Genomic DNA, 127,139 nt, shown 5'->3' with positions numbered 1-127,139 from the left:
TGAGGTTCTTACCCACGAAAGCTTATGCTCCCAATACTTCTGTTAGTCTCAAAGGTGCCACAGGACCCTCTGTTGCTTGATACACAGTGTTATCCATTCAGAGATCTGAGAAGAGACCACCTGAGCCTTCATGCAATCTGCATATGACACAAACAGGCAAGGCAAAGCATGCAACAGTTTAGACCTGTCCAGATAAAAGGCTAGACATAAACTATGCCTCAACTGCCTCAATCATGTCAGGGCAATGACAATGAGCTTGGCCCGATCCACCTTCAGCTTGACAACAACCTGTGGGACAATAGGGTTTGGGGAGGAAAGCATACAGGACAGCCAACTGCCAGCTAAGGTGGAAAGTGACAGACAGGGAACCCAGACTGAGGCCCCCCTCAAGAGCAGAACAGATGACATTTCTTGCTGTTCCTTGGAGCAAACAGGTCAATGATCGGAATACCCCAAGATGACCCAGAGGACACTTGGCTTCAGGGACCACTTATGACTCGGGAAAAAGTTCCTTCTGAGATGGTCCATAAGATGACTCTAGACCCCAAGCAAGTGATCAGTTATCAGAGTGATACTTTCCTCGAAGCAGAGCTGTCACAACTTGATTGCCTCTTGGCAGAGCACCCTGTAGTATGCTCTCCTTTGCCTACTCATGATACATCATGGTGATATTGATGGTAAGTGTGTGAACCACTGAGCCCAATACGGTCCAGAGAAACGTGACAGGCACTGTGGATGGCCTGAAGCTCCAGCATGTTGATATGCAGTGAGGCCTCCTGTTCGGACCATGATCCTGAACTTTCAGCAACCCCAGATGTGCTCTCCAGCCCATCAAGGAGGCATTGGTGACAACAGACCTGGTTGGTAAAGGCTGGATGAAAATAGGTGTCCCGAAGACCCAGAACAGCAAAACAGTCATTCTGAGGTGGGGAGGACAGTCAATAGAGTGACCATTCAGAATCTCATGCATCTGATACATCTGTTGAGTCTGTGAATGTCGTGAATTGGTGTTACCCCTCCCTTGGATTTGGACACCAGAAAATACCAGGAATAGAAGCCCTGACCCTGGTGTTCCAGCAGAACCTCCTCCACTGCTCCCAAAGCCAGTAGAGAGCAGACCTGCTTGAGGAGAAGTATCTCATGAGAGGGGTCCCTGAAGAGGGACAGGGAGGGAAGGAAAGGAATAGGATGGCATAGCCCAATCTAATGGTATTTAGGACCCAGCTGTCGATGGTGACTGAGACCCAAGCACTGTGAAAGCAAGCAAGCCAGCCTGTCCCAAAATGGAGGGGATGGGGAAAAGGGAGCCACAACTAGACCACTGCTCTGGATCAGGGAATCAAAATGGGAAAGCATGTCAACTGGCCAAACCCTGTACCCAAATGCCTCTTTAGCTGCGACCTATGCACCTTTCTGGGATAGTCAAATTGTCTTGGGGGAGGGAAAGACTGCCCAAATGTACACTGTGGACCATAATGCTGCTGCTGACCACTATAGTGGCACCTCTGCACTCCCGGCATGGACATGTCCAAGGACTGTAGGGTAGCCCTAGAATCCCTGAAGCAATGCAGAGCTTCATCTATCTTGTCCAAAAAAAGCACTCGGACATTAAAGGGTAAATCCAATCTCTCTTGCTGCACATCAGGAGCAATGCTCAAATTCTGCAGCCAGGGTGCCCTTCTCTTGGTCACTACTGAGGCCATCATTCTGGCCGAAGTATACATGATGTCCAGCGCAGACTGCTAGCCACCAAGCAGCCATTGGCGATAAACGCCCGATATTCCTCCCTCAAGGCTTTGGGCAGCTGTTCTTCAAAGTTAGACACTGCTGTCCAGTTCACAAAGTTGTATTTGGATAACAATGCCTAGTTATTTACAATCTGCATCTGAAAAGAAGAGGAGGGTTACCGGTCAGGTTCCATCTGTTTAGAGGCTTTATACTTAGGAGTGGATTTAAATTTTCATTGCTGGGCTCTATTGTTCACCATTGTTACAACCAAGGAATCTGGGGTTGGGTGCACCAGAATGAAGTAGTGTTTCTCCAACTGCTTCCCAGTAGATGGTACTGAAGCCAGCGTGCTCCAGAGAACCTTAGCAGGCTCTAGGCGCATATTGTTAATAGGAAGGATGATTCTCCTGGGACAGATGGCTGCAGGATATCCAATAATGTATGGGTATTCTCCTGCAGGAACTCCACTTGAATACTCAGGGAAGCGGTCACATGGTCTTCATATGCCTTGAAATCCTCCTGTACTGAAGGAGAGGAAGAGCCAGGCATTGCAGAATTGTCTAGGGATGAAGACAAAGTGGTTAACTGTGCCAGAGCTGGATCCTGGTCCAGGACTGACAGATCTGGACAGGAAGACTCTGAAGATTCTACGAGGGAAGGTTCACCAGTGCCTGGGCTGGCAGCAAATTGACAGACACTGACACAGATCTGCTCGAAGATCTCGCTTTAGAGCAAGATGAGGAGTGGAACTTCCATGGCCAAGGAGCATTCCCTGGATGCCATGGAGATCACTAGAATGGATAGGGCATTAGTGGCCATTAGGCACTGGGCCAGGGACCCGTTAGAATGCTAGATGACTGCCAAGGCTGGTACTCACAGAGCTCCATGAATAGCCCTCAAAATGGGTCAGGTGATGGGAGAGCAGGAGGAGGAAGATCCCAGCCTGGACACAAGGAGTCCCATGCTTCAGAGGATAAAGGGTGGAGCCAGCCCTGGGGCTATGAGCAACTAGTCTGATGGTGGAACCGGTACTGCCGGCACAAAGTACACGTCCATTGTTTCTGGTGCCAGAAGCAGTTGACTCCGAAATCAGCAGTGGTACTGACGTGACTGTTGAGGTCAAAATGGAGAGTGGTGAGTGCTGTCCAAGTAACAGCAGCAGCGCAAACAGCAGCGAGCTGAGGAAGTTCCCAGTGCTAAGGTGGTCCCTTGGGCCTGGCATCGGTGCCACTTTCACTGACTGGAAGGGAAACATTGGTGTGCAGTGCCGATGGCTCAGCAGTCCATCCAGACAATGGCACTACAAACGACACTGCACTGGAAAAGTCCTGGACCCAGGGAGGGGTCAGGACAGAAAAGCAGAGGTCCATTGCCTCCTGATACACCCCTGGCACAGAAACAGCCAGTGTTAGCATCGCCCTCATTGGTACTGGACTTAATGGACACCCCAGGGCTGAAACCAGAATCGACAAAACGGGGTCTTTGCCCCCCTCCCATTCTCCCCAGTACTGGGGCAGTGGTTAACAGGACTTGCTCCAGCCTGTGTGTCAGCATTCACATTGTTCCATTCTGCACTCCTTCTGGAGGAGACAGACAAGTCCCCACACAACCTGGGCGGCCTCAGTTGGTCTTATGCAACCTTTTCCTTGGCACACGCAACAGGGAATGAACTCCATCTCTTCAGAGAGGTGCTGGATCCAGAGCACAAAACAGCAGCACTCCCAGAACCCGAGGGTGACCTCCAGTCCTATGCAGGTGCCAAAGCAGATAGCATGGTCTGTTCAAGAAGGTGCTACTTTAGATGAAGATTCCTCACCACCTGAATCCATTTCATGAACGATTTGCAAATCGAACACTGCTCTTGATGTGGGGATTGTTATTGGAGATCACTCCTCTACATGATGGACAATATTTAATCCCTGGTGGGGGCATTACCAGGGAAATACTTAAGCTAAATTTAACTAATACTATACTAATGAACTATATACAGGTCAAAAAAAGTCACTAAGGAATAGAGGTTGTGAGGTTAGGAACTATAGAGAGCTCCAACTCCAGACATGAGTAGGTAAGGAACTAAGGGGAGGTCAAGGTGGCACCACCTCATATATCCAGAGGAGGGTATATGAGCATGATGCATGAGCACCACCTCTTACAAGTACTGTTAAGCAAAATTCTCCAGCTCTGGTACACTGGGCACGCACACCCCTAAGTGGAATTCAAGGCTGCATCTACTCAAAAAATTGGTTCCTGTAAATTGATTTGTACCAGTCCCAGCATGTAGGGTTCCTGAAACCAGGTGGAGCTAGAGAATAAACCAAAGCATTAGAAATATCAGTCTGCCACAAAACTGAGATCATGTTGATGGAGATTTCCCTTATACCTATATCAGTAGCCTGGCTTGTTGTTTCTTCCGTGTGGTTTATATAAATACTTTTCACAAAGCAATCACTGTATATGTGACCTCTCAGTCCTCATCCTCAAAAGAAACCTGCACACACCTTCAAAAGATGAGACAGGGAGCCTAAATTCATAACTTTGCTAGCCACTAAAAATTATGGACTGAATAAAGACGTTGGATTTATGGTTTATTACAATCTATAATCTCCCTTCCCAGCCTTCCCCCCATCGACTGGAGAGAGTTAACTGGCCACTTCACCTGGAATGATCCCTTGAAATGTGCATTAACTACTTACGCTGAACAATCTGTTCCACCTTATATTTAGCTGTGGTTCTGAGCACATTCCCCAGAGCTGATGAAGAGCTCTGTGTAAACTCAAAAGTTTGTCTCTCTCACCAACAGAAGTTGGTCCAATGAAAGATATTACCTCATCCACTTTGATTCGCTAATATCCTGAGACCAACATAGCTACCACAAAACTGCACATACATACAGATCGTACTTCTGATTGGGATGTGACTTAGTTCTGCACTCACTGCATATGTACCTAATTCCAGGGCTGGCTTACAGCAGATTAAATAATTAGTTTACAAAAAGCCTTGACTAACTGGAGGCAATTGCCTAACCTATTATCTTACTGCAGTTTTCATCATGGTCTCTTCAGAAAAATACAATAAATTCATTTATAAAAAGGAAGAGGGTGGGGAGTAGGAATGGGGGGTGAGGGGGGGGGGAGGGAAGAGTAGGTATCCTGCAAGACGGGAATGCTTCTCAATCTTATCCAGATTTAAATGTGTAGGGCCACATTTGATCATCGGTGTTTAAATACAAGCAGGTGTAACCAGTATCCATTCACAAAAATAGAATTTCTGTTGCCCTGGTAGCGATGGACATTATCTTCTGCAAGAACTGCAAATATTTGTATGAGCAGAAGTTTGAAATGAGAGCACATTACTTCCAATTTTTGGCAGTTTCACTTGTGTACCCATAGTGCCCTCTAGCATTCAAATGAGAAAACACTGCCTTATCCGAGACTCAAAAAAAAAAAAAAAAAAAAAAAAGTTTCACAACCTCAGAGGAAGGAGACTTCAAAATGCTTTGAAAGGACATTCTTCCCATGTTAAAAACAGGATGCTGTAATGGAAACGATACTTTCACAGCTTTTATACAGCACTGTCTTGCAGAGCTTAGAAGTTCTGCAGGATGAATTCTTGTGCCCTTAAGGCATTTCTGCACTTTTCTGTACCCCACCTATAGCAAATGTGAATTAAGATGATACATTCTCTTGGCATGAGAATATGGACTTTTACATGTAAACCAAATAAATATGTATCTTGATATGCAGTCTGTCAAATGTCTTCTATTTCCACACACAGAAAACAAAAAAATATTTGAGCCAAATTCTATTAAATAGAAGTCTATATAAATTGAAGAATAATTTGTGGTCTTTAGTGAGATAAAACAAGTTTCATAGATTGTAGAGAGCAAATTATTGTATAGAGAGAAGGCTTAGTTTGCCTCAGAGAAAAGCAACCTTTCATCTAGCTGAAGATCATTAGGAAAACATTTTGGAGAAATCTGACAGTACTTCCTTCTTTCTTTACAGTTAGAAGGGCACTATGGAAGCCTATGAAAAGCATGAGTCACCATTTATTGATAAAACAGAGGAACTGCTTTGATGCTCATCCAAGACCGGAAAAGAACCCACTTCCAAATGACTGAAGTGGATTTCACATCTAATATTCAAAGTGAGCTGTTAAAGCTAGTCTTACCATTGTTTATCAAGAGAGGTTATACCTCTAGTTTAATGTCCCCCTTTTTCTTAATAGATTTGGTGATATAAACAGATCTGCTTTTTATAAGAAAATAAATAAGCTGACAAGCTTCCAATAAAAATTCACATGCGAGTCAGCAACCTACAACAGAGGGGTGTTCTGAGGATTAGTCTTTGTAAAATGTATTGAATAAATGAAGTAAGTATTATTAGTGACTTCATGAGAAACATTTTTCCAATATATGTCGCAAAAAGGCTGAAGTATGAGGGAAATTGCTGCAATAAATACTTTCTTCTTAAAAGAGAAATCATGTCTGAAGAATGACTTCCTCAATTTTATGTCTCTCCACCTGCTGATAGGAAAGGGTAATATACTGTTCATACATCTGTGCAGCTAACATTGCAGGATGTAATCTTGTACAACCTTGGTCGGAGAAAGGCAAAAAGCTGAATTACTCTACTGGAGTATGGAGGAAGTCGGGAACATATGACCACGTCAGTAACAAAGTAATACAGGATCAGGTAATATGCAGTTCCAAAGACATCTATAGGCTCTCAGCATTACAAGCCCACTGGAAAAATGAAATCCTGACTCATCTGGACAAAGAAAAGAAAAAAATGCAATATTAACATTCAAATAACTTCTGATTATCTAATAACAATGCTAAAAGCTCAGACAGCATGAATTTCAAAGCAATTATCTACTGGGGAAAATATACAAAGATAAATGATTTGCTAAATGTTTGCTTGACAATTGATCTATAATACTTATACAGCACCAATAAACGTAGTATCCAGGCAGCAATCCTCCTGAGCGCATTAAAAACCCTATGAAGATACATGCATAAGCCCTACCAGGGGTTCACAATGCTTAAAGAGCTAATTTCCACAAAGAATCAGATAATCAGTTTGATTTTTCAAAGAAAAGCTTGTAAACCATATTCATCTTGAAATTTCTTCTGAAGAATTTCTAAGAGAAATCTTTTTTCTTTGTCTTAATAAAATAGCTGCATGTGAAGATAATAATGGGAATGCTACTGCAGCAGCACACTTGCTATAAAAATCAACACCATTCCAACTCAAGAAACAAGAGGCTAAATATTAACCAAAATTAGGGTAATGATCTCTTATCTCTAAATTAACTCCAATATTTTTCTGAAGAAACTTCAAATTCCTGTGCTATTTATTCCATTTGTTTTAACCAAGTAATTTAACTGGTTAACAAGAGTAACATAGTATCTGCTGTACTAGGTTACATCTAAAATGCTACCTTCTCCAGTGGCCCGTAGCTGATGGTGGAAGGTGAAAAAAAATCAATGCACCTGGACAATTCTGTAATACAGCAAATGAGGTGTACTGATGGAAACTTATGCCAGTTCCTGTGATCACTTTGTGGCCGAAGCAGGAGAAAATCCAAAAATCCCAGTCAATGATATCAAGTGAGCTAATTATAAAGAAAAAAGCAAATTAACAACAGGTTTTGGAATAATTTTTATTAGATCCTTAGTGGGATTAGAAGGTTCAGGGAACTGGTAATAAACTGTGACACATTTCATTTCCAGGTCACTGATTCACATCAGGGCCATATCAATGGAGGAGGAAAATTCTTTGTATCTGATGGCGTTTTGATGTGCTTTGCCTAGTGGACAAATATCCATGTTACAAAACCAACATCAAAACTGACTAGAGGAGCATTACTGTTTTTCTATCAGAGCAAAGATGCGAAAGGCCAATCTATGAAGATTAAGCTACCACTTCAACTCTAGGAGTGGGTCCTTCACAACAGGGTTAAGATTGGCAGATCTGTACAAGGAGGCTTCTTCTGATGTTGCTAATGCTGTACATATAAGATCTTAGAGGAGAAAGATGTTAAAGTTTAAAATGTTTAAATACTGAAAAGATTTCAAAATGTCATTCTTCAACATAAACTATATTTCCTCCCTGTTTCTTTAAACCAAGTTTTCACTTGTTAATTATACCTCCCGCCCCCCCAAGACTCAATTTCTATAACCCTGGCTTTAAGAGTTATTTAAAAGAAATTCTCACTGGAGGTCTTTTCTACATGGCTTTTGAGACAAAGACAAGTTACAATTTCTTTGACTTTCTCTTCCTGTTACCCCACAACTTAGATAGTTTTCCCATCATTTTCTTTTAACTCAACATTTTCAGTGAGTTACAGCTTTGCATTTTTCTGTCTTAAGTCCTTCATCATCCAACATCTAACAAAAGACTATCTTAAAGAAAGAAAAAAATTACCTTTTTCCTTAGAAGTTGCGAAAAGTTTTCTGGAAAAAACAAGGCAACCATTCTTGGTGTTTCAGATTAGCAAAATTCATTTGCAGAACTGTTGGATACAAAACAGAGCCATTTAGCTAAGCACACATGCATACATGAGCAGAATCACATTCAGGAGGATCAACTCAGTAGGGAAATGAAAGTTGTGAGATGTATGGCTTGTTAGGTAAAAAAAAGGCTGCTCCACAAGAGAGAGACTTCAAGCGATGACTTTCAACAGTGGTCAGACTGTGTGAAGGGACATAGAGGACTCTGGTGCTATGCAATAGGAAGGAACCAGGAAGATGACAGACATACGTGGCATGTAGTTTGGAGCAAACCATAAGGTGTCTAAAAACCAAAAAGGGCAGCTTGAAAAGGATTCAGAAGTAAATGGGAAACCAGTTTAGATTGTGGAAGGGTCTATATGCTGTACAGAACTCAATCATTACTATTATAACTGGGGGGGTCTCTGGGCACCAAACACAAACTCTAGTTGGGGGAGGAAATGGCTGTGTTTGTTTCTTTGTGTGAGAAAGTGAGCTGAAGCATTGTGACCCTGGTATTCTTCAGTAACTGGAAGAGATATGACAAGAAAGAGTACAAAATACACGACAGCAACAATTTTTTCATTTTCACCCTAATTTTGGAGGAACATAATTCTAAGTTTTTCATAGGAAGACCACATGGCTAAAGGGATTAATAGGAAATGGAATCTCACACAGCTGTGTCACTAGTTTGAAGTCAGTCCAACTGAGCAACCACCAAAAGTTGTGACCATCGGATACCTAGGTGAAGTGACTTAGTTTCAGCTTCTTTGAACATGGACCCATATAAAAACCTACACCCTAACAAACTACTCAATCTATGGAGCATGCACAGTACTCATCTGCAGTACCTGATATGTGGAAAAACACAAATCTTCAGTCTCCAACATTTCAGTCTGGCACCCTTCAAACTGGCAGCCTTCAGAAGTACTAAATAATTAAAAAATAAAAAGTTGAAAAGTTTGTATTTACTCAATGAACCAGAATAGCTCATTTAGAATACTGGAGAAATAGGATCTAAAATTAATTTATTTTGCCTGAAATTCAGGGTAAAAAAGTCAATTTCCCTAATAAACAGTTCAAGTCCTTATGACAAATATTAGAAGTTACCGTACAAACAGACAATTATGACATTTCAATATAAAACTAAGTTCTATACAAAAACAATAGAGCACATTTTTGCAACAAGGGGTACACACAGAGAGAAAGAGAGAACACATACATACACTATGAAAAAGAACGGCGATTCAGGCCTGCAGAACTAACACCAAAAAACCCTTCAGACCACTGATTTAGAAAGCTACTCAGAGGGACACTCTTACCTCAGGGATGATACTACTTCCATTTCCCTTCATCTCTTATTTTACGAATAAAAAGGCTGCCTGCAGAGTAATGATGTTCCAAGAAAAGACTTAAGGGGTGGTGGTAATTTGCTCCCAATTAAATGAAGAGTGCACAGAGAAAAATATTATGAGATCCAACTACCACTTCTGCACCTGTCTGATGAGAGGTGTATTGGATTTATATTACATTTATTTGAGGGCTGATGGCTACACAAGGCTCCAATAACTGATATGCCTACAAGAGACCTGAGGAGGAGCCAAAATGCTACTTCATGGAATGTGAAACACTTTCTTTTGGATATAGGAGTTTCTATATTTCTACAGGGCTAAGTCTTAGGGTTTTTTCCCTTCTAAGAAGAGAAGAACTGCAAACCTATGAAACCAATGCAGAACATAGTGCCCTGTGAAAAAGTGCATATTTAGTATTTCTGCAAGCTCTCAGTTCTATTAGCATTTCTCACATTTATAAGTTTTAAAAAGTAACTAAATGAACAGACCATAGTATGGACTGATCGTTTTCCCAAATGTAGTTTTAAAATGGGAAAAAAAAATCTTTGCAAGGACAAAGGAGATATATTAATATACAGGCTTAAAGTTCTTAAGACTATAATACCTACCATTCACTTTTCTTAATGTATTCTTCTGTTACATTTCTTTAGTGCATATATCTTTGTGGGATCAAGTTTTCTTCTGTAGGTTCACAGTATATGCATACAAATGCTCTTCTTATTTATTAAATGTTATTCTATTTGAAGCAGTTTGAGTTAAATTACGTTATCAGTTTTAAAATATGTTTCCATGGCTTTTATGCAGCAAAACCATATACTAAAATACAATTGTATATCACCTAAAAATGAGACTTCACATTTCAAGTTATCAGTTTTTTTTATGATGTTGATGTAAAAAAAAAAAAAAAAAGACAGTGATTATAGCTCCTTTTGTGAGTATGGGGGTGGGGGGGTCACCATTTGGAATGGTCTTTCTTCTTTCCTTTTTTATTTTTTTCCATTTTCAAGGACCATTGTCTTAGCTTTTTTGGTTATTGCTTTTTTTCTTTTTTTTTTTCCTTTTTTTTTTTTTTTTAAAGACCATTCCATTTCTTTATTTTTTTAAACATCTTAAAGTCATAAGGACTTATATGCAAAGCAGTCATACACTGTATCATTAAAACCCATACGTAAAATACGTACACAAATCCAACAAAAGGCTAGTACATAGTAAAGCCTAAGCATACTACTATGCAATATTATGAATACATAACTTTAGAGACTTCAGTTTAGTACTGTTATCTATTCATTTCTGAAAACATTCACAAAGATTTTTAAATGCAAATTTTCATTCCATATCTGGAATAGAACAAAAATTATCTATGTTATAACAATTCTTGGTCTTTTTTTTTTTTTGACCAATTGATTAAATTACAAAGAATCCAAAGAATTCTCTAACTTTCAGGAGAAGTATGTAATAAAAACATTGCATATGTTCCTAATAAGATGTCTTTAGCAATCATTTACTGAAACAACTCAAACATGAATCTGGCAAAATACAGGATTGATCAGCTGCTTTTTAGTCTATTTCTGAAATTCAACTTCATCACATTTACCAAAAAACCTTTTAGTACAAACAAGCAAAAGTACATTAGGTAATACTAATGCAATGTAGGTACAGTTCCAGCACTTTCTCTGATCAGTTGAATCATCTTCTCCATGAACGAGATTCATTATCCTCTTCTTCTTCATCATCATCTTGAAGCAATGAGTCATCCACCAAGGATTCTTCCTGAAACTTCAAAAGAAAAATGCGTTAGGCTCCATTTCAAAAAAGTCAGAAAATGTAAAAGATCAAAACAAAAAGTAGACTTCTGCTACATAGACTTTAATGAGGACAAAGATTATATGTGGACATTCCCTTTTTAATCTGAAACAGAAAAAATGAAGGTTACTTCTAATCCGAGTTCTTCAAGCTGACTTCATAGTCACACTTATGGTACTGCACCACCTGATGGTGCCAAACGATGGAACCTTCTCAAAGCAGTGCCTGCTGAAGCACACGTGCACCCGTCATCCACGCCTTTTATTCCGCCTCTCAGTGTCTCTGATCATGAGAGGGTGAGGCTACATAAGGGGCATTGAACCCTCTACTGCCGCAGTTCCTTCCACCACCAACCCAGACAACCATAACAGGACTCTGAGGATATGTTTACACTGCAATGTAAGCCCAGAATTCAAAATCAGACTCAAGACTACCCCCCCCCTTCTATCTACACACAAATTGCGCTAATCCAGGGCTAAGACCCAAGGTCCCAGGACCCCATGAGGGTGGAGGGGTTGCGCCTCAGTTAAGTCGGGTTCCAGGGTTCAAGTCCTTCTGCTTTGCAGTGTAGACAAAGACCCACTGGACTCGCGCTATGACAGTCTGCCAAAAACATCCCACGGGCCAACTTTATTTGTCCTTTGGACAGTCAAGTTTGGTGGACAGTCAAGTCTTCCCACACTAAACCACGAACAAAAGGCTAGAGCAGCCACCTTTTTGGAGGGTACTAGGAAGTCTGGGATACGGGTGGCTGACCTTGGGTCTACATAATGTAGTGCAGAGATGGGAGCCCCAGGTTGGGACCCAGAGTTCAACATTCCCTAACCAGGGATTACCAATGAGTGTAGAACACTCAAACCCTAAATTAACAAATCCAGGATCTGCTAACTCTAATTCTACTAACCTTGGGCTTACATTGTAGAGTAGACATACCCTGAAAAAAAAGGGAAGGTGGGCAAGAATTGTGAATATGCAGACTCATCTTGTAGAAGTCTGGTAACAAGTAACCAACCTTCATTTCTTTTTTGAATGGCTCTGCATGTTAAACTACTGCTAAGTAGTAATAAGTAATGCTGAAAAACCCTAAACACAGAAATGGACTCAATCAAATAACGATTGCAACACTGCTCTGCCAAATTTGGCATGTGCTCCAGAGGAAAGATTAAGCATGTTTAGTGAAAGTGTGCACTGACTTTCAAGTGGCAGCCTTGCAAATTTCCCTAATAAGAACATATTTGAGTGATGCAAAAAGATATTGCTACAGCTCTAGCAGAATGAGACTGCACAGAGGGATCAGGAATTTCAGGTAACTCATAACACTGCAAAATGCATTGTTTAACTCATCAGGAAACTCATCTGAGTGGACACACTATGACCCATATGATAATTTGCATAAGGAATGGTCTAGATGGTCTCCTAAGACTTTTAGTTCTACCTAAATAGTATGCAAGAGCCCATGTAGCATATAAAGCATGTAACAGACTCCCATTTATTAGCATGAGGTTTCAGAAAGAAACTCTCTCATTGAAATGGATCTCAGACACTTTCATAAAAATCTGGGAGCAAGTTTAAGAACTGCCCTATCTTTGTGAAAATTTGTAAATGGCAGCTCAGCTATCAGGGCATGCAACTCACTCACCTTCTGGCTGTGATATCAGTGATGAAGACCACATTAATAGATAAGTAAAATAAAGAACATTTCATCATGGTTCGAAGAATGATCTCATAGGCGTAGATGAGGTCAAATTAAGCTCCCAAGATAGACGGGATCCCGTAGAGGAAGATACATGTTATATAACTCAGACTTTAATGTCAGAAGGGACCATCGTGATCATCTAGTCTCACCACCTGCACATTTGCAGGCCACAGAATCTCACCTATCGACTCCTGAAATACACCCCTACCATCTGGCTAAGTTACTGAAGTCCTCAAATCATGGTTTAAAGACTTCAAGTTACAGAGAATTCACCATTTACCCTAGTTTAAACCTGCAAGTCACCTGGGCCCCATGCTGCAGAGGAAGGTGAAAAACACCCAAGGTTTCAGCCAATCTGACCGGGGAGAAAATTCCTCCCCGTCCCCAAATATGGCAATCAATTAGACCAGAACATGTGGGCAAGAACCACCAGGCAGATAGCTGGAAAAGAATTCTCTGTAGTAACTCAGAGCCCTCCCCATCAAGTATCCTGTCGCCAGCAGTTGGGGATTTTTGCTACTGGCAATTGCCAAAAAGTCACATGTCATAGTAGGCAATCTTATCACACCATCCCCTCCATAAACTTATCAAATTCAGTCAGGTTTTTGCCCCCACTGGTCCCCTTGGAAGACTGTTACAGAACTTCACATCTATAACAGTGTAAAGAAATCTTCATCTAATTTCTAGCCTAAATTTATGTATGGCCAGTTTACAGAAGTTAGTTCTTGTGTCCACACTGGCACTTAACTTAAATAACAACTCTCCCTCCTTGGTATTTATTCTTCTGATGTATTTATAGAGAGCAATCATATTTCCCCTCAGCCTTCTTTTGGTTAGGCTAAACAAGCCAAATTCCTTGAATCTTGTCTCATAAGATAGATTTTCCATTCCTCGGATCATCCTAGTAGCACTTCTCTGCACCTGTTCCAGAATTCATTTCTCAAACATGGGAGACCAGAATTGCACATAGTATTCCAGATGAGGTCTCATCAGTCCCTTGTTTAATGGTATTAACACTTCCCTGTCTCTACTGGAAATACCTCGCCTGATGCATCCTTGGACCGCATTAGCTTTTTCATGGCTGCATCACACTGATGGCTCACAGTCATCCTGTGATCAACCAGTACACCAGGTCTTTCTCCTCCTCTCTCGCTTCCAACTGATAAGTCCTCAGCTTGTAGCAAAAATTCTTGTTGTTTGTCCCTAAATGCATGACCTTGCACTTTGCACTATTAAATTTCATTTCATTTCATTTCTATTACTCCAGTTTACAAGGTTGTCCAGATCTTCTTGTACAATATTCTGGTCCTCCTCCATACTGGCTATGCCTCCCGAATTTGTGACAGGTTTCAGAGAGGTAGGCATGTTAATCTGTATCAGCAAAAACCACGAGGAGTCCTTGTGGCACTTTAGAGACTAACCAATTAATTTGGGCATAAGCTTTCGTGGGCTAAAACCCACTTCATCAGATGCACTTCATCAGTTCACTCCATGCATCTGATGAAATGGGTTTTACCCCACGAAAGCTTATGCCCAAATAAATTGGTTAGTCTCTAAAGTGTCACAAGGACTCCTCATTGTTTTCTCAACTTTGGGTCATCCGCAAATGTTATTAGCCCACTCCCACTTTTTGTGAGAAGGTCAGTAATAAAAATGTTAAATAAGTTTGGACCCTGAAGACTGATCCCTGAGGAACTCCACTAGTAACCTCCCTACAGTCTGACAGTTCACCTTTCAGTATGACCTGTTGTAGTTACCCCTTTAGCCAGTTCCTTATCCACCTTTCAATTATTAATCTCCATCTTCTCCAATTTAACTAATAATTTTCTATACGGAACTGTATCGAATGCCTTACTGAAATCCAGACAGATTAGATCTACTGCATCTCCTTGGTCTAAAAAATCAGTTATCTTCTCAAACTCCTTCATAAACCTTTTCACAGAATCATACAAAAAGGGACCTAACATCGACCAAAATGTGGTAAGCTGAAATAGCAGTCAAGTGAACTTTTAAAGGACAATCCTTAAGTCTTCAAATACATTAAATATTCCAAAATAAAGGGTAGGGAAGCTACCACTGGCAAATCAGATTTTCCCTTCATCCAGACAAATCTAGTTCATTTTAACCTAGTAACACTTCCTCGTAGACAGTTTTCTAGTGTTAAGTCGTACATTTTGTACGAAAGAAGAACATAATTGCTCAAGAGTAGTCATAATCTGACAGCCCACGCTGTGGATCTGGATGAAGAATCCCATCTTGCAGCTGTGACAAAATATCTGGAGACAGAGGAAGATTTATGTACCATCCATCTTACAGCTGAAGCAGGCCCATGCACCACTACTGTCTCGGCCAAGCTGGAGCAATCAATGTAATTTTTTCCCTGTGCTGTCTAATCTTCACTACTTTCTGAATCAATGGAAAGGAGAGAAAAGTATACAGAAAGGCCTTTCCCCAATGCAGAAGGAAGGCTTTTTGTTGATTTCTGTCACAAGCAAGTCTATTTCAGGTTGATCCTAATGGGAAAAGATGTCATGACAACCTGATCCTTCAGGGACTGTTGTGAGACTGGGAGCTGTCCCTGCTGAGATGATCTGCTAACAAACAGCCTTCCCCTGCTAAATGTGGGGCTACCGGATAGTGCTCGTGACAAATGCATCAATCCTATAACCTAACTGCTTCAACACATAACTGGAGTGAGTGAGTTCCCTCGTTTGGTCATGTAAGACAAAGCCGTTATACTGTCCATTGCTACCCAGACTACCTTCCCCTGTATATGAAGAAGGAATGACTTGAGAGATGAATGATCCTTAATTCCAACATGTTGATGTGCAAACTTTTCTCTTGAAAAACAGAGTTACCTTGGATTGTACACTGAGCTATATATGGACTCCCCCATCCAGCGTTGGAAGCATCTGAAGTTATTGTCAATGAAGGCAAAGGAGGACTGAACAGAGCACCCCTGAAAAGACTTGTTCCTCCATCACCTTCTCATACTGACAGGCCTGAATTTACAAAATCACTTGTTCTATTTTTAAAAACCTGTCTTCTGGAAGAAAATCTTTCCTTGCTATTGAGGTGTTGTCTACACTAGAAAATTAGGTCTGTATAACCTCACTCAAGTTGTGAAAAATCCACAACCCTGAATAACACAGTTAAACCAACCGAAACTCCGGCACAGACAGCTTTAGGCCAACGGGAGAATTCCCCCGTTGATCCAGCCACCACCATCATCTCCCAGGAAGGCGGATTACTTAAGTCACTGCTGCGCGACTGCAGCATTTTAAGTGTAGACAAGCTCAGAGTCCAGTAAGCAACCTATAAAGGGAATTCTCTGAGTTGGGCACAGATTTGACTTCTTAACACTGAGAAGCAGACCCAGATCTGAAAAGAGCAAGATTTTAACCTCAACGTTGAGTAAGAGAACCTTGCACGTAGTCACTTTAAGTAGCCAATCGCTCAAATACAGATAAACAAATAGCAACACATCTGAAAAAACAGGGTATCATAGAAAGGCACTTGGGGGAAAAAAAATAAACTCTTGGTGCTGCTGACAGGCTGAACGGGAGCACCTTATATTGGACATGGCACCTTGCCACCATAAGCCACAGGTATTTTCGATGACTGTGCCACACAGCAATATGAAAATGTGTGTCCTTTAAATCAAGAGTGGTGAACCAATCCACAACTAAGGAAATTGTAGATGCCATGGTTAACATCCTAAATGAGAATTTTCGAATGTACTTGTTCACATTTCTTAAGTCTAAAATTGGACTTAAGCCCATCTTTTTTCTGTATCAGAAAATACCTTGAATAAAACCTGTCCCCAAAGATGTTTGGGTACTTCTTCAACAGCTCCTACCTAGAGCAGCTTGTGAACTTCTGTAAGCAAAATCACCCCATGAAAAGGGAAAGGTAGGTGGAATTGAAAGGGGGCAGTTTTACGAACTGAATGACATAGTCCTTTTCTACAATGTCTAGTAACCATAAATCCAATGTAATCAGCCTCCCTCAGTTGATAAATCAGGCTAGTCTGTCTCTGAACAACAGAGGAGAATGATCCTCACTGATTGGTCAACAACTCTTGATCCTCATATCAAATCTGAGGGATGGTGTTAGCTGAAGACTAAGAAAAGGGAGCTGATTGCCTCATCTTAGGTCTAGATCTGAAAGACCTTATGCTCAGTCTGAAATGAAGACAGGGATTGCTGCTGCTGACACCTCTGGCTACATGCAAAATAAGACCGACAACTGTGAGTAATACTGTCTCTGGTATCTAAATGATGGAGTAGGTGGTCTCTTCCTGGGCATGAGACCCAGACTCAGAGAGCGAACACTAGAGCTAGTCTCCTTCAATTTTTCCAAAAGTTCATCTGTCTCAAGTACTGAAAATACACAAGTGTTGTTGGTCTCAGAACTTTAGAGACACATGGTGGGTGAGGTAATATCTTTTATTGGAACAACTTCCGTGGGAAGGAGAGAGAGAGGCTTTCGAGCTTACACAAAGCTCTTCTTCAGATCCCACGTAGATGATACCTCACCCACCATAAGCTCTGCTTCAGAGCAGAGTTAGCTTATAGCACTGAAAATAAATTAAACTTTTAATAGTGTGTAACTTTGTAAAGTTGTTTAATATCCTTAATTTTGTACCCTAACAATTTTCTTTTTAAAATATTGTGAAATATAATATAAAAATCGGCACCTTGCCTCTGTACAGCAGCTCCATTCTGCAACATTCATGTGATTTCATCTGCATAGTTCATGAACAGAAACTTCAGGAGATTTAAATTACCTTTTCTCTTCAGCTAAGTGCATTATGCTTAATGCTCACTTTATTTGCTGTTATCAAACTCATTTAAAAAAATAGCTGAAGATTCCCTTTAAATAGATAATTTATCAAAAAACATTACATATGAAGTGCATTCTGGCAAGGTGATTGGAACAGTGTAGAGAAATTGAAATGTCTGTCAAGTTAGACTTGTGCTACAAAAAGTAAAAACGATTTTGGGATAATTAGACACCTTAAACAGAGAGAATGGGTTGAAGAATGAAGGAACAATGAAAGAAAGTAAGCTTATGGTAAACAAAGACAATAGGTGGTTTGGGACATATGTCCATTCCTTCCCCATAATTTTTCTCTAGTGTTAAACACATTTGTCTCAACTGCAAAAATGCATGATTCTTAAAGGAAAAGCTTTTTAGACACCCTAGTAATTATTTTTAGGTGTAGGCATATTCACAATGCCTATCTAGTTCAATTTTGAACTTGATTATAAATTGTTGAAGTGTAATGTCTCATTTTAGACACTGATTTGCGTGAGGAAAAATATCAAATGGGATAGATTAAGTACCTTTGGTTGTAAAGAGGCAAAGTGACTATGAACATATGAGTTAGACTATTTTTCAGTATACTGTTTTAAGGCTCATGGCAGCATAATAGCTTGGATATGTATAATATGTTGAAGAATCATAAGAACTATTAAAACATGAGATGCGCATTGTCTGGTCTTCAGAGAGTCTCTCATTTTTATGTTTTCCGCAATAAAGAAAGTTCAACTTCATTTGCCTCCCCCGCCCCCTTTTTAAAAAAAAAAAAAAAATTATATTTGAAAGCTTTCGTTCTTCAAGTGGCTCTGCACATTTCCATGTATGGATACTGTGCTGCCTGGTGGCACCTCATGGTAGAACCTTCTCCAAACAGTGCCTGCTGGAGTGCACGTGTGCTTCATCCTACCTCTCCCCTCGGTGTCTGGGAACGTTCTGAGGGGGAGGCTATATGAGCAGCGCTGTGCCCTCTAGCACCTCAGTTCCTTCCAACCACCGTGGAAAACAGTTGTTAGCTGCCCTGGTCCTTCAGATATGGGGCATTCTAAGTGCCTTGTTAGATTTATAGTTTATAGTTGTTTATTCCTAGTACAGTTAGTTCAAGATAGTGTTATAATACAGATAGTGCATACACTTATTAAGGTAGGTTCCTTGTGTTATGGCAGAACCTCAGAAGAAAAACAACCTGAGTTTTGAGATTTGCTTGGTGCCCTGCTGTTTTCTGGGTGTTGGACAAGCATGTGAGGCTTTTGAAATATCTGGGAGAGGTACATTCACCTCTGGGTGCTCCGTTTGCCAGACTAGCTTCCTGAACTTGTAAGAATAGACAGACCAGGCTTTAGGTACTGTAGCTCAAAGAAGCTCTGGCCACTAAACTGTCCAGTTCCGGAGGTTCTGCAAATGAAGAGAACTGATTTGGCTTCAGTAGCTTCCTTAAGTAAGGAGACCTCAAAGTTGTGCAGATCACTATCTGTGCAGCTTTCTGATCCTTTGGAGAAAGCTACCAATGCCTCAAAGGCACTGGAGAGAGCCTGTCAGGAAAGTCAAGGAACCTAAAGTTATGTTAGTTCCAGCTGCATGAGAACAGAAGCAGCCACTGTGGGAGAAGGCAGCCACTGTTAGCAGTGCCATATCCCACTTGTCAGACCCCCTCCAAAACAGATGTTGCTACTACAGTTCCAATGGTAAGCTCAAGTCTGTTCCAGGCTCTTTCAAGCCCAGTGTTGAGCGATGTAGTATTTTCCCGGATCAGTCAGTTTCCAAGTTTGTGGCGCTGAGCCAATCCTCTGCTCCGGTTCCGAGGGCCACCATCAGATCAGAAGAGGTAACAGTAGTGGCTGATGTCCATTGTCCTCTGCCTGAGAGTCCTTCAACTTTGACTGACAGGAACTTGGCAGGGGAAGAAATTATCTTTATCAGTTCCACAATCTCCTTCATCTGTATTTAAATATCAGCCAACAGATTAAGACTATTGGAAACTATTGCCTATTGCCATTCTGGGGTGTTGGTTCAGTACTGCCTCTGAGGAAAGAGTGCAATCTACTGAATTATCTGCCCACCTTCTTTGTCTCTTAGGGTATTACTTGTGCCCATACAAACACACAACCTGCCTGACCCTGTTTAGCCTACCCTTCCTTAGTTGAGCTGAAGTGAGTCATGAGGCAAAAAGGAAGATTCTCCATATCTGTTATGGATAATGGAGCTTGTAAACAAAAAGTTAAATACTTTGGTGAACTGAGTGTCCACAGACACTACTAAAGCAGTCAGGTATTTTCAGTTTATAAGAGAAGCATGCATGAAAGTCAGAACCATTTATTATAGAAACAATGAAAACAAATTGATACTGGCTGGGATAAAACCAAAACTGAGAGGAAGCAGCAGTGTGGAATTTCTCTTTCACGCAATTTGATGACCACTGTATTTTCTGAAATGTTATTCTAGACTAGGGGTCAGCAACCTTCGGCATGCAGCCCACCAGGGCCACTGGAGGGCCACGAGACGTTTTGTTCATGTTGATCGTCCGCAGGCACAGCCCCTCGCAGCTCCAAATGGCCACAGTTCACCGTTCCTGGCCGATGAGAGCTGCAGGAAGCAGTGACCAGCACGTCCCTGTGGCCCACTGCGTCCATTGGCCAGGAACGGCGAACCGCGGCCACTAGAAGCTTCGGGGGGGAGAGGGAGGGCCGTGCCTGCAGACGGTCAACGTAAACAAAATGTCTCACGGCCCGCCAGCGGATTACCCTGATGGGCCGTGTGCCGAAGATTGCCGACCCCTATTCTAGAATTTGTCTACTTAAGATCAGAGTATATATTTCAAATACTCACAAGTGCATGGGCTAGAAGTAATACAGAAGTTCTCTTAAAGCAAAAGCTGACATTTAAGAAATGCAAAATGTTCTTAAGGAACTTTCATTGGAAATCCATTATGTATGGGAATTTACTGAAGGAAAGAGGGGACTAGTTCAGTAATCATTGGAGAGGATGTAAATTAATGTAATCTGGTTAGGTAAACAAGATAAATGGGCAAGATAAGCCTGTATGGTTAAGAATATGATAGGAAAAAATGACGTAAGAAGATTGCTTGAACATACAAAATCCTGGTAAGGAGATCATTAGGAAATCTATAAAAGATCCACCCAATTGGAAAAATAATTATGAACAACAGAAGACACTGAATGTAAAATTGCAGAAAATATTTCAGCAAGAGTATAAAAATTTTAGGAAGCATACAAAAGCAATGATCCACTAGAGCTTATGAAAGAACAGATTTGATCCAAATCTGCCGCTACCCTCCCTCCCACAAGAGCCACATTGGACTGATGGCCATAACAAGACTCAAAAACAAAAGTCAGACCCGAAGTGGCTAGTAGGAAAAAAAAAAACGCTAATCAAAAGAATAATGCTAAGGATCGACAAAAAGTTAACTCCCAAGCTACAGCTTCAGTTCCAGAGAAACAAACATCCTGCATCACACCCTCTTCACTTTCAGCTATGAAAAGTAAAGGGAGTCTCACCCATTCACCAGGGTTTCACAGAGTTTGTGAATTACGTTCACAGGGAAAACACCAACATGTAGCTAGCTGGTCCCTAACCGTTTTTCCCCTTACATTAAGGAAACCTGACCAGTATTCCCACTCATTATCTTGATCAAAGTCTGTAGACTGAGCTTCTCCTTCCCCTCAAGGAAGCCCCATCAGAGGTCCCTTTTCCAGGCAAGCAGTGGTTCTCTGGGACTATGAGAGATTTTTCCCTCTACCAATGCATTCACCACATCCAAAAAACTGCTTCTTTGCTCCCAACTTGTGTTCTCCCCCAACCCCACATCACTCTCTAGAGCTGAAGGCCCCAATTTCCAGACTTGATGTTTTCAGCAGGAGTTGTAGAATGAAACTGACTGCAGCCCATCTATAGGAGAGATAATTAATTAATTTCCTGCCTCTGAACCAGTGTTTGTAAACACAATTACACCCCCTCACTATATAAATTGTAGATTACTTTACTTGCCTTTATTCTTTTTCTCAGAAGCGAATAAAATTACTGTTGATCTACAGGGTAATATATCCAGACAACTCCAGATTTCACTTTTTCTCCTTCAAGAAGTTTTCTCAGCAGATCCCCACTAAGAAACTAGCAAGCAGTGAGTGCTTTCAGGAGGAAGACAGAGAACCAAGACTGAAGCATTGCTTTCCATATTCAAGCATCTGATCTGGCTTTAAGAATCAAAAAAACAATGCTTCATTAAAATATAAATTGAAATCTAAGTGGCAATTTGCAAATTTCAATTTTGGAGGCTCCAAGAAGGCACAGTCTGAATTGAAGTGGCCTGACCTATCCCTTTTTCTAAACCTCAAAAGATTTCATCTGTTTAAGTAATGAGTACATGTAGAGACAGCAATCTGATATGTAAATCTGACTTCTCTTGGAAAAGGAGAGAGAAATGAATTAGTATCAAATGAAAATAGTAAACTGTTGGGTACGGCTATAACTATGAAACAGTTTATAAGAAGGTCTAGCCATGACAGCTTCAATCTCAGACTGTCCTAGCTTAAGTTCAATTTACTCAGAAAGTTGTAAAAAACAGATCTTGGGGAATCTTTGAGAGATATTTCTTATTAAGGTCTTAGGCCTATGAAAAAAGAATCTAAACCTAAAAAACGGCCATGAACTGATTCTGTGATTGTACTGGTTGATGGAAAAAGGAACCACCTGATATCTAGGGAGCAGGATCTCTCTTTTATCCTCTAGGTTCCAGAAGCAACGTGCATTTGGGCAGACTTACTGCTCAAAAAGTTTATTGCCATCAATGGTTCTATGGCCCGTGAAACAGAACACTTGGCTCAAGAAGGTGCTTTTTATCCTCTAGATTAGTTGGATTAGATTTAAAACTGAACCTGGAAATTATGTGGAATTAAGAAGAAAAGAACTGTTACAACCACAGTGAAAACTGCTGCACAGCAATTGTGTAGAGCTGGAAGTACATAATGCAGAAGGGTCACGAAGTATGGATATGTGATAGACTGTCAATTGGACTGAAGAGAAGAGATTAGGAAACAGTTTACTGACAGTTACAAGTCCTTTACGCTTAGAGTATGGAGAGCTGGAGAAAAGATCATATTAATGTTAAGGAATGAGCTAGCTATTGGTAGGGTGACCAGATAGCAACTGTGAAAAAACAGGACAGAGGGTGGGGGTAATAGGTGCCTATATAAGCAAAAGTCACCAAAAACGGGATCCCTATAAAAACGGGACATTTGGTCACCCTAGCTATTGGTCCCTATGTAGGTAAAAAAACATAAAAAAAAAAAAAATTTTGTACACCTTTACAGTAGGTAAAATTCTAGTTCTGCACAATAAATGAGTTCTGTAGGAAAGAAATTAGTCAAGCCTCAACTAGTCATTTTTAGTTGTGATTGTAAATCCACTGAATTATAAAATATAAGAATACTAAAGAACAGAAATGGGAAATATCCAAGATAAAAATACCTGAGTTGGTGGAAATGTTGAGACTGACTCAATTTGAAGGAAAAAAAATAATGTTGCAGTTTAAAAAAAAAAAAAATCAAAACATTGGAAAACCAATGGAAAGAAACTTACAAGAGACTACTTTATTTTATAATTCAGTGGAATTACAATTATCTCCATTGATCGCCCTGGACATGACCTCTGGGTTCTGCACCGCACTCCCCCTCCCCCTCCCCCACCAACCTTTGTATGAGACACTCCTGTTTTGATAAATTACTAAATGGACCATTTTTGACAGTTTTGTTCTTTGCTGTGAAAGAGATACAATGCTCCCGATAGGATATGATGGAAGATTTGAACCAACAATAGGTTCACAGTGGCAGAATGGAGAAGGCAAGCTTAGTAGTAGCACAGACAAGAAAGTATACATTATGTCATCAAACTACAAATCCATGCCCCAGTGTCAAGTGACAGAAACTATATGGTACAGGAACAGAGTGGGAATCAACAGACGTTACTTATTTTTAGAAAAAAAAAATCTATATTCTTTCATCTTGCCAGAAAATCAAAAGAAAAAGGAACTTACTTCCTCTTCATCTGGTTCAGCTTCTTCTGTTTCAACCGCAGACATATTAATAACTGGCTTATTCCATGCCAACTTCAAATCCTGTCCTTTGAATCGAGATCCATGAACAGCAGCCTGAAGCAAGTTAGAAAGTTCTTAGTGTCACATTTCTTTGTGAAAGGGAAATAAAATAATCAACAGTTGATCAGAGACCAAAAGTAAACAGACACTAAGCTTTTACTGGGGGGGGGGGGGGGGGGGGGGAAAGGTGATTTCTACACATTTTAAAACTGATTTATGAGCTATTATGGACAGCTTAAAATTAAATAGATTTACTAAATATACCATTACAGTGTATAGTTCAGGACTTGATAATCAAATGCATTTACATAGCTGTTCAGGTAAGAGTTTACAAAAAGTAATAAAAAATACAGTATTAATCAAAATGCAAGTAAAGAAAATAAACTTAGCAAGTCATGGATCAATTCATGACATGGATAACATACTGTCATGAACACCTTACTGAATTCTGATCAGTGTTTCACACCCTTGAAAGATTGACACAAATTGAAAAAACACTTAATACATTTACTTGCTACAAGAACCCAACCATCCCACAAATACAAATGATTCAATGTAACAAAAATTAAACTTTGTGATTATAACTTATTCTACTGGAAAATGTTCCACTTCCTGCAAACCCTTTGTAATTGAAATGTAAAAATTTTAACTTATGGGATATTCATGCCTTTCTAAGTACCAGATGCATTAAGTGGCTGCTTTGGAAATAGTATGTTCAAATTAAAGTAACATGAACTAGCATAAATCAGCGTTAGCAACATTTCGAAATAACTGTCACGGTCACAGAAGATTTATAGTACAATCTGAAAGTACAGCATAATGTGAAATGTAGAAACAATTACATGTTCAATGACATCTGAACATGAATTGTGTGATATTAAAGTCCCCAGGTATAAATTTTAAATCTGTACATATAAATTTATGATAAATTTAAAAGATTCCATGCCTATTAAAATGCAGCTCAGGAGTTTTTTGTTCATGGTCTCATCACAATGTCACACAACTAGAATTTTTATAAGTACTTATACATGACATTTAGGTTCAGAAACAACTTGTAATCTTTTGAAGAAATTACTGCTACATAAAAATGCAACATTTTATAGCTAGGGAATCCTCCTCTCCCTTCCAGACTAAAATGTCCACCACTATAAAACTTAAGCTTTTTTCAGCCAAAGGTAAAATATTACATTTTCTTCTGAATAAGCCCCAAAGAAAGCTTTTATGATTCAACTAGTTCTGCAACTAATCTTCATTACCAATTACTACTCTTAAAATCTGATTTACTAACAAGCACCAAACAATTTGTAATCCAACATGTTTTGAATTATAAAATGAATTTGATTTCTTTGAAAGTTCTATATTTAGTTTTACAAATCATACTAGAATGTGGGAGGGAAACTATGTAATAGCATATTCCTATTTCATAATAAGTCCAAATGTCTTCTCTCCATCATTATGAAAAAATATTGCCATATGAGCTTGCAGTGAAAAAGGCTCTTTCATGACGTTTACTGGATAGGTGGAGTTTCTCTTCAGTTAACGTTATACACACTTTGTATTGCTTACATATAAAAATTGTGTTAAAAGAATATTAACATTGCAAAGTCAAGCACTCAAAAGTTATGAAATGCCAAAATTAAGGTCGCAAACAATTTGGCTCCCTTGTGAGTATGCGTTATGATACAGTCTTTAGTTACACGATGATGTGCTTTTTTCCCCCACAGAACACCTGCCTTGTTCGGTGGACAGCTTGGATGGCACTCAATACATAGATAACTATTCAATATTTACTTTTACCCTCAAGGTGAGAAGGAGTCTGAATCTCAAAGAATAAGCAATTGAATCAAATGGCTGTACACACTGTTATTGTGTATAAAAATATACCAAGGTCTTTTATGAAAGCTTGTAATGTTCTGACTTTGGTGGTCATTATGAGATAAGTATGCACAGATTGCGGTATGAATTTACGCAATGATGTATATATAAAGCTGTGCTCATAATCTGTGCTGCAACATTCAGCAACACCTCTCAACAGGGAGGGGCTAGCTCCAAGCACCTAGTCCCTTTTAAACCAAGGAAAAAATACAAGTGATGGGCCATTACACTAATGGGAAAACACTGAAACAACTTGCAACTGAAAAGAAAACCCCAGTCTTGAAAACTAAGAAAGGAAGGAATTTCCCCCACTATGAATCACCATAGTCTGAGAAATTTAAAACCAAACAAACAAAAAACTACCCCTGCAAACACTGTGGAAAGGAAAGGGATTTGAAGTGAAAGATATCCAGAATTGAAGGACAGTCTCAAAGGTGGGGGGCGGTCTATGAACCCTAGATCCCTCGTCAGGGCTATGGTATAAACTGGGAATCTGAGCAAAGGTAATAGGTAACCTGTCTTAAAAGGGATTCAAATGTGTAAGTGTAAGGTTGCGTCTATGTTTATTTTCTCCGTAACTTGTATGGTGTTTGCTTTCCTTATTACTTCATCTTTGACTCTCTGACTTTTATCTCAAACAAACCTTTTATTTATTTTTTACCCCAAAAGGTCTCTGTTGTGCAAATGGTGTGTAGTGTGTCCCCCAAAATGAAGTAATAACTGGGATGCAGGTTTAATTCCTTTGGGAGTGACAAACCAAATGGGAAAAGTCAGTGTCTGGTACTTAAGAGCTTGGGGTAGATGGATTTGAGGAGACCTGAGACTGGAAAGGCTGTTGAAGTCATCCTGCAATGAGTATTTAGGCTGGCGGAAGCCAGGATCAGACCTTTATGCTTGTAAACTGGCTACTGGTGTCAAGGTTCTGAACCTTGAGAGCATAACATTAAGGGACACAAAGTTATACGGCAGATGGTAAGAGAGTCCCTGGACTGGTCTGAGTGATCCCCAAAACATCACAAATTGCATATACCAAATGGGCTAAATCCAGGGACAATGTTAAACCTGGCATTTCCTAATTTTTGAGTGCTTGACTTCACTTAAAGTTAGTTTGTAGGCAATTTCCTAAATTTTTGAAAAAAACAAAGTTAAATACCATCACATGGAACCATACATAGATCATTACTCTGAGTAAGTGTGAGTTTCCTATACATTCTAACATACTTACCTGTCCTATGTATTTATATGGATACATTATAGCATCTGAATGCCTCACAAACTTTAATGTATTTATTTTCAATACCTATTAGGTAAGGAAGTGTCATCCTCATTTTACATTGGGGAACTGAGGCACAGACAACTTGCCCATGGTCAAACAGAAAGTTTGTGACAAAGCAGGGAATTGAACCCAAGTTTCCCCGAGTCCCACTTATTAAAGCACTGCACTGGCATGCTAGCTCCCAATTAATTAACAAATTAACATTTAATAGTTTCATTACATGTTTAGAAAGCAGTAATATTTAGGGAAAGTTTCATACTGATACATTATACCATAAGCAACCACTTTAATTTTATCTCAAAGTGAACTTGATGCTTTGGATGTATTAAATGTAACTGCATACTAAACCCAAAGAATAATGAATTAGTTCCAAAATTAAATTTCAGTAATCACAACCTATATCATGTTAGAAATGTTGATGAATTGAGAAATTAAACATACATAGTCAAAACACATTTCTAGGACCTGATATACCCTACAAATTCCCAAGAAATCAAACTTCTATAAAAATAAGGGACATGAAAAAGTACATAAAGAAAACCCTTTGAATAACTTGTTTCATGATTCTGCATTTCTGATGTAAACTACAACGAGAGGGAAAACAATCAAGTCATGGGGAACTGAGGTAACTCATGGGCAAAAATAAGGAACAATCAACTTGTAGGGGGGTCCTGCCAAAGCAAGACATCCATTCATGAATTACCACTGGGGGGATGTCTTGCTTTGACTCATGCAAGCTATACTTTATAATTTTAACTAGCTCAGAATTTCCTCCTTCTTAAGGATTTCAGTTAATATGCTGGTTTGAAAGATTTTTTGAAAAAAGTATGTTACTCAGTAATCTAATTTAATCTAAAATCAAACCTGTGTGTTTATCGGATTCCTCTTTGATAATCAACTCAAAAGCAATCAACATAAGATTCAACTGTTCTGAAATTATACTTAATTCTTAAATTGAAATAATACTTAATTCTTACATTTAAATTTAGTTCAATTTAAGTATGGCTAATATGAGATATCCTTTTAAAGTACTTTTAATATGAAGAATATACTTACAGCTTCAGCTTCTGCTCTCGTCTTAAAAGTAATCACCGCATGGAGAGAAGAGTCGTCTATCTGGCAATCTTCAATTTCACCATATTGCTTTCAATAAGAGAAAAATGTAAACTAATTGAAAGATTCCTCTGCTATGCAAATACTGTACTAAGGGCTAGTCTACACTGGCAACGCTAAAGCACTGCTGTGGCAGCGCTTTAACGTTGCTTGCCTGGTCGCGGAGCAGCTCTCCCAGCACTCTAAAAAAACCCACCTCCACAAGGGGCACGGCTCCTGTCTACACTGGTGCTTTACAGCGCTGAAACTTGCTGCACTCAGAGGGGTGTTTTTTTCACACCCCTGAGCGAGAAAGTTGCAGCGCTGTAAATAGCCCATGTAGACAAGTCCTAAAAAAAAAAAAAAAAAATCACATGGACTTGAAAATTAGATAGAACTGGAAATGATGCACACTGAAGAGACCTTAATGGTTAACTTGTCTTTGTGAGAAATACTATATAATTTTTATATGCACTTTAAAACACTGAACACTATAGTATTTGGACTCCCTTTACAAAAATTTACTAGTGCATACTATAAGGATGAATCATGGCTCTCCTCCTCTTCTCCTTCAGAGCCACTGACTCCATCAGTCTGTCAGGAAAATCTCTGCAGAAAGACTAATCTTGCAATGTGCCCAAAAGGTGACAAGACTCAAATTCAGTCTCATCTCCAGTGACAGCAAGTTCCAGAGCTGAAGGTCCTCTACCAAGAAAGCTCTGCTCTGGTCCCTATGGAACATACTTGGGCTCCATCACCTCAAGCATCCCTGACAATCACATCTGCGTAGTTAAGAGTGCAGAGAGATGTGGTCTCAGATAACTGCGCTCTAGCTCACTCAGGGTTTTACAGAAGAGGACCATAAAATATTTTAAACTATACATATAATATACATATTAATACAAACCAAGACAAACTTTTTTCAAATTGCTGTACAAGAGAAATATGATCTCACCATATTTTCTCTCAACTGGAAGTATTTTGGTCTGAAATATAGTTGCAAACACTGTAAGAGCAAAGCTACTAAAAACAAACACTGATGTAGAACTTTGTAGGCTACATGACGAAGTGCCAGAGGACTCTGCATCAATTTGTTGATAAGTGTCATAATATTGATGTTTATGTTTAAAGTACGATATTTTTTGAATTTTTATCTATTTAAATAGTCAGTTGCACAAAAGCATACATTTTAAGCTTTTCCCCCCAATTTTTATCAATTTAAATTGTCACAGTTGCAGGAAACGACAGGTGGGGTGGTGGTCAGAAAATTATTTATTGACAGTGGATGTTGAGGTTCAAAACATTATAACCCTTAAAATGCAAACTGTCAACATGGCTTGTCAAAATATACGAAGTAAATATCCTTAAATCAAACAAATTCTCAAGCAGCATTTTTCTTACTTTGCCTATTTGTACATTTTTATTACTATCTAGGGAAGGTTTTTTCCCCCATTGGTTTGTGCATGTATGGTGAAATCGGCATTTACCCACATTTACAGATAAAAATCGAATCCTTCCAAGCATATGTCATCATGGGTCGCCAACCCAGCACCCACTGCCTGCGCATTAAACTCAACAACCAAAATTAGACTAAAGTATTATAGTCCACAGGAGACTAAACTATTGTGTGTGACAGGTAGAAAATAGTAGGGGGCCCAAGGTGCACCAATACCCGAGGCCTCTGCAATGGCAGGGAACTGATTAAGTGAGATATATCAAGATGATCTTGGCAAGTGACTCAGACCCCATGCTGCAAAAAGAGAAAAAACATCCAAAGTCACTGCCAATCTGATGTGGGAGAAAATTCCCTCCCAACCCCGCAAAGTCCCCAAACACTTTTATTAAGAAGATAAAATTAGTTAAATGCAACACTATCCACAATTAAACCCTTTGAAACAGGGAAAAGCCAAGTTATGGGAGATGTCATAACTATAAACCTATGCCCACACAGCAGATTTCCACTGACAGATGCAGACTCCGCCTCTTCACAAGGAGCTTCCTTCTGTCTCCAGATAAGGAGACAATGAACACAATACATTAACCTCCCTCATAGTAGAATGCAAAATCTTAAAGGTGACCTTGCAAAGATTTTTGGGAAAAAATTTTAATGGCACTACTGTGAGGTTATGTTTTTAAATCCTACTAGATATTTACAAAAAAAAAACCCCAAAGTCTTTTTTTCCAGCCCTTATTCTGCCTTGAAGTCGGTGTTTTTGAACACACACCTTTGCTTCTGCAATTTGTGTAACTATTTTCTGTGAAAGTGACATGCCAAACCCATGTTTAAAGACATGTTAATTACTGACTACAGACTGAGTTTGCCCCCTCTCAGTCTCTCTGTACAAAGAGGCAGCAATTTGGCTATGTTAACAATACAATCTAGAAGCGTGCAAGTTAAGTGAGATTATTATTTGCATCTGCTTGCTATGCAAATAGCACTGATGTAAGAAGCGTTGGAGCTCAAGTTCTTCTCACTCTGGTTTCTTCAGAGGAAGGGGGCAGAGCCACTATTTATTTATTTATTTAAACTATGATGAAAACAGATTGTCAAAAGCAAAGGCAAAAGCAGCTCTTCGTGGATCATAAATTAGTTGAAAAGGTAAACTCAAAAAAGCTTCAGAGGTCAACTTTAATTACGACTTCAGTAATATCAGCAAATATTCAGACTTGACATATATGGTTAAATGTGAGGTCTAACTTTCCAGAAAATTAACTCTTTACATTAAAAGTGGTATAATTATTATGAATTCTGATTTACATTTATTTTAATGCCTAACAGAGGAGTTTAAAATATTGTTTTAACTGAAAATCTAAATGTAATGTTGGCTGAAGAGTCTTATTAATGTCCTTATAGTAACTAGATAAGTTCCCCAATAATAATAATAATAATAAGTCATTTCAATACATCTATTTGTATAAGCATACTCTGCTGCTGGAAATGTGACTGCTATAGAAGAATAAAAATTGACGTAAGATTATGTGTCTTATCCTCTAAGTCAACCACACCTTGAGAGCTTTGGGCCACAATTGACTCCTGTTCCTGGTACACTGGCTGTTCCTGTTGTGGTGAATGTTCAAAGGAAAACAGAAGGCAGACCTGACTGACTGCTCCACAATCTCAGTGCAGGACTCTCTCAGCCACCAGTAAGAACCACAAGTGCTAAATCTCAAGAGAATTGATTGTGACACAGCCTGAACTTATTTTTGAGAGCTCTGTAACATCACCAGTATCCACTCTGCAAAATGAATAGGTTTCTCCTTCATTGCAGGCAGGAAGAGAAGAGATATAGATCAGGCAATTTTTGCCTCTTGTTTGATTTTCAGTCCAACTAAATTATATGATGATATAACAGACTGCTGACAAATATAAACCCAGTATCAAATTTTGAACTGCAGCCCTAAAATTAAGAAGTTAGGAAAAGGGAATTCTGGCTTTGTCTGTGTGCCATTTTGGGAACACACAGACTTCTGGGAGTGGTACTAAGATCTTGCAGTTGTTGTACAGTTCTGGTCTACTCTCAAACTCAAAAAAGGGGGTATAACTCACTGAGACAGGACTGTCAGGCATAAATAAAGTTGAAGCAAGTGCATCTCCAAAAAGGCAGTTTGTTTACACATTATCCTGTTTTGTTACAACACAGATATCTGTTAATCTCTTTTGAATATGGTATTCTGTGGTTTAGAGGAGTGGTCCAAGATTTCTTTTCATTCTTATACTCTTCCAGTTCTGGCAAAAGTCCATTACCAGTTGTTGTTCTGCATGATTTTTACCCAAGGACTTACTACTATTACCACTCTAACAACAGAATGCTAGGATACTGAATAATTGACAATAGAAAATGTTACCTCCAGATTCTCTCCTTGGTGTACACAACACCCACGTAAACAAACAAGGAACAATTTAGCATCACTTATGATTCTTTCACACTTTTCCTATGCTCCTTTTCTTTGGCAGTGACTTTGGATGATTTTTCTCCTTCCACAGCAGGGACGGGCAAACTTTTTGGCCTGAGGGCCGCATCAGGTTTTGTAAACTGTATGAAGGGCCGGTTAGGAGAGGGGATCATGTCCCAGCCCCCACCTCCCAATTCCCCTCCCGCCCCGGGACTCCTGCCCCATCCAACCCCGCCTCTCATTCCTGACAGCCCCCCACCCCCTGGGACCCCTGCCCCATCCAACCACCCCTTCTCCCTGTCGCCTGACTGCCCCCGGAACCCCTGCCCCTGACTACCCTCCCCGCCACCCCTGCCAACCCCCCCTCCTTCCTGACTGCCCCACTCCGGGACCCTTGCCCCAATTCAACCTCCTGTTCTCCCCCTCGATCCCTATCTACACCCCCACTCCCTGACCACTCCCCGCAAACTCCCCTGCCCTCTATCCAATCCCTGCTGCTCCTTGCCCCCTTAACATGCTGCCTGGAGCACCGGTGGCTGGTGGCACTACAGCCACGCCGCCTGGCTGGAGCCAGGCTACACCGTCGCCACCGTGCAGCACAGAGCACCAGGTCAGGCTGGGCTCTGCAGCTGCGCTGCCCCAGGAGTTCACAACCCCGCCATCCAGAGCATTGCGCCGGCGGCGGAGTGAGCGAACTGAGGTTGTGGGGGAGGGGCGGAGTGAGCGAGGGGCCAGGAGCTCGGGGCCAGGCAGGACGGTCCCACGGGCCGGACATGGCCTGTGGGCCGTAGTTTGCCCAGCTCTGTTCTACAGCATGGGGTGTTAGTCACTTTGCAAGATCGTCTTGATACATCTCACTTATTCAGTTCCCTGCCATTGAAGAGGCATCGGGCATTGGTGCACCTTGGTCTGGACTATTTTCTGCCTGTCACATATTAATACTTAACTCAGCTGTTTCTAAAGAATGCCACACCAGAGTTAAGTAAAAGTTCACTTTTTTCCTTTCCCTACCTTGATTGAAGTCCTTCCATAGTTTAGAAACAGAAAGCTCTTTTTAAAGGTAGAGAACCTACTTAAGAACTCCTTGGTTAATTAAATTCTGGATTCTAGTTGATTAGAATCACCCCTTGGAAGTTTTTCCCTGCACTACCACAAAACTACTAAATCCAAGAAGGAAAAATGTTGAAGTTACTACATACCGCAAAATGAGGAAGAAGATCTTCTCTATCACTTTCTGTGAATGCAGAGATCTCCAGTGCCCTTGGTCGATGATCCACAACTGCATGAACTGGAACCCCTCTTCCGCGACCCCGGCCTCGTATTCCTCTGCCTCTGCTACGTGATGCACCCCGACCTCGTGCATTAATTCCTCTACCACGACCAGAAGAAAGAATCCCTCGTTTGGCAGCCTAAAAAGTTTAAACATAACTTCAGTCCACAACACATATGATCTAAACATTATTTTCACCGAATTAAAATATAATCCTGTCCCAGTCACAATCTTTGTTTAATGTCAAATTTTGAGACTTATTCCTAGCAAGGTTTTGTTTCAAATAAAATTAAGCATTTTAAGATGATCACCTTCAAAATTCAAGTAAACTAACTCTCAGACTTGTCCTCAGGAACCATTGTGAATGCCTTTATGATTCTGAAAAAAACGGTTACCTTTGTTATATGAGATGTGTTGCAAATCACTTAAGTGTGTGCACGCGCTCAGTGCATTTGAGACAGAGAGTTCTATGTAGCAGTACCTGTCAGGGCACAGCATGCTCCCTGCACTGCTTCATGCCGAAGGTATAAAGGGTAGAGCTGCCCTGATACTCCTTCAGTTCCTTCACGCTGGCATTGTGATGAATACATTGTGAAGCAGAGATGAAGGGAAGATAGTGAAATAGACATGTGCAATGCATCTCGAACAACACTTATAATACAGATAAGTAACCATGTTTTCTTCTTTGAGTGCTTGCATATGTCTATTCCTCTTAAGTGACTCCCACTGTGGTGGTGGAACAAGGAGTCTGTTTGAAGAGAGACTACAGGACTGTTCTTCCAAAGTTCGAGTCAGTGCTGCAGGTAGCAATAATTGCATACTACTTGGCAAAAGCACGATGTCCAGGTTGCCGTTTTACAGATGTCTTCTATAGGCACATCTCTCAAGAAGGCAAAGAAAATTGCTTGAGCTGTGGTGGAATGAGCTCAGACCTTTGAAGGAGCTAAAGTGTTTGTCACCTCATAACTTCTTGTTATACACAGTTATCCAGTAACAAAGTTTCTGAGCTGACATCATCTGCCCTTTCATTATAACTACACAAAAAGACATGGAGATTAGCTAAATGATTTAGTCCTGTCTATACAGAAGGACGGGGCACATCAGATGTCTAATGTATGGAGCCTTTCCTTGTCCTTATGCATATGAGGCCTAGGGGAAAAAGGTGAGTAAATAGACAGCCTGATTAAGGTGGAAGTTGGACACCACTTTCGGAATAAATTTTGGATGTGCCCTCATGGAGACTTTAAAGAAAACAGTGTACGGGGTCTCCCATCATTAAAGCCTGCAGCTTACCTACTCTTCTTGCAGATGTAATAGCCAAAAAGAAAACAACTGGCTGACAGGTAGGCTAAGGAGCAGGTTGTTAAAGGCTCAAACAGAGGTCCGATTAAAAGCTGACAATACAAGGGTCAAGTATCAAGGAGGAACCAGCTGCTTAACTGAGAGGTGAGGGGAGAGTAAATTCTGTTTACCTGTTTAGAGAATCTAACCACCATAGAGTCAGAGAATACCAAACACTTTTCTATAGGAGGGTGGATAGCAAAGAAAGCAGCTAAAGGTACTCAGTCTGGGTTTGAGTGAAGTACTTGACCATAATGAGGATAGAGAATGTCCCCTTCCCTGCCTGGACAAAATGTTAATGTTGGTTGAATGGTCTGTGTAGGTCTGAGAAAAAATATTGCCTCAATCAAGAATGGGCTATCAGTATAATCTCTCCCAATCCTGTTACAGCTTGAGTATGACCTTGTGTATGAGTGGTACTCGAGGAAACTCATACATCAGAGTTGACCTCCAGGAAACAAGGAAAGCATCTAAAAGAGAGCCCGGGCTCAGACTTGCTCTGAAATAGAACTGATAGCACTTTCTGCTCTGCCTTCTTGCGAACTGGTTCATACTGATAATCCCACACTTACAAAAAAAAAAAAAAAAATCTGAGTATACTGTGCTTCAATGACCAGTCATGATCCTCCCGAAAAGTCCTGCTGAGGTGGTCTGCTAGGACATTCTGAGCTCCCAGGTGAAATGCTGACAAAGTGATTTCATTCTGGATGCAAGAGTTATATAGGTGGATGGCCTTGTGACATAACGGTTTGGATATGGCACTTCCCTGCCTGTTGACATAAAACATCGGTGTCATGTTGTCCTGGAGGGCTTGGATAGTTTGGTCTTTGATTCAAGGTAGAAAGACTTGACAGGCTTTACGTATGGCTCATAGCTCCAACATACTGATGTGGAGTGATGATTCTTCCTTTGACATATAGTTTGTGTTTGAGGCTTCTCTAAATGAGCTCCCTACTCTAGGAAGGAAGCATCAGTAGCCAAAGTAATGGATGGAAGAGGAGTTGAGTAGGGCAGCACTGCTCTATAAATCACTAGTGGGATTCTTCCACCTGTCCAGTGAGGCAAGTACCCTGGCAGTTATAATTAAATTAAATTAAATTAAAATACAGCCAGGAAAGCTGGCTGTATTTTGAAGAAGCCTTATTGAAGGCGCAAGAACAAATCATCCCAATGTACAGAAAGAACAGCAAATATGGCAGGCGACCAGTTTGGCTTAACAGTGAAATCTTTGGTGAGCTTAAACTCAAAAAGGAAGCTTACAAGAAGTGGAAATTTGGACAGATGACTAGGGAGGAGTATAAAAATATTGCTAGAACATGCAGGGGTGTAATCAGGAAGGCCAAGGCACAATTGGAGTTGCAGCTAGCAAGAGATGTGAAGGGTAACAAGAAGGGGTTCTACAGGTATGTTAGCAACAAGAAGATGATCAGTGAAAGTGTGGGATCCTTACTGAATAGGGAAGGCAACATAGTGACCGATGACGTGGAAAAAGCTGAAGTACTCAATGCTTTTTTTGCCTCCATCTTCACAGACAAGGTCAGCTCCCAGACTGCTGCACTGCACAGTATGGGGAGGAGGTAAGCAGCCCTCAGTGGTGAAAGAACAGGTTAAGGACTATTTAGAAAAACTGGACGTGCACAAGTCCATGGGTCCAGATCTAATGCATCTGAGGGAGGTGGCTGATGTGATTGCAAAGCCATTGGCCATTATCTTTGAAAATTCGTGGCGATCCAGGGAGGTCCCGGACGATTGGAAAAAGGCAAATGTAGTGCCCATATTTTAAAAAGGGAAGAAAGAGAACCTGGGGAACTACAGACCGGTCAGCCTCACTTCAGTTCCCGGCAAGATCATGGAGCAGGTCCTCAAAGAATCCATTTTGAAGCATTGGAGGAGAGGAAGGTGATCAGGAACAGTCAACATGGATTCACCCAGGGCAAGTCATGCCTGACCAACCTGATTGCCTTCTATGATGAGATAACTGGCTCTGTGGATGTGGGGAAAGTGGTGGACATGATTTATCTTGACTTTAGCAAAACTTTTGATACGGTTTCCTGTAGTATTCTTGCCAGCAAGTTAAAGTAGTATGGATTGGATGAATGGACTATAAGGTGGATAGAAAGCCTGCTAGATTGTCGGGCTCAACAGGTAGTGATCAACTGCTCGATGTCTAGTTGGCAGCAGGTATCAAGCGGAGTGCCCAAAGGGTCAATCCTGGGGTATATATCTATCCTGCACTAGCCTACTGAGCACTACATGCCTGTGTGGACCTTGATGCTGACACTAAATGCTCTGTAGTGACGTCAATTTACTCTGTTTTGAAACAGGAGTAGATTAACAAGTTCTATGGAACTTTAGTGCATGGCAGCAGGGGCCACATGCACACTTAGTGCACAGCAAGCTAGTGAGGGGTAGATTTACAACCAAGTTTACTGTGAACTACGTGTTTGTGTACATAAGCCCCCAGCCTCATGGAACTCAGGACCCAGTGGTGTGAGGTGATGGATATCCAAGCACCACAAAACGGCAGAATCTGTCCCCAAAGGGAGGGGAAGAAAAAGGAAGAACTTATATTACTGGTTTTCTTCTCTCTCGTGGGCAGTGAAATGGACTGGTTCAATCCTGCTAGTTGCTGTTTAGTCAATGACTAAGAGGCAAATGATGCCTCCTCTGTGATATGAGACCCTATTTGACAGAATAAGAATGGGTTAGTAGAAAGGTTGTCATAGTAGTTGTTGTGGTCTGTATTGCTTCTTTCAGGGAGCTGGCATGTAGATCCCTAGTGAACAGTGTGGCAAGTGAGTCCCTGAGGCTAGGTCAGGCCTCATCTCCTCTCTTATCTGACAAAAAAGACCAGAGATCCCTCAAAGGGCAAGTCCTCAATGATCTGTTGCACTTCTGCACGTATGCCCAAGTTCTGAAGCCACAACAATCTTTTTATGGTGAATTTACTCATGGAGTCCCAATACATATAATCATATTTAGACAGAAGCGCCTCATAGTTAGAAATGTGCAACTGTAGATTCGAGTAGAACTATATTTTCCTGCCAAATAAATCTAGTTTCATTAGCATTTTTTCTTATGGTGTAGTGTGAAAATGTCTTTGGTACTAACATTCATTTGCAGCTGAGTACCAGGAAGCCCAAGGTTGGATGTGAACACAATGGCTCATAACACTGAACAGATACCTGATAGCATCTGTTTGTTGTCAGGGTAAGGGTGGCTGCAGTCTGCCAAAGGGGCCTGCAAAATCTTACAGTGCCTCATTAATAGGCAGGCTACTCGGTCTGGACCTGAGGACTGCAAAGTATCACAGAGTTTGAGGACAGACTCCAGCACAAACTCGGCTTTCACTCCCACAGCTGCTTCCACCCTTTCTCAGAAGATCTTGGTAAGTCTTAAAGTCATCTGGTGACAAGGACTCAAAGTAGTACCTCATCAGGAGAAGAGAAAGTATTAAGAGGAGACAGCTCTTCTACTTGATGGGATGGATTCCCACGTGAACTTTAGTCTGCAGGTTGGACCAAGACAAACTCAGGAATCATAGAATATCAGGGTTGGAAGGGACCTCAGGAGGTCATCTAGTCCAACCCCCTGCTCAAAGCAGGACCAATTCCCAACTAAATCATCCCAGCCAGGGCTTTGTCAAGCCTGGCCTTAAAAACCTCTAAGGAAGGAGATTCCACCACCTCCTTAGGTAACCCATTCCAATGCTTCACCACCCTCCTAGTGAAAAAGTTTTTCCTAATATCCAACCTAAACCTCCCCAACTGCAACTTGAGACCATTACTCCTTGTTCTGTCATAAGGTACAACTGAGAACAGTCTATATCCATCCTCTTTGGAACCCCCTTTCAGGTAGTTGAAAGCAGCTATCAAATCCCCCCTCATTCTTCTCTTCTGCAGACTAAACAATCCCAGTTCCCTCAGCCTCTCCTCCTAAGTCATGTGCTCCAGCCCCCTAATCATTTTTGTTGCCCTCCGCTGGACTCTTTCCAATTTTTCCATATCCTTCTTGTAGCGTGGGGCCCAAAACTGGACACAGTATTCCAGATGAGGCCTCACCAATGTCGAATAGAGAGGAACGATCACGTCCCTCAATCTGCTGGCAATGCCCCTACTTATACAGCCCAAAATGCCAATAGCCTTCTTGGCAACAAGGGCACACTGTTGACTCATCTCCAGCTTCTCGTCCACTGTAACCCCAGGTCCTTTTCTGCAGAACTGCTTCCTAGCCACTCGGTCCCTAGTCTGTAACAGTCCATGGGATTCTTCCGTCCTAAGTGCAGGACTCTGCATTTGTCCTTGTTGAACCTCATCAGGTTTTTTTTGGCCCAATCCTCTAATTTGTCTAGGTCCCTCTGTATCCTGTCCCTACCCTCCAGCGTATCTACCACTCCTCCCAGTTTAGTGTCAGCTGCAAACTTGCTGAGAGTGCAGTCCACGCCATCCTCCAGATCATTAATGAACATATTGAACAAAACCGGCCCCAGGACCGATCCCTGGGGCACTCCACTTGAAACCGGCTGCCAACTAGACATGGAGCCATTGATTACTACCCGTTGAGCCTTATAGTCCATTCATCCAGCCCATACTACTTTAACTTGCTGGTAAGAATACTGTGGGAGACTGTATCAAAAGCTTTGCTAAAGTCAAGGAATAACACATCCACTGCTTTCCCCTCATCCACAGACCCAGTTATCTCCTCATAGAAGGCAATTAGGTTAGTCAGGCATGACTTGCCCTTGGTGAATCCATGCTGACTGTTCCTGATCGCTTTCCTCTCCTCTAAGTGCTTCAGAATTGATTCCTTGAGGACCTGCTCCATGATTTTTCCAGGGACTGAGGTGAGGCTGACTGGCCTGTAGTTCCCCGGATCCTCCTCCTTCCCTTTTTTAAAGATGAGCACTACATTAGCCTTTTTCCAGTCATCCGGGACCTCCCCAGATCGCCATGAGTTTTCAAAGATAATGGCCAATCACATCCGCCAACTCCTTTAGTACCCTTGGATGCAACGCATCCGGCCCCGTGGATTTGTGCTCATCCAGTTTTTCTAAATAGTCCCGAACCACTTCTTTCTCCACAGAAGGCTGGTCACCTTCTCCCCATACTGTGCTGCCCAGTGCAACACTCTGGGAGCTGACCTTGTTCGTGAAGACAGAGGCAAAAAAATCATTGAGTACATTAGCTTTTTCCACATCCTCTGTTACTAGGTTGCCTCCCTCATTCAGTAAGGGGCCCATACTTTCCTTGACTTTCTTCTTGTTGCTAATATACCTGAAGAAACCCTTCTTGTTACTCTTAACATCTCTTGTTAGCTGCAACTCCAAGTGTGATTTGGCCTTCCTGATTTCACTCCTGCATGCCTGAGCAATATTTTTATACTCCTCCCTGGTCATTTGTCCAATCTTCCACTTCTTGTAAGCTTCTTTTTTGCGTTTAAGATCAGCAAGGATTTCACTGTTAAGCCAAGCTGGTCACCTGCCATATTTACTGTTCTTTCTACACATTGGGATGTTTTTTTCCTGCAACCTCAATAAGGATTCTTTAAAATACAGCCAGCTCTCCTGGACTCCTTTTTCCCCTTCATGTTATTCTCCCAGGGGATCCTGCCCATCTGTTCCCTGAGGGAGTCAAAGTCTGCTTTTCTGAAGTCCAGGGTCCATATTCTGCTGCTCTCCTTTCTTCCTTGTGTCAGGATCCTGAACTCGACCATCTCATGGTCACTGCCTCCCAGGTTCCCATCCACTTTTGCTTCCCCTACTAATTCTTCCCAGTTTGTGAGCAGCAGGTCTAGAAGAGCTCTGCCCCTAGTTGGTTCCTCCAACACTTGCACCAGGAAACTGTCCCCTACACTTTCCAAAAACTTCCTGGATTGTCTGTGCACTGCTGTATTGCTCTCCCAGCAGATATCAGGGTGATTAAAGTCTCCCATGAGAACCAGGGCTTGCGATCTAGTAACTTCTGCTAGTTGCCGGAAGAAAGCCTCGTCCACCTCATCCCCCTGGTCTGGTGGTCTATAGCAGGCTCCCACCACAACATCACCCTAGGAAGGTCTAGCTGTTGAGAGGCCTGAGAAACCGTAGAAGCCCCTGGAGCAGGATGGGGTGGAGAAGATCTGTGCTGAGATGGGACAAGTAGTGTGCTTTTGATGGACTCTTCAGGGTGCCCAATAGGGCCACAGAGTAAGGTGAGATGAGTCCCAAGGACAACTCTTGCAGTAAACACAGCAAGAAGCCCACCTGGTACGTGATCTAGACCATCTCACCAAGATTAAGTAGGCCAATAAGATTTTCTGGATCGGGTAAAGGAGGGATCGCCCCAGATATATTCGGAGTCAGACACTGGTCCATCATGCACTCCCTCAGACAAAGCTCTCTCAATGTTTGAGTCCTCTTTTAAAAGGAACGACAGATGTCACACCTTTCCCTAATGTGACCTTCACCCAAACACAACAAATAGCAGTGTTAGGAAGAGAACAGTGTGGTAGCACTTTAATGTCATTGCCCCTTTCCCCCCCCCCGCCGACGGGGGGTGACACAGGCCAGCAGCATGGATGGATGGGCTGGCTGAAGGAGACTGACCCCAAGCCCCGCCCCTTCCACTCGAGTCCCCGCTCGTTCTGAGGGCCCAGAGTCGGGCCCCCGTACCAGTAAGTGTTTAATATTACTTTCACCCCTGGCCTTCTGTCTCTAAATATGTCAGTGGTGTACAGCCTGATGAATAGGGCAAAATACAAGATGTTCTAATTATTCCATGAACCCAGAGACAAGTAGTTTGCAGCCTTTTAATCCAGTTTCCTAGAGAAGCTGAGAGAGTATGTCATTGAACATAAAAACACAAGAACATAAGAATGGCCATCTGGGTCAGCTGGGTCTTCTGACAGCGGACAAGGCTTCAGAGGGAAAGAACAGAACAGGTAACCATCAAGTGATCCATCCCATGTTGCCCATTCCCATCTTCTGGCAAACAGAGGCTAGGGACACTTCATATCGTAGTTTTGCATCCCTGCCCACCCTGGCTAATAGCCCTTGATTGTCCTATCCACCATGAAATTATCTACAAAGTTTCCAAGACTTATTATCCTAGGACACCTCAGCTACTATTGTGACAACATCTTTAGTATAATGGTCTTTAACCATGGCTTCACATTTTGCACTCTTGGTTGCTCAATCTCAAGAACTACACACACACAGCTGATCACACAACGAAAATGGAAACATGAAACATTCCCCCATCTTGGGTTTTCTACTATCATATCAAAACTAAGATTAGAATCCACTCTGACTCCAGACAAGAAGCATCACACACAGTAATCCATTTCAGTACCCAGTAAACATCAGTGAATCCTTACAAGTTAATCCTCCTCAATAAGAGACCATGGCAAGTCAATCTAGTGAGTCACTGACCACTCAAGGAAAGCCATAGAGATTCTGGCCCTGAAACATCTACTGCTTCTTTACTAATCCCACAAATCCCCATAATTCTTTGATAACCGCAAGAAAGAATGAAACTTGAGAGTTTGTTGCTGTATTCTGTGGCAAGGTGGGCTGGTGCCAAAGTAGGGAGGTGCATGTCATCTATCACCCTACCATAGTTTGGGAACCTTGTTGCTGAAAATCCATCAATTATGTCCTGCACATTGCTGAGGGAAACGATTAATGGCCTTACACACTTGTATGACAATGATCACCACTGTGGATTTTCCAGCTCCAAAATGAGTTGCTACTGGTCAGTGGGAAATCAACATTGCAAGGTTCCAGAGTGTGATGGCCACTTGCTTCTCCACTGTCAATGCATCTCTTTCGCATCCAGAAGTTCTGCAGTCACTGCTCATTGTCACGAACTTGTCTTACAATGTGATCCCGCCAGTCAATGCTCATTTCTTGGGCACAGAAGTGGCACACCTCCATCTACAACTGCTCCATGAACACAACAGCCTTAAATTGTTTTTAATTGTCATGTCCCCGCATTGTTGGAGAATTTCCTGCAGGTCTGCAAGTACAGAAGCATGAGTTCTGTATTTGCAATGTTCATGAGAACTGATAACTCTGCAGGCTCCATGCTCCTTGTCAAAGATACTGGATACTGAGAAGTGCCATGCAGGTTTGTGGAATCCAAAAAAAAAAAAAAAAATGGTATATGGATGACATTATGGGCTGGAGAAAGTTGCATGCTGGGAACTTGACCACTAGCTCCCAGAGATGACTACATGACTCATTTCTATTCCACATTGTGAATCCAGATGCAGCATGTGACACACTGGGTTACCTACCCATGGTGCACTGTTCTTTGCATCGACACAAGCACTCCTAGTTTTATGTACATGCAGGGCTGATGCAAGCAGCCAAATATGCACATACACAAGTGACATACTAACTTTGGTAGCTGTACGCTGATGTAATTTGTGTCAACCAGAGTTTGTAATGTAGACATGGTCTTAGATACGGCCAATATGCTACAGCCCTGTTAATCAGGAGTCAGGCCAAGACATGGAACAGAGCACACTGGTGACTCTACAGAATGATCTCCTGGTCACGGGCATAGGTCAGACAACTCTTTGCTGGACACCTACAGTATTTGATACAGCTGACCATGCAATGTGCTCCTTTTATGCCACTCACCCTGAGAATAAGCGGGGATTCTATTTCCCCAGCCTCCAGAACCCTTATCTGTGGGTCCGTAAGTCACTAAGGGAGATCATGAAATAGCAGGGACTAAAATGTGAGCAATATGCAGAAGACAGCCAGTTCTACTCCACATGCACATAAGATGCAAGCAGCACCTCTCCACACGAGTTTTCCAAAGAAAGGGCCTGTCTGCAATCAGCAAGTGACTTAACTGCCTAGAACTGAATCCAGAAGAGCTTAAATCAGGGGTTCTCAAACTGGGGATCAGGACCCCTCAGGGGGGTCACGAGGTTATTACATAGGGGGTCGCGAGCTGTCAACCTCCACCCCAGACCCCGCTTTGCCTCCAGCATTTATAATGGTGTTAAATATATAAAAAAGTGTTTTTAATTTATAAGGAGGGTCGCAATCCGAAGCTTGCTATGTGAAAGGGGTCACCAGTAAAAAAAAGTTTGAGAGCCACTGGCTTAAATTAAGGTACTGATGATGGGATTAAAAAGGACTCCAAAAAACTTGCCACCGCTATAACATCACCCTCCACCCTACTCTTCTGCTTTGGTGTTTACCTCGATTTCTCATTTCAATACATCCAAACAGCCACAGTCATACAAAATTCCCTAGTCTATTCATGGATATCAAGACAAATGCCAACGCCAGTCAATTTTAAATTTAGCCACAATGATTCATTCACCCCTGGCCTCTAGGCATGATTATTGTAACTCCCTGCACCTAAGAATGAAACCTTGAATCTAAAAAAACTACAGATAAACACAGGACACTAGAAAAAGTCCTCCACTCTCCGTAGTTGCTTCCCCATTGAAAACAAATTCAATGTAAAATTCAAATGTGAAATTCAAAGTTCCGGTCCTTATCTTCAAATCTCTCCATTGTCTGGAGAGATTTGATCATGACCTCCCAAAACAGCTGTTTTCCACTGAGACAACAGAATTAACAATGTCAAGGGTGAAACTCATGTATGCAGAAAATTACAAATGGGAAGTACAACTCTATGGGCCAGAAGTCTTGACCATATGAACACCATTGTCTTTAGATTAGGATGCAACACACAACTCTTTGGTTTAGCCTTCCTGTATTAAACACTAATCTCTTCTCTGAACCCACAAAATAGAGTCCAATTTCTGGAGACAAAGGGAGAGATTGACAGAATTAACAATACATTTGTGTATAATTTATAATTTTGTGAAGTACTCATAGCACAGTGATGGGTGCCAGAGTAAGAATTTACACAGATCAATCTTGTAAGCACCATACTGAAGTCCCGAGATGGAGGAGATTCTGAAGCTGGTGTATACACATCAGTGCTTTCAAATATCTTGTAATCCTACAACGACTGAAGGCAGAAAAGCTTTGTACTAATGGATGGTAAGCAGAAATGGCTGCCAAGTGCACTTAACAATAGCAAGACTGTCTTGGCTTTTTTTTTTTTTTGGCAGTTCAAGAATGTAGGAATTGATGTTGACAAAAGGTGACAATTTGACAGCCAAGATCCATAGTGAATCTTCATTTTAGAACACTACATTTTCTTGTAAATGCCTTTTGAGAGCATAAAAATACGTTGTGCCCTTCCTGAGAACACCTTAATTTCTAATAAGGTACCATGATCCAAGCAGCCCAATGATGACAGAGAATTTGACCTTACTCTTAAACAGAAGATTCAGAAATACAGGAAGAATTAGAGACTGATGACAGGCCCAGAAAATCTGAATACCAGAACTGATACACTGAGAGATACTTTACTGGATTCCCTCTTTGTTAATATTTATATTTCAGTAGAACCCAAAGGACCCTGATCAGCACTGGAGCCCCATTTTACTAGGCACTATACAAACGCAGAAATAGACACAGCCATTGCTTCAGGCATCTTGCAGACTTTGTGGAAACAGGGATAATGGAAGATAAACTTTATAGAAAGTCCTGAACCAAATCAAACAGGAACACATCCTTCAGGAAATCTGAATCCCTCTTCACTTAAGCCATGAACAGGATATACATTGAGTGGTCCTTGAAACACCAGTCTCTTTACCAATCACTCCACTTTCTGAATAGAGACTATACTACCAAGTCTTTTAGGGATCACAATGCCGCTTGTGACTCAGGCTATAAGAATGCCTTTCTCTGACAACTTGAGGGCTATCAGATAAATCTGAACTTAATACACCAATCCTAAAATATTACTGCTGAGCAAGGAAGGCAATGTGATTCCTTGTTTCCTCATATAATATTGGAATACTGTAAACTGCACAAAATATCCTCCTTTTGCCTGAAGGAGGAAAGACTTCAGAACCACTCATACTGATTGAGACACCAAAACATGTAGTTTTCTTTTCCAGAAATTCCAATCATCATGCTTGTGATCTACTCCAAATATTTGGATTCAACATTACGTGGCCATGTAATTAAGCATACAGGCACATATTTGATATAATGTGTATCTTACTGGTCTCTGCAATTTAGAAACTTATTATAGATGCAGCTGGTTGCACTGTAAACAGTGAAGGTGGCTTGACACTTTGTATTATAAGAACCTGTTTTCACGTAGCTTTTAACTTTCCCAATTTTTAAATGGTCAAGATGATATTTCCCATGCCAGAGGTCTGCCCTCAAGCTAACTTATTTGGGAAAGTTTCTTTTTATAGATTGCAAATAATTTTTGTTCCCCAAGACTACCTCCCTGTTGAAATTTATATGAAAAGCCTCTCAAAATCTTGCAGTACAAGATCCACACATATCTCTCATATGAAATGTAAATAAAAGTGACAGTATTTTTGCCGCAATAAGTATTTCAGAAGTATACGTTTTACAACCTATCATCAAGGCATTACAAGGCCATTTGGAAAAGAAAAATGCTGTAAGGAATTAACAGTATTGTCTCAGCATTAGTTAAAAAGAGGCCTACAAATGCCAATTTTCTTTTTGGTTATAGAAATTATTTTAACAAAAGGGAATTGCCAGAAATAGTTTACACAGTGCAAGTGAGAGCACCAATAGGAAAGCATATGTTAGCCAGCAAGGAAGTAATAACACTGGTCTACAATTTTTGAGAAGTCGTCTGCTTCAGAGATAAAATGTGCTATTTATTATGTATTTTGATTATATGAATTCAAATATGACAATTAAAACAACTGATTGGCTACTGTTTCTAAGATATTTAAGTTTTTACATTTTATGTCTATGTATATTGTGGAGAGAGTAGAGTTTTAATCATAAATTGTAAACCTAGGTCTTTTCATGTGTTTATGGTTGCTTTACATGATAATATTTCACCTGTCCTGTTTATGTAACACTTTAAAAATCAGCAAAAGGGTTATATAAATAAAATTGATTATGAAACAAAAGGCAAAAAACTTATGTACACAATTTAGTCCTATTCAGTGTCTACTCGGCGCTTCTTGGCTTGTCTCTTGTATTCATTAAATGGAGTATCTCTTGTCACTGTCCAGCAGTAGTCTGCAAGCATTGATGGGCTCCATTTGCCCTGTTAGCGTTTCTCCATTGTTGCAATGTCCTGGTGAAATCGCTCGCCGTGCTCGTCACTCACTGCTCCGCAGTTCGGTGGAAAAAAAATCTAGATGAGAGTGCAAAAAAATGTATCGTTAGTGACATGTTGCAACCAAGGCTTTTGTATGCCTTGAGGAGGTTTTCCACCAACAACCTGTAGTTGTCTGCCTTGTTGTTTCCGAGAAAATGTAATGCCACTAACTGGAAGGCTTTCCATGCCGTCTTTTCCTTGCCACGCAGTGCATGGTCTAATGCATCATCTCGAAGAAGTTCACGAATCTGAGGACCAACAAAGACACCTTCCTTTATCTTACCTTCACTTAACCTTGGAAATTTTCCACAGAGGTACTTGAAAGCTGCTTGTGTTTTGTCAATGGCCTTGACAAAGTTCTTCATCAGACCCAGCTTGATGTGTAAGGGTGGTAACAAAATCTTCCTTGATTCAACAAGTGGTGGATGCTGAACACTTTTCCTCCCAGGCTCCAATGACTGTCGGAGTGCCCAATCTTTCTTGATGTAGTGGGAATCTCTTGCACGACTATCCCATTCGCAAAGAAAACAGCAGTACTTTGTGTATCCACAGTCTGCAGACCAAGCAAGAGAGCAACAACCTTCAAATCGCCACAAAGCTGCCACTGATGTTGGTCATAGTTTATGCACCTCAAAAGTTCTTTCATGTTGTCATAGGTTTCCATCATATGGACTGCATGACCAACTGGAATTGATGGCAAAACATTGCCATTATGCAGTAAAACAGCTTTAAGACTCGTCTTCGATGAATCAATGAACAGTCTCCACTCATCTGGATCGTGAACGATGTTGAGGGCTGCCATCACACCATTGATGTTGTTGCAGGCTACAAGATCACCTTCCATGAAGAAGAATGGGACAAGATCCTTTTGACGGTCATGGAACATGGAAACCGTAACAACACCTGCCAGGAGATTCCACTGCTGTAGTCTGGAGCCCAACAGCTCTGCCTTACTCTTGGGTAGTTCCAAATCCCTGACAAGGTCATTCAGTTCACCTTGTGTTATGAGGTGTGGTTCAGAGGAGGAGGATGGGAGAAAATGTGGGTCCTGTGACATTGATGGTTCAGGACCAGAAGTTTCATCCTCTTTCTCTTCATCTGACTCAAGTGAGAATGATTCTGGTGCACCAGGAACCGGCAGTCCTTCTCCGTGGGGTACTGGACGTATAGCTGATGGAATGTTTGGATAATGCACAGTCCACTTTTTCTTCTTTGACACACCTTTCCCAACTGGAGGCACCATGCAGAAGTAACAATTGCTGGTATGATCTGTTGGCTCTCTCCAAATCATTGGCACTGCAAAAGGCATAGATTTCCTTTTCCTGTTCAACCACTGGCCAAGATTTGTTGCACAAATGTTGCAGCATATGTGTGGGGCCCACCTCTTGTCCTGATCTCCAATTTTGCAGCCAAAATAAAGGTGATAGGCTTTCTTAACCATAGTGGTTATACTGCGCTTTTGTGATGCAAAAGTCACTTCACCACAAACATAGCAGAAGTTATCTGCACTGTTCACACAAGTACGAGGCATCTCTGCTCACTTTGGCTAAACAGAAATGTGTCCCTTTGCAAAATCAAACACTGACAAATAAGAGAGCATGACACTGTACGATTTCTAGAGCTGATATAGGGTAATTTGTTCAGCAGAGTGATGTAAGCTTTGTTATGATTGCATCATCCATGACTTCTAGGAATAACATGATGCAATTCATATCATGTATGACGCAATACCAGCTTCAGATTGCATCATTCATTGTTTTGCCTAAAAAGCAAGTACTGTCCAAACCCAGTCAGATTTATTCATAGATCCAGTCAAAGATGTATTTTAGTCATTTCTGGTTTAAATTGAGATCCCTTCCCTTTATAACTCACTTATCCTCCGCCATTCCCAAATCAAGGGTCATATATACTGACCCAATAGCATATCTTGACAACTAGAGCCAATCAACAATTTTAAGCATCATTTTCGTTCTCAGTGACCCAGAATTAGTAAAGTTTGACTACATTTATTTCAGAAGCATTTTGGCTGTAGAGCAGTGTAATCAAGATGCAAGTTAAGCATAATAACTTCTCCTTCAGTTTGCTGAAAATCTAGTATTTTGCATATTGGTAAGCACTTGAATTATGTGAAATTTCTTTCACAGCTTTTATGTACACTCCTAGTACATTTATGAAAGTACATTTATTTTCCTTAACACTTAAAAATGTATTGTTTCAAAATGTATACAATTTCCATGTGGTCTGCTCAGTGTAACTACAGAGAGACATGTTATCGATTGTCAGCACTGCCCAGCAACTGTAGTTAAAGAGCAAGCTATATTCCATCTTGATACACACACTATCAGCAAAACTTTCAGTTAATTTTTAATTGCAGACAATTAGGCCACATAAACATATGGTAAAGAAAAGATTACAGTATCTTATAAATATATTCAATAAATAAATATTACACATTCCAGAGCATTTTAATTAATTATTAATTAGTAATCCTGAATGGAACATAAAATTGCTTAAAAGTAAGTGATATGAAAATCAGACTTTTTTTTAAAGCTGATATGACTATTTTTCAAACCAGCCTTTCTAAAAGAAATGCAGGCATATATTTTTGTACATGGCGCATTTCTTGAACAAATTCTATTTACATATAGTTTTTGTAATGGAATTTTAATTTCAGGACAAGAGTTAATCTACAACCTTTTAAAACAACTATTAGAGAAGAACATTGTTTATCTCTAGTACATTTAACACTTTTGTTAATATTAGGCTATTTTTAACGTGCTGATGTTCCTTTAAAGAAAAGAATAAGTAAGGACAGCTTTAGCCTTTCTTTATAAACACCCACAGCACCATCTACAGACACAATTTTAAAAATGCATGCTAACAAAAGTTACCTCCTGCAAATCTATAAAATATCAGGTGACAATACCCTTTAAAAATCTTTACAGTGCATCAGCAGCTGAATGATCAAAATGGAAAACAGCCAGAATGGCATACTTGTGAGTACTGTCCAGAGACTGAAGATGTGAAGCATCCCTGCTAAATGCCCTAAGAGCAAACATTTGTAGTGTTGTTATAGCCACATTGCTCCCAGGATATGAGACACACAAGGTGAGTGAGGTAATATCTTTTATTAGACCAACTTCTGTTGGTGGAACAGACAAGCTTTCAAGAGACAAAGAGATTGCCCTCAGGGCTGGAAAAAGTAATCAGAGTGTCACAGATAAATGCAAGGTGGGACAGATAGTTAAACATAAGCATTAACATGTTGCAGGAGACCAGTTAAAGTGAAACGGACAATTGTTTGATGATATCCCATATGGGTTCCACTGTGTGGTGGTTGGTGGGTTGCGTTTTTTCCGTACTGAAGCCAGCTCCATTGAGGTACTTGGGTGGCCAGTTCCATGATACGATCTACTTCTCTGGTGGACTGTCCTTCTTTGGTGAAGGCAGTTTTAAGTGTGTTAATGTGTATCCTGAGCTTTCTCCTCAGAGCATATGCTGCAGTAACTGAGTGCCTGGCTGTAGATAACAGATTTTTTGGCGTCTGGAGTGGTTCCTGGATCCAGGGAAGTAAGCATGGTGATCCCTGGGTTTCTTGGATATAGATGTCTATAGTTAAACTTTCACAGAAAAATGATAAAAGACAAAAACACTATCATCTGTGGGCGAACACTTTTCACAAAGCAATCACTCTACACTGGATCTCTCGGTCCTCGTCTCAAACGAAACCTGCACAACACCATCACAAGATGAGCCTGGGAAGTTAAATTCATAACTTTGCTAGATACCAAAATTCAGAGGCTTAGAGACACTGGTTTTAGGACTCGTTACACCAATGTGCAACCCATGACTGCACAGGTGTTAATTGCCCACTGTCCTTTAACTGGTCTCCTGCAACGTGTTATGCTTAACAATCTGTCCCATCTTGGATTTATCTGCTACACTGCTTACTTTTTGCAGATTTGAAGAAGAGTCTTGTGTAGCTCAAAAGCTTGTCTCATCCAACAACAGAAGCTATTCCAAAGAAAGATACTAACTCATCCACTGCCAAAAGGCAAGGGGCTGCTGCTCTGTAGTAATGCAGTCCCACGTCTGCCAGCACCCAGATAGCTGATGACGGCTACCAGTCATACTGCACCGTCTACTGCCAAAGGCAATTAGCTGCTGCTGTGTAGCAACGCAGTACCACCAGATGACATATGGTGACGGTGAGCTGAGCGGGCTCCATGCTTGCCGTGGTATGTTGTCTGCACAGGTAACCCAGGTAAAAAGGCATGAATCGATTGTCTGCCGTTGCTCTGGAGGGGGAGGGGCCTGACGACATGTATCCAGAACTCCCCACGACACTGTTTTGCATCATCAGGCATTGGGATCTCAACCCAGAATTCCAATGGGCGGCTGAGACTGCGGGAACTGTGGGATAGCTACCCACAGTGCAACGCTCCGTAAGTCGACGCTAGCCTCGGTCCTGTGGACGCGGTCCGCCGACTTCATGCACTTAGAGCATTTTATGTGGGGACACACACAATCGACTGTATAAAACCAATATCTATAAAACCGGCTTCTATAAATTCGATCTAATTTCGTAGTGTAGACATACCCTAAGAGAAAAGGGTTGTGTACTACTTACCAAAAGAAGATTTTTTTCAACTATTTTAATTGCACAACAGATTACACTGTAAAGTAACATGCAAGTTAAGCAAAATATACTAAATGAAAGAAAATATACTATACTGAATAAAAAACATACTTCAAGTTGCAGTTCTGTGTACTTTCTTCTTAGTTCAGCCACTTCTTCACCAGCCTGCATCTTCTTGTACAAATCAAGCTCAGTATCCAGTAATTCCTTCTGCATCTAAGAAATTGTCAAGGTGAAGTTACTAGTTTATACATTCCTTACTCCTAAATGGGGAAAACACTCCGCTGATAATGACCAAGGTTTTGATGGCCCAGAACAACACTGCTAATAGTGGGAAGTCGTGACTGGCTATTTTAAAAATAAGCAGGGCCTCCAAGTGAGTTAGATGACTCTTAAGGCAACAGAAAGTTTCCCCTTTCTTTCTGTACATGGAAAAAAGAAATGCAGAAACCTGAGCCAAGCACAGAAGAAAAGGGTTGGGAATCTAGATGATGGGCTTTTCATTTTTGGCTTATTAAACTGTATTATTGTTGTTACTTAGCAGGAGTACTTGCTACTATGTTGGGTATTGTGAGCAGCCTCCAAAGAACAATGCATGAGGTTAGGGGATTAAGACTGGAAGGTTAAACTAAGTGTTTAATAACGGGAAGTCTCCAAAAACTTTATGTTGTCATTGCCTCCAGTACTGATTTAACAGCCAACCATGATAATGGAATTTGGTGTTTCTTCTTTTAAAGCAGGAGTTACCCCAGTAATGGGTTGCAACTTGTGTGGTGATGGGAAGATCCCCAAAAATCTAAAAAGTTCTGCAAAACATAATTCAGTACATTTTAAATGACAATGAATACACACGCTAATGGCTAGTTCTTTTAACACAAGAATATTTTTGTGATGTGAGAACGTCAAATGATAGTTCACTGCAGACTAAGGCAGGACACAAGTATGCGCAGTAGACTACTAGCACCTCTGCTAATAAAAGTCAGCCTCTTTGTGTACGTAGCTTTTCCTTCCAGAACACAGTATATGAACCATTAAAAAAAATGTTATAGACAGCATCAACTGCAAGTACCCATGCACACAAATCATGATGAAATGTGTCACTGAACTGAAATCCACACATATTGGCTGCAATTTCTAAGGTCTGAGAGCACAACTGAGTTTCATATGCTCATGCTGCATACATCAGTCTTCACTAGAGTTTGGTTCTGATTAAGGGGTGATTTTGAAACATGGATTGGTTTTGTGAAGAGGACCATGTCCAGATGTTCCAAATCATGCCTCAAAGAAAAAATAAAATGCACAAATAATGAAAATAGTTTCCAAAGTTGCAGGTCACGCGATGATTACCAAATTGAAAAACAGTGCTTTTGATAAATATTGTTTTGCAGGTGTATCAGCAACATGGCTGTGTATGTCCAAAAACAACTGCTTTCAAAACTCATGAAAAGTGATTATTTACCAATTCAAATTCCTTAGTCAGAAACTCTGGTGTTACATAACTTCTGAAGTTTCTTAGGTATATTGCTGATGCTTCTATTGAAGATTCTTTTGTAAAGCCACAGAGGGTCCTGTGGCCCCTTTGAGACTAACAGAAGTATTGGGAGCATAAGCTTTCGTGGGTAAGAACCTCACTTCTTCAGATGCAAGTCATCTTGTCATTTTGTAAAGCCGTGCAACTCCCTCAAGAAGAAAATGATTACTCGACATATCAGGAGACAAAGATTTCCACATTCAATGGGAGCAGTGTATTGTAATCTGCTTAGATTGCACCAAGGCAAGAACAAGTAAAACTAATGGCCTGGTCACATATATGCAATGCATTATGCTTTCAGGACTTCATACACTACCAAGCTTTAATTGTTCAAAAAATGCCTGAAAACCTGTGGCCGAGACCTTCATGAAGCTGTCAAAGTAGTGAACTTCACCTAAGGCTACACAATGAATGTTGGTTCCCCCTTCCCCCGCCTCCAATTGCTCAGATAACACAGGTTTCTTCTACCACCTTGTTCACATTACAGCATTCTTACAAGGCAGACTGCTAACTTTTCTCCCTGAGAGAAGAGTGGAAGTGCATGTTTTCCTTCAAGATGCAGTCTCTCCTTGCAAACGTCTTCAATAATTGTCTTGTGTGACAAAGCTTAACCTACCTTGCAGATATCTTTGGGCACCTAACAAACTGAACTACTCGCTTCAGGTGTGGAATATGAATGTTCTGCCCATGTAAAACAGAGTAAAAACATTCAGCAAAAAACTTGGAAATAAGTCCTCTTGAGCTGCTTCATCTTGTTTCAGTCTTCAAGGAAAATGAGGAGCCAGTCAAGCACTATGAGAAACTGATAATTAAGTATCCAATCTTATTTCAGACCTACTTGTAGGACTAGCTTCTTAACTACTTGCAGAACTCACTGAAACAGTACAAGACAAACTGACAGTTCTCCTGTAATAGGATTACAGGAGAACTGTCAGAATATTATAATATAGTATAATATATTATATTACAAGATTTTATATTATAGTATATAGTTATTATATTATAGTGTAGTATATTATAATATTACAGGATATTTTCTAGCCAGGAATTCAGTAGATTTTGGCTGTTTTCTAAAGCTTTAGTCAAACTGTTTTACAGCTGCAGTAACAAAAAAAAAAAATTCCCCAAAAGTGCTGGTATCAACCATCTAACAAAAAATATTTAAGACTATTTCTGCAATTCAACTTCATTGAACATCTTTCATCAGCAACACAATTCAATTGGACAAATATTCTTGTAATTTATCTCCATAACTGAGATCACTTTCCAAAACCTCAGTTATTTCTGGTATGAAAAAGTTCATCCTCTGGTTGGGGTAGGAGGTTTTGGGGGAAGGGAGGTCATAAAACATTTCTTGATCTGAAAGGGGTCATCAGCTCCAAAAAGATTAGGAAAACCCTGTTCTACAATTTCTAACCAAGAACTAGCGCCACCAAATTAATCCTTTTCTTAATATAGCAATCTCAAGGAGTTTAATAGAAAGAACTCGGGTGAGAACTAAGATGTGTTTTGGAAGTAGTCATACAGAAGCACAAGTCCAACTGCCAGTCTCAATTATTATTTTATAGTTACTATTTTTCATTATCATCTGCCTATTAAGTAAGCCTGCCTTATATTTTCTCAAATATGATTGCAAATTTAAAGCTGATGACCCTTCCTAGAATCCAGCCTGAGGTGAAGTCGTGAAGTCTTTGGAGTAGCATCCCAAAACTAAAACTTTAGAAGGGAGAAAAACATTCCAAAGGACTGGCATTCTGAACAAACTGGGACAGATAAAGACTGGCTGTGGTCTTCCAGAGAAGTATCTGGTAAAACACTCTGCACTACACCATAAGTATTTTTTTTAAAAAAACCTTCCCTGTTTTTTTTTCCTGTATGTTTTTGTGTCTGTTAGTAGGGTAGAACAGAAAATGTGTGATTTATTTGTTTAGAATGACATGTTTAGAGGATCATTTTAATTCCTTAATATTGTTACTTTTCCAGGGCTTTTAAAATTGTTCATTCACTCTAATCTGGGATTGAAGATAGTCCTAGAGACAACAAAATATCAGGGTCATAAAAAGGTCATGTAATTGGGTCAGAAAGCAAAGGTTTACAAATCAAGTCTAACTCTGGAAACAACCAAAGGGAGTAATTAGTCTTCTGTAGCAGCAAAGAGAAAAATCACTGAAGACAAAATTCTCTCCCAGCGAAAACCTCATTATGGCCAGTGAATTAAAAAGACTGACAATGAATACACTGACATTGTCTCCAATCTAAAAAGTATGGCATATGTGACAAGTTCACAGTGAGAGATCAATATAGTACTATAATGGCCCACCCAAATGACAATTTAGTTGATAGCACTGTATAACACAATCAAAACATGAAGGGACACCAACTTAAATCTAGTAAGTTTAAGTAGTTATTTGTTTCTTATTCTAAATCCAACCCTTACAGTGAGAGTTTCCTTTTGTTTAAAAAAATTCTCATCCCCACCATTGCTGCTTGAAAGACCCACAATGAAAAGGAGAACATGACTGACTATTCAGGAGAAGCAGTGAAACTAACTAAGTGCTGTCAAAGGTAAGAGAAAAGAAAAAAAAAAAAAGTAAAAAATATTTTTCTTCTGATATATTTCAGATTATGTACTAAATTTAGGTATACAAGTAACAATACAAGCTAAAAAACAATTTCAGACAGCTACCTGGATAGCATCCCTTTACAGTGAGGGAAACAAATAAAATAATCTTACTTACTGGTATACTCAAAGTGGTGGGATTTTTTTTAACTGAGTGGCATCAGCACATGATGCAATTGTATAACTTATTAAAAAACAAACAGAAATTGAGTACCTGAGCCTTAGTTTTCAAGCTTTTCAGAGGAGCACCTCCAGATGAGACACCTTTTAATTCATCCTTTAACTTGGTAATGCTATTAGTCAAAGTCTCCAGTGTTTTCATTATTTCTGCTTTGTCTTCTGACTTCATCATGGGTTTGTTCTTCTCCAACTTTGAAATCAGCATCTGTCCAATTTAAAACAGTTTTATTATAGGTGGGAGGATTAATGTATCTAATATTCTAGATGTAATTGTGCGTTTTTCTAGATATGTTGATTAAAATGCTATAACAGAAAAAACAGACTTGGCTTTCAAGATCAACATGGTTGTTTATATAGTTTATATTCAGGTAAATGGGTATATTTAACTATTACTTTTTGTAATGATTAATGAGAATCTTATTAAGAGGGAATTCAAATTCTGCAACAGAGTTCAACATACCAGAAAGTTTTTCAGGCATTCTACCCCACCTAAATTATGACTTTGCCTTTCACCTTCTACTCCTGACTGTTCTATGTATCTTTACTTGTGCTCGTGTGATGAATAAAGTGGGGGGGATAGCTCCCTTTGATGGACACCCAGCCAGCCAGTTAGCTGTAAAATCCCTCTTGGTAGCTGTTCTCTACTTGCTTTACCTGTAAGGGGTTAAAAAGTGCCTCAGATAAAGAAAAAATAGTGAGCACCTGACCAAAAGAGCCATTGGATTGGATTTTTGGTGTTCTAAGACAGTAGTTCTCAAACTTTTTTTTCCACGGACCACTTGAAAATTGCTGAGGGTCTCGGTGGACCACTTAATGATCTTTCCAAATGTTGTTTGTACCATTAGCTAACTATTGTAAAGCGCTTTGCATAAAAGCGCTATATATAAAAAAATAAACAAACAACTTTTTTTGTTCTACAAATAAAAGCACACAACTCTCATTTTCATATCAGTAATTTTACCTTTCTAATACGATGGATGTGCCTTCTCTCCCCCGCCACGGCAGCCCCTGAGCTGGCGCTGGGAAGGAGTGGGGTCCCTCCCCCGCCACTGCAACCACAGAGCTGAGGCTGGGAAGAAGGGCCATCTCTCCCCAGCAGCCGCAGCCCTGGCGCTGGAGAAAGTCACCTCTTTCTCTGGCCGCTGCAGCCCTGCACATCCCAAATTCCCCCACTCCCCTTCTTACCCCACTGCCTCCTCCCAACTACTCTCTGTTCCCTCAAGGGCTACCACCTCACCTTACATGTGCGTCTTTCTCCAGGGTCCAGGCACCTAATTAGAGGAGCCACGCCTGCACGGCTCCACTAATTAGGTGGGTGGCCTTCATTCTCTCATGTGCGGCCACCCAGACACACACCTTAGAGGGAACTATCTGCGGACCACCGGAATGGAGCTCGCGGACCACAGTTTGAGAACCTCTGTTCTAAGAAGTTTGTGCATGTTGTCTGTGCATGTTGTTTGATTAGCTGATAGCCACAGCTGATTTCCTTTGTTTGCTTTCTCAGCTCTTCCGGGGAGGGGGAGGTGAAAGGGCTTGAGGGTACCCACAGGGAGAAGTTCCCAAGTGCTCCTTCCTGGGTTCAGAGGGGTTTTTTTGCATTTGGGTGGTGGCAGCGTTTACCAAGCCAAGGTCAGAAAAAAGCTGTAACATTGGGAGTGTAATACAAGCCTGGAGAGGCAAGTATTCATTTTTAAAATCTTTGTGGGCCCCCACTTCTGCACTGGGAGTGACAGAGTAGGGATTCAGCCTTGACAGCTCATCTCAACAGCTCTTAGGGGCAGGAACTGTCTTTGGCCATGCCATTAGTACAAAAATAGGTGTTTTCTTAACTTGAGTTATCTAAGTCAAGTTAAAATCCTAGTGAAGGTAAGACAGTTTGTTGTTTGCAAATGAGATAGTAGGTCAAGTTAAAGACTATGGGGGAAGACCAATCTAACTCAACCTGCTAACTCACGTAAAAGCTACGAACTGCTTACATTTTTACCAGGATTGTAACTTGAGTTAGCTAACTCAAGTTAAGAACACACCATTTTTTCATACGGAAGACAAGGGTTAAGTCTGTTTCTATGTAGTGCCATACGCATCACTGATGAATGTCAGGGTTTAGATTTTATATCCTATTACCTCAGTTTTCCTGTAGATCAAGGTTCCATCCATAATGAACATGCCAGTTTCTACCACCTTCAATTTTAACCTCAAGAACTCATGTTTGTATCTACTGATTCTGTATTTGAAAACAACTATTTTAGATAAAAACAAGTTCAATTTGATCACTAGTCTGCAGGAAATATAGCTTAAAAAAAAAAAAAAGATGTACTCCTGGTTTACAAATAGACTCCCTTTCAGCCTTCCCAACAGCAATGGAAAATGATCACATGGGGAAGTGTGATAATGCAGGAAGTGTCAACACCAAGACCCAGGGCTTAGCAAAAATGACTGTACTCAGGCTTTCATTTTAAAGCATTCCAAGCCTGGCACTGGCTGAATTTATGTTTCCCATGAGTGCCTGTAGGGGGTATTTGATGGGACCTGTACAAAAGTAGACTGCTCGGGGTGAAGTTTCCAGGCGTACTTGACATCCTTGCATGTCATGATCAATTGTGAGGTAAAAGATGCAGCAATCAGGTTAAACTGTATTAGAATTTTTTGCCCCAAGCACAGGGGATAGCTCAGTGGTTTGAGCATTGGCCTGCTAAACCCAGTGTTGTGAGTTCAATCCTTGAGGGGGCCACTTGGGCATCTGGGGCAAAATCAGTACTTGGTCCTGCTAGTGAAGGCAGGGGGCTGGACTCTATGACCTTTCAAGGTCCCTTCCAGTTCTAGGAGATAGGATATCTCCATTAATTAATTAATTAATATCTTGGAACCACTATCCTAAAATTTTCAAAGCTGAAGGAAGGAAGCAAAGAAAATGATCCTTCTTGAACAAAGAATACACCATTAGAAAAATGTGCCGAAGTGCTGAGAAGCAGTGCCAGAGCACTTGAGTACCAACAAAAAGCAGCATCAACGAAAATGCCCCAAGGCACTAAGAAACATGGAAGTGCCAACAACAAAAACTTAGCATACAGAATACAGAACTCCAATATACCGAGCAACTGGAACAAAATGCCAAAACAATTCTGGAGACAGTCCCCCCACCGCACCCCAAAAAAAAAAAAAAAAAGAGCAGACAGACTTGGCACTTCAAAAACAAGTAAACCAGGGTATCAATAAAAGCACAACAGCATTTCTTCCTCTCTCTCTTTACAGAGCTGACTGCAAGGAAGGACACCAGGAACAAGATACCCTAGAGAACAAGGCTGGCAAGATGGTCAGAAGCAGCAACAGCTGGAAGTCCATATGGGATTCCTTTGCTGAACACAATCAAGAAGGAACTGGTTAGATGGTTCTAGAGATTGAGGGATCAGCAGTGCATGATAAGGAAAACACGGGCAGCTCAAACACTGGCCCCCACTAACAAAAATCTTAGAGATAAAAGAATCCCACACCGTCTAATGAGGTAAGCATGAGAACCAGCAGTCAGAACACTGTGTGATATTGACCTCTTTTGCGCTGAGATTTATGGATGAAAAGCACTAAAAGTTAGTGGTATTATATATTTACACACCAATAATTGCAATTTATGATTATGACAAACTATTATAATGATTTTACAACTCATAATGTCAACTGTTACTTCTATTATCTCTGCAGAAAGCTCCAATCACGGAGCATATAAATATTTTACCTTTTGTGTTTCAATGTGCTTTTCTAAGATCTCCTGTTTTTTCTTTCTCACATCTTGTTGAAGTCTTAGTGTTTCCTAGGGGCATAAAAGTAAATTACAGAAAGTTCCTAAGATTTTTGGAATCAAGAATTCGTCAAGAGAATTTTCTGTCACTGAATAAACTAGAATAATCAGTTTGCCTACTTTAGTAAGTGATTACAAAACGAAATTCTGACAAAAATAAATTCTAGTAATAGAAATAAGCTCACCTGATGTACAAAAAGAGGGTTAATCAAAGCTATCCTTAGGGATGTATCATCAAACATCAGGGTTAGTGATAAATCTGATAACCAGACTTAGTTAAATAGATGCCAGGAAAGCTTCAAACTTTGTTATCACTTACCTAGGACTAGGGTAACCATTTTACAGATCACTACTCCAGTGTGAAAAGCAGTCTATTTTATTACCACATTACCAGAGGAATTTTGGTATTCTTTGTAATGAAACCATGATTTTATTGCAAAAGTTCAGATATGTAAAGGAAGTATCCTAGAAGCAACCATATGTTGAGTCCTACAATAGATTAGCTATATTTCATAGTACAGTCTCAGGACACAAAAATCAAAAGTTCATAGGAAGTTTTTAAAAAACTTTGATAACATCACCAAAAGCTTCCTACCTGGAAAGTAACCTTATTATGATTGGCTAGTATAACTTATAAGAAACATAACTCTAAGTTTTAAAAGTGGAATCTTGCCACATATTCGTGAATATAGAAGTATGAAATGTAAATTTGTCCATTGCAGAACTGTATTACTGTATTTCTAAAATACTGTACTTGGAGGAGGGAGCAGAAGAGATGCCAGAGCTTCTATTCAGCTTCTCCTGCTGCTGCTGGAAAGACAGCAATCACTTCTTGCTCTCAGGCACAGAATGGGAGCAGAAGCTCATGATTCAGCATATTTTCAAGAAGAGCTTAGGGATTTTATACAAACATAGTTGTTGAGAGGGAAGAAGGAACATAAAAATCTACCTGCATTTCTGAGTCAGCATTTCCAAGCCAGCCAACAGCTGGGCTCAGACTGCAAGGTGAATTACCTTATACAGAATGCAAATATGTCCACAGCTACCAAACACTAATATTAATACTAAGCTACGTTTGTGTCTCCTCCCAAGGACCAACCTGACTTCTGCCTGCTGTGACAAAGTTCCTCCTCTATCTTGATGGGTCCTGCGCTTATTGGTGGATTTTCTTGCCTCAGAGATTCACCATGTGGGTTGGGGAACAGCCCAGAGACCTTCCCCTCTGGAAGAACCCACAGTCCAGGTCAATTGGGAGGTTTGGGGGGAACCCGGGCCCGCCCTCTACTCCGGGTTCCAGCCCAGGGCCCTGTGGACTGCAGCTGTCTATAGTGCCTCCTGTAACAGCTGCATGATAGCTACAACTCCCTGGGCTACTTCCCCATGGCCTCCTCCAAACCCCTTCCTTAGTCTCACCACAGGACCTTCCTCCTGGTGTCTGATAACGCTTGTGCTCCTCAGTCCTCCAACAGCACACCCTCTCACTCTCAGCTCCTTGCGCCTCTTGCTCCCAGCTCCTCACACTCACACCGCTGAAGTGAGTTCCTTTTTAAAGCCCAGGTGCCCTGATTAGCCTGCCTTAATTGATTCTAGCAGTTTCTTCTTAATTGGCTCCAGGTGTCCTAATTAGCCTACTACATTTGACATCAGTCCCAACGAGCCTTGAATTTCTCACAGGTATTGTATTATAATAAATATACATCTCTTCAGACAGTAAAGAGCAGCAGAAAAAGTGAGCCAGCAACAGGGCAAAACTCCTTGCTTCTCTTTATCTTTAAGACTTATTCAAGAAGTCTGAAGTCACTGGAATTTACAAGTGCTCAGGCCTTCTGAAAAGCCAGGTTATAGCTGTATAATGTTGGAGACCCAATATCAGAGGCTACTTGAAAATCTGACCCCATATTACAGGAGACATACAGTTACAAAGGCGTATGTGTTAAATTTGAAGATCTCTATAGCTAGTGTTTATTAACTTATACCGTCTATACAAAAGTTATGTCATCCTCAATGCTCTTTTACTAACCTAAATTGGATGGATTCAACTCATTTGTCATGAACTGAAAAAAGACAGTCACCTTTTTCCGTAACTGGGTGTTCTTCGAGATGTGTTGCTCATGTCCATTCAACTTAGGTGTGTACACTCGCCACATGCACTGGTGCCGGAAGTTTTTTCCCTCAGCAGTATCCGTAGGGAACCGGCTCCGGCGCCACCTGGAGTGGCGCACACCTGCTGTTGTACGTAGGGCGCCGCCGGTTCCTCCCACTCAGTTCCTTCTTGCCAGAAATTCCGACAGTAGGGAAGGAGGGCGGGCTGTGGAATGTACATGAGCAACACATCTCAAAGAACACCACTTACAGAAAAATGTAACTGTCTTTTCCTTGAGTGCTTGCTCATGTCCATTCAACATAGGTGATTCTCAAGCAGTACCCCATGGAGGTGGGTAGGAATTCACAGACATGTAGATTGCAACACAGCTATGCCGAACCCAGCATCGTCTCTGGCCTGCTGAGTGATGGCATAACGGCCTGTGAACGTGTGCACCGAAGACTATGTCGTAGTGTGACAGATGTCCCGGATCGGGAAGTGTGCCAGGATGGTCGCCAAGGATGCCTGCACTCTGGTTGAGTGGGCTCTGACGATCGGTAGTGGAGGGACTCCCGCCAACTCATAGCAAGTCCAAATGCAAGAGGTGATCCAATTAGAAATCCTCTGTGTGGACATCGGGAGGCCCTTCATCCTATCAGCTGTAGAAATGAAAAGCTGAGTCGACTTATGGAAAGGCTTTGTCCAATCTAGGTAGAAAGCCAGACCGGACAAAGCTTACATCCCAAGTGTGAAGGCGCCTCTCTTCATTAATCTCATGGGGCTTGGGGCAGAAGACCGGAAGAAAGATGTCCTGACTCATGTGGAAAGTAGATACCACCCTGGGGAGGAAGGCATCAGAGAGGGAGCCCTTGCCCAGACCCCGTCTGGAGCAAAACCTGTGGCACTCCTGTTCTGCCTAGTGGTGATCAAATCCACTTGGGGAGTTCCCCGCCTCTGAAAGATCATGCTGGCTACCTCCGGGTGGAGCACCCACTTGGATGAGAGGAGAAGTCCCGGCTTAGGTGATTTGCTAGCGTGTTCTTGGCACCCGGAAGCTGACACACTTCTAGGTGGATTCCATGGTCGATGCAGAAGTCGCAGAGACGGAGTGCCTCTTGGCAGAGGGCCGAGGATCGTGCTCCCCCTTGTCTGTTGATGTAGAACATTGAAGCTGTGTTGTCCGTCAAGACTCTGACCACTCTGCTTGACAGGTGAGGTAGGAAGACTGTGCGCTGCCCTGAACTCTTTGATGTTTATGTGTAGCATCATTTCCTCTGGGGATCACATACCCTGGGTCTGGAGAGTGCTGAGGTGTCCTCCGCCCCCCAGCCGAGATCCAAGGCGTCCGAAACCAACTCCACTGAGTGAGGAGTGCTGACGAAGGGAACTCCTTCCAGGATTTTCCTGGGGTTGGTCCACCATCCCAGCCAGGTAAGCACCGTTGCGGGGATGGTAATAACCTTTCCAGGTGGTCCCTGGACTGGGAGTAGATTGTTGCCAGCCATTGCTGCAGGGGTCACACCTGGAGCCTGGCGTGGCGCACTGCATATGTACACACTGCCACGTGACCTAGGAGGTGCAGGCAAACCCTGGCTGTGGTCAGGGGAAACACAGACTTCCGCGACGAGGTCCGTCAATGCCCTGAATCTCTCCAGTGGCAGGAACACCCTGCCGTAGGTCAAGTCGAGCACCACTTTGATTAACTCTATCCTCTGTACCAGAACTAACGTGGGTTTTTTGTCGTTTACCAACAGGCTGAGGCGACTGCAAGTGACTAACAGCATCGTGACATCTCTTTGGACCTGGGACCTGGAGCTGCCTTTGACTAGCCAGTCATCAAGGTATGGGTAAATCTGGACACCCCAACGTCTGAGGTAAGCTGCCACCACCAACATGCACTTGATAAATACCTGCAGGGCTGTCGCTAGGCCAAACGGGAGAACCGCAAACTGATAGTGGTTTGGACCTACAGTAAACCGGAGGAAGCGTAAGTGTCCCTTGAAGATGGCGATGTGAGAATACTCATCTTTCAGATCGAGGGCAGCGTACCAGTCTTCTGGATCCAGGGAGATAATGATGGAGGCCAGGGAGACCATGTGGAACTTCAGCTTTGCTAGGAAGTGGTTCAAGTCTCGCAGATCCAGGATAGGTCATAAAAGTACTGTACTCTGGAGGAATGACCTCCACTGCACCTAGCTGCAGTAACCCCTCTACCTCCTGCACGAGGAGACTCTCGTGAGAAGGGTTCCTAAGGAGGGACCGGGAGAGGGGGTGGGAAGGAAGCAACTGAAGGATGTAACCCCGCACCACCATACTGAGGATCCATCGGTCTGATGTTATAGATGCCCACGGAGGAAGGAAAGGAGAAAAGCAGTTGGCAAAAATAGGGGAGGAAGGATCCTGGGAACAGTCCGGTAGGGGACGCTTGCCCACCTGCTTATTGCAAGTAGAGCTCGACTGAGAAGCCTGCGAAGGCTGGTGGCTAGGCCGCCACTTGTAGCCTCTGGATTTCTTATGAGGAGGCTCCTGGCGAGGGTGGCTTCCCTGGCCCTGAGGCTGCTGTGGCTTGCACTGCTTGTGGGCAGGGCTGGGAACATATAGGCCCAATGTTTTAAGGGTTTTGCAGTAATCATTGAGGCCATGGAGCTTATTGTCCGTCTGTTCCGCAAATAGGGCTTGCCCATCGAAGGGAAGGTCTTGCATCAACTGCTGAGCCTCCATGGATAAGCCATAGAGGAGCAGCCAGGACGTTCGGCGCATAGCAACGGCCAAGGCCATGGTTCGGGCGGCAGTGTCCACCGCATCTGACACTGCCTGGATTGTCGCCCTGGCTGCAGGTATGCCGTCCTCCAAAATAGCCCAGAACTCCTTCCTATAAGCCTCAGGAAGGGAGCCCTCGAACTTGGCCATGGCTTGCCACATGTTAAAGTCGTAGCCTCAGGTTCACCGTGTTGTTCCCTGTAGTTAACCGCCTCTACCACTAGGGAGTTGGGAGCAGGGAGGGTGTACAGGTACTTATGGCCTTTGGATGGCACAAAGTACTTGCGCTCAGCCCTCTTGGAAATGGGGGGCAGGGAGGAAGGAGTTTGCGACAGGGCATTGGTGATCTTCGAGACTCCTTCATGAAGGGGCAAAGCCACCCTGGCCGGTGCTGTGGAGCAGAGGACATCAAAGAAAGAGTCCAAGGGCTCCTTTAATTCCTCTGCCTGAAGGCTCAGGTTGACAGCGACCCTCTTCAACAGTTCCTGGTACGCTTTAGCGCTACCGGTCCCCAAGACCCCATTCCAGATAGGACTCCAGGCGGAGTGACCGGCATCAGTCAGAGCAGAGCCACCATTCCGCTCTGTCCTGGTTGTCTGGGAGCGACCACTCAGGATCCAGCCCCAGTTCGGAGCGAGGTTCCCTGACGGCGGGACAAGCTCTGGTATCAGTGATATTGGCTACACTGTCGGCACCAAAACCGGCCCCATGGGCTCAGGCCCAGTGGCTGGCGCCATGGTACTCATGGAACCCTTGAGGGTTCACCCAGCCTTTCCAAGCCATCCACTCCGTATCCGAGACCAGCTGACTCTCTCTCCTGCCCTCCTCTGGTGCACGAAGCCTCGAGCGCAAGGGGACCCTTCAGGTCCAAGAAGGAGCAGGGCAACAAGCCACTGGGCAACCAATGGTTGTGGAGGACCCTATAGCACTGGCATCTTCCTCGTCGTCGCCCGAAGAGGCTATAATGGGTCCATCGCCCTCAATGGATCTGCGACGGCCTGGAGCCGGCGATCTATGTCTCGCACTTGACAAACCATATCACGATGAGGAGCAGTATCGGGCGTTGGAATGGGCCCGGTGCTGGGAAGCGCCCGCACATAGTGACGCCCTCCTAGGGGATCGGTGACGGTCTGAAAAATGGAAGTGTCGATCCCTCAACGGGTCCCTGAAGCGGTACCATGGTCGCAGAGATAAAGGACGCCAGGACTGGTACTCCTGCCAGGGGCGTGTACCTCCAGAGGTCTGCACCCAAACACCTGCGAGCTGCCTTGAGCCTCTCTGCCCGTGCCCAAGGTCCTTTCTCGGTCAGAGACATGGTGGCTACAGGAGGGCGAGCACTGGCGGGACGTCCCCCGTGACAGGTAACGGTGCTGCTGAGGTGGGGACTGTGGTGGTCCAAATGCAGGTTTACCCCCTGACTGGGAACCACAGGAGCCACAAGCACCAGGAGGTACTTGATCTCCTGAGCCGCCTGCAGGGCCTCTGGCATGGATGGTACCTGGAGCTGGCTGAGGTCTCTGCCACTATCCGGGGTGGCCGGCGGGAAACAGGCTGGGCTACACCGCTCAACCAGAGCTTGGGCCCAAGATACCGACGGGGGTGAAGAGTTGCCCAGCGCAGAACCGTGCTCGCACGCAGTCTTATTCTTTCCCTTGCGGGAAGCTAGAGACCAACCTCGCACCATCTTCTTGGGGTTCTTGGTCGGAGCTACAGATGAGGACCAGTGCTGGCCAGTGTACCGAAGTCTCGGTGCTTGGCGCTGAGTCGGAGTGTTGCTCTGGTACCAGGGTGAGGCCCGACTCCATAACGAGCATTATTAAACGAATATCGTGCTCCTTCTTAGTCCTTGGCTTGAAGGACTTCCAAATCTTGCACTATTCATTAATGTGCCCTTCGCCCAAGCAACATGGACAGCTTCCGATCAATAATGGGAATGGGTCTCTTGCAGCGATCACAGGGCTTAAAGCCTGGGGACCAGGGCATGTCCGATCCCAAGGCAAAGTCCCGTTCAGGACCTACCAAGTCTCTAACTATAGCTAAGGGATTTACTAACACTAACAGAAAACTATACACATTATAATACGAACAAGAAAGCAACAGCACTAGCTGAAGCAGCAACAGTTCCAGCACTGTCAATGGTGGCAAGAAGGAACTGAGGGTGGGGGGGAGCCGGCAGCGCACTGTATACCGCAGCATGTGCACGTCACTCCAGGGGGTGCCGGAGCTGGTCCCCTACGCATACTGCTGAGGGAAAAAACTTCCGGCACCAGTGCATGTGGTGATCTCACACACCTAAGTTGAATGGATACGAGCAACCAGTTGAAGAAGAACATTTATTCTACATTTAGTTGACATAAATTAGAAAAGTTAACTACAGGAACCGAAAGCATTTTTTAAGCCTAACTTTAGCTGAGATGGTCTGACCCATTCAGAGATTAGCATGCTTTTTTGCTTTATTTTCCATAATCTCAAAGTAAAATTATGAGGACCTCAAAATTCAGTTTGACTTAAAAATAAAAAAAATTCTGGATCGAAGTGCAGTCAAGAAATTGTAGGATTTTTCTGTTGAGAATATACTTGGTCACTAAGAATCCAGAATATAGCAAAAACGCAGGTCAGTTCTAAACGGTTTGGAAGATAAAGTTAGGGTTGTTCTGTACTCCCTTCTCACAATTATCCAAGAGACAATTTATGTCTCAAACTGGAGATTCTATTTCCATGAAAGATGCTTCAGATTTTGAGTTCCTCTAGGATCTTAAGTCAATCATATACTTACATTGCTAGAAAATATACTGAAAAAAGTAAACCGTGGGAACAAATTCTGAAAGCATTTTTTTGTCCTTTCAACACCAACTACACTGTTATTAGTGAGGGTAATTTGATTAACTTGTTCCATCTATGCTGTTCTGAGGAAATATGTTGACACTGTCTATCAAATACAGAACTCCTAAATATACTATGCCCGTTTTATAAAGAAGCATATTTACTTTACCTGTTTTTTCTTCTGTGCTTCATTGGAATCTAGAATGGAAGTGGAAACAACAGGCAAAGACTTCTGTGCTGCCTTCAAAGCAGCAGGATTGTATACAGTTTTTGTCAAGCCAGTAGACGTGGACAATACCTATAAGAGAAAATCATTTTATTATGTCAGTTTTTAGATTTTTTTCAGCAAGAGTGCTTCAAAATGCATTGGCTTTTCTACAATATAGACACCTTTTGCCTTCTTTGATTATAATTCATTACCATATCAAAATTAAAGTAACAAACATGTTCGGAGTAGCTTGGAGTTAAATGATAAACAAAAATGCAGCATTACATCAACTATCTGCTTTAGCCAGTTAGGCTACTTTGGAATTGTCACATCCATGTTTGAATAAATACCACAAAAATGAAGGTATGACATTACTTGCCTCATTAGGAGGCCACTGCATTTCTATAATGGGCATTTAAATAGCTTCACTATAACTTAGGAGAAAGTTAAAATTAAAAGCCGCATGCAGACTGCTGGTGAATCCACTGGTCAACCATGTACTCCATAAAAAAATGATACCAAGAGAAAAAAGTGACAGGAAGGAAACAGCAGAAAGAAATGAATTAGAATGAATCCCTTACAAAGAGGGATTTACAATTGACATGTATCACAAAAAGGGCTTTACAACTTTATTCTACTATTACCTCTACTCCCTTCCACTAAAAGAGTATTTTCTAGAGTGGATGTGTTGAGAGTAGAAAATAATTCAAAATGTTATTATCAATGTCAATTGTAAAAGCTCATAAGAAGTGCCTTAGTGGGCCAATTAGAGATGAGCTGAAATGCTGCTTTAACAAATTACAAAAAATTCCACACTCCTCCAAACTGTACATCTACAAATGCCTTCAGGACAGTCTGCTTCATAAACAGGCAGGAAACCAATGAAAGAAAAAAAATGTTGATATTCGCCTTAAATCCAGTCTTATCTCCTGAAGTTTCTGGCTACTACTGCCGTGACACACAAAAACAAAGATTAATCAGCAGCCATTTAACAATAAAGGAGAGACCAGCTAAACTACTTAAATATTACTTAAAATGTATTTGCAATTAAAGTTGAACCAAGTAATGTGCTAACAATTTAGGCTCTAGAATAGATCCTCTAAAAGCGTTTCAGTTCAAACAAATTTTTGGTGGTAGAAAGCATACAACCCAATATCTCAAGTTCAAAATGTGAAATAGTAGTACATGCCCCATTGCATTTTATTCCAATTGCAATTTAACCATTCATTAAGCAAAGTATACTTGCTGTATACTTTCTCTGAGACTATTTTTGGCAGTTAATTGTGTTTCAATTAGATGTTTATGATAAGGGCAAAGTTCAAACAAAATTAATTTTGTATCAAGGATACAGCTGATACACAAATGTGAGCAGAAGGAATAATACAACATGCATTTTCTTACCTTCTCTGTTGCTGAAGCAGGAAGTTTTGACACAAAACCCAGCCTATCTTTCACAGATAATTTAGTCACATTCTAACAAGAAGAAGAAAAAATTAATTCTTTTCTAATCCTGTGTAATTGTATAAGAGTATAACTAAGTTCTAAAGTTTTAACTGTACAATGCTGAATGCAGACTATAACAAAAGGGTTCAGCAAAGTCTGGAGGATTATTTTTAAGATCTAAAAATTACCAGCTTTGAAGTAAAAAGAACAGGAGTACTTGTGGCACCTTAGAGACTAACAAATTTATAGTATCAGATGCTTGAATATAAGAGCTGTCTGGTAAGATAGGCACTGATTCCAAAACTGAATTGACATGACATGAGGATCTGCCCAAACACATCCAACTGTAACATCAGGGGCCTTATTGTGGAAAAAGTATGTTTCACACTAGCAGACCAAGGAGTATCTCTGCAGGCACTTACAAATAAATCACAATTTAAAATGAAACCCTGCTAAAGATAGAACATTATAAGCTGCAGTTTCCAGATATCAATTGCAAAGAGGCACTTTCAGGACTTACGCATTTTGTGAATTCTAAACTAAGGTTTTCTTCCTCTTTTGGAGTTCCCAGAGGGTTAAAGTAATTGTCCGATGCTGAAAATGTCTACTTATAGACATGATCCAATACCTGAAGAGTATTTAAAGGTAGAAATTCATCTTGAAATCTCTCAGGAATCATAGTGTGTACTATGGTGCTTTGCCTCCTTGTATTAAGGAATTACGTAAAATTCTTGGAAACATTTCCAAACCACAAGCTGACCATCTGTTCGTAATGCTGCTGGTGAGCTGGCAGAGCTGTCAAAAGCCTGAAACATCTATTAGATCTGTTGATTTTGGGCAGGTGAAGATTCTAACTGCTTCTGCAGACAAGTTAAGCACCATATGAACTAGGATCTGACCTATCTCTGCCACTTCTTAGCCTGGTCCCCTGAAACAGTGCTCCAAACAGTCTAACTGTAAAGGTAGACAGGACAAAACCTATCGCAGGATAGCGCCTCAGACCATTTTCAATGCAGGTTCAATAGGAGCAATTACTGACAACCATCACCATCAAGAATCTAAGTATGTGGCTTCAGAAGGAGGAGACAGTTAAAATCAAAGATAATGGTTACTGAAGGAAGTTGGCAACACTAATAGCCCATCTTCATTAGGAAAGTTCTTTCTGCGCTAAGAATATTCTGCATTATCACTCAAATTAGGGAACAAAGTGCTTACATTTAAATGCCCCATCCTTTTCCAACCTGCACACATATGAGTACCATGTATGTGGTACAAAATGAGAATACATGCTAGAGACTGTGTTCTCTTATTTAATGAGAAAGTAGCTGTCCTAGACCTGCTCAAAACTTGAAAATTAGATCAGGCTATGTCGCTCAGGGCTGTGAAAAATGTCATGTCCCATGCAACACAGTAAGGTCATCCTAAGCCATACTTGTAGAGTGTAGACATAGCATTACTAATGTGTTTAAAATTTTGCTCATGCAGACAGTTTGGCTCCAACCCTGCAAGTCAACGGGGCTCTATGAAGGCACAATGAATTCCAAGAAAGGGGGCTCAATAGTTTCCACAGCTTTTACTGCAGTGGACTGACATTTTAGGAGATGGACTGGACAAGTACATTTGGTTTCCTGTTTATCTTGATTTCTAACACATATTTTGCCGCCTAAAATAAATGAGTGACTATTGAAGCAAAAGAGTTTAAAGTGATAATTCTTAATAAATGCTACACTGTGCAAGTATTAGCTGTTTCACAATTTAATGCAAATATTAAGAAAATATTTGTACAATCAGAATAGGATTATATGCAACAAAATAAAAGGATATCAATTGGATGACCTATGTTTGCTCCAAAACATTAGACATTTAAAGGTGAAAGCTTTATTTGGTCAAGCTTTTGGTTAACCTATTTTAATAGAGGAGGTTTTCTTTCCTGATAATATGCAAATTATTCTGTTGAGAAATCTTTATATTATTGTTTTAGTATTCTGTGAAACATGATTTTTCATGATGTGCCTGAATGCTTTAGCAATGGAAAGGTAGAAATAGCTCGATAAATTCAATCCATGCCCCAGAGCTGTGACAAGATTTACTGTGTCCAACATAGCAACATATAACAAAAAGTAAGGAATTCGGCATCTAAAAATTGATCTTCAAAATGAGTTCAGAGGCACCGCCATACCAACCACTATGTCGCAACTCTCAGGCAAGAGAGACAGCTAGGCTTTTATCAAAAAAATAAAAGCTAATTTCAAAATGCTGAAAAAACTAGTTTCTTTAATAAAGATTTAACATGGATAGAAATGTTTTCAAGTTTTTTGAAAATTTAATTGAAAATCTAGGAACTATTCCTCTGCAGTGTTGCAAATCCAAATAGAACTAGCCAAATATCCTTAGATTTAGAACGACTCTCCAAAAATGTTAATCGTACAAAATGACAGATACATTAATGTGACAAATGCATATTTTTATATGGTGTCCTCTACAACTACATTATCTCTTTGCATACATTTTTGAGCTATGAAAACATTACAAACATATCATGAGGAAAGATATTACTATTTTAAACTATTTATCACAGACATTTCTCTAGGCAAGCTATACATACCTGAGCAACTTCTGTACTGGCACTCTGAGCCTCTGCGGGCTCAATATTACTTGCAGGTACAGGACCTAATCGCTCTTTGACCGACTGCTTCACTACTGGTAAACTGGGTTGCTGAACTAAAGGCTGTATTACCTTTAAAAGAAGAAAAAAATGTTTAAATCAAAGACACTAACATATTAACAATAGGTTGCTGCCTATGTAGACCAATAAAGGTACAATGAAGCTGTTACTGTCTGTCTCCTTTTAAATTTATAGTATTTCCTTTCTAACATTATAAAATTTTATTCTTGCTACCAAAAGAAGCATAGAATCATAGAATATCAGGGTTGAAAGGGACCTCAGGAGGTCATCTAGTCCAACCTCCTGCTCAAAGCAGGACCAATCCCCAGACAGATTTTTGCCCCAAATCCCTAAATGGCGCCTCAAGGATTGAACTCACAACCCTGGGTTTAGCAGGCCAATGCTCAAACCACTGAGCTATCCCTACCCCCCAGCACATGCCTTGGCCTGCGCCGCTTCCCGCAGCCCCCATTGGTCTGGGATGGTGAACTGCGGCCAGTGGGAGCCGCGATCAGCCAAACCTGCAGACGTGGCAGGTAAACAAACCATCCTGACCCGCTAGGGTGCTACCTTGGCGGGCCGCGGGCCAAAGGTTGCCGATCCCTTAGTTAGATCCTGAGCACGTGGACAAGATCCACCAGGCACACACCTGGAAGAGAATTCACTGTAGCAACTCAGAGCCCTCCCCATCTAGTGCCTCATACTGGCAGTTTGGGATATTTGCTACTAAAAGTCACTAGGGTGGGGTATCTCCTTCAAGGAGTCCCTCTACACTTTTTTTAAACTGTTCTCCATGAAGTGTGCTGATTTTATAAAGATATTTTTCTTTTAACATACATATTTGGGATAATGTATGCATTTTTATTCTGTATTTCAGAATAGTTTATTTCAATATATCTCAGAGCTATTCACACTGAAGGATGATGTCCCTGCCCACTGTAGAGTCCTGTCCTTTCTGCTGTTTTTAGGTTTTATTTCTCTATTGTTAATAGCTACATTTCTATTCACCACTAATCATTTTGAATACAATTTTCTTAACTTTGATCTGTTAAAACCGGCAAGTGACACTGAAAAAATAGTAAGAGCCATACTTCTTGTGCCTCTCATGAAGTTAGATTATCCTCTTCTACTTCAATTGTTTATTTGCTAAAAGACAGGGAAAACACACCTGCAATGACAGATCTCTGCAGTTTTGATAATGACCTTGGTATTTATATACCAGTTTTCATCACTCGGCTGTTTAGATTACAGAAGGATAAAAGGTGGGGGCGGAGGGGAACTTCCCCTTGCACAAGCAAGTCTAGTAAAACTTTTTTGAACTAGGCTGCAGCACGAGCTGGTATTTGAAACACGTGACGATCACCATCCTAACTGACAACTATTATCTCTGCTTGGTTTGGCAAAAAAAATTAAAAAAAAAATTCAAGTTGTAGAAGACTGAAAAACGCTTCTGAGCATGCTCACAGGCATTTGATAAGAATTACTTAGAGCCATAATGAAAACATCTTTATCATCAGTAGAATTTCTCCCTGTGAGCACAGGAGGCTGAGTGGGACAGTAGCTGCTGCCAGGACAATTTACAAGACAACAGGTCATTGAAAAACAAACCACTTATTTTTAATTCAAAACTGCCTTTTTCATACATGGAAAAAATAGTGGACCACACACAGTTACAGATAAAATTACCACAGAATCCAGAGGCATCAGAAATCTGGATAAAAAACTAAATTTTGTAAAAGTGAATATTTGTTCTCATAGAAATTGAAGATACAAGACCAGATATTAATTCAGATAAACAGAAGATATAGAGGTTCATGGTCCAGATTAAAGAGTACAGAAATCTCAGGTTGGAGGGGAGCTTCTGAGACCTGATAACCACCTAGAAGGGGCTAGTTGGCAGACACTCCATCCCCAATCTGCAAGGCTTAGTAGAATACTTATTAGGCTTATCAGGCCTCCAATCAAGCCAAACACTGGCTCACCTGGTGATTAACAACCTAACAAGGCTTGTGAGTTATCACTAAGGAGAATCCTAAGTCTCACTTTGAGTTCTCCCCATACCTGTGGAACTCAGGGGGTCCATAAAAAGGGAACTATCCCCCCATCACTTCCCTCCAAATCCCATGCTCTCTAAAAGCACACCTCTGATGTACTCCCTTCCTACAGAGCAGAGTGTACACTCCTATATTCCTTCAGGAGCACCTCAGTACAGAAGTACATTCCACCACACTTTCCTACGGGAGTGAGCACGTACATCACAAAAGGAGGCAGGGAAAACAGGGTCTCTTGCGGGTGTTTAGCAGAACAGAGATATTCTCCCGTAAAAACAAGATGCATAAATCGACCACCTTTCTCATGCTTTGCTACAAGAAAAAGGCTGTCACCTAAAAACAATTACCGTATATACTCATTCATAAGCTGAATTTTTTTAGTAAAAAAGGGAAGCACCAGAGAAGGGGGTCGGCTTATGAACGGGTATAGAGGGAGAGGTGGGACACAGCCCCTACCCCTAACAGAGGGAACCAGGAGAGGCAGCACAGCCAGCAGAGCCAGAAGGGAAGAGGCAGGGCCAGAGTCTCTCCACTTCTGGCCACACTGCTCTTCCCCCAGCCTCCAAAGCAGCTGCAGCTCTGGTGCTGGCAGGCTGCAGCCGCGCCGCCTGGTCTGGCCCACCGGAGCAGGCTGCGGCTGCGCTGCCAGAACAGCTCCAGCTGGGCCAGAGACATCCTCTCCTGGCCCTCCCCAGATACGTTGGGAAGGGATGGTATGGGGAGAGTGTGGGGGGGTCCCAGGGGTTACTGCCCTGACTCCCAGCTTCTCCCCCTCAAAAAATTTCCCCACCAGTTGCTATCCCGACCCGTCAGGGTAAGCAGCTGGAGCACCGGGACACTTTGTTTACTTAGGTTTACCTCAGGGCCTGTGGACACTCGAAGTAAACAAACCATCTCGGCCCACCAGCAGTTTATCCTGATGGCCTGGGAGCCAAAGTTTGCTGACCCCTGAATTATAGGGTCGGCTTATGAACGGGTTATACAAATTTTCCATTTTTACTTATCCATCTTGGGTGGGGTCAGCTTATAAACAAACCAGCTTATGATCGACTATATACAGTATGTCATTTAGCAGAGCAGACACTACTTTAGATCCCTGCTTTATCTCAGAAGAACAGAAATGACATGGACTGGAATATTCCACAAGCCACATAATAGTACTTGGGTAAAACCATCATGTGAGCCTTAATTCATATTTTGCTAATCTGCTCTTGAACCTTATGCCTGAGACACAAAAGCAAGGCTCTATTATAAAACTTCTAAATAAAATCAGTTACAACTAGTATTAGTTATTGTTCTTTTAAAATTTATACTATTAAACTGTCTTGTCTATATTCCAGTAATTTAATTACAATGACCAATTTTAACGACTTTTAGATAAAATTCCAGTACAGACTTAAGTTCTTTACCTTCTGCATGGTAGCTGACATTTGTGAAGCACTGCCTTCTCGATGCCAATAGACTTTAATAAAGCGATTATTTAATACTGCTTCTGTGCTTGATATAGCTTTCTTTGCTTCTTCATGGGTGGCAAACTGGATAAGGGCACCTTCTGGATCACCATGATAGGCAACCTAAGATTTCATATTGAAAAGTCAAACTTACACAGCAGTTCCTACAACACATACTCAAACGGACATGTCATTCAATATAACCATTAAGCCACTATTTTCAGGAACTCAAAAGCTTCCAATTTAAATGCAGTTAGGATTTGGTATTCGTGACTTTAAATGTAAAAGATTTATTTTTAATATTACAGTTTTCAGACATCAGTTTGGCTGTTATTAAAAATAGGGAGACAAAGAAAAGATATGAGATCACTTATATACCTGTAAATTAAAACACAACAGTTTTAAACGAGACACCTTTATATACAAATAGTCCTTACTGAAAATTAGTGCTTCTTGCTATTGAAAAAAAATATATATTTTGTTTTTTAAAAAGTACAAACTAAGCTTATGGGACACAATAGTATGGGGTTCATATACATCAGCACTCTGATTTAATGTGTTTTTTGTATATATATTTGCATGCGTGAACACCCAAAGATAACAAGCCTGCACTCTTTTCAGTCAATTACAAATCAAGCTTAAGAGAAATTTTGTTAGTAACTTCCCAACGTATTATTAAAATTTCACCACCATCACGCCTCCCAAGGTTGCTTTTTTGCATTTTAAATTGAAATATCCAGCACACTGAATTGAAATATTCCAAGTTTCTACGGTATATATAGCTTAGTAATGCCCAAGATATATACACAACACCGCAATATAAAAATAAACTAGTACACTCGTCACAGTGTACATAAACATGTAGACCAGTGAGCAGACACTTAGCAAAAAATCCTGTATCTTCCAAACAGATGAGAGAAATTATTCCCGCTTCTGGCATAACAGAGTTTACTCAGTAGCAGCTTCATAATTATGTTTATAATCAGAAAACTGTGTGTGGAAAACTATACAGAAAAATTTTCAAAGAATCAAGTGTGGATGCAGCCACGACTACAGTGGACATGAGAAGGTCGAAGAAAGCAGAATGGCTCCAAACAAACACATGGAAGCTAGTTTAAGAGATGAAAGAACTAAAGAAGAGAATTCAACACAAATGAGACAGCAGTAAAAGAGCTATCCTGCAATAAAAGCATGCAGATGGAGACAAGAAAGTTAAAAGATCAGCCAGAACAGAGAAGAAAATGGATGGAAAATGAAGCAAAAGAAGCCAAAGTGGTGTACAAGGCAGGGTATTCTAAAAATCTTTTTCTAATAGCTAAACAACCAACATCACAATTCTCAAACTGTTGTGGCATCATGAAAGCTCGAGATGGTACAATTTTAATTGGAGAGGAAGGATTGTGAACCCAATGAATGGAATATTTCCAGGTTGTGCCCACCCAGGTAGAACCACCAACACACTCAGGGCTGGTCTACGGGGGGGGAGGGGGAGGGGAATTGATCTAAGATACGCAACTTCAGCTACGCTATTCTCGTAGCTGAAGTCGACGTAGCTTAGATCGATTTACCTTGGGTCCTCAGAGTGCAGGATTGACGGCCGCGGCTCCCCCGTCAACTCCACTTCCGCCTCTCGCTCTGGTGCAGTTCCGGAGTCGATGGGGAGCACGTTCGGGGATCAATTTATTGCGTCTAGATGAGACGCGATAAATGGATCCCCGATAGATCGGACTGCTACCCGCCGATCCAGCGGGTAGTGAAAACGTACCCTCAGAGAAGTGAAGAAATAGCAGACTTACTTATATCACTAGAAGTAATTGCCTTTGAGGAAGTAACTGAGGTTATAAACGAGCTGAAGAGTGGTAAAACATCAGGTTATGATAAGATAGATGATTAAATGTTAAAAGCAGGTGAGAAAATTATGGTGAATTACATGTATAGGTTGTATAGAATAGTTTGGGAAAAGGAGATCTGTTCTGAAGACTGGAGAAGATAAGTCATCTATAAAATCCTTTAAAAGGGGGCCTGGCTTATTTGTGATAACTGTGGAGAGGTGACAGTCCTATCAGCATCCGAAGAACTGTTTTGCACTACCATTTTGAATAGGATGAAAACTGCTGTTGAAAAGTACTCAGGGACAGGCTACATTTCAATCTGGTAGGTTGAGTTCAGACCAGATTTTCACCTTGAGAACAGCTATTGAGAAAGACTTAGAATACCAGAAGATTTTAAACTTTTGATTTTATTAAAGCATTTGATGTCCACAGAAAAGCCCTCTAGAGGATACTGCGACACTACGTAATTCCAGCAAAGATCATTAATTTGGTAAAAGCTTTGTGTGATAAATGGAGACAGAATGGTTTAAATTAGTTACTGATAGCAAGGTTGCATACTATCCCTGTTTCTCCTGTGCAATGTCGTAGACTTTGTGATGAAAAGAGCAACAGCTGCTGCCAAGGACACTGGTATTGTTTGGATGAGAGATAAGCTGCAAGACTCAGGTTTTACAGATTATATAGTCATATTAGATACAAACTTGTATGGAATAAAAAGAATGGTTAATGAGCATAAAAGCAGAAGCTGCTAAAGTGGGCCTTCATTCAGTATGCAGAAGACCAAGACCACGACCACGGAGATAAGAGAGAACACTGTCAATGCTGGTGGATGCGTGACTGATGGAGAAGAGTTGATGACTTTTTTCTGTCTTGGAAGTACAATATCTGCTAATGGCCAGCTCACTAAAGAAGTGAAGGCAAGAACTGGTAAAGTAGCGGATCATTTTCTCGTCTGTCAAACATCTGGAGAGTAAGACGACACATCTACACATTAAAATGATATTGTACAAATTTACTGTCCTTTCGACACTACAGTATGCCTCAAACACATGGCAGATAGTGAAAGTACACAAAAGAAAGCTGAATATATTCCACCAGCTTTATTTAAGAAGAATCTTGGCAATTTATCGGAGAGACTGTGAAACCAAAGTGGAAGTGCTGTGCTGCATATGTCAGTAGGCTGCCTTCTCAATAAAGACAGTGGTGGCTTGGCCATGTCATCAGGCTACCCTGTGGCAGAAATACAACATAAGTCTTACATTGGATTCCACCTGGAGGGAAAAGAGAGCATGCAGGACAAAGAATGACTAATATAAGACAAATCAGAAATGATGCTGCCATCATGGAGACAACTTACAATGGAATCAAACATCTTGCGTTGGACAGACAAGAGGGGGAATACTGGGTTGCCTTATGTGCCACTAGGCATAGGAGATTTTATAAGTCTAAGTCACTGAAATAAGAAAGCAATTAATAGGTCAAACAATTTACATTAGTTAGTTTAAAGTTACATTTTGAAATGTTAGAAGTTTTTGCTGTCTAGCTAAAAACAGCTTATTTGGAAAAAATTCATACAACTAAACATAGTTAAAATGTAATGCATAGGCCAATTTAAAAAAAAATAGTTTTAAAGTGTGTCTTGTCCAGCATAATGATGTGCATTAGGCATAGCTATATTTTATAAATTCTATACAGGGCAAGGAGAAGTGGAATCCTTGTAATGATGGTGGAATTCAGGCTCCTGAGAAAACCTGAAGAACTGTACAAGCTTCCAGACTCCAGACAAAGCCAGCAAAGCATGTACATAAGAGTTTCTAAGCGCCACATGGAAAGGAGAAGTTGGGGACCCAGCAACTATTCAGAGCTCCTACATACTGCAGACCAAGGAGAGATGTGGACACTGCAGAAGTTCGGAACTCTACTCCGGCCCAATGTTTTTAAAGACACAAGGAAATCAACAGATAAACATCCTTAATGTCAAGAAGCAACTTTACCTGAAAGCTGAAGTAAATGTATGCATACCAAAGATTGTTTAAAAAAAACTGAACAAAACTGAGAGAAGGTTGCTAAATGGTCAAATACCCTAATATTTCACACAGTTTTAAATAAATGTACAAAACAAAGCGTTGCCACTGGGAAGGCTGAGGGGAGGTTACCTCAGAGTAAGGAAGATTCTATACACAGTCACTAAAGGAATTATGTGGAAACTCAATCTCTACCTGGTTTTGATGTCTCGCTAGATAAGACCAGTTTGATTTTAGTTCTTAGTAATAAATACATTTTGCACACCTTGAAGAATAAAAGCCAAAGCCTTCAGGAGTAACATGGGCAGCCAAAAAGACTTTGGTTATTAATCTTGCTGAATCATACTACTTGCTTAAACTATGGTACTCTGATGTATAAGATTTAAGGAAGAGAGAGTTAGGGTAAAGGCAGCTGCATGTTATAGTGGAGTTTCCTGTATGTATAGGGATGATGGAGAGGGTAGACTAGGCTGTCCTCATAGTAGACAGGTGCATGCAGAATATTTTTTCTAAATGGTACTAGTGAATAAAAAGATACAGTATGTTGTGGTCTCTTCACAATGTGAAGATGGGGAAAGGGAGTGTCTGTACATCCAAAGAAGTGGGCTATAGCCCATGAAAGCTTATGCTCTAATAAATTTGTTAGCCTCTAAGATGCCACAAGTACTTCTGTACATATAAACATCTGGCAACTCAGGTTAACTGGAGGATGGTCTGTGTACCATGCATTGGATGTGCAGTCAAACATGGTGGAGGGCAACAGTAAGCATCTCTGATCTAGTTTTTGAGATTGGGTACAAGAGCAAAGTTAAGATTGATACTTAACATGTATATTTCTAAGCAGCAATTGATGTGACGGTACTTGAATATTCATCACATATTTATAGTCCATTTTCAATTTTTAAACATGGTTGGTTAAAAAGTCTACCAGTCCTCTGTAGGTGCCAATGTCAAGAAGAAACCATAACTTAATTATGGAAGTTGAGAAATCCAGGTCTTGTATACTCCCTGTTTATCCTGAATAACTGTGGAAAGTTCGGAAAATAGCTGGATTATGACATGTATGAAACTTGAACAGTTGAGGAGGGAAAGAAATGTTTGGTCAGATTGGTTTTAAGTGTTTTAAATTATTTATCGTAAGTGCCAGACAAAATAGCTGTGGGGAAGATCTTAGTTAAAACATAAACCGCTGAAACCTTCATTTAAGGACTGAGGAAGCTCTCATTTTAGATCTGTGAACTTTCAAAGAGATTTCCATCAAAAACAAAAGACAAGACTTTATATTAATAATAATTTGAAAGTAAAAAAAAATAGGCAGCAAAAAATGCAAAAGCTTTCAGGCCTTCATTAATTATAAAGCAGCAAAAAAAAAAAAAAAAAAAGAGCCCACACTTACTTTCTTCCCATTTGTGAATCCCTTTAATACAAGAAGTGATCACAGAACACTGAATTTTGTGGCTTTTACCTGTAAATTGACTAAGTTTCCAAATTTGCTGAAGTGCTCGTTAAGTTTGCTGATATTGTTAAGTTCTGGAGGAACTTTCCTCAATTCAAGCTTCGTATTCTCGTTTCCAAATTGCACCTTCTTCTGGAAACCAGGATTGTTTGTTCTGTTAAAGTTTTGCCTGCAATAAAATTAAAAATCAAGTCAGCCAGAATTCAAGACATTTTATAGACTTTTAAGCAACAAATAGTTTAAAAAAATTGAATCGTTGGCTAGATGCAAAATATTTTAGTCTAATTCTTTAACTCCCAAGTTTGTAAAATCAAAATCCTGACTGATGTATGAAGAATCGGACACTAATACACTCCTGTCATCCCAAGTCAATATTGAAGTCAAAACAATATTAATCAATTAGATATGTAAATCACATATGTAAATAAGAGCATCCCAGTTGGCAGGTAAGTTTTCAGACTTCTCAACTTTATCTCACCTTTAAAAGGCCAGTTATTCTTGAAGGAAATAAAATGAAAACTCATGCTGGGTTATCACACTTAGTGTCTCATCCCTCTAACATGAGTCATGTTAAATCACCTAATTTTTAAGATATATGACCCTCTACGCCACCTGTGTAAGCTCGAGGGCCTACCAAATATGTGGTTACCTCAGAGGCCCAAGAACATTCCAGCCAGTTCATTTCAGAACAGGAAACAAGAACTCCCCTAAAGTTCAACAGCACTATTGAACTAAACATAGTTTTAATGACGAGCACTCACTTGTCAAACCAAGCCTTCTTTGTAGGAATTCCTCCATCCCCTGCACCAATTGATCTCTTCCTGGACTCAGAATCCACCACTATCCTCATACTATTTTTATTCTGAGGTTTTTCTGTATGTAAATGGGAGACTGCATTAATTTTTCATTTATATTTTCTGTGCATTTTGTTGTAGTAAGACTTTTGTTGTTCGTAACTATTAACTGACTTCACCCTGATATGGCAAGATTCCTTTTGATTTTTAGAATATCATAACTGCTGTATTTGTTCAAACTAGTGATCTCAACTAATCCAGCACTCTGTTTAATTCCCATACTGACAATTAAAGTAAGATTTCATCCTGCCCATACAGGAAGTTTCCTCCTAATCTAGGTTTATCACTGTATCATAAAGAACCTAATCTCATCTATATTGCCTCTATTAGAGAAATTTTTGTACGAAAGCTAAGTGAGGCAGAAGGCATCTGCCACAGACTGGACCCATCCTGTTCACAGCATTTTGTGCACTGCTCTGATCCAGCCAATATTTTTGTAGGAGCCTATATTACATCATGAGGTAGCAGATGATTGGAGAAGGGGCTAATGGTAAATGGGGCACTACTGAGCACCAAAAAACTAGGCACTAGCGAGGGAGTGGAACTTGCAACTATGGAAGAGGATCCAGACTGGAAAGCCCCAACCCAACCCCACCCCAAATGTACAGATCTAAATTTGGATTGTATCCATCACCTCCCATTCTCTGTATTCCCTTGTCTTATTGGACTGTAAGATCTTTAGGGCTAGGACTATGCATTCCTATGTGTGGCCAGGTACATAATAGTTTACTTGTTTTATTTGTTGTAAAATGCCAGAAAATTATCTGAATTTGTCTCATGATGTATTAAGCGAACACTTATAACAGCCAAAAAATGTGAAACCTCTACATTATCTTAATAGGTTTCACTGTACTAGCTTTCTTGAACCTTCAAAATAATGGATCAGTAACACTGAAGTCTAGATTATTCACAGTTGACCTATTTATAAACTGTTTTTTAGTAGAAAAACAGAAGGAGCTTTATAATATTGCTATGATTTCTAACATTAGAACTCTAATTAGTGACCACTACTTGTATTGACACAAGAATACTAGTAAGAAAATATTTTGCAATACCTCTGGGGGGCAGATCCATATCACCTGATGTAAGTCCTATCAAATTAGGCCTTTGGGCATGCACTCTGTGTCTGTACATGGGCCTTGAAGTGTTCGTTATACTTGGAGCTTCAGGATTATAGGCATCTGTGTCATATGTTTCTGGTAATAAAGAAATTGTTTAGTTAAAATTATCTGCAGATATAAAAATCCAAGTTCTCAATGGCTTAATGCTTGCTAAGATTAATATGAGAAATGGAACAGTTAATTGTATAATTATAGCACTCTAGCAAATAGCCAAGTCAAAATTTTGTAAAATAGATTAAAATAGATTTAAAAAATTCTTCCCACCCTGACAACCTGAATGCAAAGTTTCTGGACAGAGTTAACATAAAAAGCAGGGGTTTCAAATTGATGTCACGTGATCTTCAGAGGTAAGAACCTATCCTCCCAAACAAAAGTATAATGTCTAGCATCACCATACAATTATATTAACAATGAACGTTATTCTATTTTGCAAACACTGAATGCAGTAAATTTAGAAAGTTATTTCTGATTGTGGCCGAAGATTCAGTACTACACCTGTTGCAAAGAGAGAGGGTGGAGCAGGAGGTGGCTGGTGATGAATACCAGTTGTAACAACAGTAGGAACGGAACTGGTTGCTGAGTTTGGAGGAGCATCCATGCCAGCAGGTTGTAAAGGTGGAAGTGGAGGAGGTGGTCCTGTCAAACCAGAAATAAGGAAAAATATTGCATTCATATTTTTATCTGCTTGACAATGGACTCAGCTATCTAAAGTCCCAACTACATCTGCAAAGAAATATGTTTGAAAGAAGGGGTTAAGAACAATTCAAACATTCTATTGAATTGCATATAGTAACCTTAACTGCAATCAGTACCTCATATCTGTCAAAATAATTTTTGACTAGTCAAATTGTTATGTTCCATACAGACTACAGAAGCTTTATTTTACTGAATTTGTAAGATCTAATTTGTCTTTTCTCTCTTTTATACAACATAATGTTAGGAAGATTCAGTACATGAAGAAATACTGGGTTGGCAATGAATGTTTGGCCTTATGAACACTTGCAGAGGGACAAAATTTGCAAGTTTATTAAACTATTCACATTCTTTTCTCTGCTAGGTGGATTCTAACAGTTTAAGTTGCCAGTGAGGATGGTTGTAACATGATGTTGGCCCATCCATTCATTTTTAGTATTAAAAATTGGATCTGGCAAAGAGACACTCATCAAAAAAAGTATCTTTGAAAAAAGTGGAATCATTAAAAATTACACCATCAATTTAAAATTTGAGACATTTTAAGAGTTTAAAATAATTTCAGGTACTAATTGTTCTTGAATAGTTCTACCAAATTACTGTGATTTGTACTTCGTTGTTTTTCTCTTATTCATCAACAGAGGGAAAGTCACAAAACCAATTCCCACTAAAATTAAAGAGAAACAGGCATCAAAATCTTAGGCAGCTTTGAAAATCTCAGCCAAAGCACTTCCAAATGCACACTTCCCCCTTCTCCCTTTCCTATTCTATAATGTTGGGCATCCCTAGAAAAAATAGGTTCAACATTTTTCAGACAAAAAGTTTAATTTTTGAAGTTGCTTGTGTTCCTTTAACTTTGATAGTTCAAAGGAGTTAGCTCCATGTGTTGTGGATACTAATGTTTTCTCAGAAGCTGGCCACTTGAGCTTTGAATATCAAATGTTTCAGAGATAGTATCATTAGAGCCATTTTGAAATTAAAACAGTTTGCCACGAAGAGAATCCATTTTACCAATATTAACACACATACTGCAGGACTCACAGGTTAAGATGTGCAAACCAGAGTCCTAAAAGCATTTTAGGAAAAAAAGCTACTAAAGGCCATTTTAATCTATTCAATACTGAATACAATTCAAGCAACATAAAGGTATTTTAAATCTTAAGAGTTTTTTTTTTATTTTTTTTTTACCTGTAACAGGTGGAAGACTAGGTGGTAAAGGGCCTGGAGGTGGCACTGGTGGTCTAAGATTAACAGGTGGAGGACTTAAAATTGGTGGCGGGGGAGGAAGTCCAGGCGGAGGTGGTCCTTCAACAACAGGAGGCTGTGCTGGAAAAGGCAGGATGCCAGGAAGATTCACATCTTCTACAACTACTGGGTCACTTCCATGATCAAAGGGACACATGTCTCCTCTCATACAGAAACCCTTTTCTGAGAAATGAAAAGCACAATTAAATGTTAATAGCATTTAACAGCTGATGTTTGATCTTTAAGCAGATATAAATATTCTGCACATAATGTAGCAGTTAGAAAGGTAAGACCTTTGCATAACAATATAGATTACTTAAAAATTAGGAAGTGAACATCTGGTCATTTAGCATGACTTCTACCTACTCTATTTACAAATTGGCTGTTTCTCAAACATAGCCTATTTCTAACAAAGAGGCAAAAGAGGGGAACCTGGATGTTATGAAATTGTGTGAGGAATGAGCAAGTTCCAAATTTTTCAAGTATAATCATGGATTTTTCCATCATCAGCAAGTTCAATGCAAACTTCGTGGGTTTTTGGTTTTTTTTTTTTTTAGCTAAGTGCAGAAGAAACTGGTATTGACAAAACATCTCCTTTTGAAAATATTTAGTATCTAATTATTGACTACTCAACACTAGTCAACAGTCCAAGTATAAAAATATTTCTGTACTGCAATATTTATCCAAAAGTATCAACATTCTTTGTTGCACTTTACAATGTACATGCAAGAGAGTAATAAAATAGTAGTTTGTTTGTTTTTTTAATAAGTACAGTTAAAGTAATTTTCTTCTCTTTTTACTGGTGGATACAATGTTACTGGGTCTAGCAATATTTTCCATAAGTATTATAGGAACACCTGCTAAAACAGGTAATATCCACAGGTAAAATAAGAGATACAAGCTTTAATTCTTCTCCATCTTTATCATTACCAGAGAAGGGTATAAAAGGATACAGTGCCCGGCCTAGTTTCAGGGAGAATGATAGAACAGAAACTGGAAAACTCAGTTAATAGGATTTCACTGTTTTACTAAAGTAGTTAGACTTGGGAGAAGAAATGTGTCTGGAAAAGTTAATAAGGGTGTCAATTAGATTCAAAGAGGAAGAAAAGCTGTTCCAGGTGGTAAGGGCAGTATAGCAGAACAATATAACGACTGAAGGAGGAGAGAGAAATCTAGGTAACAAGCATTAGAACAGAGAGGGAGACAACTCCAAGGAAGATTCTGAGACTGAGATCTTATATCAAGTTTTGAAATTGACAAAATACAGGATGATTTTAAGGATAGTTTTCAGACAATGATTAGGCTAGAATCTACTATATTTTCAGAAGACTGAACTTTGTAAAGTGATATCTAGGTGACCATAGAAAATGAAAAGAGAAAAAAATAGGTTTCAGCGAGCGCAACTGATGAAGATGATACCTCAGAAATGAAAGTACACAAATTCATGCACCTGAGAAATGTGGATGTTGAGTAGGGGATCAAATCAAACTTCTAGGGCATAGTCCACACTAGAAAGCTACACTGACGAACCCTCCTAGTTTAGAAGCAGTTTAGAGTTACAAAAGCACTTCTTTGCCAGGATAATTGCATCTACACTAAGGCTTTTGCCAATATAAAAATGTTGCAAAACAGAATCACACCTATAACAGACATTACTATATCGGGAAAAGTTTTAAGTGTAAACCTGACCTACATCCTCAACGGCTACTGCCAATGTGAGATCTGACATGAGAAAATAGCTGGGACTAGTGGAACTCTGGCTAAAAATGCAATTCTTACTGGTTAAGAGGGTATCTGCTTTGGATCAATCTGACTCACTGAGACAAATGCCAACTGTGGCAGAAACATGGTTTGATACAAGCAGAAAGCCTGCAAAATGATTCAATAGTGTAGAAGATATAGATTTCAAGTACTGCCTGTATAAACACAGCACTCAGTAAGTTTTAAAAAAAAAGACAGTAGAGTGGTGCACTGAGAAGAAGAGCCTAAAATGTGAGGTTCGAGAAGGTCACTGCCAGTGAAAAAATTAAGCCGATAAGTAAGAGTAAAACCAAGAGCACAAAATGTCCAAGAGTTCCGTGAACAGGATCATGCCATAAGGTGGTGATTATGCTCAAGACTATTAAATACAGAACTAGGTTTGAGGGTGATACGGAGTAAGAGAACTAAGGTAAAACAAGAGATCACCACCCATAAGTTCATGTAAAAGAGCAATGCCAGTAATGTGACAGGGACAGAAACTATGCTGGAAACAATCAATGAGGTTGGTTAAAGATAAGTGATTATAAAGGTAAGTTTAGCTTTTAAGAATTTTGCTAGAAAAAAAGATTGAAAATGAGATGTAGAAGGAGACTGCTTTTGGGGTGGAAGTGCTAAAAGAAGGGGGCAATGCAGCTTGGAAGGACAAAATAACATCAGTGACTGGCCACTATTGTGGCATATATGTTTAAGTATCTGAACTTACCATCATAGTCTCTGCAGCGTTTCTTTGGCAGTGGAGGTCTTCCATAGGAGTTGTGCTCCAACTGTTCTTCATGGAACTCTGACCAACTTTCAGTAGTGTTATTACCATGATGAGTAGGAGCAATAACTGTAATAGTGCTACTCAGCGTAGGGACAGGGTAATGACCAGATGAAATGTTTGTTACAGACGGAACTGGAGTATAATTGTTTTCTAATGGATCTGTTCTATCCAAATCATATTTTGGCTTTCCCAAATCTCTTTCTGTAAGAAAATAATATACTTGTTTAAAAGTAACAAAATGTCAAAGATTGTAAGCTCCAAAATTAGACCAACTGTTGGATTTGTATGTGTCTGTAAAATGCATACAATTCTTTATATACTGTTTCTTTCTTCCCCACCCTTGGGGTGAGGGGGAGAAGAGGAAGAAAGAGGGAGGGAACAATTTCAATGTACTTTTGTAGTCAGGGAATAAATGCACCACCACAGTCCAGCACTCGTGAGCAACTCTAATCTGTATATGATGCTAGAGAAAATAAATATGGAAAGTAAACACATAGTACTTTCAAACTTGCAAGGAATTATCAATCAGAAAAAATATTAAAGTTATCAAAGCACCTTGTTAGGGTGCTTTAGATCTAAGATCATTATATAAAATGATGAGGATACACACCATTAAATCGAGAATTTAATGGTCAGTTGGAGTGGGAGTTTTATGCGCAAATACTGTAAGGTAGAACTTCACGTAGAGCTTTATAAAGCATAGGGCCCTAACAAATTCACGGACCATTTTGGTCAATTTCACGGCCAGAGGGTTTTAAAATTAGTCAATTTTACGATTTCAGACATTTACATCTGACATTTCAGAGTGCTGTAACCGTGGGGGTCCCAACCCAAAATGGGATTAATGGGGAGGGGGGAAGTGGGTGTTGAAAGTTGTTGTTGGGGGGCAGGGGGATGACACAGGATTGCCACCCTCACTTCTGTGCTGCCTTCAGAGCCCAGATCTGAAGGCAGCAGCCACCAAGCTTCCTGAAGCTAGAGGAGATTCCCAGAGACGGAGGTGGGTCCAAGATGCTGGGAGCACCTCAGCTGGAGGCTCCTAGCTGCTAGTCCCGACAGATTAACGCAGGGGCCCTGGCCAATTTGGGGGCCCCCAGAAAAATGGGCACCTGTGCTCTGGCCAAAATTCCCAAACCTAGTGTCTAAAAATTAGGTTCCTAAATCCATTTAGGCACATAAATAAAAGTAACTTGAATTTCAAAGGTGCTGAACACCTCTAGCTCTCATTCACTTGACGCACATCAGAGCTCTGAAAAAAAAATCAGGATTCTTGGTGCCTAAAATAAGATTATGAAATCTATCTTTAGGCACCCAAGTTTTAACATTTTGACCTACAGTCTTGTAGATAAGTTTATTAAGTAAAGAGCTGTTGTACTTCAAGATAAATATTGTTTTTCATACTGATCATCAACCCATATTTTTAAAGACTAACAAACACCTACCTCTGCTTCGTGTTCTGCTTCTACTTCTGCTCCGGGTCCTGTCCCTATCCCGGTCCCGCAATCGTTCCTTACTCCAACTTCTGCTTCGACTCCTGCTGTAGCTCCGACTCCGCCCTCTTCTTCTGTTGTACCTGTCTCTATATGAATCCCTTCTAGGGGGGTTACGATCATAATCTCTCTTGCGAGAACGTTCATCTTTTTTTCTTTCCTCGCGGCTTCTAAATATTTGGGGAGTTAATTGTTACTTAGAAATAAGAACATTTTGAAAAGATAATTTAAAATGTAAACTCAAATCTTGTAAGGGCTACTAAAATCTCATCAAAAATCATACTCGAAGAACAGAATTTTTCCAGTATTTTTAAGTGCTTAAAACAGGAAAATGAAACATTGAAATGTTCTGCACTGTAATGTAAACCTGTAATAAGTGCAGGTATTAAAAAGCCCTGTTTCTAGAGAATACTGGCACATACACATCTGAAGCTGATGCTACATTTGTTACTGACTTTTGTGCAGTTCTGATTCATTTTGAATGCATGCCTCTAACAGAGTATGAAATCTTTAACTATCAGTCCTCCTTTCTTCCAAAAAGACCTGTTCAATCATCTGATTGTGTAATTTTTTGTTGTATAAAAGCCTACCACCATATCAAGAAAATGTGGGTAAAATATTGCTTTTGTGCCAGGACTTATTTTCCCAGTAGGGCATTTTCACCAAGGTAACAGCATCACAACTGAGAGATACTGAAGAGAATGATAGTGCTGTATTAAACAAAGTATTCAGATTACATTTCAAAATTAGATGGGTTATATGTTGTAATATAACCAACCATTTACACTTAACTCTGCTTTGTAAACATTTCTTAAATTGAGTTCTGATGATTTTTAGTTAATAAAAATCTGAATACAGTCTTCATTGTTACTTGTAAACTGTACTTATCTCAAGTTTGCATATAAAAAAAGCAATCCACAAAAGTGCTTGCTTCACAAGTACTCTATTAACATTTAGAAGCACATCACTACAGAAAAATAAAACATTTGATATGTCAGCACTGCAAAAGAAAAAACCTTTCAAAATTTAAGCCAACATAATTGGTTCTTGATATAATGCAAGAGTCAAACTAAGTTTATAATTACCTAGTTTCTCGGTACCGAGAGCTTGACTGAGGAGGACTGTGATTTAGTCTTCTAGAAAACTTTTTTTCTCTCTCTTCCTCTTTAATTATCTGGATTTTAAAGTGTAAACAGGAAATCCAAGATAAGCACAACACATAGAGCTTTTTTAAACAGACATAACTAGAATAAAAGAATCTGAAATTCAGTTTTGGCTAAGTGAAGAGAGGCCTAACACTCAACTCGATGGCATCTCTGAAACATGATAACTTTTTAAGACTGTGCCCAATCTATTCCAAAATTTCAGGGAATGTTCTGAGCATCAATAGGAGAACCCTATTATTTTGATGACAGCTGGAAACTAGAACACCACCAGAAAAGCCTGACTCCCACAATGCCCATTTAGCGGAACATTGTGACACTCCATCCATTTTATCTCCATACTTCAATCCCATTTCTTGAAATGAGTCCAGAAATAACACTGCAGATCAGGATTGAGGTGGTTGGACAGAGTTGGGAGGCACAGGGTTTGGGACTGGAATAGCAGGAACTATTTCAGATCAGATGCTTATATTGAACAGGTTTAGGAGATCTGCCCTTTCACTGTGTCCACACTATGTCTGACTCAGGAGTAGCAAAGTTTTGCCTAGTCATAACTGTTATAAAATGGGTACTGTCAAAGGGAGAGACACCAAGGCAGGCACGAGTGTTAGAGCTTAAGGTTTTGTTCCAGGTCAAAACAATTTTTTTGTGTGTGTTACTTGCTATAAGTTTTTAAAAAATTCATTTTCAGGTCAACCCAAAATGAATTTTGGTTTCATTAGGGAATTAACAGCAAACCAAAAAACCAATTAGCACAGGTCTAGTGATGACTGGCTGACCTACCTTTCATATCACAATGCTACTGCTCAGGCTCCTCTTCCTGCAGCACCAATAGGCACTGAGAAGGGGAAGTTGTTGATAAGAAACTGATAAGGAGAAGGAGCGTGGAAGTATCTTGTAAAACTGCTACAGGTTCAGGGATAGAGACTGCACTGCAAAGTATGATTTAAATTCTTACCTCTTCCTTTTTTATGTCTTTTTCTTGGTGTTGAAAAAATTCAACTTTTAGGCTTCCTGACGATGGCTGCTCTGGCGGAGGTAGATAGCTCTTTGTATTCACAGCATCAAAAAGTTTTTCAACAAATATCTGGGTCTCTAAAGATTAAGGGAAAAACAAAGATACCAAGAATTCATGAATGAATTCCTCTAATAGCTGGCTATTTCAACCCTCTGCAGTCCATTTAAATATAATGCAACTCTTCCCCTTTGCTTACATTTACAAACCACTGAATACTAGTTAGAAGTACACCTCTACCCCGATATAACACGACCCGATATAACACGAATTTGGATATAACGCGGTAAAGCAGTGCTCCAGGGGGGCGGGGCTGCGCACTCCAGCAGATAAAAGCAAGTTCGATATAACGCGGTTTTACCTATAATGCGGTAAGATTTTTTGGCTCCCAAGGACAGCGTTATATCAGGGGTGAGGTGTATTATGCTTTTATTGGCAATGAAAATAATGGATACTGATTAATCTTCCAAACATATAGCTCACCAGGAATTGTTTCATAACAGTATAAACTGCATTGTTGAAAGTTATTTAACTTAAATGGAGATAATTTATGTAGCAGACTGCTTTTTTTCCCTGCATTTAATTGCTAGAAAACAAATTACTCTAAAATTCTGAACAATTTAGGCAGTGCAAATGTATTTAAAGATCAGTTTTGGATATCTTCCATTCCTGGACAACCAAGGGGCAAAGAAAATAGAATCAAGATCATAAATATGGTTTTAATAGGACCATAGATACACATGGTACTTTAAATAAGGCACTGCAAAACATTTAGAGATGATTTTTTCACCAGGGCATTTACTCCGATTAAAGACTTTAAAAAGTGGATCTTTAATACAACTGGTTTAAGATCAGCGACACAGGTGTAGCAAATAGAGCTGTAAACAGGGGAGTTTGAATGGTAGTTCTGTTGGAGAAGGGAGGAAACAAGCTTCTGGTCTTTAGGGGCACTGAGTGAGTTTTTTGTGGGTGTAGTGTCTTTTTCTGCTTTGTGTGTATGGCTCCCCCTCCCACCCCCCTTGTTCATTTTGTCAAGGCTAGTAGGGGGCAGTGTGCTGTGAGAGAAGCAGAGCCCTTATTAGGGGCGGGGCTTCCATGGTTAGGGGGCTTATAAAGGCAACTAAACAGTCAGCCAGTGGCTCAGGAGCAGCAAACAGATCTGTAAACAGGGGAGTCTGAGTGGGAGTTTGGGAATGAGGTGTATGTGGTGTTCTGATTTTGTTTTGGTCTTTGATGGTTTTTATTTTTCCCCCTTGGCAGGAATTTAGTAAGGAAGGCTATGAAAGGTACAGTGGCAGCAGTGGTAGTGACTGAAGCCATGGAAGAGACAATGAATATGATCGGATGTGGAAGCTGCAGAATGTACATGAGCCTAGAGCAGGTACCTGAAAAAAGCTTCGTTTGTATGAAGTGCTGCTTGATAGAGCTCATGGAAGAGAAGACTCGAGGCTTGGAGATGCAGGTGGAAAGTATGATTGAGTTTTGAAGGGGTTTTGAGTAATGATGGAGCAAAGGCAAGAGGAAAAGTCAAGACTAGCATGTGCAAACTGGACTGAAAAACTCAGAGGGGAGACTACTGTGTGAGGAAATTGGTCAGTGGAAGCATGTGACAACAAGAAACAGGCAAAGGAAAAGATCAGTTAGTGAAAGAGAAATAGAGCTCAGGAACAGGTTTGCTGAGTTGGATAATGAAGGAGGGGCACAGCAGGCTGCAACTGAAGGAAGGAGGGCAAGGAAGAAGAGTAGAATGGCTAGTCCTGTAAGAAAAAAGGAAGAGCCAATGGAGATACCCAGAATTCAGAGCCACGGGAGGATACAGGATGACCTGCAGAAGATTATAAGGGAGAATAAAAGATAAGAAGACTTGCAGCCACAAAGAACAGGAGGAAGGTCAGCAAATCATGCCATCACTAGTCAAAGGTAGGTCTATGTCAGGGATCAGCAACCTTTGGCATGTGGCGCATCAGGGAAAAGCGCTGGCGGGCCAGGATGTTTTGTTTACCTACAGCGTCCGCAAGTTCGTCCAATCGCAGCTCCAACTGGCCACGGTTCGCCATTCCACGCCAATGGGGGCTGCGGGAAGGAATATCTTACAAGAAGATCTGGATGATTTGTAAACTGGCGTAATAGAAATGGGATGAAGTTTAATAATGCAAAGTGCAAGGTCATGCATTTAGGAACTAACAACAAGAATTTTTGTTAAAAGCTATGGATTTATCAGTCGAAAGTAAGAGAGGTGGTGGTGTATTGGTTAATCACAGGATGACTATAAGCTGTCAAAGTGACGAGGCTATGAAAAAGGCTAATACGGTCTGAGGATGCATCAGGTGAGGTATTTCCAGTAGAGACATGGAAGTGTTAGTACCGTTATACAAGGCACTGGTGAGACCTCATCTGGAATACTGTGTGCAACTATGATTTCCCATGTTTAAGAAAGATGAATTCAAACTGGAACAGATGCAGAGAAGGGCTACTAGGATGATACAAGGAATGGAAAACCTACCTTACGAAAGGAGACTCAAAGAGCTTGGTTTGTTTAGCCCGACCAAAAGAAGGCTGAGGGAAGATATGATTGCTCTCTATAAATACATCAGAGGGATAAATACCAGGGAAGGAGAGGAGTTATTTAAGTTAGGTGCCAATGTGGACACAAGAACTAACTTCTATAAACTGGACATCAACAAGTTTAGGCTTGAAATTAGACAAGCCATCAGAGGAATGAAGTTTGGGGGCGGGGGGGGGGAGGAGAACAAAAAACTTAACTGGCTTCAAGACTGAGCTTGATAAGTTTATGGAGGGGAATGATGAGATTGTCTACAGTGGCATGTGGCCCACTGCTGACTGTCAGTAACAAAAATCCCGAACTGCTGGAGACGGAACACTAGATGTGGAGGGCTCTGAGTTACTACAGAGAATTCTCTCTCAGGTATCTGTCTGGCGGGTCTTGCCCACATGCTCAGATTCAAACTGACAGCCATATTTGGGGTCAGGAAGGAATTTTCCCCAAGGTCAGACTGGCAGAGACCCTGGTGGTTTTTTGCCTTCCTCGGCAGCATGGGGCACAGGTCAAACTTACAGGTTTAAACTAGTGTAATTGGTGAATTCTCTGTAACTTGGAGTCTTTAAACCATGATTTGAGGACTTCAGTAACTCAGCCAGAGGTTAGGAGTTCATTTCAGAAGTGGGTGAGGTTCTGTGGCCTGCAATGTGCAGGTCGCCAGACTAGGTGATCATAACATTGAAGTTTATGAGTCAACATGGTGAAATTATTACCAAATGTTAGCAAGTATACAATCACTGAAGTCCGTCTCCATGTAAGATGGTCCATGGTACAAACATTTTGGAATGGAGTTTTAAAGATGACTTGTCAACTAACACAGCTAGCCTTGTATTCCTGCTATTTTTTTTCCAAATCAGAAGTATTTTCGTAATAAGAGGGGGAGTAGGTAGTGTGCTTACGCTGCCAAACACACAATGGAAATATGATCCCCAAAATGATGTAATCTTAGTGATCAACAAGCCTACTTGGAAGCAATAATAGAAGGCTTATTGTTAATTGTACAGTAAGTACAATATGCCCTCATATTGTATACCAAAGAGGAAGACGTAGTCCCTACCCCAAAGATCTTACCTTCTAACTCATACAGCATACTGACAAAAGAATGGGTAAACAGAAGTCTGGTTTAAGGAGAGACTTTAACGGAGGCTAAAAGGTTGGCACATAAGTGTACAAAGGATGAAAACTTGGACAAATTAAAAGAACTGAAATGGGTGGGTAAGATTGTCTCAGAGTTGCCCTCTGTAGTCATGTCCTGAGAAGGAACAGAATTAAGGTTATTTGAATGTCTTATAAGGCACTGCCATAATCAAAAATGTTTGTGTTTCTTTTAAATTTAAATGTAATGACTTTCTTGTATTTCCAAACTGTTTTAATTACTACAACCTTACCTCAATTTACCCTAAAATTAGTGATGTATGCGCTCAAGCTTATCTCAAGTTTAATTTTGGGAGGAAGGTAAAGGGACATATATTTCACACTCCCAAATATATATTCAGTTCCAGTATATCTATTATGATAAAAAACTTTAGTGTCCTTATTTACATAATTGGTGGAAAATTTAAACTGTACCCAGGATATATATTATACCGATACCATACAATACTGCTGTTTTTTGTTAAATTTCATAAATTATTTTCTTCATGCAACTGAATTAACTGCACTTAACAAAGGCTCATAAAAAAGATAAATAGCAGTTAATCCTAAATTAAGCTGAGTACACAAACATCAATAAGCAAAGCAAATCACAGCGATTTATAGTCACAGCGAAGACTTCTTACCCTTTTGAAGAAATACATCCAGCTGATCAACACATAATGCCTTAAGCTCTTTCTCACTTTTATCCTTCTTTACCAAGGCAAGAACGTATTTAGCTAGGGCTGATGGATCTGCATCACATCTGTAAATAATTGATAAAAATATAGAATTCAGTAATGAAAAACTCAAGACTGCCCGAACCTGGCACAATACACACATCTAGGACTCAATTCTGCTGCTATTAAAGTCAATTAAACTTCCAATCAATTTCAATAGGAAATGATAAGATTGGGCCACAAAAAATCCCACCAAAGTTATCTTAAAATATCTCATCTTTTGGATATTAGCAATTCATCTTCATCTACCTACGCTACACAAGAAGATAATATCATTTAACCTCCTTCACAGAAAAATGAAGTGGGGGGAGGGGTAGCTCAGTGGTTTGAGCATTGGTCTGCTAAACCCAGGGTTGTGAGTTCAATCCTTGAGGGGGCCACTTAGGGATCTGGGGCAAAATCAGTACTTGGTCCTGCTAGTGAAGGCAGGGGGCTGGACTCGATGACCTTTCAAGGTCCCTTCCAGTTCTAGGAGATGGGATATCTCCATTAATTTAATTTAATTTACATCTCTGCCACGTTTGTACCGATGCACAGTAGACAACAAATATTAATAACCATGTTGCAGTTCATCTCAAAACATAAGATTACAGCAGGAGATAATAATTTACACCTGATTAATGTAAACTTTTCTGCGATATGTGGATATTAACTATAGCTGCTATTTCTACCTGCTCTACAAAACACAGACTGCCCCTCAGCATTGACCACAAACATTATTTTGGACCTGTTGCCATCTAGATATCAGTGTTGAAGTGTTACTAAAGTGAAAAATAGTAATAGCATAATTAGGAAGGCAACATGAATTGTAATGACAAGTAAAGGTTAATTTTGGGGGGTGAAATATGGATGCTATTGAAGTTAAAGGAAATTTTGCCATTGACTTCAATAGTGCCAGGATTTCACCCTTGATATTTAGTATCCTATTCTTGATCCCTTTACCAAAAGGGCTAAAAATGCTACAGAGAGAACACCTCCCACCTAACTAAGATCTTGGGTCAGTTAAGTAATGGCACTGTGAAAAAAGTTCTATTCACTCCTCTTCAAATGTAAGGAAGACAGAAATGTTGTCTTGAATAGCAAGTTAAAGCAGGAGAGATTCTTTGTATTCTAACATCCTTTAGTTCCATCACATTGCCAAAGGAGGATTGTTCCCTAGAGCAGAGGTTCTCAAACTGTAGACCATAAAGCTCTTGGTAGCAATGTGCACAGTTAGTCAGTTAACATTGTACCAGATCTTTTTCCAGCTGCTAAATGGCCTTAAAAGAAACTAAAAACACAATAAACTCCCCTACTTTTTCATGTAGGAATTCCTGAAGTTGCCACAGGGAAAGTCAAATAGTGAATGGGAAGAGAGATGATCTGCATAATCACAAATGGGTAGAATGGGGCACCACAAGACTGTATTAAAATTATCTACATTATACATACATTTGAGAACCCCTACCCTATATTTTCTAGCATTTTAGCTAGTCTTATATTGTCATGTATTTGGTAACAGACTAAGTTGGCTAAAACTCTGTTTTCAAAACCCCTGTAAACAGTGTTCATACACCATTACTACATAAAGGCAAGTGCACCAACACATGGGAGAAATGAGGTGTTCAAGTGTGTTCAAGTTTCAATGAAAGCTCAAAATGCCGGGGGGGAGGAGGGGAGTTTTCAAGGAAAAGCATTGAAGCACTGAGCCAAAAATAATCAAAAACATTAATGCAAAGGCTACAAAGGATAACAGTTCAGGCCTTCAAGTAAAGCACTCAAAGGCCAGGTCTATACTAAATATGTTAGATTGACACAGCTACGTTGAAAGATCCACACCCCGAGCAATGTTGGTAAGCTGACCTAACCTCCAGTGTAGATCAGCAGCAGCAGCGATCCCTCAATTTGAGAATGATCTCTACCACAGATTTACATATGGGTCCTGAGATAACTCAGGAGTTCAATCCTGGAAAACACAGATCCGCCCACTGTAGGTACAGACATTTCCTGGTCAGCCAGCTGCCTGCTGGGAGAAAGTTCTTTCTTTTTCCTGCCTTCTCTCTTTTCAGCTTCGAGGGCAGGACACTTCTCCTCAAAGCAGGTCACTGCCTGCTGGGAGGATGTGGTGCCAGTGGGGTCAGTTGGTGGCTTGCTCCTCCCAGCTTGTGATATCCGCACACGATGTCCAGCCCAGCCAAGTCTCTACATCAGGTGGATTTTATATACATATTTTAAAGACTCAGCAAAAAAAAAAAAAAAAAAAAAAAAAAACACCACAAACCCAGCTAATCTGTTTCCAAGAAGGAGGTTAGAGAAAAATAAATTGTCAGTATTAAAAAAATTCTTTCAGCTGTTTCTTTGAGATGTTCTAGGGCCCCCATGTTTTAGAGCAGGGACTTGAAATTTGGCAGGAGGGATGACCTATGGAGGAAGGGATGTCAATATGGTTCCACATGATGAAATCTGTGTTTTGTTTTTTTAATTTTTTAAAAAAAAAACAAGGAAATACATAAAGCTTAAGCTAAAATAATGATGCTAGAGTTACATGATCAAGCACTCAAAAATTGGGAAATGCAAAAATTAAAGATGCTCCTGCAAATTTAATTCAGTACCCTCAATGCATATGCACAATGATGCAGTCTTAATTTACATTATCACATACTATTTGTCCTACAGAACTCGTCTTCATTCAATGGATAGACAGTGATTAAGAAGAGATGCCCTTGTGTTAAACATCTGGCTTGGCATTTGGGATAGTTTAATAGTTTTCCAGGCTTGACCATAAACTTTCTATATGACATTGGGTAAGGCTATCATAATGCATACGCACAATGGGGCTGAATTAAGACTCTAAGATATGTAGGTTCTTATACCACACATCACTGTAGGATATGAGCATTGTCCAGTATTATATTAAGTGAGTTGACTAACATCTGTGATTTATTGTTTGCTCTCTCATCCTTTCACCAAGGGGAAACATGTATACAGTACAGCAGTGGTTTTCAACCTTTTTTTCATTTGCGGACACCTAAAAAGTTTCAAACAGCGGTGCAGACCCCTTTGGAAATCCCCACACTACTGAGCCCCAAACAGCTGCACCTGGATCCCAACCCTACTGAGCCCTGCTCCCCCAGCATCTGGACCACCCACTGAGCCCCCCACATCCAGACCCCCCCTGCTGAGCTCTATCCCCACCCACACTCAGACCCCCTCCCACTGAGCTCCAACAACCTTCACGTGGATCCCCCTGCAAAGTCCATTACCGTTGCACCCAGAATCTCCCCAACAAGCCTCTGTGCATGCAGATCCCCCCGCACCCAAATCCCCCACTGAACTGCCTACACCCAGACTGCCCCACACAGAACCCTCTCAACCCACATCTGGATTCCCCCCACATTTGGATGCTGCTTTGCTGAGCCTGCTTGCCCACACCTGGTACACCTAGCATGGAGGGGCAGGGCTCTGGGGTGTTTCTGGGGCAGGCATAATACTTGCGCTGTGTCAGGGTTGGGTGCAGCCTCACCAATGAGTCCATGTCCTGGGAGGGGGGAGCTGCACAGTAACCTCCCACCTCTGTGCAGCCAGTATCCTATGTTCCCCAATGCCATGCTGGAGCCTGCACATTTATTTGACAAATAAAATTTGCAGAATTTTAAAATATTGTGTGCAGAATTTTAAATTTTTTAGGGCAGAATGCCCTCAGGAGTAATGGTGAGAAATAAGTAGAACTGTATCTCATCTGCACATTGCTGACACTTGAGTCCACATCACCTGACCAGTTCACCTAGTGGCTGCATCCATATGTTGAATAGGGCCAAAGGGAGAACTGATCTTTGTGGGCCTAACACAAATGAGGAGTCTAGTGGTGGAGATGCAGTTTCCCTAAGCACTCTTAATTCTAGTATTTCCTACCTTTGGAGTGCTTGATTTTGCAAGATTAATATTTTAATGTTCCTTAATGCAATTTTAATAATGTCACTTCACATATAAGCAAGATTTTTGTCCCTCCCTCTTCAAAAGGTGTATGCCAGTTACTCCTAAGAGAAATAACTGTCTAGCGATTATATGGAACACACCACAATATTTTTAAAAAAATCTTTAATAGTACCTATCCTCACTAGTCTTAATAAAGTTACAACATTTTTACATAGAATTAGAGAAGATGAAATAACTTTAATTTTTATATTTTTAGTTTTACAAGACAGACATTTTTCCAAAAATGGCATATAAAGTGAGTGACTTAGCAATTAAAATTTGAAGAGCAACTAGCAAAAGACACAAAAACCAATGGCACTTTTTTTTAAAAGTATATCAGAAGCAGAAAGCCTGCCAAACAATCAGTGGGGCCACTGAAAAATCGAGTTGCTAAAGGACCACTCAAGGAAGACAAGAACATTGTGGAGACGTTAATTTTTTGGATCCTCACATCCACTGCAGAGGATGTGAGGGAAGATTCCCAGATCTAAGCCTTTCTTTTTAGGAGATAAAGCTGAGGAACTGTCCCAGACTGAGGTATCAATAGAGGTGGTTTTGGAACAAACCGATAAATTAATCAGTAATAAGTCACCCAGACCCAGAACTCAAATATGAAATTGCAAAACTACTGACAGTGGTATGTAACCTGTTCCTTAAAACAGCCTCTGTGCCAGATGACTGGTGGATACTCAATGTAACATTGATTTTTTTAAAAAGGCTCCAGAGGCGATCCTGGCAAGTACAGGCTGGTAAGCCTAACTTCTGTGCCATGCAACTGGTTGAAACAATAGTAAAGAGGAGAATTATCAGAGTAGATTGTGAGAGAGTCAACACAGCTTCTGTAAAGGGAAATCATGCCTCACTAATCTATTACAATTCTCTGAAGGTGTCAACAAGCAGGTGGACAAGGGCGACCCAGTCAATGTAGGGTACTTGGACTTCCAGAAAACCTTAGACAAGGTCCCTCAACAAAAGCTCTTAAGTAAATTAAGCAGTCATGGGATAAAAAGGAAGGTCCTCTCATAAGTCGGTAACAAAATGCAAAGTAATTCACATTGGAAAACGTAATCCCAACTATATATATAAAATGATGGGGGGTCTAAATTAGCTGTTACCACTCAAGAAAGAGATCTTGGAGTCATTGTGGATAGTTCTCTGAAAACATCCACTCAATGTGCAGTGGCAGTCAAGAAAGCTAACAGAAGGCTGGGAATCATTAAGAAAGGGATAGATCATAAGACAGAAAATATCCTATTGCCTCTATATAAATCCATGGTATGGCCACATCTTGAATACTGCGTGCAGATGTGGTCACCCCATATCAAAAAAGATACATTAGAATTGGAAAACAGGGAAAGGCAACAAAAAATATTAGGAGTATGGAACAGCTTCCATACAAGGAGATACTAAAAAGACAGACTGTTCAGCTTGGAAAAGAGACAACTAATGGGGGATATGATATAGATCTATAAAATCACGGTGTGAAGAAAGTGAATAGGAAAGTGCTATTTACCTCGTCACAAAACACACAAAAAATGGGTCCCCAATGAAATTAATAGGGCAATAGGTTTAAAACAAACATAAGGAAGTACTTCTTCACACAACACAGTCAACCTGTGAAACTAATTGCCAGGGAATGCTGTGAAGGCCAAAACTATAACTGGGTTCAAAAAAAGATTAGATAAGTTCATAGAAGATGGGTCCATCAATGGCTATTACCCAAGATGGTCAGGGACACAACCCCAGAGTCTGGGTGTCCCCTCTTGAATGCCAGAAGCTGGGACTGGATGACAAGGGGTGGCTCACTCAATAATTGCCATTCTGTTCAATCCCTCTGAACCATCTGGTACCAGCCACTGCCAGAAGATACGATATTGGGCTACCGGTCTGACCCAATATGGCAATTCTTACATATTTTTTTAAAATACAAGAACATGTTTTAGGACGCAAAACAATCTATAAGAAATTGTATATGATCACATAATTAGAATGTAATGTACTGTACATACATAAGGAGTGTTACGACTACACTCCCAATTAACTGTTATATTGCTGACTTAAGTTTTTCACTACGCAACTTTTTTATTGGTTTTGTTTATGAAATTTTCTTGGTTTTATTTAAATAAATAAAATACACATGCACCAAAAAGAAGAAGCTTAAAGGGGAAAAGAGCAAAACTAGAAACTCAGGCCTGGTCTACATTAACCCCCCAATTCGAACTAAGGTACGCAACTTCAGCTACGTGAATAACGTAGCTGAAGTTCGAAGTACCTTAGTTCGAACTTACCTCGGTCCAGACGCGGCAGGCAGGCTCCCCCGTCGACTTCGCGGTACTCCTCTCGCCGAGCTGGAGTACCGCAGTCAACGGCGAGCACTTCCAGGTTCGACTTATCTCGTCCAGACAAGACGCAATAAGTCGAACCCAGAAGTTCGATTTGCTTGCCGCCGAACTACCGGGTAGTGTAGACCTACCCTCAGTGTTTTTTAAGTACATCAAAAGCAGGAAGCCTGCTAAACAACCAGTGGGGCCCCTGGACAATCGAGATACAAAAGGAGCACTTAAAAGATGATAAAGTAATTGCGGAGAAACTAAATGAATTCTTTGCTTCAGTCTTCACGGCTGACAATGTTAGGGAGATTCCCAAACCTGAGCCATCCTTTGTAGGTGTGACAATTCCTCAGATTTGTCACAGACTGAAGTGTCACTAGAGGAGGTTTTAGAATTAATTGATAAACTAAACAGTAACAAGTCACGGGGACCAGATGGCATTCAACCAAGAGTTCTGAAAGAACACAAATGTGAAACTGTGGAACTATTAACTATGGTTTGTACCCTGTCCTTTAAATCAGCTTCTGTACCCAATGACTGGAAGATAGCTAATGTAACACCAATATTTAAAAAGGGCTCTAGAGGTGATCCCGGCAATTACAGACCAGTAAATCTAACGTCAGTACCGAGCAAATTAGTTGAAACAATAGTAAAGAATAAAATTGTCAGAGACACAGAAGAACATAAATGGTTGAGCAAAAGTCAACATGGTTTCTGTAAAGGGAAATCACGTCTTACTAATCTATTAGAGTTCTTTGAAGGGGTCAACAAACATGTGGACAAGGACGATCCAGTGGACATAGTATACTTAGATTTCCAGAAAGCCTTTGACAAGGTCTCTCACCAAAGGCTCTTACGTAAATTAAGTTGTCATGGGATAAGAGGGAAGATCCTTTCATGGACTGAGGAGCTGGTTAAAAGACAGGGAACAAAGGGTAGGAATAAATGGTAAATTTTCAGAATGGAGAGGGGTAACTAGTGGTGTTCCCCAAGGGTCAGTCCTAGGACCAATCCTATTCAACTTATTCATAAACGATCTGGAAAAAGTGGTAAACAGTGAGGTGGCAAAGTTTGCAGATGATACTAAACTGCTCAAGATAGTTAAAAGATCTCACAAAACTAAGTGATTGGGCAACAAAATGGCAAATGAAATTTAATGTGGATAAATGTAAAGTAATGCACACATTGGAAAAAATAACCTCAACTATACATATAATAAGATGGGGGCTAATTTAGCTATAACTAATCAGGAAAGAGATCTTGGGAGTCATTGTGGATAGTTCTCTGAAGACATCCACGCAGTGTGCAGCAGCAATCAAAAAAGCAAACAGGATGTTAGGAATCAATGAAAAAGGAATAGAGAATAAGACGGAGAATCTCTCATTGCCTTTATATAAATCCATGGTACGCCCACATCTTGAATGCTGCATACAGATGTGGTGTCCTCATCTCAAAAAAGATATATTGGCATTAGAAAAGGTTCAGAGAAGGGCAACTAAAATGATTAGGGGTTTGGAATGGGTTCCATATGAGGAGAGATTAAAGAGGCTAGGACTTTTCAGCTTGGAAAAGAGGAGACTAAGGGGGGATATGATAGACGTATATAAAATCATGAGTGGTGTGGAGAAAATGAATAAGGAAAAGTTATTTACGTGTTCCCATAATATAAGAACTAGGAGCCACCAGATGAAGTTCATGGGCAGCAGGTTTAAAACAAATAAAAGGAAGTTCTTCTTCACAGCGCACAGTCAACCTGTGGAACTCCTTGCCTGAGGAGGTTGTGAAGGCTAGGACTATAACAGGATTTAAAAGAGAACTAGATAAATTCATGGCGGTTAAGTCCATTAATGGTTATTAGCCAGGATGGGTAAGGAATGGTGTCCCTAGACTCTGTTTGTCAGCGGGTGGATATGGATGGCAGGAGAAAGATCACTTGATCATTACCTGTTAGGTTCACTCCCTCTGGGACACCTGGAATTGGCCACTGTCGGTAGACAGGATACTGGGCTGGATGGACCTTTGGTCTGGCCCAGTATGGCCATTCTTATGTTCAGTCTAAGAGGCTTAAAAGCTCTGCTGCCTCTGACTTCCTGAAAATTTTATTGCAATTCTTGAGATATTTTTTCTTCTTAAAGCTCCAACTCCCAGAGCAAAGACATAATGTGAACATCTCGGCTTCAATTTTTATTTTTTCTAAGTAACTTTCTAGCTCTCATGGTGGCAGTGAAAAGCTGAAAAATGTGTCTCAAGTGTACCCTAAAGACTCAGAAACCAAAGGTAAATAACAAGCCCAACGTTTAAAAAAAATTAATTTAGCCATGATTTTGGGGGACCTGACCCCACTGTTTTTGAATACTTGGTTTTGGCAGTACTGTTCAAGACATGAAATAGCCAGCAGGTAATCTGTTACAGGTGCCCTGGATCTTGCTCCCCTTTTCAGGTGCCAGCCCACTCTGTCAGACAACCAGCAAACCTTCCTAGTAGAGAGAAAGCTTATTCCAGCAAGAAAGTTCTTTTGCCAGAACATATACTGCAAGTGAAATAAACTATACCAGTGAAAGCACTTTTATGTTAGAATTACTGCATCTACACTAAGGGATTTTACCTGTATAGAAATGTTGCCAAAATAACACCACCACCACCATCACCACCACCCCTAACCAACACTGCTATATTGGCAAAAGTTTCTAGTGTAGACCAGGCCTAAAATTTAATTTTTTTTTAATTGTATTTCTAGCCCTTATGGGTAACAAAGCTAAGTTACTTTGAAAATTTGAACCAAGCATAAACCATGCAGTAATCTCTCCCCAAGTCTGCAGACAGCATGGAGCAATAGCTCTAAAAGATATAACTGTTCCATTGATTTCACTGGACTGTGAACTCTGAAACCTAAAAAGGACTATTTAATGTTAGCACTTAACTATTTCACTGCTAATCATTTCAGAAGCATCCAAGTAACAGTTTAACCACAATACCAAAATGCTTCCTCTGCCCTTCCAGGTGACAAAAGCCTTATCTGTCCTTTACCCATTTACCAAAATCTCCAGGTTTCCTCTGATAGTTCCTACATTGCAGTTAAATACTGCTAGTACAGAACTTGCTGCAGCATACCAAAAACTAAAAATTTGGGGAAAATGTGAAATAAATTCAGTTATCAAAATACAGGACACTGGACTGCATTATTCATGTTCATATTACTTTCACTAATACTCAATTTTTAACAAACTGTTACAGAATCCAGACTCTTACCACAAATTTTGGACTCAACATGCCACAGAATTCAAATGATCCTGCCTTAGTTCACCAAAACACAAATACAGGTTCTCAGATATAAAAATTTCAAGGCCAGAAGGGAGCACTATGATCATCTAGTCCGATCTCTTGTAGAACAGGTCAGCAAAGCTTTTCCCAATAATTCTTGCCCTGAATCCAATAATCTGTGGTTGAACTAGACCATGGTTTCTCAACTGGTGAGTCATAACTGGCAACTGGAGGTGGGAGACCCTAGGTGGAGTTTAATCGTTACCAGAAACCAATAAACATCAAGCTTATAGGTTAACCGGTTAAACTCTTACATCCCTATCTCAAACCTAAAAAGGTTGAGAAACACTGAACTAAAACAAAACTTTTATAAGGATATCCAATCTTGATTTTAAAATGAATACATCAGAAAGGGACCAACATGTCTGGCAACCTCTGTTGGACTGGATACAGCAAACTGCAAACTTTCAGGAATCTAAGCCCCACAGCAAACAAACTATGATATGTAGGCACCAAGACCCCATAGGAAGACCACCAGACTGTTGAGCCCCTTTAATGCATTCTTAAGGCAAGGTGTGAGAGAAACAATTCAGGGATTAGAGATGACTGGCCAGGACGCAGGAAGGGTCAAGAGCGATAAATGGTTCTGTTATAGAGATTCATTTAATAAAAATGGGCATGTTTAGTCTTGAAAAAAGAAAACTGAGGTGACACTAAATAAGAGTCTTCAAATATATTAAGGACTGTTATAAAGAAGACGGCGATCAATTGTTCTCCACCTCCACAGATGATAGGACAAGAAGTAATCACTTTAATCTGCAGCAAGGGAGATTTAGATTAGATATTAGGAAAAATTTCTAACAATAAAGATAGTTAAGCACTGGATTAGGCTTATAAAGGAGGCTGTAGAATCCCGTCATTGGAGATTTAAGAACAGGTTGGACACCTGCCAGGGATGGTCTAGGTATACTTGGTCCTGCCTCAATGAAGGTGGCTGGAATAATGACCTCTTGAGGTCCCTTCCAGCCCAAATTTCTATAATTCTATGAAACATGCATCCATTAAAACAGTTATGCCAAGTCTAGATTATACTATTACAACAAAAGGGGATACAGTTGATGAACGTTTAAAGTTGTTACAGACAGTAACTACTCCTGGGGGAATTCTGTGCCAAAAAAAATTTTAAAAATGTGCTCAATATTTTAAAATTCTGCATATTTTGTCAAAATAATACAATAGAATCACACCAGTTTCAATTATTTTGATAATTTATTTCAAAATAGCTTTCAGCAGCTATCTCTGTAACAATACAGACTACAAAAAAGATTCAGGAAATGATTTTTGACAAATAGATTCTTTACTAAGCATATTAATACACAACTCTGAGTAATAATTCATTTAAACTACAATACAGAAAAGTATTCTGTACTCAGAAGCAGTGCAAAGGCTTTGGGGAGTCAGGGGTAAAGGAGGAGCTGAGGGAGAGTGAAGTAATTGTTTGGAAGGAGCCTGGGAGTGAACCTGGAAGATGGTTGGGTGTGGGTGGAAGAAGTATAGAACAGGTTTGTTTGGGGGGAGGGGAGGAGGCTTGAGCAGGGGATTGTTACGGAGCTGGAGAGTCTCCCCCATGCAGATCCTGGCTGACCCTCTAGCCTCTCCCATTCAGTCAAGCACATCTACTCCTGTCCCTGTGTGTCCCTGCACCTTTCCTTCTCCCCATCCCTATGTGTCTTTGCACTCCCATTCAGCCCCTGGCTCAAAGCTGTCACCCCACTAGCTCCTCTGCCCCTCTCTGTCCCCTCCTACTAGCCCTTTTGAACCCCAGTCTACGTGACACACACACACACACACACACACACCACCAGCCCCATGTGTCCCACTCTGTCCATTCCCCTCCACACACACACACACCCTCACCTGGTCCTGCGAACAAGGTGCTGTGAGGAAAGCAGCATCTGCTCCCTCCCTTTTCATAGCTGCCTGCTCCAACCCTTAGCCTGCTACCCCCTTTCTTCTGGTGCCACAGAAGCCCCTGGTGGGTGAAAGGTGTAATTGCAGCACCTCCACAGCAGAATCTATTTTCTGCAGGGGTAAAAAAAAGTCTGCAGGGGAGATTAATTCTGTACTTGCACAGAATGAACAATGCACTGTTCTAATTCCTTTGTAACTTTATTTCTCAAGCAAATTTTTTCTAACCTGGCAAAGCATGGAGGGAGGCAAGGGCATAGAAACTGCCAATGTACATATTAAGCTGAAACATTTAAGCTACTATTTAAGTCATTACATGAAGAAAAGCCTGAAACATTTAGATGGAAAGAATGTTTTCTCAGTTCCCAGCTCAGACTGCAGCTGCTACCTGTAAAGGAAAGGGGTATTGGGTCACCATCAGCCTTTAACCTCACAGAACTGTCAACACCTCTGAATTCCACAGCCTGTGAGTACTATAGATCATCACTTCATTAAATTATTCATACCTAATGTAATCTCAGATTTGCCCAAGATTTGAATATATGAACATCAATAGTTTTCATCTGTTGGTCAAAATTTCAGCACCCTCATTTTCCCCTTAACTTCATCTACCTGATTTTGTTCTTGCAGCACTTAGGGAAACCTGTTATTAAGGTGCATCAGTAGGTGGTACAAAGTTCATTTTTAACAGGAGCGCTCAACCTTTATTTTGTTAAGATCTCATGGAAATGGCAAAAACTAAAACCAGAATATAAACTTTGGATACTGTTTAAATGTATGATGCTTTGATAAAAAACAAATTGATACAGCAAGAATAATAGGACTTTGAAAGCCACCTCTTGGGGCAATTTTTCACTGGATTATCTCACTTTTCTTGTACCTTCTGCAAGAAATCTAACATTCTGGGACCTGACCACCAGGCCACACTGTTGCTCCTTGTGCCAACTCCTAGAATTAGTTATACATAAGTAATGTTTGTTTACAAAATATTAAGCTTTTTAGCCACCATGGAAAACATCTGCCAAACTGAACCTAATTTTCTTTTGTCAACACAGCACGAACACTGTCATTCACTTAGGAAAGTAGGGGAAGAGACCGATGGATTCCTTCACCAAATACCCCTGTACTATAGAGGTAATTTTTTAAACATTCCAATGCAATTCACTCTCTTTATTATTGACTATGGTCAAGAACCTCAACTCAGGAAAAAAAAAGGAACAGCTCCTGAACAGTCCCCATTATTTTTTAAATTAGTCTTCTTAGCGTAGGCGCAACGTGCCTCAAGGTGGCCCGTGATCAGGATTGGTCTGCTGGATGGATCATTAGTTTCCTTGACCCAGGCCAGGAACTGATGGGGAGCGTGACATGAATGCTGATTCATACCGCATCAAAGAGGTTACATAAGAACCCAGGTCTCTCACATGAAAAAGCCAATCTTATCCCAATGCACCAGATTTTCTTTCAAAGTCACTAAAGCAGTTTCAGTTAACCTACCTCTATAACCACTGTAAGTCCTACACTTTCCCAGAGCCAATGATACAATCTGGGGTTCCTGATCAGCAATATTCTACTGCTAAATGCTAAATATTTGTGTAACACACTAGAAACGTGTGTCAATCTTCCCACAGTGGCTGGTCTACAAAGTGGCTCACTTATCAGAGTATGTGTTATGCATACCACTCTGTGCCCAGTCCACAGAGGATGAGACTCCTGTGGTGGCTCTCAGCTTAAGAGTCTGGCTCTAACACACTGTAAAGATGCATGCTTTTATCTTTGGCGATCATGGTTTCAAACCCCAGTTTCAGCCAAGATGACACCTGCAGATGTCCCACATTGGTATCTTGGAATGTAAGAGAGGTATGCATCATACTGGAAAAGTGTGGGGGCGGTGGCATATTGGTAGACCTGCTGGTGTAATGCAGGACCACCCAACCTGCTGCTGCAACCACTCTTAGTTGTATCCAATTTCCAGATATCCATGAGTGTGTTTTGGGATAAGAGCAATGATAGATTCCTTCACAAAGGTTCCCTCCAATTGACAAGTTATGTTGTCAATGCTCAAGTGCAGGGCTGTTCTTGTTGTGCTCACTTTCAGTAAACTTTTAAATGGAAATGAAGTGTTATAAACAAAGAATTTATTAAATCACTTCACAGCCACTCTCACTCTTTAGGAGGGGAAACGAGCAGTAGCTTCAGCAGTTTCTCCCTGATTCCCAAGTAGGTACAGCTCCCTTTTTCCTGATTCTAGAGAGCTGTCCACTGAGGTGCACAAAAGAGGTATATAAAACCGGGAAATTAACAAACAAAAACTATGTTTAATGGAAGTTAAGACTGCAGCATGACACACTCCAGTAAAGTCCAGCGTTAATGTAGAGTAATTTTCCAACGTTACAGGGTATGAGGCCTGGTCTACACTAAAAAGTGCTACGTCACTCAGCAGTGTGAAAAATCCACAACTTGAGCAATATAGTTAAGACAACCTAAGGCCCCGTGCCAGCATTAGGTCAACAGACAAACTCCTCTGCCGATCTGGCTACCGCCAGTGTAGATAATCTGGTGGATTACCTACACTGAAGCACTACAGAGGCAAGTATAGACAAGCCTTGAGACAGTCACATGTGCTGATCTGTTGCGAGTATTGATATAAATTCACTGTTTACATTAGAACAGGGGTAGGCATGCATGAATGCTGATTTTCAGTGGCACTCACACTGCCCGCCTGGGTCCTGGCCACCGGTACGGGGGGCTCTGCATTTTAATTTAATTTTAAATGAAGCTTCTTAAACATTTTAAAAACCTTATTTACTTTACATACAACAATAGTTTAGTTATATATTATAGACTTATAGAAAGAGACCTTCTAAAAACGTTAAAATGTATTACGGCATGCGAAACCTTAAATTAGAGTGAACAAATGAAGACTTGGCACACCACTTCTGAAAGGTTGCCGACCCCTGTGTTACAATGCAAGTTTGATGAAGTTGGGGTACATACCGCTTTTCGGTATCTATCAGAGATTGAAACGAAAGCTTCGAGGCATTTTAGAGTTAGATGATAATGTTAATTATTAGCATAGTAGTAATACAAAGGTAGAAAGGATGCACAAGTCTTTCAATTTAAGATTGTCCAATCTTTTAATGTTTTGGGTGGTATTCTGCCACAACCTTAACGGTCATTAAACAGTTGGCTTGCTAATTCTATTAAGCAACAGAGTGGGGCAGACCACAGCACTCACCTAATTTACAAATTTACAAAAGAGTTGGGACTGAGCAAGAATTTGAGTACAGTTAATTGAGAAAAGCTAGCAAAATAGAATTGGATGACAGTAAAATAATGGAAATAAGGAAAGACTTTAGAAACTAATAATGAATGGTCAGAGCGCTTTGACAGATTCTTTGCCATGAAATGTTGTAAATAAAAGTATTATATATTAGTTAGGAATGGTGTTTAAACAATTTGTTTTTTATTCTCTTTGTAGTAAGTAGTTACAATATCATAATCCCATAGCACAGTGAAAGGAACACTTTCCATTTTTATGAGGCGATGCCCTTATGGCATATAAACTCTACTTTAATTCACATTTTGAACAGTAAACTTTTTCTATAAATCTGAACTAGCAACCCAAGTAAGCATGCACAAAGATCCAAAACCAAAAGAAAAAAAAATTAAATATCTGGGAGTCTTAAACCATGTACGGAGGAAAGTCAATGCGCCAACAGAAGATTTCAATTAATTTTGATTTACAAGAAGGTAATTAAAACACGGCATATTTATGCTATAAAAATTGCTTAGACCTTTGCTAAACCAGAACTTGGTTCTAGTGGATGTTAAACACTAATGATGATATCCTCGCCTATACTTCAGCCCCTTTACAAAAAATGAATAGGTTGGAGTGGCACAAAGGGGCTTTAAAAGCCAGAGATATGGCCAGGGAGGAGACTCTCCAACCACAGGAACTGCAAATGTCTGACCTAAGGTTGTCTTCTGAAGGCCCCTTTGCAAGCAAGCCCTGTGTAGGAGATATGCCAGGGACGGGGACACAGTATTTCCATTACAAAGACCAGGAGGTGCTGTAGTTCATAAGCAGGTGGAGACAGGCTGCATTAACCACAGGGTATGTTTGCACTATAGTTAGCTCCATTTATCTATGTCCAAGTTAATCCCCTCATTAGTCCAGTTTGAGTGAGAGCAGCCACACCGGGGAAACAACACTGGAGCTGCTGTGTACACACTGGCACTACACTCATTCATGTGTGACACTAAGACTTCTAGGAGGATATTCCATGGTACATTCTTTGCACTGCAATAAGCTGAGAGGCACTATGAATTCTTCCCCAGGGAATTGTGGGAGAACTTCTGTCCTTTCTGGGCACACAGAGGGAATTGCTGGAAGTCCTTTGTATTTGTGGATAATCCAAGCACTATATCCAGATGCACAGACACTCTTTTCTCAACCTGTGTATTATATGATTTTAGCATTAGCTTTAATAAAAATATTTCTTTTATTGGGTCACTTTCACTTGTACGGGCAGTGTTTAAGTGAAGATGTGCTACCCTGATGGAGAGCTTCTCCTGTAAGCGTAGTTGATCCACCACCATGAGAAGTGGTAGCTATGTTGACGGGAGAAGTGGGTGTGGATTTTTCACACCCCTGAGCAGCTTAGTTATACTGACATAAGTCTGTAGTGTAGACATGTCCTAAGAGTTCCACCTTCATATTGCCTACAACACAGCCCAGGGCTATGAGGGATGGGTGGTTTTTTTTTTTTGTTTTTTTTTTTGGCGGCTAGGATGACTCTAAAACTCGTTTGCACCATCTGAATTGGCAGCTCCACAGTTTTGGCATAACTAGATAGTCCTGTAGGTCTATCTAAGAGTGTGTCTTCATCGCAAAATTAACTTGAATTATAACTTGATTGCCTTTAACTTGAGTTCTTTCCATACACATAACCTCTTAATTACCATGTGGTGGTAATTTCAGTTCCAGTTGGATGGTTTGTCAAGAAGCACAGGCTAAAGCTTGAGGTAGCACAATTCAGCAGCTGCTACTACGATTACATGTGTGTTGTGGACATAGAGTAGCCCCACTTGAGTGCCACTAGTCCTCAGAGGACTTCCAGCAATTCCCTCTATGTGCATATAAGAAATATAATGCAGTACCTCATACTATAATTATGCACCATTTCTCCAGCAAAGCCTTTTGCCCCTTTTTTTAGAAATGTTCACACACAAAATAACTCAAAGCTAATTTTTAACCAATCCTAAATTAAAAATTAAGCTTCCTGAAAAACAACTCAAAAATAAAAATAACAAATCTTAACTCTGGTGATACATTTCTAATTATTTTCTACACTTAAGTTGCTGCCTGTAGTACACAACTACATGTCCTGCTAAAGAATTATCCTCCATCTAAGAGCTTTCAACCCACATCTCTTATACTTAGAGCCCTTAAAACCCGATGAGCATTTGTCAAAGCACAGAGGCTCAGCGGGGGGGGGGGGGAGGGGGGTGTTTTAGAAAGTTTATCCCAGTAATTCCCACAGGCTCTATATGGGAGGGATGCGGAGTGCTGCAGGGTTTACCCAGTTACCCCCATGGACTGTTATAGAGAGGATGTCACCCTGGTTACTCTCACAGGCTCTGAGGAGAAAGGAAGGGTATTATCCCAGGGGGTTACCCCAGTTACTCACACAGGCTCTAGAGAGAGCGGTGTCCCGGGGAGAGGGGGGGAAGAGGATTACCCCGGTTACTCACACGGGCTCTATGGGGGGGGCGGTGTCCCGGGGGAGGGGTTACCCCGGTTACTCACATGGGCTCCAAGGTTTTACTGAGCCAGGATTTCAGCGCCTCGAAGTTTTCTATGATCATTTTCGCCACCATCCAGAGCGGCCCGGGCCCCCCGCCTCCCTGGCAGCAGCAGCGGCGGTTTCGCCCCGCCCGCAGGCCGGGTCCCGGCTCCTCCGCGCCCCTCGCCCGAACTGCCTGCCCGGCTCTGTCTAGATCCCCGGGGACGGGACAGGGGCCCGACGCCGCGGAGGGCTCGGAACCCGGCGGGCCGCGCTCTGCGGGCCCCCGCTCTCGCCGCAGCCGCCCCGGGGAGCCCGGCGCAAAAGCCCCGAAGATCCCGACCACGCGGGGAAAATCCCGGGCAAACGAAGTACCCACGGACGGATCGTGGCTCCCAAACGCGCGGCCCCTGCCCCTCCCCCGTAGCCGCAACACGAACAGGTAAGATGGCGGCCCTGAAATGTCGCGAGAATATAAAAACCTCGCGAGGAAAGAGAGGGCGCTGGGATTGCAGAGGGGCGGGGCGAGAGTGAGGGATCCGAGCGGGAGCCGGCGTGTGGCGGTTCGCGGGCCACTCAGGGGGAGAACGGCAGGGGCGGTTGAATTTCATTGGTGTCACGCGCTGCGGCTGGGGTCTAGCTGCCCAGCCCCGAGGGTGCCCAGATCGCAAGAGTGAAAGATCAGGACACGTTGGGCGAGCGGGGTGTGGGGAGGGGCGAGGACGACAATGACAGACACAGGTGCACAGAGCCATGGCGGGGGGGGCAGCCCTAGGAAACTGTGAGAGGGGTTGTACGGCCCCTGCCGCAGCCTGCACCACAAGCCACAGGGCAAGGACACCTATTGAATTCAATGAGAATTTGGCATGTGAATTGCTATATCTAGTTCTGAGATTATAAAGCCAGAAGGGAGCCGGTGATCACCTGGTCTCACTGCCTGCATAGCACAGACATAGAACTTTCCCAAACTAATTCCTAGAGGATAGCTTATAGAAAAAGCTTTTAGAAAAACACCATGACCCTTAGTATATTCTTAATCATTAATTACTCTCACCATTGAACAGGTATGCCTTCTATCCAGTCTGAATTTGTCTAGCTGCAACTTCCAACCGTTGGCTCATGCTCTACCTTTCTCTGGTAGACTGAAGTGCCCATTATTAACTATTTGTTCCCCATGTAGATACTTACAGTTTATAACCAAGTCACTTCTTAATCTTCTTTTTGTTAAGCTAAATAGATTGAGGTCCTTGATTCGATCATTATAAGGCATGTTTTATAATCCTTTAATCAGTCTTGTGACTCTTCTCTGAACACTCTCCAATTTATCAATATCCTTCTTAAATTGTGCACCCCAGAACTGGACACAGTATTCCAGCAGTGGTTGCACCAGTGCCAAATACAGAGATAAAATAACTTCTCTACTCCTGCTTGAGATTCCCCTATTTAAGCATCTGGTCACCCTACTTCTGTATGCATTTTCCCAGGTTTTTTTGTAAAAATCAAAACTGAACTGCCCCAGAAATTCTGTCATGTGGAATCATCGTGAAACTCGCATGGCTCCAACCCTGCCGATGAACGTTTAGATCCACTGCACAGACTTCTGCCACTTGAGCTAATGGAGTAAGTGATGGCAGACGCAGTAGGTTGTCATCCTATATGTGATAGATCAGCTCTATAGGGGGATGCTCCACTTTTTTTGCCATTGGGTTTCACAGATATCTGCTGACAGAAGAGGAACTGTGAAACTCAGGAATCCTGGGTCTATTCCAGGCTCCTGAATGGAGTGGTCTCTAGTAGTCAAAGACCCTTCTTCCCCATCCCCTCCAGTCTGTGTCTATCCTATTGCTGTCTAACCCACCCCAGCTCCTCATCTGATTTCAACTGCCCCCCACTACCACTCTGGATTCCTTATCCCAGTTTCCTGGTCCTGTCTCAGGGTATGTCTACACTACGAAATTAGGTCGAATTTATGGAAGTCGGTTTTATAGAAATCGGTTGTATACAGCTGATTGTGTGTGTCCCCACATAAAATGCTCTAAGTGCATTAAGTCGGCGGACCGCGTCCACAGTACCGAGGCTAGCGTCGACTTCCGGAGCGTTGCACTGTGGGTAGCTATCCCACAGTTCCTGCAGTCTCCGCCGCCCATTGGAATTCTGGGTTGAGATCCCAATGACTGAATGATGCAAAACATGTCGCGGGGGGTTCTGGGTACATGTTGTCAGGCCCCTCCCCCTCCGTCAGAGCAACGGCAGACAATCGATTCACGCCTTTTTAACTGGGTTACCTGTGCAGACAACATACCACACCAACCATGGAGCCCGCTCAGCTCAGCTCACCGTCACCATATGTCCTCTGGGTGCCGGCAGACGTGGTACTGCATTGCTACACAGCAGCAGCTAACTAATTGCCTTTTGGCAGAAGACGGTGCAGTATGACTGGTAGCCTTCATCGGCGATCTGGGTGCTGGCAGACGTGGGGCTGCATTGCTACACAGCAGCAGCCCCTTGCCTTTTGGCAGTAGATGGTGTATTAAGACTGATATCCATCGTCGTCATATTGCAGTTCAATCATGGACACCTGGGCAGACATGCTCAGTCCTATCGAACCATCTTGACGATGATGGCGATCAGTCTTAGTACACTATTTTCTGCCAAGCGCCCAGTATTTTCTACCAAGCACCCAGAAGATGCCGAGGGCTATCAGTCATGCTGCACTGTTGGCTGCCAGCTTAAGATGTAAAAAATAGATTTGTTCTGTATTCATTTGCTTCCCCCTCCCTCTAGGAAATCAGCGGCCTGCTAAACTCAGGGTTTTGAGTTCAATCTTTGGGGGGGCCATTCTGTGTGACAGTTGTATGTGTTTCTCCCTGATGCACAGCCACCTTTGTTGATTTTAATTCCCTGTACCTGTTCGCCATGTCATCACTTGCCCCTCCCTCCCTCCTTCCGTCCGTCAGATACTAGTTTCATGTCTTTTTTCAGACCAGACGCCATAGCACTGGGATCATGGAGCCCGCTCAGATCACCGCGGCAATTATGAGCACTATGAACACCACGCGCATTGTCCTGGAATATATGCAGAGCCAGGACATGCCAAAGCAAACCAGGACCAGACGAGGAGGCGATTGCAGCGCGGCGACGAGAGTGATGAGGAAATTAACATGGACAAAGACCTCTCACAAGGCACAGGCCCCAGCAATGTGCAAATCATGGTGTTACTGGGGCAGGTTCATGCCGTGGAACGCCGATTCTGGGCCCGGGAAACAAGCACAGACTGGTGGGACTGCATCGTGTTGCAGGTGTGGGACGATTCCCAGTAGCTGCGAAACTTTCGCATGCGCAAGGGCACTTTCATGGAACTTTGTGACTTGCTTTCCCCTGGCCTGAAGCGCCAGAATACCAGGATCAGAGCAGCCCTCACAGTTGAGAAGAGAGTGGCGATAGCCCTGTGGAAGCTTGCAACGCCAGACAGCTACCGGTCAGTCGGGAATCAATTTGGAGTAGTCAGGACCTGTTCAACTACAGGCTGAGCAAGTGCCGAATGGTGGTGGAATGTGCATTTGGACGTTTAAAAGCGCGCTGGCGCAGCTTACTGACTCGCTCAGACCTCAGCGAAAAGAATATCCCCATTGTTATTGCTGCTTGCTGTGCTCTCCACAATATCTGTGAGAGTAAGGGGGAGACATTTATGGCGGGGTGGGAGGTTGAGGCAAATAGCCTGGCCGCTGATTACGCGCAGCCAGACACCAGGGTGGTTAGAAGAGCACAGCCAGGCGCGGTGCACATCAGAGAAGCTTTGAAAACGAGTTTTGTGACTGGCCAGGCTACGGTGTGAAACTTCTGTTTGTTTCTCCTTGATGAACCCTCCGCCCCCCGCCACCCGGTTCATTCTACTTCCCTGTAAACCAACCACTCCCCCCTCCTCTCCCCCCCTCGAGCACCGCTTGCAGAGGCAATAAATTCATTGTTACTTCACATTCATGCATTCTTTATTAATTCATCTCACAACTAGGGGGATAATTGCCAAGGTAGCCCATGATGGGTGTGGGAGGAGGGAAGGAAAAGGACACACTGCAGTTTAAAACTTTAACTCTTATTGAAGGCCAGCCTTCTGATGCTCAGGCAATCATCTGGGGTGGAGTGACTGGGTGGCCGGAGGCCCCCCACCGTGTTCTTGGGCGTCTGGGTGAGGAGGCTATGGAACTTGGGGAGGAGGGCTGTTGGTTACACAGGGGCTGTAGCGGCAGTCTCTGCTCCTGCTGCCTTTCCTGCAGCTCAACCATACGCTGGAGCATATCAGTTTGATGCTTCAGCAGCCGGAGCATCGACTTTTGCCTTCTGTCTGCAAGCTGACACCACCTATCCTCTTCAGCCCGCCACTTGCTCTGTTCAGCCCGCGATTCAGCCCGCCACCTCTCCTCTCGTTCACATTGTGCTTTTCTGTAGTCTGACATTGACTGCCTCCACGCATTCTGCTGTGCTCTGTCAGCGTGGGAGGACATCTGGAGCTCCAAGAACATATCATCCCGAGTCCGCCGTTTTCTCCTTCTAATCTTCACTAGCCTCTGTGAAGGAGAAACATTTGCAACTGGTGGAGGAGAAGGGAGAGGTGGTTAAAAAAGACATTTTAGAGAACAATGGGTACACTCTTTCACGTTAAATTTTGCTGTTCACATTACACAGCACATGTGCTTTCGTTACAAGGTCGCATTTTTCCTCTTATATTGAGGGCCTGCCGGTTTGGTGTGAGAGATCACTCACGCAGTGCCAGGCAACAGATTTTGGCTTGCAGGCAGCCATGGTAAGCCACAGTCTTTTGGCTTTTTTAACCTTCTTACATGTGGGAATGGTTTCTAACAGTAGCGCCCTCATTCCCCATACCAAGCACCCGTTGGGATGGCCATTTAAAATGGGTTTGCAATGTAAAAGGAGGGGCTGCGGTTTCCGGGTTAATATGCAGCACAAACCCAACTAACCCCCCTCCCCCCCACACACACCCAATTCTCGGGGATGATCACTTCACCCCTCCTCCCCACCGCATGGCTAACAGCGGGGAACATTTCTGTTCAGCAGAGCAGGAACGGGCACCTCTGAATGTCCCCTTAATAAAATCGCCCCATTTCAACCGGGTGACCGTGAATGATATCACTCTCCTGAGGATAACAAAGAGCGATAAGGAATGGATGTTGTCTGCATGTCAGCAAACACCGGGACCATACGCTGCCATGCTTTATTATGCAATGATTCCAGACTACGTGCTACTGGCCTGGCGTGGTAAAGTGTCCTACCATGGCAGACGGGATAAGGCAGCCCTCCCCAGAAACCTTTTGCAACGGCTTTGGGAGTACATGATGGAGAGCTTTCTGGAGATGTCCCTGGAGGATTTCTGCTCCATCCCCATACACGTTAACAGACTTTTCCAGTAGCTGTACTGGCCGCGATTGCCAGGGCAAATTAATCATTAATCATTAATCATTAAACACGCTTGCTTTTAAACCATGTATAATATTTACAAAGGTACACTCACCAGAGGTCCCCTGTGTGCCCTCAGGGTCTGGAGCATGCCTTGGGTGAGTTCGGGGGTTACTGGTTCCAGGTCCAGGGTGATAAACATATCCTGGCTGTTGGGGAAACAGGTTTCTCCGCTTCCGTGCTGCTGTGAGCTATCTACATTATCTTCATCCCCATCTTCCTCGTACCCCGAACCCACTTCCCTGTGTGTTTCTCCATTGAAGGAGTCAAAGCACACGGTTGGGATAGTGGTGGCTGCACCCGCTAGCATGGCATGCAGCTCCATGTAGAAGCGGCATGTTTGCGGCTCTGCACTGGGCCTTCCTTTTGCCTCTCTGGCTTTGTGGTAGGCTTGCCTTAGCTCCTTAATTTTCACGCAGCACTGCCGTGCGTCCCTGTTATGGCCTCTGTCCTTCATGGCCTTGGAGACCTTTTCTAATATTTTGCCATTTCGTTTACTGCTACAGAGTTCAGCTAGCACTGATTCATCTCCCCATATGGCGAGCAGATCCCGTACCTCCCATTCGGTCCATGATGGAGCTCTTTTGCGATCCTGGGACTCCATCACGGTTACCTGTGCTGATGAGGTCTGCGTGGTCACCTGTGCTCTCCACGCTACTGAGCACAGGAAATGAAATTCAAATGTTCGAGGGGCTTTTCCTGGCTACCTGGTCATTGTATCTGAGTTGAGAGTGCTGTCCAGAGCGGTCACAATGAAGCACTGTGGGATAGCTCCCGGAGGCCAATAACGTCGAATTGCGTCCACACTACCCCAATTCCGACCCGCAAAGGCCGATTTTATTGCTAATCCCCTCGTCGGAGGTGGAGTAAAGAAACCGGTTTAAAGGGCCCTTTAAGTCGAAAAAAGGGACTTAGCCGTGTGAACATGTCCAGGCTTAATTCGAGTTAACGCTGCTAAATTCGACCTAAACTCGTAGTGTAGACCAGGCCTCACTCTCCTCTATCCCTGCCCCCATTCCTCAGATGGGATGTTCATTCCAGACTGGCAAAATTATAAGGCTTCCCAACATTTCAACACTTCCCATTCTAAATTTTCGGTTGCTTAACTATAGGCTAGCTCTGCCTACAACAAAGCATATTCAGAACCTCTGATTAAAGGGATTATAAGTGTAGCAACCTCCATCATAGCTAGTCACCAAAGATTGAACCCGAGCCATCCAGACTTAAAAGCATGAGCTTCTACTACTTGAGTTCAAGATATAATTCCCTTAGCTGGTAGCTATACAGTTACCCTCTAAAAATCCACCAGAGGAGGGCACAAAACACATGTTGGACAGTGAATTACAAAAGTGCCAAATATTATTATTAGACCTTGTCATAACTATAAAGGGAAGGGTAACAGCTCTCCTGTGTACAGTGCCATAAAATCCCTCCTGGCCAGAGACTCCAAAATCCTTTTACCTGTAAAGGGTTAAGAAGCTCGGGTAACCTGGCTGACACCTGACCCAAAGGACCAGTAAGGGGACAAGATACTTTCAAATCTGGCCGGGGGCGGGGTGGGGGGGAGGGAAGGCTTTTGTTTGTGCTCTTTGTTTTGGTTGTTGTTCACTCTTGGGACTGAGAGGGACCAGACATCAATCCAGGTTCTCCACATCTTTCTAAACAAGTCCCTCCTATTTCAAACTTGTAAGTAAATAGCCAGGCAAGGCGTGTTAGTTTTCCTTTGTTTTCTCAACTTGTAAATGTACCTTTTACTAGAGTGTTTATCTTTGTTTGCTGTACTTTGAACCTGAGACTAGAGGGGAGTCCTCTGAGCTCTTTAAGTTTGATTACCCTGTAAGGTTAATTTCCATACTGATTTTACAGAGATGATTTTTACCTTTTTCTTTAATTAAAAGCCTTCTTTTTAAGAACCTGATTGATTTTTCCTTGTTTTTAGATCCAAGGGGGTTGGATCTGTATTCACCAGGAGTTGGTGAAAGGAAGGAGGGGGGATGGTTAATTTCTCCTTGTTTTAAGATCCAAGGGGGTTGGAACTGTATTCACCAGGGAATTGGTGAAGAGTTTCTCAAGGCTTCCCAGGGAAGGGAATCCACTTGGGAATGGTGGCAGCGGACCAGATCTAAGCTGGTAGTTAAGCTTAGAAGTTTTCATGCAGGCCCACATTTGTACCCTACAGTTCAGAGTGGGGAAGCAGCCTTGACAGACCTGCAATACTTTTCACAATGAACATCAGCGGGGGATAAACTGGGAGTTTACGAATATTTTGAAAACAATTTAGAATAACATTCAGTGCTGTGATTTAAAAGGAAAAAAAACCGTTAAAACTCATAACTTAGCAGTATTCAGTGTTTGAAAAAAAAAACTTCTAGGAGCTATGGGATACAAGTTAAGAATGTTGAAACAGGAAGATGTTATGCTTAGTTACCACCTGGGCAAGGCGGCGTGCTATGTAATACTTGCAAGATTTCACTGTAATGTTTTACAATATATAGCAGCGCAATGCTGATTCCATTGATATTGGTGAGCAATTCATGCTGATTTTATTTCAGCCCACATCTTAATAGTTTTGAATACAAGATCACAATTTTCAGCTCAGTTGGTCTGAACATGCAGAGCTTTAAAACTGCTATGCTCTAAACTGTATATTAACTACAATTTTATAAACCTGCATGTCAGAGAACTGTGTGCAACTACTACTAGACAGTGGCACAAGGCAATTCTGTGTGAATCACAGAAATGTAGGACTGGAAGGGACATCAACAGGTCATCTAGTCAAATCCCTGCACTGAGGCAGGACTGAATAATAACAACACTAGACCATCCTTGACAGGTGTTTGTCTGACCTCTTAAAAAACTCCAATGACTGCTATTCCATAACCTCTCTAGGTAATTTGTCCAGTGCTTAACTACCTTTACAGTTAGGAAGTTTTTCCTAATGGCTTACCTAAATTTCCCTTGCTACAATTTAAGCCCATTGCTTCTTTTTCCTGCATGTCCTGAGTGGGACAGGGGTGGGTCCAGACAGTGAGATTGTGGGCGGGAGGTCGAGGAAGTCGGTGGGTGTGTGGGGATGGACCAGGGGAAACAGGGTGGAGGAACTGAGGGGGACTGGGAGAGTCGGGGGGGGGCTGAGGGGGATGGGACAGGACTGGGATGGGGGAGTAGGGTAGGGGCTGAGGGGAGCATGGATGGGACAGGGTAGAGAGAGCTGTGTAGAGTGGGGTGGGGCAGGGGAGACAATGGGGCTGGGCTGGGGAGCATCGGTGGGTTGGGGAGAGGGACAGGATCTGGAGGGGATGAGATAGAGGGGAGCAGGACTGGAATGGGGGGAAGTTGAGGGGGTTGGACAGCAGGAGGAGTGATGGGGGTGGGATGATGGGAGAGGCTGAAGAAGAGATTTGGGGTAAGGCAAGGCTGAGGGCAGTGGGTTGGGGGGAGCAGGGGAGACTGTGGAGGAGGCTGTTGGAACAGGGGCAGGGACTGAGGGCAGTGGGTTCGGGGCAGGAGGTACAGGGGGGACTGCGGGGGAGGCTGAGGGAACAGGGTCAGGGTGGGGGCTGAGGGCAGTGGGTTGGGTCTACACTGGCACCTCTCAGCATTGCTGTTCGGGGTGGCAGACCTGCGCCAGCGCTACCCTGACAATGGAAGAGTCCTCAGTGGAAATGCAGACTTCATGACACAGACCCTTCTCATCACTTCAAACCTGGCACTGCTCTGGTCAGTCGCTAGGCTCTTGTCACTTTCAAACCCATGCAGGGTATCTGGCTCTTTTTCAGTTCTCAGGTTAAGAAAAGCCTCTGCATTTTGTGAGGGCTTCAGCATTCACTTTCCTACTTGACAAACTGTCTGCCTGACACATTACTCCCAGGGCATTCATCTTTATTCATTATCGGCAGGTCCATCAGATTAAAGAGCAGCACAGGGGGAACATCACAATGGTGTCAAGGATTTTTAATTTTTCAAACCACTTTGGCCTCAACAGTGATAACAGCAAATCTGGACAGAGCAGATGGGTGTCAGGATGGGTTTGGGTATTTATTTATTTTTTTTTTAAGTGAAAATGTTTGGGTCTGAGCAAAGGCTGCAAACTTCCCTTTGGAAACCTCTGCTGATCTTTTGCCCCAGGGGCTAATGACAGCCTGGAATCCGGGACAGATTTCCACATCCATGCAGGGTGAGAAGATCGGGGGGAGGGGCGGGACTGTGTGGGAGGCAGAGGGAACAGGGGGGCTGAGGGCAGTGGATTGAGGGTGAGGGCACCGGGAAGACTGAGGGGGAGGCTGAGGGAACAGGGTCAGGGTGGGGGCTCAGGGCAGTGGGTCTGAGGGGAGCCCCCCCAGAGGGATCTGCCAGGGGGCCAGGTGAGCCCAGCAGTGCTTACCTGGAGCGGCTCCCAGGAAGCATCCAGCAGGCAGGTCCCTCCCAGTCCCTCTGGCCCCTTCCTAGGGTCGGGTTGACGGGAGGGGGGCTGCCTGCTGCCAAAGTCTACAAGCCTCGCCCCAGCACGCAGCAGAGCGAGACCTCCTGCTAACTCTCTGTGTGCTCGGGGCAGGGGCAGGGCTGCGCTCTGCAGCTCCTGCCGGCTGGGCAGCAGGCCCTGTGGGCTGGCGTCACTGTGCCGGGAGCTCAGCTGCGCGCTGCCCCAGGGCCCAGGGAGGAAAGGTGAGTGGCGCCGGTGGCGCCGGCTTGCCGCGGTCCCCCTCATATAGGGTGACCAGACATCCCAACCAATGTAAGGTCGGGACACGGGACAAGTCCCCTAAAATCGGGACTGTCCCGATAATATCGGGACATCTGGTCACCCTACCAGCCCCAGATCCTGCGGCTGGCGGAAGTGTTGATCTTTGGCTCTGGCGGGGAATGGGTTTTGTTGGTACCCTCCAGCAACAGAAATGGGGGGGGGGGTGAATATACAGAGGGGTGAGCCCGTGAGGGTGAAGGTGAGCTGTATGGCTCCCTAGTATGTTTTGCCGCCATTTTATTAGTTTTAGTTCATGTTTTTAAATCATCACATAGATAGAAATTGGCTACTCAAGCCAACTGTTGTGAAGCACTACAGCTACATCCTTCTTGGTTTCTTCTTGTAATTTTGCACAGCTCTGTTAATGAACTTCTCAAACGCAGTGACTTCATCTTTGGTGGTTTCTCGCGTCTCCGGTATTTCCAGTCCTTCATGACATGCTCATGATCAGGCAGAAGGTGACTTTTTTCAGAACATAAAATTCTGTTCAGTGAGGACAAAGAGCGCTCTACTGTAGCTGTTGTGATGGGGAGTAGCAAGAGATTAATCCCTACGTCTTTCATCCCAGGAAACATAGCACAAAGATTGGGTCGAACCACTAGTGATGATAATGAAGTTGTTGAAGTCAAATCTTCATTTGTTCGTCATATGATATTCCACTCTGTGTTCAAATTCTCTAGTCTATCCTGATCGCATAGCAGCCCTCACTCTGCTCAACTGTCAGTGTTTTATAAGTTTCAGAAGGGTAGCCGTGTTTTATGACAGTCATCTGTAAAAGCTATGTAAAGGTTGAGTAGAATCCAGAAGTCACTGTTGTAGATTTGTAAGAATCAAGTATGTTTGCTTTTTCAGATGGCTTAACAAACACTTCTTTTCCTCTTCACTTAAGGAGTCAATATAAGTGCCTTAATTAGTCAACTTCTGAACCGAGTCTTTGCTTCTTTCAGTATGTTTTCAATGGATATCTCTCTGATTGATCCAAGTGTTGGTTTCTATTGCTGGACAAAGATCTACTACTATTGTAGCAGATGCATTGTTTAATGACCCTAATGATTTCAGCAGTAGAGTTTCAAGAGACAGAATGGCGATAGTCTTCTCTGAACTTAGTAGAAAAAGTAGTCCACCAGCCTCACTACTTAGATCCGTTCCATCTTGATAGATACTTTCCAAAGCCAGTAATAATGGTTGCAGTAATTTTAAGACAACAATCAGGGATCGCTCCTGAAAAACCCAGAGGGTTTTGCCAGGTTGGACTAATTTGAACTTCCCAGTGTATCTTCTATTTTTTTCCAAGATGTTCAGTCCCTTAAGACGCTTGCTGGAAAAAAAAGTAAAAAGATGTTAAATTTATGTTTTTTTTAATGTCTTTTGAAGATTCTGCAGCTCATACTAGTGCTAGTTGGAGTAGATGGCTTCTGCGGTGTGTATAGGAGAGATTAGGGTTACACTTTTCTCTGAGCAAAGCTTGTACTCCACTATGTCTTCTAGAGAAGTTTTCAGCTCCATCAAATGCACAAGCAGCCATCTGTTTGGGGTCCAGTTTACAAGCATTTAACTCTTCTGTGATGTGAGTTTTCACAGATGCAGCCAATATGTCTTCTAATACCTGAACATCTAGAAATGCATCATCTGGCCTGCCCCTGACATCAAGATAATGTACACAGTGACTTAATACTTGATGCCCATTTGCATCGGTGCATTTAACAGCCCATGTAGGCACATTTTTTTTAATGTGATGAGAGAGTTCTTCACTTTTTCAACTGCTGAGTCCTTTACTGTTGCACTGCATGCTTCTAATCAGTCAGCTAAGTTTCTTGCAGAAAGATAGCGAGCATTTGTTGGTCTTGTTGGGAACCAATGTTGAACTTCAGGATTAACAAGTGACAATGGACTTAACACTGGCCTCTAGCTTGTAGTGTATGGTATCTCTTGCTTAAATAGAAAGTATGATGCAACAGACATGTTTGTTCGCATAAACTGTGTTGTGTCTTCAGCATTCTTAATAGTCTCATTAAGTACTTCTAAAATTGGCTTTGACAGTGACTGTCTTATAAGGCTTTCTGCATGTAAATGCAGTTCAGAGGCTTGTTTTGCAGCCTTTTAATGTAGGCTGTCATCATTGGCTTTGCTGATTGGTCTGGCAAATCAAGTTCCTCCAGTTTTACTATATAAATCTATAGTATGCCCACATCTTGAATACTGCGTGCAGTTCTGGTCACCCCAACTGAAATCAGATATATTGGAAATGGGAAAGGTACAGAGAAGGATATCTAAAATGATTAGGGGTATGGAACAGATGAGGGGATATTAAAAGGACTGGGACTTTTCAGCTTGGAAAAGAGAAGATTAGAGGGAATATGACTGAGGTCTATAAAATCTTGACTGGTGTGGAGAAACTTCCAAAGTATCCCTAAATGTATTGAGTATAGTTCTCCACCATCTATAGTAGGACATCTCTATTGCATCTGAAACCTAAGTGATTTATGTTGCTCTTCTGAGTGGTCACTTAAGATTGCTGATTTCTCCATATTACATTTCAACTAAACAATTACTTACAAAATCAACACTTAAAAGTAAAATAGTAGTTTTGAAATAAATGAACAGAGTACAGTTTGCGATTATGGCTTTATATAGTTTGCGATGTCCCAGAAGCAGACCAGTGACCATACTGTAACTCAGAGTGTCCCTCTTGCTCCTGGGGGGACGTAATCTGCACCACCCCTACCTTGTAAAGATTATTTCTCCCTCTGCACCAGTTCAGCTGGTATGACGGCATTTTGGATACGAGGGAGGGAAGGCAGAATCCAGGCCTTGCCCACTCCCCAGCCTGGCACATTCATCTGGATGGTTTGGGGAGTAACAGCCTTCTAGAGAGTGCTCTCCCTCAATTGCTGTCACTTGTGTCACAGGTAGACTGCACAGGGGAGTATGGGCAGTGGTGCTGGAACATTTTTAATAGTGGGGGTGCTGAAAGCCAGCCCCTTACCTGTGGGATAGGGGCAGGGTCGTGGTTCACCTCCCTCCTACCCCACTCTGGCCCCTTTACTGGGCCTAGCTCAGGGAACACATATTTGCTTGGGTCCCACAGAGGGGTAGGAGGAGAAAGGCCCCTTTCAGTATGCCTCACAGGAGCTGAAATGCAGCCTACGATCAGCCTGGCATAGAGACATTCTGATCACACCCCCATTTCTCCAGCCGTGCACCTTTCTTCTTTTACTCAAGCAGCAGAAAGGGTGAATAGCACAGAATCCCCTCTGTTCAACACTACTGGGGAATCGAATCACCCTTACTGCAGTTACCCTCCCTTAACTGCACCACAATTGAGGATTCATAGATTAATAGTTTTTTAAGGCCAGAAGGGATCACCTAGTCTGACCTCCTGCATAATAGAGACCACAGATTTTACCCAGTGAGTGATAACTGCATCTAGCCCAACAACTTGAGCTAGGTGGATCTGGCCAAGTGACTTACCGCATAGGTGCCAAGATGTACAGCCAGAGAAAGAGAAGCATGGGAATGTACATACATACACGGCTAGATTTGACTTTGAGGCAGTCAAGTAAGGGGTAATGTGTAGCTGCACTGCATTAGGGTATCACTGGGAGGCATTCAGGTCCTGGGAGTCAGAATGCCTCCTCAAGCTTTCGAACATCCAGGGGTAGTGAGAATTCTGCTGCTTATGAGGAGTGCTCCTCTCATTTTGCTTTACACTTTCCATCATAATCATATAATAATATCACTGTGAATAATATGGGGTGCAGTGTCATATGTGGGATAGTGTTTCTGAGGAAGAGACAGCTCAGTCTGCACTAGCAGTGAGGTTTCCCTACTGAGATCTGAAATCACTGAGAGCTGAGTGGAACCTCAAGAGACTGATTCTCAGAGGTCACAGTGGCAGGTGGCTGCAGAAGATGATGGCGCAGGGCCATCAGCAACAGAGCAGTGGAATGAATGGTGGCATGTCAAACAGCAGCAGCCAGAGCAAGCGAGTGGCTGGAGTGAGTGGTGAGTGGCTGAAGGAACAAGCAAGGTGCCTTTTCCTCTCCACCGTCCAGGGTGGGAGGTGAACTCACATGAAAGCATCTCTGAACTCTGGGTCTCAAGGACAACAACTATGAGTGGGATGTGGTGGAGGGAGAAGTGAGGGGGCACGTTAAAGGGACATTTGTTTCTTGGACTATGTTTTAGTGACTTTGCTCCAGAATGTTAGATTTGTGACTGGGAAACTGATATAAATATACATTTCCTAGGAGGCCAAGATTTTTAAAATACATTATTTTCAAAGGTCATTTTCTCACATTGTTGCTGTCTTGAGAGGTTGTTATCTTGGGGAGTTTCTGTACTAAATATTTTTATTATTGTAATTAATTTTACATAAGAAGATAAGAATGGCCATACTGGGTCAGACCAATGGTCCATCTAGTCCAGTATCCTGTCTTCCAACAGTGGATAATACCAGACGCTTCAGGGGGAATCAACAAAATAGGGTAATTATCGAGTGTTCCATCCCATGTCATCCACTCCCAGCTTCAAGCGAACAGAGACTAGGGACACTCAGATCATGGTGTTGTATCCTTGCTCACCCTAGCTAATAGCCATTGATGGA

The 127,139-nt window shown here is 41.7% G+C and overlaps 1 protein-coding gene across 1 annotated transcript; it reads right to left on the bottom strand.

Moving 5' to 3' along the window:
• Nucleotides 1-10,619: 10,619 nt before the first annotated feature.
• RBM26 (RNA binding motif protein 26) lies at nt 10,620-112,772 on the bottom strand. The gene is made up of 22 exons (XM_034758282.1): nt 112,341-112,772; nt 94,926-95,044; nt 90,531-90,667; nt 89,495-89,583; nt 88,362-88,579; nt 86,860-87,120; nt 84,339-84,578; nt 82,956-83,096; nt 82,395-82,535; nt 81,247-81,358; nt 80,495-80,654; nt 75,132-75,296; nt 71,612-71,743; nt 68,965-69,036; nt 67,525-67,653; nt 59,627-59,701; nt 55,931-56,101; nt 51,677-51,781; nt 33,339-33,548; nt 28,210-28,296; nt 23,943-24,056; nt 10,620-11,349 (listed from the first exon to the last, which is right to left on the bottom strand). The coding sequence occupies exons 1-22, from the start codon at nt 112,409-112,411 to the stop codon at nt 11,260-11,262; spliced, it is 3,039 nt and encodes a 1,012-aa protein (XP_034614173.1). The 5' UTR covers nt 112,412-112,772; the 3' UTR covers nt 10,620-11,259.
• Nucleotides 112,773-127,139: the final 14,367 nt, after the last annotated feature.

Source organism: Trachemys scripta, chromosome 1 (genome assembly GCF_013100865.1).
Source record: "Trachemys scripta elegans isolate TJP31775 chromosome 1, CAS_Tse_1.0, whole genome shotgun sequence".
NCBI lineage: Eukaryota > Metazoa > Chordata > Testudines > Emydidae > Trachemys > Trachemys scripta.
This window is presented reverse-complemented; position numbering and strand designations above follow the sequence as displayed.

Excerpts from the sequence above, each read along its gene's own strand:
- RBM26 (XM_034758282.1), bottom strand. The coding sequence starts at position 112,411 with ATGGTGGCGAAAATGATCATAGAAAACTTCGAGGCGCTGAAATCCTGG. Across the intron at positions 82,536-82,955 it reads ACCCTCTCTCTTTGCAACAG|AAACATATGACACAGATGCC; the intron begins GTGTAGTACTGA and ends CTTTATTACCAG. Across the intron at positions 56,102-59,626 it reads AGCACATTGAAACACAAAAG|ATGCTGATTTCAAAGTTGGA; the intron begins GTAAAATATTTA and ends TAAATTGGACAG.